Source organism: Gopherus flavomarginatus, chromosome 11, assembly GCF_025201925.1.
Source record: "Gopherus flavomarginatus isolate rGopFla2 chromosome 11, rGopFla2.mat.asm, whole genome shotgun sequence".
Classification (NCBI taxonomy): domain Eukaryota; kingdom Metazoa; phylum Chordata; order Testudines; family Testudinidae; genus Gopherus; species Gopherus flavomarginatus.
Window position 1 is genome coordinate 50,781,860 of NC_066627.1, and position 121,293 is coordinate 50,903,152.

General features: G+C 52.0%; 4 protein-coding genes across 7 annotated transcripts; 3 read left to right on the plus strand and 1 right to left on the minus strand.

The window, feature by feature from the left end:
• The first annotated feature begins 350 nt into the window (after window positions 1–350).
• Window positions 351–25,993, plus strand: TTLL9 (tubulin tyrosine ligase like 9). 3 transcript variants are annotated; one of them, XM_050918349.1, is made up of 14 exons: window positions 351–424; window positions 1,245–1,291; window positions 3,396–3,488; window positions 4,501–4,612; window positions 5,488–5,673; window positions 17,428–17,496; window positions 18,301–18,391; window positions 19,049–19,089; window positions 19,181–19,268; window positions 20,784–20,842; window positions 22,665–22,861; window positions 24,293–24,406; window positions 24,742–24,866; window positions 25,456–25,993. In XM_050918349.1, the coding sequence occupies exons 1-14, from the start codon at window positions 410–412 to the stop codon at window positions 25,524–25,526; spliced, it is 1,308 nt and encodes a 435-aa protein (XP_050774306.1). In that variant the 5' UTR covers window positions 351–409; the 3' UTR covers window positions 25,527–25,993. The 3 variants fall into 3 exon arrangements, with proteins under 3 accessions (XP_050774306.1, XP_050774305.1, XP_050774308.1); XM_050918348.1 differs by lacking the exon at window positions 25,456–25,993 and having other exon boundaries at window positions 24,742–25,072; XM_050918351.1 differs by lacking the exons at window positions 22,665–22,861; window positions 25,456–25,993 and adding an exon at window positions 22,339–22,411 and having other exon boundaries at window positions 24,742–24,840.
• Window positions 25,994–27,872: 1,879 nt separating this feature from the next.
• PDRG1 (p53 and DNA damage regulated 1) lies at window positions 27,873–33,964 on the minus strand. The gene is made up of 5 exons (XM_050918439.1): window positions 33,840–33,964; window positions 32,773–32,848; window positions 31,686–31,760; window positions 28,808–28,888; window positions 27,873–28,423 (listed from the first exon to the last, which is right to left on the minus strand). The coding sequence occupies exons 1-5, from the start codon at window positions 33,921–33,923 to the stop codon at window positions 28,335–28,337; spliced, it is 405 nt and encodes a 134-aa protein (XP_050774396.1). The 5' UTR covers window positions 33,924–33,964; the 3' UTR covers window positions 27,873–28,334.
• Window positions 33,965–54,080: 20,116 nt separating this feature from the next.
• XKR7 (XK related 7) lies at window positions 54,081–88,085 on the plus strand. The gene is made up of 3 exons (XM_050918299.1): window positions 54,081–54,673; window positions 85,886–86,085; window positions 86,645–88,085. Exons 1-3 carry the CDS (start codon window positions 54,081–54,083, stop codon window positions 87,595–87,597), a joined length of 1,746 nt encoding a protein of 581 aa, XP_050774256.1. The 3' UTR covers window positions 87,598–88,085.
• Window positions 88,086–99,985: 11,900 nt separating this feature from the next.
• Window positions 99,986–116,466, plus strand: CCM2L (CCM2 like scaffold protein). Of its 2 annotated transcripts, none has more exons than XM_050918300.1 (10): window positions 99,986–100,067; window positions 103,534–103,701; window positions 105,216–105,299; window positions 105,663–105,846; window positions 107,119–107,594; window positions 107,688–107,823; window positions 108,278–108,341; window positions 108,928–109,060; window positions 109,221–109,359; window positions 114,671–116,466. In XM_050918300.1, the coding sequence occupies exons 1-10, from the start codon at window positions 100,038–100,040 to the stop codon at window positions 114,952–114,954; spliced, it is 1,698 nt and encodes a 565-aa protein (XP_050774257.1). In that variant the 5' UTR covers window positions 99,986–100,037; the 3' UTR covers window positions 114,955–116,466. The 2 variants fall into 2 exon arrangements, with proteins under 2 accessions (XP_050774257.1, XP_050774258.1); XM_050918301.1 differs by having other exon boundaries at window positions 107,724–107,823.
• The last annotated feature ends 4,827 nt before the right edge of the window (window positions 116,467–121,293 follow it).

Below are 121,293 nucleotides of genomic sequence, written 5' to 3' on the forward strand. Positions count from 1 at the left end.
AGAACCCGTGATCCTGCAGTTCTTCCTCAGGCAAGACTCCCAGTGAAGTCAATGGGGATTTGTGTCAGTGGCAGAGAGAGGCGGTGGCGCTGCTGACTGTCACGCTTGCTCTGACCATTGGGCAGCGCTCTCCCCTGCGTTAGCCAGGAGCCCCCCCGGGCCCCGCCCCCCCGCTACTGCCTCAGCGGGGCCTAAGGATCCTGCCGCTAGGGGGCCTGGGGGCGGGTCGCTCAGGACATAGCCCCCGTGGCGCACGGCGCGGGCTCGCCCCCGACCGCCCGGGCACGAGCAGCGGCACCTGGCCCCGCCCCCAGCTTGGCGGGCGGGGGAAGAGGTTGGTTGCTATGGGGACGAGACGCACAAGATGGCGGCGGCTCTGGGGTGACCGCAGCCGCGGGGTGGAGGCGCCATGGCGAAGAATAAGGTGAGGGCCGCGCCCCCTCCCCCCTTCCCCTCGGGGTCCCGCGGACGGAGCGGCCCGGGGTCCCGCCCCCCCCCGTCCCCTCGGGGTCCCGCGGACGGAGCGGCCCGGGGTCCCGCCCCCCCCGTCCCCTCGGGGTCCCACGGACGGAGCGGCCCGGGGTCCCGCCCCCCCTTCGCCTCGGGGTCCCGCGGACGGAGCGGCCCGGGGTCCCGCCCCCCCTTCCCCATCGGGGTCCCGCGGACGGAGCGGCCCGGGGTCCCGCCCCCCCCCTTCGCCTCGGGGTCCCGCGGACGGAGCGGCCCGGGGTCCCGCCCCCCCCCTTCGCCTCGGGGTCCCGCGGACGGAGCGGCCCGGGGTCCCGCCCCCCCTTCGCCTCGGGGTCCCGCGGACGGAGCGGCCCGGGGTCCCCCCCCCCCTTCGCCTCGGGGTCCCGCGGACGGAGCGGCCCGGGGTCCCGCCCCCCCCCCTTCGCCTCGGGGTCCCGCGGACGGAGCGGCCCGGGGTCCCGCCCCCCCCCTTCCCCTCGGGGTCCCGCGGACGGAGCAGTCGGTGATTTTGCAGGGATCAGTGTTGGCGGGCTGTTGGTATTTAAATGCTAACAGTGTGCTTGAAAACAGACCCTGCTCCAAAAAATGTGGGTCTGGTTCAGCCCTGATTGGCAAGTGCTGTATCTGCCAGCATCCCAGTGAAAACTAAAGATACTGGTGAAATTGCCCGGGACAAAGCGCCCTCCAGTGAGCTGCCCACAACTTATTCTGCACCTGCCTTATTCTCCCCCATTTCATTGTTAGAAATTATTTTTCTAATTGTCTTGTTGCAGAATACAGGCCACAAAGGGTCCTATGGCTACCAGAAGCTGAAAGAAAGGTGAGTGGTTCTTTTTCTGAAGGGTAGATTGAATTATGTGTTTGGATGTGGACATGAAGAGGGTGGGTATGTACTGCGTGTTACTTCACATTTGTTTCTCATGAGGCGAACTGGTCAGTGGCCTTTGTGCAATCACTGTTCCTGCCACAACTATTCAGGTAAACAGGGTTTTGCCTGCCTTTTATGGTCATGCTTCTTTTCAAATAGGAATTGATATTGTCACTTCGGTCCTAGATCCTTGGGCTTGTATATTCCTTACTAATATATCTTTGTGGTCACGATTTGAGTTGGCTGGAAAAATTCTGATGAAACAGTTTTGTCAGAATTTATATATTTTGAGGAGTCAGTGCAATTTTGACAAAGTTCCTCTGGCAACTAGACAAGTCTCAAAATGTTTCCGTCAGAAACTGGCCTGTTTTTTTTTTGCCAGCTTGCCTGCCCAGCTCCTTGGCGGGCTGCTAGAGATGATAGGTTTTCAGAGTCTATGGCTCTGGGGTAGCCTTCTAGGAGGATTATCTCTGAGTCTAGGACTTCAGGGTTCCAGGGTCTGCAGTTCCAAGCAGACTGCCCCAGAGCCAGGGCTCCAGAATTTCAAAATTTGGGGGTTTTGTTCCAAATGGGGATGAAACTAAATTTAAAAATCCCCCTGAAATGAGATATGTTTCTCTGCCCAGAACTAATCATGATCTTGCATCATCCCAAAGAATCCCAAATGTAATAAACTGATGTTCAGACTCTGTGTAGGGAATCATTTCATGCACCACTAAAATGCAGCAACATCTAGGGTGAAGTACAGCAAATAGTTAACAGTGCTTGGTAACAGTGCATAACAATTTAGTACAAGAAATAGACAGTATCAGTAGAATCAGCAGGGGGAATTCTAGATAGGCAAAATAATTACTTGAGATGGAACTTTACCAGGAGACTGAAGTTAACCCAAACAGTTTAATGATGTTTTTAATGACCACAGGTGGTCAGTACCTTATTTTTATATCTTATCTGAAAAATAGTACCTCCAGCACCATAGCACTCCATAACACAATTAGGGGCATTGATTATTTACAGACTTAGAGGAAAGAGTCAGTAGGACCATTCCTTGCAGCACACAGGTGTTCCTTGGTAGCTCACATCCAGTAGTGCATGCACTGACCAACCTTTTACTTAATCTGCAGGGTTGGATGGGATCATAATACAAGGTGGTATGGCTGACATGTAATTTTATCTAATATATAGGCTATCTTGTTGATTAGAGGAGCAGTTCTCAACCAGGGGTCTGCGGCCTCCTGGGGGTCCATGAGTCATCTCAGGGGGTCCCCAAACCCTGGCAGACAGAAGTTCCCAGCCCCAGCGCCCTCTGGGGATAAAGCCGGGAGCCCCAAGTCCTGGAGCCCCAAGTCCTAGAGCCCCATGGGGATAAAGCCCCAAGTCCCCCCTTTCCACTCTGCAGGATAAAGCTGGGAACCCCGCAGGGCAGAAGCCCTGAGTCCCTCAGCCCCATAGGGCTAAAGCCCAGCATCCCATGGGGCAGCAGCCCTGAGCCCCCCACCTTCTCCCTTCCCTCCCCCCCACCCCCGTCATCCCAGCAGCTGAAGCCCCAAGCCCTGCCCGGAGTCTGCTGGGCCCTGGAAATTTTATAGCATGTTGGGGGAGCCTCAGAAAGAAAAAGGTTGCAAACCCCTGGATTAGAGGATAACTAGAAAGTCTGAACTATCGGAGTAAAAAGGAGAGTGAGATACTCTGCACTTCAGGAGATTACACTATATTACATATACTGGTTAAGGCGTACATGGGCTGTCTCAACGTAGTTCATTTTAAAATTTATTTTCTTTATAGGCTTCTCTATGATGCTCATCACTATAGTATATAAACACCTTGTCTATATTAATGAATGTATCTTCACAACACTTCTGTGAGATAGGGAAGTATTATCATCATTATTGTACAGATGGGGAGCCTGAGGCACAAGAGACTAAGTGAGTTTCCTAAAGTCATACAAGGAGCCTGTGGCAGAACAAGGCACAGAATCCAGATCTGCATTTGTGGCAGGCTTGCTCTTGGACTTCACAGAGCGTATGGTGTCTTTTTTTTTCTTCCCCCCTCACAGAGAACCAAGAGCTTGCATCCGATTCAAATGTGCGCTCACAAACACCATCTTAGATATCCTGCGTCGGAGACCAGGATGGGTTGAAGTAAAAGAGTAAGCTCCAGATTCTTTCCCTTTGCAACTGGTTAGCCTTCCCTATTCTATTGTCATATTCAACTGTGTCGCCACTAGAATTTTCAGCCATGTTTGCAAATGTGTCTCTAACATAACTCCTTGTCAGTTCATACTGAACTTTGTTGTATTGCTGCTGTGGACCAGGTCATATCAGTTCAGCATCCTTTCAACAAAGTATGGTCAACCCTTTTTAGAATGAAGGCTTGTTGACTGGCTTGTTGAAGCTGAGTGACACTGTCCACATCAGCAGAACAATTGATCTCAATTCTGCTTCAATGAGGGAAGAAGCAGCTGTGTTTGACCACTATAATTAAATGTGGCTGAAAATTAGTGTGCAGACCCAGTCTCTTTCTTCAGCCAGTCTCTCTCGTTCCTGCTCCAGTTCAGTATTGGGGTCATTTATACTGTCTCTAGCTTTTTTTTTCTTTCCCTGATTTGTTGTGTTTGAAGACTAGGAACTGCTGACTATAGTTTTCCAGTTTTAGTTCTGTTGCTGTTGATCTGTCATCCCTTAAATAGGATCTTATAAATACAATTAAATGATGTTGTACTGACTCAGGGGGAAGACAGCCGCACATTGAATTTGAGGGGACTGACTTCAGTGGAGTTGCCTGGTTGTAGATGACTCCATTCTAAGTCCTGCTTCTGCTTTTCTAACTAATTGGATGATTTCAGTTGAACTCCTGGTAGTCAAGAATCAGTATGATAACTGTTTTGTTTATACCTAATACATTGGTATATTCAGACCAAAACAGGCTTAGTTGTAATTGGAACCATTAAAATTCAGAGCCTAAACTTTTAAAGAACAAAATAAACAAAAAAAATGGATTAATCATGTGTACCAAGACTTTTTATTAGCCTGTAAAAACTACAAGGAGAGAAGGAAGCAGTGGTGGTGATGACAGCTGGTCGCTGTCAAGAAGGGTGGGTGTGGTGGTGACCTAGAACTTAGTGCTTGCCTTACCCGCTGTCTCTCTGCCTCTTTCTATAGGGAGGGTGAGTGGGATTTTTACTGGTGTGATGTCAGCTGGCTTCGGGAGAATTTTGACCATACCTACATGGATGAACATGTTCGCATATGCCACTTCCGGAACCACTATGAGGTAAGAAACCACTGTGAGTGAAACATATGGGTAAGGATGGTTTGGGAAAATAGTTTTGGGGAAATAGTCAGTAAACTTCCATGTGAAAAGCTTGTTGATGGAAAATACCTTGTAATATTCCCTGCCGTGAAACCTAATCCCCTCCTGACTGCTGTGCTAACCCCTCCTCAGAAATTATCAACCTCCATCACTCCAGGAAACAGAAGAATGGCTTTGCCCAGGGACATGACACTGGATTTATGGTATTCCACATGTGATAAATCTCATGAACGCTGAGCTGGACTGTCACAGGAATCCAGGATCAACTGTACACTACAAGGACAACTGCGTTGTAGCACAGTTCTTTCTTGGGACAGTTCTAGCATAGTTCCAGAATGTATCATGTTCAAGGCTTTAGCAGAAGCAGAAAGCATGTAAAGTCCCATGTGCACTACAAAATGGAACTGTTTTAAATATATCTGAGGACAATTGCATTGCAACCAGGTCATCTGAGATGGTTCTATTTTCAGTATAGACAGGCCCTAAAACTTGGTGTTTGCTTTGGAAATCAGCATAGCAGCTACACCTAAAGGCTTTAGACCAGAAATAATGCACTGTGGATTGCTACAGATTCCCCTTGCTCCACCTGAGAGCTAAAAAACAAAAACCCACGCACACACCAACCATGCAGATTCCTCCACAAAGAAGGAAAGAATCCCTAACTTTACCCATTGTTTTTCTCAGTTAGTTAACTTCCTGTGGCATCACTGCTGAGATCTATTACCAAATATCACCAGAAACATCTCATCTCCTGGGCAATTCAGGTGAAAGAAGAGTGATGATTAATGTGTGTTAACGTTTGCAGAGTCTGCTTTTGTATTTCTCTTTCCACTTAGCTGACTCGTAAGAATTACATAGTGAAGAACCTGAAGAGGTTTCGGAAGCAGATAGAGAGAGAGGCAGGAAAGCTGGAGGCAACAAAATGTGACTTTTTCCCCAAGACCTTTGAGATGCCATCAGAGTACCACTTGTTTGTGGAAGAATTTCGCAAGAATCCTGGCATCACCTGGATTATGAAACCAGTAAGTATGGTCCTGTCCAAGGGGATGATTCAGAGGAGACATTGCTCACTTGGGTGTTCTGTGGGAAGAGAAGAGTATGCATTCAAATCCATAGCAGGCATTGCTCTTGGCCAGGTGGTCTCATAGACTCAAGGCCAGAAGGGACCATTATGGTCATCTAGTCCGACCTCCTGCACAATGCAGGCCACAGAATCTCACCCATCCGCTCCTGTAACAAACCCCTAACCTATGTCTGAGTTATTGAAGTCTTCAAATCGTGGTTTAAAGACCTCAAGGTGCAGAGAATCCTCCAGCAAGTGACCTGTGCCCCACGCTACAGAGGAAGGCGAAAAACCTCCAGGGCCTCTGTCAGTCTTCCCTGGTCATAGGCGTAGGTGCTGACTTTTATTTTTCCTGGTGGGTGTTCCACCCCCACTCTGCCCCAAGGCCCCGTCCCACTCCACCCCTTCCATGAAGCCCTACCCTCACTCCGCCTCTTCCTGTCCCCGCTCCACCCTCTTCCCCAGGCCCCATGTCAGCTGTAGAACAACTGAAGAGCTGTGGCTGGTGGGTGTTGACCACCCCCATTATTTTTTTCTATGGGTTCTTGAGCCCTGGAGCACCCTTGGAGTCCGTGCCTATGCCTGATTCTCTGCTCACTTGTACAGTGTAAATCAGGAGCAATCCCAGTGAAATTAGTGGAATTACACTGGTATAACATTAATGAGCTACAGGTGGTTCACCAGCCCAGGAAGTAGTCTAATGAGTGACGCTGTGATTCACCAGCAGATATAAACCCAATCTGACAAGCCAGAAAAGGCATGTCAGACTGGCAATGCCAGCAGGAATCTGAAATGCACTTCTTGAATTGAAGAGGGTACTAAGCAGGGGTAAGTCTAGCTGGCAAAGGTGCTGTAGTATAAACCAGACCTACAATAACCATGTTTTGGGGCAGTTAAATTTCCTTTTTCTTGAGGAAGAGGTGTTAGTGAAGAGGTATGATTGGAAGACACCTGTGGGAGGGGAATGATCTACCACTTTAGTTCCCAGCTCTGCCCTCTTCCTGGCCCCACCATGCCCCTGGTAGGGCTAGAAGGGCCATGGGACAGAAAGGAGGATGGTAACTGATGGGCTGTGAGGAGCACATCCACCAGCTGGAGACAGCAAGAGGAATAGCGGGAAGCCCCAGATTTTGTATCTGCTTCAGGGAGCTAGTGCAAAGGAAGGGGCTCTGCTCAGCCCTCTGCAGTACAGGAAACCTGCTGATATGTGGAATGGCCCATTCATCTCAGTAGGGTGTGCTCAGATGAATTAGGATGCTCCAAAGAGATGAATAATCTGACACAATAACAACGAGGAGTCCGATGGCACCTTAAAAACTAACAAATGTATTTGGGCATAAACATTTGTGGGTAAAAAACCCACTTCTTCTTCAGATGCATGGAGTGAAAATTACAGATGCAGGCATATTATACTGACACCTGAAGAGAAGGGAGTTGCCTTATAAGTGGAGAAGCAGTGTTGACAGGGCCAATTCAGTTAGGTTGGATGTGGTCCACTCCCAATAACGGATGAGGAGGTGTCAATACCAAGAGACGGAAAGTTGCTTTTTTAGTGAGCCAGCCAATCCCAGTCCCTGTTCAAGCCCAAATTAATGGTGTTAAATTTGCAAATGAATTTTAGCCCCACAAAGTCAGCAGCTACCCTGATTTGGGGGAATTAGGAATGTAAAGGATAATTTCATTTTTAAAGGTGATCTGTAAAGGGGCAACAACTGAGACTGTGCCTTTGTTTGATTTTCTTCTGATGTGTAAAAAAGGCATGAAGATTTGGGGGCTTAAGTGTTGTTTGTTTGTACATGCATCCGACAAAGTGGGTATTCACCCACGAAAGCTCATGCTCCAAAACTTCTGTTAGTCTATATGGTGCCACAGGACTCTTTGCTGCTTTTACAGATCCAGACTAACATGGCTACCCCTCTGATGTTTGTTTATTTGTATGTTTGTATGTTTGTTTGTTTTGGGAAGGGAAGATACATTTATGTTGCCTCTTTTTATATTAAAAATCCAGGTCCTGTCTCATGCTTTGGCTTTGTCTAGACTAGAGTTGGTGGTCCAGTTATAATTCAGTCTCATTGATTGTAAATGCTAATTGTGTTGATAACTGAGTCTCCCCACAAATGTTTATTCTGGGGCACAAATGTTGTGATTTGCCAGAGGTTGAGCCACCATGTTGTGATACTTTGCAAATGGTTGCATCTGGATTAGCATTTACAGCCACTTAACAAGCAATTGGCAAACAATTACAACAGGTGGACAAATGCTAGTTCAAAGCCTAGAAGGCTGTGTCTACACTGCCACTTTCAGTGCTAACTTTAGTTGTTCAGGGGTGTGAAACACACACACACACACACACACACACACACACACACACACACACACACACACACACACACCGACAACACTTTTAGTGCTGAAAAGCGCCAGTATAGACAGCGCTTTATTGACAGGAGCCATGCTCCCAGCGATAAGGCTACCACCCCTCATCTGGGGGTTGGTTATGTTTTATCGCTGGGAGAGCTCTGTGTCATGTCCCTGGGCAAAGCCATTCTCCTGCCTCCCTTAAATGGCACCCCTGAGGACAGATACTTTCCCACCTAGGCAGAGAGAGCAGAGTGGCACTTGCAGAAATGGGGGAAGACAGTGGTAGTGACTCTGTATGCCCCCGCACTCCCAAACTACACCGATGGTGGACTCCCCTCCCCCTCTCCTGACACTGCAGCAGGCCCTCCAAGGCTCCCTCTGCCGGAAATATGACTCACTTTGTGCTGCCTGCAGTTGGAGCCTGCTGGGAGCTGGAGCCTGCCCAGGAGATCTAGGTAGGGGACAGGGCCACCCGATCCAGGTGAGCAAGGTCACATCGCTACTGATCAGGCTGGGCTCCCCCTCGCCTGCCCCTAACTCTGGCTGGAGCAGTAGAGCAGCTTCCTGAGGCTGTTGGAGGACGGGCCCCGCGCCAAGGGCTGAAGCAGGGTTGGGTCAGCCTCTGTTTTAGTAAGCCCAGGGGCTACAAAAGCTGAACAGATCATAAGCGATTAACACAGCCACCTACCAGCTGATCAGTGGGGACGGGGCTGCAAAGGAACTACTGTTCCCTGGCTGGGGCTGCAGCTCTATTGCCGGTGGGTGCTAAGCACCCATTAATTTTTTCCATGGGTGCTCCCTGGAGCACCCCCAGAATCCCCACCTATGGTCAGTGGTCAAAAGTGCTGTTTCTCCAATCTCTTGGTTGATGTTTCTTCACTTGTAGTAACTTATTTCAAAAATGGAAAAATAACCCCATTTATTTGCAGAGCCAAAGCAACCTAACTGTGAAAACATAATGTGTGGATATTGGTGGGGAGAGCCTGTGAATGTAAGAAGTTGCTATGTTGAGATACAAATTGTGCTGATTTGCTGAAGCAACAGAGAACTCCCCAGGGGCTCTTGCTGTATGGCCCAATTCACCCCTAGCAGAACTCCTCTGAAGTCAGTCAGTTAAACCCCACGTGTGCACAGATGTGAGTGTGCACAAAATATAACTCTGTTTAACTGGACCTTTGTGTTAACAAAGTCTATTGTGACCCCTGAAGTAATATGGGAGAAGAAAGCCAGTATCTTTAAAGGAAACACACTGTATCTAATAAAAAGAACAGGAATACTTGTGGCACCTTAGAAACTAACATTTATTTGAGCATAAGCTAATATAACCCTTTTAAATCAAGCCAGTTTAAAAAGCTGATGGGCATTCTCTTCACTGCATTCTGGGATGAGGGACCCAGAGAGAAGCCTGTTTACCCCTTGAGTGTTACCTTAGCAAGGTCAGGTAGTCTGTAACTGGCTGGCATTTCTTCCTCATTGTGCTTTAGGGTTGAGGAGCAAGAGCCTTTTTTTAATCCAGTGGCTGGCTCCTCCTGTCTTCTGAAACCCCATTTCTCCCCTGAGACCCAGAGATAAATGGAGTTGTACTGTATGAAGTAAAGTCCACTTGGATGCATATCCTTGGGACCAAGAAAAAATGTGCTTCCTTTAGAAACTGCAAATATAGCGAATAGAGCCTAGAAATGCCATCCTGCTGCCAGATGATTCAAAATGTTTTACATCATGAATATTGTACCATAGTGCATAATTAAATGTACACCTATCTGTGAGACTCACAACATGGATATTGATATAATAGGCATCACAGAAACTTGGTGGAACAATGATAATCAATGGGACATGGTAATATCAGGGTGCAAAATATATAGGAATGACAAAGTACATCATGCTGGTGGGGGAGTGGCATTATATGCAAAATAAAGCATAAAGGCAAATATAATAAAAATCTTAAATGAATCAAGCAGTATAATAGAATCTCTACAGTAGAAATTCCATGCTTGACTAGTGAGAGCATAGGAGAAGAATATACTACTGACCACCTAATTTGATGATGACAGTGACTGTAACATGCTCAGGGAGAACAGAGAGGCTACAAAAATAGAAAACCCAATAATAATGGGAGATTTCAACTATCTCCATGTTGACTGGGAACATGTCACCTCAGGATGGGATGCAAAAATAAAATTGCTAGACACCATTAATAACTGCTTCTTGAACCAGCTAGTCTTGGAACCCACAAGGGGAGAGACAATTCTTGATTTAGAACTAATTGGTGCACAGGATTTAGTCTAAGAGGTGCATATAGCCAAATTGCTTGGTAATAGCAACCATAATGTAATTAAATATAACATTTGTAGGGAGGAAAATACCAAAGAAACCTACCACAGTAGCATATAACTTAAAAAAGGGGATCTACACAAAAATGAGGAGGCTAGTTAAACAGAAATTAAATGGAACAGTCACAAGAGTGAAATGCCTGCAAGCTGCATGGAAGCTTTTTAATAACATCATAATAGAGGCTCAAACTACATGTATACCCCCAAATAAAAAAAAAAACAGTAAAAGGGCCAAAAATGCCACTGGAGCTAAACAACAGTAAAAGAGGTGGTTGGAGACAAAAAGACATCTTTTAAAAACTGGAAGTCAAATCCTGCTGTGGAAAATAAAGGAACATAAACTTGGGCAAGTCAGGTATAAAAGTATAATTAGGCAGTCCAAAAAAGAATTTAAGGAGCAACTAGCAAAAGACACAGCAAAATGTTGTTTAAGCACCTCAAAAGCAGGAAGTCTGCCAAAATATCAGTGGAGCTACTGGACAATCGAGGTGCTAAAGGAGCACTCAAGGAAGCCAAGGCCTTTGCAGAGAAGCTAAATGAATCCTTTGCATCGGTCTTCACTGCAGCAGATGTGAGGGAGATTCCCACACCCGAGGCATTCTTTTTAGGTGACAAATCTGAGGAATCTGACAAATCTAGGTGGAGGTGTCAATAGAGGAGGTTTTGGAACAAACTGATGAATTAAACAGTAATAAGTCATCAGGACCAGATGGTATTCACCCAAAATTTCTGAAGGAACTACCAACTGTGCTACTTAAACTATTGCTTAAATCATCCTCTATACCAGATGACTGGTGGATAGGTAATGTAACGCCAATTTTTAAAATAGGCTCCAAGGTAACAAGCTTATGAATAGGAGGAAAGAAGTAGATGTGATATATTTTGACTTTAGTAAGGCTTTTGATACTGTCTCATATGAGCAGCAAAGAGTCCTGTGGCACCTAATAGACTAAGAGATGTATTGGAGCATGAGCTTTCGTGGGTGAATACCCACTTTGTTGGATGGATGCATCCGATAAAGTGGGTATTCACCCACGAAAGCTCATGCTCCAATACGTCTGTTAGTCTATAAGGTGCCACAGGACTCTTAGTCTGGATCTGTAAAAGCAGCAAACACAGCTTCCCCTCTGATACTTGTCTCATATGACTGTCTCATAAACAAACTAGAGAAATGTAGCCTAGGTGAACCTAAAGGTGGGTGCACAACGGGTTGGAAAATCATACTCGGAGAATAGTTATCAATAGTTCTTAGTCAAGCTTGAAGGGCATGTCACGTGGGGTCCTGCAGGGATCTGTCCTGAGTCTGGTTCTATTCAGTGTCTTCATAAATGATTTGGATAATGGCATAGAGCAGTGGTTCTCAAACTTTTGTACTGGTGACCCCTTTCACATAGCGAGCCTCTGAGTGTGACCCCCCTTATAAATTAAAAACACATTTTTATATATTTAACACTGTTGCAGGGGGGCAACAGTTGGGGTTCGTTTGCCCGGTGTGCGTATCCCCAATGACCACACCGGAGAAGCAAGTTTATTTGAATCAAATAAGGCACAGGGAGAAATCAGTCTCAAATCCTGCACGAATCACTATCCATTGCCATGTCTTATATACCTTACTTGTTTACAAAGATGTTCACAGGTGCTACAGTTCATCATTTACAATTCATTAACTACCGGATCTTTTAATTAACTATATCCTTAACCCATACTACTGACCCCCCCCCTTTGATCGATTACATCTTGTACCATAAACAAAAGAACAAAAGAAAATGATAAATGATTACATATACTCATGCTAGCTAGCAGGCCTGAGAATGTAAACTTTTGACCCCACGCCATATTGCCAGTTATTTGGGGCCTAGCCCCCCCCCCCCCAACAACACCATTATAAATGCTGGAGGCAAAGCATGGTTTGGGGTGGAGCTGACAGCTTGCGACCCCCCCCCCATGTAATAACCTCGACCCCGAGGGGTTCTGACCCCCCAGTTTGAGAACCCCTGGCATAGAGAGTACACTTATAAAGTTTGCATATGATACCAAGCTGGGAGGGGTTGCAAGTGCTTTGGAGGATAGGATTAGAATTCAAAATGATCTTGACAAACTGGAGAAATTATCTGAATTAAATAGGATGAAATTCAATAAGGACAAATAAAGTACTACATTTAGGAAGGAATAATCAGTTACACAAATTCAAACTGGGAAATGACTGCCTAGAAAGGAGTACTGCAGAAAAGAATGCACTAGTTATAGTGGATGACAAACTAAATGAGTCAACAATGTCATACTGTTGCCAAAAAAAGTGAACATCATTCTGGGATATATTAGCACAGGGGCGGGCAAACTTTTTGGCCTGAGGGCCACATCGGGTTTCAGAAATTGTATGGAGGGCCGGTTAGGGGAGGCTGTACCTCCCCAAACAGCCAGGCGTGGCCCGGCCCCTGCTCCCTATCTGACCACCCCACCCCCTGCTTCTCGCCCCCTGATGGCCCACCTGGGACTCCTGTCCCATCCAACCCCCCCACCCCGTTTCTTGTCCCCTAAGGGGCCCCCCGGGACCCCTGTTCCATCCACCCCTCCCTGCCCCTGGACCTCCCCCACTGCCCTATCCAACTGGTTTTTGAATGTTATAATTCTTGACATCTGATGTGTCCATTTATTCTTTTGCATAGAGACGGTCCGGTTTGGCCAGTGTACATGGCAGAGGGGCATTGCTGGCACATGATGGCATATATCACATTGGTAGATGTGCAGGTGAACGAGCCTCTGATAGTGTGGCTGATGGGATTAGGTCCTATGATGGTGTCCCCTGAATAGATATGTGGACGGAGTTGGCAACGGGCTTTGTTGCAAGGATGGGTTCTTGGGTTAGTGTTTTTGTTGTGTGGTTGCTGGTGAGTATTTGCTTCAGGTTGGGGGGCTGTCTGTAAGCGAGGACTGGCCTGTCTCCCAAGATCTGTGAGAGTGAGGGATTGTCCTTCAGGATAGGTTGTAGATCCTTGATGATGTGCTGGAGAGGTTTTAGTTGGGGGCTGAAGGTGATGGCTAGTGGCGTTCTGTTACTTTCTTTGTTGGGCCTGTCCTGTAGTAAGAGACTTCTAGGTACTCCCACCTTAACTGATTACTTTCATTATAGTTAGTATGGCAACACCCATTTTTTCATGGCCTCTGTGTATATATATATCGTCCTACTGTATTTTCCACTGCATGCATCCGATGAAGTGGATTTTAGCCCACAAAAGCTTATGCTCAAATAAATTTGTAAGTCTCTAAGGTGCCACAACTACTCCTCGTTCTTTTTGCAAGACATAAGTAGTAATTCTTCCTCTCTGCTCAGCACAGGTAAGGCCTCAACTGGAGTATTTTGTCCAGTTCTGGGCATCACACTTTGGGAAAGATGTGGAAAAACTGGAGAAAGTCCAGAGGAGAGCAACAAAAATGGTTAACAGTGTAGAAAACATGACCGATGAGGAAAGGTTGAAAAAATTGGCTTTGTTTAGTCTGGAGAGAAAAGACTGAGGGAGCACATGATGACAGCTTTCAATTACATAAAAGGTTGTTACAAGGAGGAGGGTGATAAATTGTTCTCCTTAACCACTGAGGACAGGAAAAGAAATAATGGGTTTGAATTACAGCAAGAGAGATTTAGGTTAGCATTAGACATTAGGAAAAACTTCCTAACTTTAAGGATAGTTAAGCATTGGAACAAATGACCTAGGGAGGCTCTGGAATCTCCATCACTGGAGTTTTAAGAGCAGGTTGGACAAACACCTGTCAGGGATGGTCTAGATAATACTTAGTCCTGCCTCAGTGCAGAGGACTGAAGTAGATGACCTATCAAGGTCCCTTCCAATCCTACATTTCTGATTGAGCAACAAAATGGCAGATGAAATTCAATGTTGATAAAAGCAAAGTACTGCGCATTGGAAAACATAATCCCAACTATACATACAGAATGATGGCATCTAAATTAGCTGTTACCACTCAGAAAAGAGATCTTGGAGTCATTGTGGATAGTTCTCTGAAAACATCTGCTCAATGTGCAATGGCCATCAAAAGAGCTAATAGAATGTTAGGAACCATTAGGAAAGGGATAGATAAGAAGACAGAAAATGTCATAATGCCACAATATACATCTATGATACACCTATGCCTTGAATACTGCATGCAGATCTGGTCACCCCATCCCAAAAAAGGAAATTGGAAAACATACTGAGAAGGACAACAAAAAATATCAGGAGTATGGAACAGAAATTTAAAAGACTGGGACTGGTCAGCTTAGAAAAGAGACAGGTAAGGGGGGGATATGATCGAAGTCTATAAAATTATGAATGATATGAAGAGAGTGGATAAGGAAGTGTTAATTACCCCTTCACATTACACAAGAACCATGGGTCACCCAGTGAAATTAATGGGCAGCAGGTTTAAAACAAACATAAAGTAGGACGTCTTCACATAACACAGTCAACCTGTGCAAGTTGTTACCAGGGGACGTTGTGAAGACCAAAAGAATAACTGGGTTAAAAAGAATTGGGTAAATTCATGGAGGATAAGGAAGCTGGGACTGGATGACAAGGGATGGGGCTCACTCGATAAATTGCCTTGTTCTGATCATTCTCTGAAGCATCTGGCACTGGCTACTGTTGGAAGACAGGATACTGGGCTAGGTCTGATGCAGCATGGCCAGTCTTAGGTTCTTAACAGGACAGTCACTTTGCACAGCAGGTCTGGTAGGAGGGGACAAGACAGTTTGTCTCACTCTGCAGATCAGGCCTATCAATAAGAGTGGGTTTATGAGTAGTGAATGGGAGGCAATTATGCAAACTAACAATTTAATTACAGCCATGACGATAACAGCTAGTGATTATCCAAGTCTACAGATGTTAATTTGGGTTAATCAGCAACAAGAAACCTTATATTAAGCTTATATTTTGTGCCCACAACCTCAATTATCATTGGAAATAACCTGAATACAATAAATTAGAATATATATAAAGATTGTGGCCACAAAAAATATACCAACAACTGGAATGAAGTAGTTTGTGGCTGACCTCAAAACTCAAAAGTAAAAATAAACTTTGTGTTATTCCTCATGTCACTCTGTGCTCTTGAAATGACCTAGATCTTGCAGTCTCAGATAGCCCCTGTGTGTGTTGCAGTTATGTGGGGGGTGGGAGTGCATAATTCTGGTCCAAGGGTTGAGCTCTTGTGGGGCTGGTGATAGAACTCTCTTAGTGGGTGGTCCATCACAGCCAGCTTCTGGCTGCTTTTAATGTGCAATGCAAACTTGTGATCTTCAAGCTCATTCTACATTCCTGCTGCTTGTTGTAGCTTGCTTGCCTCTCTCATGATGGACTGTTGCTGTATCTCCTTTTCATTAAATGCTACTGTGACACACCCAGACTCCAAATATAGCTTAAATCAAAAACGTGTTGTGTTACTGTATTTCTGCAATCATGTGATTAACTTCTTTTATTTGGTCCCATGGGAGAGCCTCACCTGTATTCTGCCCACTAACCCATCTCCCCTTAGACAACGTCTAACATCTGAGCTACTTTCAGAGAGCCACCATGGAAAGAAAAGAGGGGGAAAAGTCTCTGCCACTTTACTTTTTTCCCCACAAATGTGCAGCAGGAAAAATGGAAACTTAAACTTAGAGAGATGATATATTGTCTTGGCTCAGTGGCAGTTTGAAGCTAGAAACACTTGTTTTATCACAGTGGAGAACTGGGATTCCAGGATTTCCAATGGTGTAAAGCAGCTTGTTTCTATCCTTGGCCTATCTTCCTAAGGTCATGAAGCACTGGATCTTAAAACCATGTCACCCTGGATTTACAGAAAATAGCTTCATTTTTAGAGGTTTTTAATATGTAACTCTACTGTCACTCCATGGCCTGTAGCTAGTAACTAAGGCAACCTGGCTTTACACACAGACAGATGTGAAAAATAGTTCCAATAAAACGTATTAAACTACATACAAAATCTAAGGTAACTGTTGTCTAAAATGTGGAATAACAAAACCCATGATGGCATGTGGTGATGTAAAGGTTTTATTGCCTCTCCTTTGGAATGGCTGTAAAACTCATGGCATTCCCACTCATGAATACTGTCACCATCCCATTAAAACCCTTATATCACCACACACCATCAAGTATTTGCTTTTTATAGCTTTACATAAAATAGCATCTTCAGACTTTTTAAGCACACTATGGAAAAGCACTGACTTATTCATTTGAACTGGAATTGTGTGGGGTTTTGGCTGACTTTTTATATTATTAATATTATAGCTGCTTTCATCCAAGGAGCTCAAAGTGTTTTACAAAACAATAAGTCTCCCAATATGCCTGCATAAATATATGGACCAGTTCACCCACCACTCAAATAGCAGCATTTAAGGTCCTGATTCAGAGATCCTTGACCTTACAGGATTAGGTCCAAGGAGCACAACACAACAGTTCAGGACAGGAAGTGAAATAGGATACAACTACCTATATGAAAATGCAGGGAGAACTTCGTTACCTGAGTAGGAATTTGTCCAAGAATGGGGTTGACACTCTTATTCTTACAGAAGTTAAATGATGTTAAGTGGCCAGAACCCTGGTTTTGTCTTTTACTCAGAAGACAGCCCTTCAAATAGACCCATGGCTAGGGCTCCTAGGTGTTAAGGTAACACAAATTAATAATAATAAATGACCAATGCCTTCTGTTGAGTCTCCTGTTTTTAACTTTGTACAGCACCCAGAATGCCAACTGGGTGCTTAATAAATAAAGGATGAATCAGGGTGCGCAACAGATGCTTCCATAATCACCTTTTAGCGAACAGCATCTGTTCCTGAAGGGAATGCTAACTGCTGGTGTGAGAGTTGCCAACAACTGTAAAAGGGGGCAGCAACGTGGATCTTCTGTTAGCTACCATGGTCCTAAGAAATAAGATTTCTTTCACTAACCATTTGTTCCTAGCTGGAGGCGAGTGAGAAAACTTAAGAACAAAGCGACTAACACTTCCCTTCTCCTTTATGTTGCAGGTTGCCAGGTCACAAGGGAGAGGCATTTTTCTGTTCCGAAAACTCAAGGATGTCATTGACTGGAGGAAGGTGAAACGTGTACTTTCTCTTCTCACACCACCAAATTTTTTTGTTGGGACGGTTCACCTAGAGCAGAGGTCACCAAAGTGTGGGGCATGTCCCGCTATGGGAAGGTGGAGGACCATCCAGGGGAGCATGGCAGGGCCTGGACTAGTTCCCCCGGGGGGCAGGGATGGAGTGCAACCATTCCCTCCCTGACCCCAGCTCTGCTTCAGTCTGGCTCCCAGCAGCATCCCTGGTTTCTGGCCCCACGTGCCCGTTCCCCCAGTCCCAGCCTTGGCTGGCAGCTGTTCCTGGCCCAGGGCCAAGGCCGGGAGCAGAGCACCTGGCCGTGCGCTCAGCTGCTGGCCCCCACTGCAGCCTATTTGTGGCTCCACTCCTGCTCCCAACCCACCCCAGCTGCAGCCCCAGCCTCGGCCCCTTTCCCCTTGTCCGTGTCCCCCAGCCATGGTCCTGCTTCTGGCCCCGGCTCAGAAGGACACTGACAAGGGTAAGTGGGGGGTGCAACCCTCAAAAGTTTGGGAACCACTGACGGAGAGCTTTGGTCTTCCAACTGTAATTTTATCTATGTACCTTTACTAGTCACTTACTGTCCCCATCTACAGCTTTCATATATAACACTTACCACCATCCACCAGAATTACAACAGATTTTCTCACTGTCCAACAAAACAAAAGGTGGGATGTTTTGTCATTGATCTGAAATCTAAAACTGGGATGGATTGACTGGAGAATCCTGTGAGTGCTTGTGATTTGATTTTTCTCCTCATTCAGTCTTGTCCACGGAGAAGAAATAACTTGTTTTATTTTGCAGGATGGGGTCCGTACAGATGATCAGAAAGATGAAACTCAAGTAGAGAATTATGTAGCTCAGTGCTATATTGAAAACCCATATTTAATAGGCGGTAAGATGCTTGTTTCAGTCTGTATCTGCCTGATATGTGAAGGGAGACACTCCACCTATGATGTTCCTGTCACTTAGGGAGGGAGATCCCCAGATCACCTGTCTGATGAAGGTTAAGACTTTATATGGTCAGTTCTTGCCTGAAATTAGCTATTTATGGATTTCAGTGTGAATTGTAGAATGCTGCACATAGTCAGTGCTGCTGGTGTGGTAGTCTAGTGGTTCTGCCCCAAAAGATTTTGAGAATACAGAGGTGATCCAATGAACAAAAATTAGACTTAATTCAAGTCCCACACATTAAAGATAAGTCCAGCCCCACTGTCATATGGTGGCAGGTTACTCTCTAAAAGCTTGTCTTCATACAACCAGGCACCAAAAAGTTTTAGCGTAAACCTTTTGTTGTTTTGGTGTAAGTCTGTATGTGGCCACTTATTTTGGATCAAGAGCATCCTACTGATTTAAATTGTCTTAATCTGAAATTCATGTCCACACACAGACTTGTACCAAAACAACAAAAGGTGTGACTTAAGACCCATCTAGTTCTTTTGGTGCGTGGCTGTGTGTAGATAAGTTCTAATTTGGGTTTTTGTAACACTAGGTATGGCTTAGCAATATAACATAGTGAAATTTATGCTACATATTTCTCTTTGATTCACAGGTCGAAAGTTTGACTTGAGAGTTTATGTTCTAGTGATGTCTGTAAGTGCAAAGTCCATTTTATTTTTATTACCATGACTGGGCTGGATTTTCTTGCTATTCACCCTCAGTTTCTCTCTCCCCTTTCTCTCAGTACATCCCGCTGAAGGCCTGGTTATACCGGGATGGCTTTGCTCGCTTTTCCAACACACGCTTCACTCTAAGCAGCATAGATGATCATTGTATCCTGACCTCTGCTTGTGTGTTACAGGGCAGTTACTAAGGAATGGAATCTACCATTTTAGTATTTTGGGAGGTTGGGGGTGAAGAAGGGATCCAGAAGAACAAGTACCCTTATCTCCTGACTTCTGGAGACTTACAGAATTCTCACCCTCTGCTTTTGTTTCTCACTGGCTATTCTGCTGTCATCTTGTTTCACTCTCACCTTCTGTTACTGGAATACTGGTGTCAGTGAATCTCCAGAAACGTCAGTCAGCTAGGGCCAAACGTGAGAGATCAGTCCCACTTTCGTAGTACAGGTGCACTTATTGCAGCCTGCTTTTTCCATGGATTCATGGAGTTTAAGGCCAGAAGGGTCATCTAGTCTGGCCTCCTGTTTATCACAGCTAGGGCTTCGTGTCTGTCACGGAGGTCACGGGAAGTCATGGATTCCGTGACTTTCCGCAACCTCTGTGACATCTGCGGCGGCCAGTGTGGCTCCAGGGACCCCCAAGCAGCTGGCTCCAGGGCCAGCTGCTCTGGTGGCCCCAGGGAAAGCCACACCGGCTGCTGCTGGAGTGGCTCTGAAGCCAGCCATTCGGGCAGCCACGCAGCCAGCCACACCAGCTGCTGCTGTAGTGGCCAAGGGGTCAGCCACGCCAGCTGCTGCTCAGGCAGCCCCAGGCAGCTGGCCCTGGGAACTGCCTGAACAGCAGTCCCAGGGGCAGCCAGAACAGCCACTGCTCTGAGACCCCTGCTGCTGGTGCTGCTGCCCCCCCAGTAGCGGCTCCCCAGGCGCCTGCCATCAGTAGTGACCCCCACCCCCAAGGTTTAGACAGGGGTAGTTATAGTATAAGTCATGGACAGGTCACGGGCCGTGAATTTTTGTTTACTGCCCATGACCTGTCCATGACTTTTATTAAAAATACTCATGACTAAAGCGTAGCCTTAATCATAGCCCATTACATTTCACCTAGCTACCCCAGTATTAAGCCCAATAACTTGTGTTTAACTACAACGTAATTTGTATTTGGCTAAAATTAAGCGTATTCTTCCACAAAGGCATCCAGTCTTGACTTGAAGACATCAAGAGAGAGAATCTATCACTTTCCTTAGTAAAATATTTAGTAACTTGCTCATTGTGGCTCAGTGTGATCAAAAGGTGGGTTGCTTTAATGAGGCAATCCAGAGTGGGTCTCCCAGATTCTTGGGCACCGGTGCTCTGCATGGAGGTTAGGTTGCATTCCCAGGAGAAGAGCTTCCATGTAAGTCCATCACAAGAGCCAGTGGGGGTTAAAACTTGCTCTGACTTTGTTACTAGTTGTTCCAGATTTCCATTTTTATCCGTATTTATTTTCTCTTAATCTTCACCAAGATGTCTCCCTGCAGTGGTGGGTATAAGCTCCACAATTAGGGAAGGGAGGAGAGATTCATTGGCATAAGGAGCACAGCAGACTGGTTTAGGACCCAAATTCAATTTCTAATTATTTAGGGTGTCATTTTCTGTCTCCATGATCCTTATCTCCTCCTCATGCCAGATGTGCATCTCACCAATGTAGCAGTGCAGAAGACTGCACCTGACTATGATCCAGAGAAGGTGAGTAAAAACTTACTGGCTATTTCAATTGACCCAGCCTGTGTCCAAGCGCACACACTATGCTGCATAGTTCAGGGAATGCAAGCAAGTAGCTGTTCTGGCCTTGTTGTTCCAGCTACTGTGCAGTGTGTATGGCAGGTTGGTAGTCCCTGTATGGACGCTCTGCCTTGGCTGTCCTCTGATACCCGATGTATGTGTTCATTGATGGATGTTTCAGGAGGTCCAGTGAGTGAGAGCTGTGCTCTAAACTGTTCCATTACAACTGTGCACTGCTTTGTGGTGTTGAGCATTTTGACCCCACAAGTAATTAATTTTTGGATAATGCTAGTCAGAGACCCGGACTTGTAGTGCTTAGCATTCACTGCTATTACCACAGCTATAAGATGAGCTTAGCATCTTCAGAGGTCATCTGTGATTGCTACCCCTTTTTCTGAGGGACCTGCAGTTGGAACAAAGAAAAAATCTTAAACAAATGAGATCAGCTTTTGTCATAGTATAATTCCCAAATCTGAACCTTAGCGTCCAAAAGATGGGTACTAGCATGAATTCCCCTAAGCTTAATTACCAGCTTAGATTTTGTAGCGCTGCCACCAATCAGGAATTTCGGGGCCTGATACCCCCTGGTCCCCCCATACCCTTCCCTGGGGACCCCCAAGACCCAGATTCCTTGAGTCTCAAAACAAAGGGGAATAAACCATTTCCCTTCCTCCTCCTTTCTTTCTCCCAGCTCTTTCCCGCCCTGGGTACACTAGGAGACCACCGTGATTCAATTCGTTGAATCACCCCTTCCTCCTCCCTTCTTCCCCGAAGAGAGATACAGAGATAGACGCCGAGAGCAGGTTTTTCTTTCCTCCTCCCTTTCCTTTCTCCTACCAATTCCCTGGTGAGTGCAGACTCCCTTCCCTGGAGTCTTACAAAAGATAACCAAAAAATCAATTAGATTCTAAAAAAGAGGAAAACTTTAATAAAGAAGGAAAAACATAAAAATTGTCTCTGTAATCAAGATGGTAAACATACAGGGTCTTTTATAGCTTATAGACAATAGAAAGAAGTTTTCTCCAGCAGAAACACAATTTAAGCTACTTCCAGCAAGTACACATTTGCAAATGAAAAAAAACAAGTTAAAAGACTATAACCGCCTTTAGTACTTACTTACTATTCTGAATAGATAAGAGACTGTAGCAGGGAGATTGGCAGAAACCTGGCTGCACCTCTAGTCCCGTCCAGGACGCAGAGAGAACAAAGCCAAACCCAAACACACACAAAGGCTTCCCTCCACCCGAGATTTGAAAGTATCTTGTCTCCTGATTGGGCCTCTGGTCAGGTGTTGCAGGTCACTGTTTGTTAACCCTTTACAGGTGAAAGAGACATTAACCCTTAGCTATCTGTTAATGACAGCTTTAAATATTCTTTGAATCTGAGATAGTTACAAGTTCATAGAAACAAAGGCTTGCATTGAACTTTCCATTTTATATGCTTCTCCTCTAAATCTCTAGCCTAATATTTCTTGGTCCTTTGGAAAGGGAAGTCCTAGATGTGTGTGCTGTGAAACTCTGATGGAAAGAGAAGGTAGGATACCACTCCCAGTCTTGAGATTAAATATTCGTTCAAGCAGAGACTGCAGTTTCTCTCTAGACTAAGGTTAAATTATTCCTTTCCAAGATGCACTGAGAGGAGTAACATCTGATTCTGGGTGTTTGGCTTCTTATCCAGAATTGTCCTTTGACTGTAGAGAATATTGAGTGATTATTTCAGGTAGTCAAGGAAATGCATGGTCACATATGTAGAAACAGCTTGTTACAGTTGTCTTTGCACGTGTTAGGGCTGCAAGTGGATGATTCAGCGGTTCCGACAGTACCTGACTGCTAAGCATGGGGCAGAAGTGGTGGAGACTCTTTTTGCAGAAATGGACAACATTTTCATCAAGAGCCTACAGAGTGTTCAGAAAGTGATCATCAGCGACAAACACTGTTTTGAACTGTATGGATACGACATCCTGATAGACCAGGATCTCAAGCCGTAAGGATGTTAGTGAGCATACAGGTGGCACACAGTGAATGGAAGGCTGCCTAAACAGCTTAGCAATGGCCAGTGAAGGGAGATTCACTGGAAACCCGCTGCTAACAACTCCTCCAGTAACTATGTATTACAGCAGCACACCCATGAACAGTGAGATTCAGCCAAGCACAAGTATTAGACTGATAGGACAAGATATTAAGTACACTTGCCATAACCTCAAAAGTAATTACATGAAGTGTTGGCTACAAGGCAGCCTTCATTACAGAGTTTTAGACTGTAGTGGGGTACTTCTCCTGTTGAAGACTTTGGGGAACAGACTTCCCAGGAATCTGAGAGATTGTACCAAGAAATCATACATTCAAAGTTGTTCAACTTCGATTTTTATAAAAAGAAATTCTCACAATGTGACTGCTAGAAACAATTCAATTGTTTTTTAAATATACATCAATTAAAATGTGCTTTTAAACATATAAACCTCCTTCTGCAGTGTTTGCAACCAAAATATTGCAACACTGGGAACCTGAAAGTAGTACAGGCTTTCATTGCAGAAGTAAGCAAAGAGCAGCAAAAGCAACACGATTAGATTTTTAAGATTTTCAGTTTTAATCACATAAAGAGCTATTAGTGACATTGATAGGGAAATTTGTATAACGTATGATTTAAGTTGAAAGTGCCACTTTAAGCGTCCTCTCGTTTCTTCCTCTTCCTCCCTCTAACAATGTGTGGTAGCCACCTTCTAGTTACAACCCTCAGTGGCTTGTCAGCATCAGTCTGATGTCTCTGTAGTGCCACTGGGGACAGCTTTATTTAAAGTGAGCTAATAAACACTGCTCAACTGTGGTCTTGGGTAACAACCCAAATTTGTACAAGCTAGTCTGCTGTAGGCGTAGCTTCAAACCAAACTACTGCTTCTGCAGTGACAACCTGCACAGAACGAGCTTGTGTAACTTCCACTGATTAAGAAACAAATCAAGTTGAGGTGAACTGGGCTGAATCGCTGTGATGTAACTATAATACTACAGTTTGCCACAGTACTTACTGGGTACTTCCAGATCCACGTAGCCATATTGCGCAGTTTGTTAGGAAACTACTTCCAAGATACATTCACATCCCTGCACTGAGGAAAGGGTTCATACTGACCCTGTGATTTATTTATTTATGGGGCGAGGGGGCAGTTGTTTCATCTAGCCTTTAGTTTTACTTGTATACTTTTTAGGGTGCTGGAGGGGCTCTCTCTTTATTACAGTTGAGCTCAGAATGTTCTTTGACTGTGTATAGGAATGATATTTGGAGTTAGATTTCCTATCACTTCACTCCCTCCTCCCTGCTCTCCAGCAGTGCCATGAGGTTTCCATAGATAGGCATTTCTGTTAGGTGGACAGATTGCTTAGCTGTCTGCTTCCCTCTGATTCACTGCTGTTCTCTTTACAGCTGGCTTCTTGAGGTTAATGCTTCTCCCTCCCTCGCTGCCAGTAGTCAGGAGGACTATGAGCTCAAGTGTCACCTTCTCAAGGACACTTTGCATATTGTGGACATGGAGGGCAGGTGGGTGAAAAAACAAGTTTACTGCTCTCTATGAGTCTTACCAAAGTGCGTAAAATGTATCTGAGCTAGTCCCCTGGCTTCTGTAGGCAAACTATCCTACTCAAGGCTACAGGTTTGTCATGCTGTCCCAGGAAGCTTGCCTTGCATCATTTTATGATGGACTGTGCAATTGTGCTAACCCAAGGTATTCATAGTAAATAGCTGCCCATTGCAGCTCTCAGCTGTCTGGTTTTCTCCCTGATCTGCACAGGTTTCCAGCCAACATGCGGACAGTGAATCAGATAGCTACACAGCCATGACCCATGTACTTTAACACCTTGTATTTGATATTGCAGGCTGACAGGGAAGGAGAAGCGTATTGGGGGCTTTGACCTGATGTGGAATGATGGTCCGGTCAGTAGAGCAGAAGGGAATGTGGATACACCAGTAAATGGAAGCTTCCTGGCAAACACACATTTAGGTACTTCACTCATACACAGGTGGCAGGGCATCCCACTCAAGGTCTTTAACTGTTTAAGACATCATCAAAAGTGAAAAACATACTTTTCCCTCAAAAGTAAAAGGACCAGGTGTGAATTATTACATAGTGCTAGCAGAGTGTAGTACTCATGTGAGGTTAAGTGTGAGGGTGTGAATATTTTCCAGTTGTGGAGTGTTAAAAGCTGATGTGAAGGCAGGAGTTAGATTTCTGGAACTCCTTACCACGTGAGCCAGCACAGGCATTCTTCATCTGCCAGTTCCTTTTAAAAACTATTCCCAAAGGTCCCTAATACAATTGTTACAACTGTTTATTGTGCACATTTCTAATGTTGGTTGCATATGCTTGTTTAATAGTCCATAGTAATGCCCAGTTCAATCAGGCAGAAAGCACCTATTAAAAGTTTTCACACAGCACTAAGTAGTTAAATATGCCTTCAGTATTTTCTCTGGCTGTAGCTCCATGCTAACTGATTGGAGCACAGCTTTGTCTGAAAGCAGGCAATTATCTCTACTCTTCACCCTTTCGGGGGACTAAGTCATATGTCACTTTGTTAATGCTTTCATTTCAGGCTACAACAATGACAGGAAAAAACAGCTGAAGCAGCTCTTCAAACCTCTTCATACCCAACAGAAAGTTTAATGCTGATCCAGAGCATGAGGCAAGAGAAGTCACTGAGGATTGAGCTCTTTCACTCCCTCAACCTCATATTGTACAGCTGCCATTCTCATTTGTCTCTGGACAGTTTCGCTGCCTCAGCATATGACTGCTGGCCATGTCTTGGTTCCTTAGGATTTTCCCTGCATGGGAATATTAGTTAACAAATGAATCCCGTTCATAAGCCAGAGCAACAATAGAAGTGCGTTGGCTTTTAACTTGGACATGATGCAATCAGGTATTTTGGTTATGTTTTGTTGTGGTTGACCAGTTCTTCAGTAAAGAATTAATCTGTTTTGTTCCACAGCGCAGGCTGTAACAAGGCTGTCAACTGGCTACTACATACAACTATAGATCAGCTGTACATGCCACATTGCAGACAAAAAGCACTCCTATCCATCACTGACTCTGTATACATTGCAATGGATATGAATAAAATATTTAATGCCTCAGTGCTGTTAGGAATCCAGAAGTGCTGCTTCACTGGTCCTCAATTTGAGGTTATTGACATGAGTAGTTTTCCTTTAAAGTGTAAGCTGTAAAAGGGGCTATACAGACTCTACTCAGTAAAATGGAAGCTTTTAAGAAAAGTGGGCATTTGAGCCTCCTGCTGCTACTACTATAGAAACATGTCAGATCGTAAGACCTGTTGCCATGATACAGTAACAATAACCTTACCATTGTATTTTATGAAGGCACTGAGAGTGGCTCCACTATGCTGGTTACATTAAGAGGACTGTTATAATGAAGGGATTTAGTACCTTTGAGATAGGAAAAGTAATGTTATCACTCTCTTACAAAAGAGATGTAATTTTCTGGAAAGCTACAGGTGATGCTAATTCACTAATGGGAATCATTTTTAACTTCTAAATCTGAAAGTTAAACTGAACAGGGCAGTGAATACTGGTGTGTTTGTGCCTGCCTAGCTGGCTGGGAAACTGTCTGAGAAGCTAACCATTACAGTTGTTCTGTTTAAAGTCTAAACACCGGGTGCTCAGAGCTGTTCACCCAATCCAGCAGGAGGCTGAGTGCTAGACAAAGATGTAGGGTCAGCTACAGTTCTCTGTGCTAAGCGTACAAAATTTGCCAAAACAGATGCAGTTGTTTCACTGGCTTGCCAGCTATGCCTACTCCCCAGCCCTCAACTTTAAACCAGTGTTTTAAACTAAAATTCCCCACCCAAAACCATTTTCACTAATTTAGGGCACACTTTTAAGCAATGCAAACACTAAAAATGAAAAAAGAATTAAAGTGATTCTGGTAGGCCCCAAAATCCCTTTGCTGTATTTAGAGGAAATCAAGTTACCACCTTATCTCTGACTTTTTCAAAATTAAATAGCAATAAGAAGACATAACACACCTACCACTGTCTGCACTATTGAAGCGATGAAATATGAAGGGGAGCTGCTCATGGTGGAATCACCTTAATTCTTTTCCTTTAGTTTTTGCATTAACTGAAAAGTTGTTTTTGTAGACGATATTAATATATGATTAATATTTACTAAACTAAAAACGTTACCTGAGCTAGTGTGGGGAAGAAAACCTTCATTTCTAAGGAGAGGACAGCAGGCTTTTCTTGTCACTGTATGTTCCTCTTCCCCAGGCTTATGCACAAACATATGCAGTCATATTTACCATTTCATTAGCGCAATTAGGAACAAAGGAATTACTAGACATGGGATTTATCTAGTACGCTATCCTGTTGCCAGCAGCAGCTGCTTCCAACTGCTTCACAGAAAGGTTCAAGAAAACCTGCCGTAGGCAGTTACGGGATAATCTACCCCCAGGGAAGTTTCCTCCTAATTCCCCATCATACACACACTCCTCCGTCTCCACTCCAAATAATTGGAATTTGTCTGAAACACAAGGGTGTAATTTTTTTAACACTACTATAGCTCTGGCGAGTCTTGTTATCCACCAATGTTTAATCCTTTTTTGAATTCTGCTGTTAGCCTCAATGGTATATTGTAGCAATGGGTTCCATGGGCTAATTGTGTGAAAAGTATTTCCTCCTTTTTATCAGTTTTGAATTAATCATTTATCAATTTAATTGACTAGCCCCTTGTTCCTGTATTGATACAGGCTGAGTAGAGACACCTAGTCTCTCTTCTCTAGACCATTCATTGGTTTGCATAGTTCTGTCCCCTTCCCTAATGCAAACAATCCCACTTCTTCCAAATCTCTTCTTACAAATTTAGACACAGGATCCTAGCTCAGAGGTACGCCCTTCAGATTAACAGGCACTCAAGTATCTATTGTACACTTAGGAAAATTCCTGGGGTTTTTTTTAAGTGTACAGTTTAATTGATTCACAGTTCTCCCACCACAAGCTTACACAACTCAAAGTTTCTTTATTTATTTTTTGAAGACACTATAGATTCACAGTTCTATTCCTCCTACTCCCTTCCCTGGCAATAGAATGCACTAGCTGTGGAGCCAAGTTACAGAAGTTCATACATAAAAGAGATGCAGTTAGGAATGTCCTGCTCCTCTGATTCTGAGAATGTCACTCCCACCCCAGGGATGGCAGGCTGTCAAATAACTAAAAGGGCCAGTGTTCTAGCACTTGTCTCTGCAAATTGCAGTGTCTAATCCATGACTAACACTGGAGTCGAATGATTCCTACCATGAAAAGATTTCAGAAGCCAAATGGTTCTTAGGAAATGTACCACTTGAGAGATACCAGGAGTAAATATGTCTTCACAAGAAATCTGGGGATTGTCCACAGATTTTGCACTGTGAGTGAGTCTGAATGCACCTTATCAGCAACACTGAAGTCTCTACGATGAAGGTCTAGTTTCGTCCTTCCAGTATCTGATTGATTGCTCTCATTTCCTCATGGGTCATGGAGTTCAAGTTAAATCCTTTCAGCTCAGGTTTACCTGAGGAAGAACAAGCAGGAAATAAAGATATTATTAAAAAGCATGCTCACTGGTGCCTGGTGAGAGTTCCGTAAACAACTGCCAGTACAAGTAGTCTGGAGAAGCCACTGCTGTATCTGGCTGCAGATTTGTTCCCATAGTCATCACTGACTGAACTACCAGCCATTGGAAACAACTGATAACACGTTAGTGGTGCCCAGTGGGGTCTGCAACAGAACAGTCCCAGGCACGTGCACAAAACTGGGCAAATATGGGGCTTTTGCTGTAAAGAGAATGGAGGGGAGTTATTCTCGGAATATAGTTAATGGATTTTTGGACCTCTTCCCTCCACCCCTCACCTGATTTGTGCTCCCAATGAAATGTTTCCTGACCCTTTTCAAATACCTTGAGCTTCAAAGAGACGGTTGACCTTCACTCTCAGCTCTTTCCGAAGCTGGTTTATTTCCTCGTCCAAGTGCTCCTGATCTGAGAAGATAGTGATGATGATGATAATGAAGCATCCTTGAGTACAACTTAAGGCAACATCAGCTCTGAGTGAAGGGGAACTCTTCCCTGCTGCCTGTTCCTTGGATTCTCACTCTCACTAAACTTGCTGCATTTGTTGTGTAATATAGAAAAAACTAGGTAAACAGTTCTCTTTGTGCAGAATATGCTCCTGCCAGATACTCCCTTCCAGCTCAGTATAATGAATTGAATGGTAAGAGGAACAAGGTTCTGGAGCCCAAACAAGTTCATTTGTAACTGCATTACAACCTCTCAGAAAAGATACGCCATGTCAGTACTGGGAGCCAAACCGGAGGTTTCTTAAAAGTAACCATAAGCTCTCTGGGGCAGGTACTGTCTTTTGTTTGGGTGGAGAGGTGTGGGAATGTACAGTAACTAATCATCAGGCCTCTGGGCACAACCACAATACAAACAGTTAATACTTCTAAACCCACCCGCTTTCATAGATTTTAAGGACAGAAGGGCCCATTATGATTTTCCAGGCTGACCTCCTGCATACTGTACTCCTGGGGGGACTCTGTGCCAAAAAATTCAAAATTCTGCATATTTTGTCAAAATAATGCAATATAATCACACCAGTTTCAATGGTTTTAGTCATTTATTCAAACTACAATACAGAAAAAAGTCACAGTAACTATTCAGCATTTCCTAAACACTTGAAAATTAAGTTACAAACACTTGGTAACCAATACCATGCATTCCAGTTATAATCCTGGATTTTCATTTAAATTACAGAACACCAAACAGGAAAAAAAAGGTAGAATGTCACTTTAAATTGCTCAGACTTTCACACATGAAAGTCATACAGTTTTGCTGCTAACCATTGTCCTGGACCTGGCTGGGTACTTTGGGAAGTGCTTGGTTCTGATTGTCCTGACATTTTATTGACTGCTTGGTAAATGTTTTATTTTCCCTCAAAGTCTTTTTTTCTTTAATAGGTAAGTAAAATAAATCCTGAGCTGTAATCAAACCCCATTGTGCCACTTTGACACAGGAAAAAAGGTGAGAAAGCACATAGATCTTTCTAGCTGAGGATTCCCTTACTGTCATTTAAAAGAAGACTCCTTTACATCACTTTGGCAATGTAGAGGCCTTAAAACTTGCAGATTTTAATGCTCCTGGAGGAACTGAATGAACTCAGGCAGGCTGCTTCATTTGTGCCTCTAACCCGCCTCCTGCATAATAAAAAGCCCGACCCTTACACACCAGGGAGCTGCAGTCACAAGTGAGAGGGATAGTCTCTCATTGGCACGCAGGTACACCTAGCCCTGCACCCCCTCCCCACAACGGTGATCACGCACGCCTGCCCCAATCTCTGAGGCTGCTCCAGACACGCTGGAACAGATGTGCTGCCTGGGCTGCTAGGGAAGAGGCACATGTCCCCTGGCAGATTTTTTTGTGTTTTTCTGCCGGGGGGGAGGGGAGAACAGAAAAATGCAGGCCATATGAATTCTGCGCCCCCGCATGGGCACAGAATCCCCCCAGGAGTACAGGCCAGAACATTTCACCCAGTTACCCCTGTACTGAGTCCAGTTTTAAAATGTGCCATCTTTCAATTTCATTGAATGCCCCTTTGTTCCTCATATTATAGAGGCAAGTTGATTGCAAGTTCCCAATCTACCTTTCTCACCCTTCCTTTTTAGGTATACTTTATCAATCCCCTCTCTACCAAGGTGGGGAACAAACTCATCTTCCTTTCATAGCAGAGATTTTCCTGTCACTCATCTCGGAAGCCCCTCTAATTCTGCTGCATTCCCTTTGATATGTGGTGGCCCATACCGCACACAGCATCAAAGGGAAGGTGCCCCAATGATTTATAGAATGGTATTCAGAGATTTTCCATATTATTCTCTAGCCTGTTCCTTACGCATCCTAACACCATTTGCCTTCCTCACAGTTGCTGCACAGGACTTGTAGAACACCACGCAGTGATGCTCAGGTTTTCTTCCTGAGCAGTGACAGTTAATGTACATCCCAGTGAAATGTATGAGGGGTTCAAATGATTCCCTCTAATGTGTATTTGTCACTGAATTCCATCTGCCATTTTGCTGCCCAGTTACCTAGCTTGGCTGGGTCCCTCTGAAGTTCCTCAACAGCACTACTCCCTCACTGCTTTGGTCTAATTTGCTCTTGTACAATTTATACCCACCTCTTAAAATATTAATTTACCTTTTTGCATTTAATCTCCTAATTCCGTAGTAAAGAGTATAAAGGTTGCACTGTTGAACACTCAGCACATGGACAGAGGCCACCTCACTTCACAGCCAAGTTAAGTGCCTCTTCCTCTGAACTGCACTCAAGGAAAGTTGTGCTGCCCTTTGGAAAGTATATGCAGGGTACATGGCTCACAAAGCAGGTTGACATGAGGTAAAGCACTGAACTGGGTGTCAGGAAACTTCACTTCTACTCCTTGCTCTGCCACTGACAAGCTACTTCCCTGCTCAGTGCCTCAGTTTCCCCATCTGCAAAACACAGGTACTGGTACTTAACCTTCTCTCTAAAGCACTCTGAGGCCTAGGGATGAGAGGTGCTATCTAGGAGCTAAGCTTCCAGGCAGTGGTGAGAATAAAAGCTCTGTATGTAAAAGCTCCAAGTCAGTAAAGACAGACTGGCTCAGCAACCAAATTAGCACAAGTCCCATACTTCTGACACAAGACACCTGTGTATGTGTCCAAGCATGTGCAAAAGAAACTTGTTCAATACTGGCTGATGCTTGAGAGTTTACAAGCAGGTTTTAGAAATCTGGCATCTGGCTTACCTTTCTGAATCATTTCCTTAGTCTTTGATTTTGGAAGCTGAATAAACATGTTTCCAAAGCAAACCATTGCTTTATCTGAAAACAGAAAGACAGCCTGTTTAGATATTTTCATAATGAAACATGCTCCTCCGCATCCTGCTGGGTACAAAATAAATGCAAAAATCTAACCAGCAGGCTAGCTTTTGTAGACCCCTCTGTGCGCCACAACAGTCAGCAGAATAGTTTAGGTGTGTGTCTAAGAGCGAATAAGCAAGATGCAGTCTCATGGAACCTGTCCAAGAGCAAGTCGGTCACCATAAACATTCTACCCATTCAGTCCAGAGTAGAAAGATAAACATTTGGTTTCCAAAAACCCTTCTTTTGCTTCAACACTCTGAAACGATACAATATTTACTACAGAGATCAGGTAAAGATAGCCATTTTAACCTGCAATTCTACTCTGAGACGTGACTAAAGATGGCATCGTTCCACGTTTATTGTCTGTAACGTCCTAATCCATTCTGCTCAGTTTATAAATTATAAATGTTCTTCTAACTACCAGCTCTTTAAAACTAAGTTGGGTTGTTTACGTCAAAGCTGGGTTCTTTCACCATTCCAGTGAAGAGTCTGCCATCAGGTCTTAGTTAATAATTCTGTTGCTGAAGTGCAGAGCAGAACAGTTTCCAGCTCATGTTCTCACAGCTGTGTTAGCCCACAGTGATACCAAGAGTAAATAGTTATGTTAGTCCACAAAGTAGGCAAATGTGACTGGGTACCCAGTAGGTGCAGATCAGCTGAGAAATGAAGGTACAATTTTGCACATTTACTTTTCATAGTACAAAGGAGCTTTAATTTTCTACTAGGTCAAGCTCTGTAATTGACCTGTCGCCAAATCTACTTCCACTCTGAGGCACAAACTTGCACAATCACATCCACAGCTGCAACTGTGTGTTTACCCTGCATGTGCTGTTTTGGAAATGTGGCCCTCCATCACTTTGCAGGCAGGGTGTGTCAATTAGAAAGATAACACAGCAACTTTGTGTTGGGCGTGTCAGAGAGCTGAAAGTTTCACAGATGTGAATAGTAGCGCTAACACTGGATTCCTCACCAGAAGGGTCTGGGTCCTTCTGCAAAGCCCTGAGAGCTTCTCGGTTCTGATTCCGCTTTAGATCCAAGTCCACAATCTGGAAAAGAGACACAAACATTCAGATGTCTCCGACCTAAGATGGAATCATAACTATTATGAGCTTGGTGAAGCCTTGTTTTGGGTTGAGTTAAAATCCCACTGAGAGCCATACGTCTGGACTCACCCTGCAATTAATGTAAGTGTATGCCCCTGCCTAAGACAAAGAGTGAGAGTCCACTGGGACTTTTGGGATGAGCTTGTTTTGGGGAGGAGTGTGGGATGAGCAGGTTAGACAAACACCCGTCAGGGATGGTCACTCTAGATCAGGGGTCGGCAACCTGTCAGAAGTGCTGTGCCGAGTGTTCACCTATTCACTGTAATTTAAGGTTTCACGTGGTCATACATTTCAGTGTTTTTAGAAGGTCTCTTTCTATAAGTCTATAATAGATAACTAAACTATTGTTGGATGTAAAGTAAATAAGATTTTTAAAATGTTTAAGAAGCTTCATTTAAAATTAAATTTAAATGCAGAGCCCCCCGGACTGGTGGCCAGGACCCGGGCAGCGTGAGTGCCGCTGAAAATCAGTTCGCCTGCTGCCTTCGGCACCGGTGCCATAGGTTGCCGGTCCCTGGTCTAGCTAACACTTAGCCCTGCCATGAGTGCAGGGGCCTGGCCGAGATGACCTCTCCAGGTCTCTTCCAGCCCCGGGGGACACAGGGGAATGGGGAACAGCCCAGGGCACAGGATGAGGCAGGAGCAAGCAAGGAGGCCAAGCCGCGGCCGGAGCGCAGAGCAGGGCCCTGGCAGAGCCGGGAGCAAGCGAGCTGTGGGGTCTGGTGGCTAAAGAGGCCGGGGCTGCCGGCCAGGAAGCTGCGGCTTGGAGCCTCCTGCGCTGGGCGCGGGGGGGGGGGGGGGGCTTCCTACCGGCCTTACAAATAACCCCGCACCCCACCAATCCTGCCTGGGGCCGCGACAGGGCCGGGCCGGGGCCGCTCGGCAGGGCTGGCTGCGAGGCCCCCGGGCCCGGCCCGGGCAGCCCCCGCGGTACCTGCCGCCGCCCCGCCAGCACCTCCTCCGCCAGCTCCTCCACCTCGGCCAGGTAGCGCAGCACGAAGGCGGGTTCCCGCGCCATGGCGCCCGCCCGTCCGCCCGCAAACCCGCCCGGCCGGGAACCGCGGCCCGCCGCCGCGCAGGCGCTAGGGAGCCGGGCGGGCCAGCGCCGCCCCTCGGCCCGGGGCCTCGGCTGGGCCCGCCCGCTCCTGCGGCGCCAGGGCCCGTTGGGCCCGCAGAGCCCCTTCGGCCGAGCCCCCGCCCGCCGCGGTGCGCGGGACTGCCGGGCCCTCGACTGCTGCTCCCCGGGGCTCCGCCGCAGGGCGCTCCGCTGCCGGCCGCCCCCGCTCCTCCCCGGGCACCCCACTCTGCTGCCCAGGGCCCCCCGCTCCTCCGGGGGCTCCCCCCGCTCCTCCGCGGCCGCCCCCTGCTCCTCCCCGGGCTCCCCCACTCTGCGGGGCTCCGCTGCCGGCCGCCCCCGCTCCTCCCCGGGCTCCCCCACTCTGCTGCCCAGGGTCCCCCGCTCCTCCGCGGCCGCCCCCCGCTCCTCCCCGGGCTCCCCCAGTCTGCGGGGCTCCGCTGCCGGCCGCCCCCCGCTCCTCCCCGGGCTCCCCCACTCTGCGGGGCTCCGCTGCCGGCCGCCCCCTGCTCCTCCCCGGGCTCCCCCACTCTGCGGGGCTCCGCTGCCGGCCGCCCCCTGCTCCTCCCCGGGCTCCCCCACTCTGCGGGGCTCCGCTGCCGGCCGCCCCCTGCTCCTCCGCGGGCACCCCGCTCTGCGGCCCAGGGCCCCCCTGCTCCTCCGCGGGCACCCCGCTCTGCGGGGCCCTGTGGCCCAGGGCTCCCCTCCTGCTGGCCTGGCCCCTTTCCCTGGGGTCTCCTGTGGAAGGTGCCCCCATGCTCTGCCCAAGGAGGTGTCACTGCCAGGCACGCCCCACTCCAGAGGGCTCAGTCCACCCCTCGCTGCAGTGCAGCTGCCTCTGGGGTGGGATGCAGCAGTTGTTTAAGGGCAGCTAGTGGCGCTGCATAACAACTTGGGGCAGGAACTGGCAACGAATTCTGCCGTACGTTGGAACTCCCCGGGGGGTAGAATACAGTCACCCAAATTATTATGGACCCTGCACATTGGGGTTAACACAAAACTTACAAGTGCCATGGAATTGCTAATGCCCACCAAGTCCACTGTAGTTACTGATTTCCTGCTCCCCAAGTCCCACTCTGAGACCACAGATCCCATACGTCTGTAGATTGTTGATAATCCTAGATCACGGGTTCTCAAACTGGGGGTCAGAACCCCTTAGGGGGTCATGAGGTTATTACATGGGGGGGGGGTCACGGGTTGTCAGCCTCCTCCCCAATCCTGCTTTGCTTCCAGCATTTATAATTGTATTAAATACATTTAAAATGGTTTTAATTTATAAGGGGGGGTCACACTCAGAGGCTTGCTATGTGAAAGGGGTCACCAGTACAAAAGTTTCAGAACCACTGTCCTAGATGCTATGCAGTTGGATAATTCTTCCTTCTAATTCTGAACACAGCAGTATTGCGGATAACTTCAGCTCTCAGCTGAGATATGTGAACTGACTTGTTTCAAGAACTGAATAATATTTCTCTATGGAGAATGAAGACACACTGAATGGAATGGAGACATTCTGAGTACATTTGTAGGGGGCTTTGGTGTATGTGTGTGTGAGAGAGAGAGAGAGGGAAAAAAATCTTAGGTTAAGCTGAAGTCATGTTTATATGGCACAAATCACTTGAACTTAAACAAATATGTTTTAGAGAATTTCCAGCCCAAAAGAGGATGCCTTAGGTAAATAGCCTCTGCGTTTGAAATAATTGTGAGAAAGGGCAAAGGTATTGTTTGCAGGATAAGAGCAAAAATTGATGTCACTTACTTGCTGAGGGGTAGGGACTTGGCAGCATCCACCTCCATGCCTCTCCTGCTCAGTCATTGCCTGGACACCGCTGTGTTACCAAAATACTGTATAAGGGACTTCGCTGCAGAAATGAGAGCTGAATATTTAGCAACTCAGGACAGGGAGCAGTTTCTGTGAATGGGTGTCAGCACCACTCTTGATGAAGCAGCAACTCTGCTGCGTGAAAGAGTAAATGACGTTAATGTAATTAAACAGCAGCACTCAATTCATGAGAAGCACAAAATGCACAAAAGCAAAAAAAGTGAGAGATCAAGGCTTCTCCGAGACTGGTCCCTGCCAAGTCTCTGGGCAGTTGTCATTAAGATATTGAAGGCTCTTCCTAGCGTTAAGAACTACTTCAGTCCTCGGAATAATGCAACTTCATGTAACTGCAGAGTCCACTTCTGAACCTGTAGGAGAGCACTTCAACCTCCCTGGCCACACTATAGCAGACCTTAAGGTGGCCATCCTGCAGCAAAAAAACTTCATGACCAGACTTCAAAGAGAAACTGCTGAGCTTCAGTTCATCTGCAAATTTGACACCATCAGCTCAGGATTGAACAAAGACTGTGAATGGCTTGCCAATTACAGAACCAGTTTCTCCTCTCTTGGTTTTCACACCTCAACTGCTAGAACAGGGCCTCATCCTCCCTGATTGAACTGACCTCGTTATCTCTAGCTTGCTTGCTAGCACACACATATATACCTGCCCCTGGATATTTCCATTACATGCATCTGAGGAAGTGGGTATTCAGCCACGAAAGCTCATGCTCCAAAACGTCTGTTAGTCTATAAGGTGCCACAGGATTCTTTGCTGCTTTTACAGATCCAGACTAACACGGCTACCCTCTGATACTTGACACTTCTGAACTGTGTAAGTGAAAAGATTTTGCCAAAGAAATATATAAGGAAACCTCACTGAATCTGGATGTAAACCACTATTAATGATTGATTTGCATTAAAGGGTTTTTTTTTTTGCTGTGCTTGGAAATCGCTTACAATATTAAGATCCACTCTTGTCATGACAAGTGTCTGCAAGGGTGGGAAATATGTCGGTGGGAGGGCGCAAAACGTGTCCGCAAGCTGCATGGAAACTTTTTAAAGGCACCATAAGAGAAGCTCAACTTAAATGTCTACCCCAAATTAAAACACAGAGAACCAAAAAAGAGCCACCGTGGCTAAACAACAAAGGGAAAGGAGTGAGAGACAAAAAGGCTTCCTTTAAAAAGTGGAAGTTAACTCCTAGTGAGGAAAATAGAAAGGAGCATAAACTCTGGCAAGTGAAGTGTAAAAATACAATTAGGAGATCCAAAAAAGAATTTGAGGAACAGTTAGCCAAAAACTCAAAAAGTAAGAGCAATTTTTTTTAAGTCCATCAGAAGCAGGAAGCCTGCTAAACAACCAGTGGTGCCACTGGAAGATTGAGGTGCTAAAGGTCAGTTTTCAGAATGGAGAGAGGTAAATAGTGTGTCCCCCAGGGGTCTGCTTAGGGACCAAGCCTATTCAACATATTCATAAATGATCTGGAAAAAGGGGTAAACAGTGAGGTGGCAAAATTTGCAGATGATACGAAATTGCTCAAGATAGTTAAGACCCAGGCAGACTGCGAAGAGCTACAAAAGGATCTCTCAAAACTGGGTGACTGGGCAACAAAATGGCAGATGAAATTTAGTGCTGATAAATGCAAAGTGATGCACATTGGAAAACATCATCCCAAATATACATATAAAATGATGGGGTCTAAATTAGCTGTTACCACTCAAGAAAGACATCCTGGAGTCATTGTGGATAGTTCTCTGAAAACATCCACTCAATGTGCAGAGGCAGTCAAAAAAGCGAACAGAATGTTGGGAATAATTAAGCAAGGGACAGATAATAGGACAGAAATTATCATGTTGCCTCTATATAAATCCATGGTACGCCCACATCTTGAATACTATGTGCTGATGTGGTCACCCCATCTCAAAAAAGATATATTGGAATTGGAAAAGGTTCAGAAAAGGACAACAAAAATGATTAGGGATATGGAACGGCTTCCGTATGAGGAGAGATTAATAAGACAGGGACTTTTCAGCTTGGAAAAAAGATGGCTAAGGGGCGATATGATAGAGGTCTATAAAATCACGACTGGTGTGGAGAAAGTAAATAAGGAAGTGTTGTTTACTCCTTCTCATAACACAAGAACTAGGGGTCACCAAATGAAATTAATAGGCAGCAGATTTAAAACAAATAAAAGGAAGTATTTCTTCACACAATGCACCGTCAACCTGTGGAACTCCTTGCCAGAGGATATTGTGAAGGCCAAGACCATAACAAAGTTCAAAAAAGAACTAGATAAATTCATGGAGGTTAGGTCCATCAATGGGTATTAGCCAAGATGGGCAGGAATGGTGTTCCTAGCCTCTGTTTGCTAGAAGCTGAGAATGAGCAACAGGAGATGGATCACTTGAAGATTCCCTGTTCTGTTCATTCCCTTTGGGGGATCTGGCACTGGTCACTGTAGGAAGACAGGATACTGAGCTAGATGGACCCTTGGTCTGACCCAGCATGGCCGTTCTTATGAAATAAATGTTGTATCAACCAGGCAAGTTACTAACAACTTCAACAGAACTTTATTTTTACAGTGGAAACCTCTGTACCAAGATGCTGCTGCTGCACCCTCTGTAACTCTCACCCAACCTCCTCCCCTCTCTTTCCTGTTTCCTGTCCTTTCAGACTCCCAACAGCCAGTGTTCCCAGTTCTAATAATTACAAGCACATCTAAACACCACAATAAACTGTGGTGAAAGGGCACAAAGCAAACAGTGGTACCCCAGTGCCCACAAGCCCTCTAGAACACCAAGGAGTTAGTAGGGTAATTAAAGGGGAGAGAAGGTAAATGAATTCCTTGCAGCAGCCTTCCTAAAGCAGATGATGAGGAAATTCCTATCTCAAGGGCATTCTTTACAGGAAATCATAGTATGGCATGAAGAGAGCAAGAAGTCTCTGAGGAAGAGATTATGGAACAGCTCAAGTAACTTGAGTGCAGGGAGTCCCTAGAACCAGATGGCATTCACACAAGAGTTCTTAAGGAACTAAAACATGAGGCTGCCGTAAGGATCTGTGACCGATCCCTAACCAGGCTACTGAACCTGAAGAATGGAAATTCACCACTGTGATTATCTTCTTCCAAAGAGGAGCCAGGGTGCCAATGAGAATCACAGATTAACAAACCTCATGTCAGTGCTGGGAAAACTGAGTGTAATTTCCAAATAATGCATCATGTAAAAAAATGTAAAAAGAATACAGTCAAACCAGCACAGGTGCTGCAAGGGTAAATATTGCTGCTCTGACCTGCTAGAAATCTTTGGCAGAACTATTAAAATAATGGAGGAAGGGGGAATCGGGCAGATATAGTGTACTTGGATTTTCCAAAGCATTCTCCAAGGTCTTTCCAAGATGCTGTTAAAATAAATAGCCATGGAGTAAAGGGGAAAAATCCTGTTGGGATTTAAAGAGTAGCTAAGTGATAGGAAATAGTGTCGTAATTAACAGCTGTTTTTCATAGAGATAAAATGCTTAATAGTTGGAAATCATGGTGATCAGTGTTGGAATCAGTCTTAAATGTGTATGAAAGATTTGGTGGAAGGTGGGAAATGTGGAGTGATATTTTCTGATGACTGAAGCCTATGTAGATTATTAACAATTATCAAGGATTGTGAGGCTCTTCAGAAGGCATAAAACGGTGGTTTGGGCATCGCACTGGCGATGACATTTACTCATCTCCTCTCTTTAATTCAGATAAAGGGATGATGTTTTAATTGTGGTGTATGAAATACCAAAGGGTCTATTGAAATCCTGGTTTCAGACACTCATTTCCACACTGAACATTGGATGTGAGAACACAATGGCACTCAAAGCTGAAAGGCAGGAAATCTAAAATAATGGGATTTTTCTTCTTAACTCATTGTGCAATCAACCTACAGAACTCCTTGCAGAAAGAAGTGACAGTTGGTTACACCTAGTGACAGTTGCAGAAAGAATAGACTAATTTCCTTGGAGGATTTCAAGAAATCCATCACAAACTCAGTCTGACTAAAGAGAACGAATGAATGGAGTCTCACATCTGAGGGCATCTTGCAAGAGAATGGCTTCCATGCACATTTTGGAGAGGAGGGAACTCTCTAGGAAGCAGTTCTTGACTGGGCTTTCAGTAACAGAGCTGAAATGAGTGGATGTGTACAGGTGTAGTAGCAATCACGGGCCAGATTCTGCTGTTGGTCACGCTGGAGTAAAGGCAGAGTAATTCTACAGAAATCGACGGACTTACGCCACATCAACACCATTGTAACGGAGCGACATTTGCCCTGGGAAGACAAGAATCTAGACAGACTGGTAGTGAGGTCTGAAATGAGTGCCAAAGAAAGGAGAATAACTGTTTAATTTCAGTAGGATGCATTCTGAGAGACTCCATTAAGATTTGGTCAAAATTGAGAAGAAAAAGCAATGGAGGAAAAGGACACAAGAGGAAATGGAAATAACTGAAGGTAAATTACTGTATCCCCAAGTGTTCTCCATGCACCATACAGCTCAATAAATACCCCAGGAGCAGAAAAAGGCAATGGGAATAAACAAGGAAGTACAGAGAGTAGAGAGAGAAGTGCCCTCAAGGTCTAAAACATCAGGTTTTGGAGGAGGATGGGAGAGGCATAAGAGCAAAGGTAAGCAGGGCCGGCTTTAGGCCAATTCCACCAAGTCCCCTGAATCGGGCCCTGCGCCTAAGAGGGCCCCGCGCCCAGTGGCAGGGCCGCCAGGCGGTGAGGGGGGGCGGGAAAGTGGTCGAGAATCCCTTCCCTGGCGAGAGGCTCCTTTTTAATTTTTGCTCACCTGGCGCTGCTCCGGGTCTTCAGCAGCACTTTGGCGGCGGGTCCTTCGCTTGCTCCGGGTCTTCAGCAGCACTTCAGCGGCAGGTCCTTCAGTGCCGCTGAAGACCCGGAACCAGTGAAGGACCCGCCGCCAAAAACTAGGAGCGCTGCCTGGTGAGTACAAGCCCCACATGTTTTTTTATGGTTTTGTGTTTTGTTTTTTTTTAGTCATCCCTGCCGGGGCCCATCAGAACTGTTCGAATTGGGCCCCGCACTTGCTAAAGCCGGCCCTGAAGGTAAGAGTAACTCCCTGGTAGGAAGAGAGGATGGCGAATGAAGGGAAAGCTGCAGCATTCAGACAGAGTGTTTTAGTGTAAAAGGTAAAGGTGACTAAAAGGAGGAAATGAATCCTTGGTTGTAGATTTCACAAAGCAGGGTGAAGAGGGAGCATTTCTGGCATGTTCATGTTCCCATCCAGAATGCAGGGTGCAGCTCGCTTGACACTGAAATTAAAAGGGAATCAGAGACATTGGGGGGGTGGGGGAATGAGCAGCAGGTATAAGAGAAGAGTCCAGTCCTGCAAGCATCTACTCAGGTAAGTAATCCTATTGAAGGCAGTGCCACTGCTCACGTGGGTAAGGCCTGCTCCTGTGAAAGTGGATTTGCAGATTGAGATGTTTCTCTTGGAACACAGCTATGTGAATTTAACACAACCAGAGTCAATAGGCTTGTGCTTGTTCACATCAAAGCTGAATTTTGCTCTTTATTTTGGGAATAAGATTCCCCCACCCCCACCCCAATGGAGGCTATAGATCTGAAATAATTAGACAGGAAGGACAAACTGTGGGAGTAAGAGGGAGGAAGCTGGGGGCAGGTGAATGTAATCTAGGAAGGGGTACATCAATGAAGTTAAACGGAACTTCTGTGACTAGTCAATGCATGAAAATATTTACCAGGAAGAACCACTTGTGTATTTAGAACAAAAAGATATTGTGTGGTACAGCTTGCTTCCGCGAGACAAGAGCACACGCTAAGATGGACTTTCTAGCATCCTATGGAAACAGCTTTGTGTGACAGAACAATCATCTCACCAAAATCCTCTGCAGTATAGGCAGAAACCTGCCCTCATGTATAACCGTGCACCTCCACTTAGGTCCTGGGTGGGTGTAAATTTGATCCATGATTCTGAACACAGTGAAGACCCCACTAGAACCTTAGAAGGAAGACCCTGCTCCACGGCATTCAGATTCACTGTGCAAACATGCACAGACAAGACTAGGCGCTTACCTTTAAAGGACCCTCTTTCAGTTGAGCAGAAGGTCAAGAATACTCTGTCCAGAGCTGGACCAATCTGTTGTGCCATCACCTCTGCCACAGAGCTATTCTCAGTGGCTACACACATCACTCACTGGTCATTTACAGCTGATCCATGAGGACATGAAGAAGAGGGACTGATCCGTGATCATGACTTGCCCCTGCTTCCCCCCACATCAGGCCTCAGTTTGTGCTCACGCTCACACACACAGAGTAACTTTTTAGATGAAAGCCGATTGCTTCTCCACATGTCTCTGCAGCTGTAAATAATTTATGCTTTGTCATAAATAATCCCCCTTTCTCCTCACCCCCGAGCAGTGCTCACTGAGCTTTGCTGCTTTCTAACAATACACTCATGTCAGGCAGATGGGCTCATTAATAACAGAGGGTTGGCTGTTGTGTGGTTTTTGTTTTTTTTTAACAATCCGTAATAAAGAGAGCATTAGAAGACACAGCTGATGAGATCAAATTTCATTCACTGCAGCTAGGCTGCTCTGTCAGAGCTCAGTCGGTTATCTGCTGCTGACAGTTCCCTAGGGGAAGGGGATCTATCTGTGAAACGGGGCAGCGCCTACCAATAATTCAGAACCTGCATTAATGAAAGATGCAGTGATCTGCACTAGGAACTGGGCTTCATTCATTGTAAAACCTGCCTGATTACACACATTCAGTGAGTCAGTGACAATAAATCTAGCATTGAATGGAGAAGTCGGAGGGGGTGCCCAACCATTGCACCTAGTGGACCACACTGGTAACTTGCCAGGACCTTGAGGACATCATATAGGACCTGTATTTAGACCTTCAGACATTTTAAAATGAGAACTACATTCACATGCTCGTACTGTTCCTTTGTACTGGTGTTTGGAACATCACTAGCAATTGCTGCTTGTTTGAGTTCACTGATATTAAAATTCCACTGCTGATCAATTTTGTGTTCACCCTTCTCTTACAAGAGGAGAGTGACTAGGGGCTAGATTCAGGCTGCTCTATTCAGGCTGCTCTTTCTGTGCCGTCGCTCTAAGTAATCCCATTTGTGGGAAAGGGGAGGGATCTCAGAAATCAGAAGCATTTTGCTGCCCATTTTTCGTAGTCCACCTGATTTATGACAACCTGGTTATCTCCACTCTGCTGGGCTCCTATATTTATAATTAGTTGTGCACAGACTGCACTTAGCACTATACAGAATGTGCAGCATGTAGGGCCTCTGCCATGAGAATCTTTGTAGTCTAATAAAATGAACGAAAAGCAATAAATCCATTGCACAGCATTTATTTTGTATTGACTGAGAAATATCAGTGCTAGGTGTTTGGATAGTGTGGTGATGGGCGTGGGGTAAACATGACAGATTAGAGTGATGGATTATCCCAGGTAGGTGGCATGGTAGAACTGTATTTTGAAGGAGAGATTTGGGGCATCATGAAAGAATGCACAAAGAAGAGAAGAATACAGAGGGAGGGAGGTGTTGGTGGAAGAGGGCAAGTGGTATGACAGGAAACCAGAGATGATGGCCAGAATAGAGCCACTTTCACAGAAACATTAAAATAGAGAGAAATTCCCATAAACATTCATCCCACTTCAGACAGTGCAGGATTGGTGTTAAATGCCACAAATGATGGTGCTTTTTCTTTTGGGAGATTATTCCCCCACTTAGTCGTTTGCAAAGTTAACAAATTGTCCTCAATGTTCATCCCAAATATTTTTCTTGTTTTCATACCAATTACTATTTATTGATAATAAAACTTAACATTTAAATAGTGTTTTTCAGACATGGACTCATTGATCTTTAACTACTTCAGTGCCTGAACCATCCTTCAAAGTGCCTTTCTCCCTAACCCTGATCTGTTCTCCAGATTAGGATTAATCGTAATCCCTAATAGTTACAGGTTCTTTGAACCCTGAAACATTTCTTCCAAAATGTCTTAGCATTAACTATCATTGTGAATATTCTTGTTATCCATGTCAACGTCCACGCTTTAATTCCTCTTCCTTTCAGTAGAATACTGTTCACTCTTGGCTTCTTAGGTACAGTCTTTCCAGTTGAAGGCAAGGGATTCATTACAACTACCCCACCCCCAGCTCAGTGGAAATAAAATCATTTCTGTTCATTTTTATTTCATTTTTATTCCTTGCAGTGAGTTTGATGCTGGTGCCACATTGACAGCTGTGGAGACTGTGACCCTCTCTTCAGACACTAGGGGAGGGAGTAGCAAGACCGGTGCAAAGTTCCCCACACCGCCCAGCCAATGACTTGGAAGACAACTCTAGGGATGAGGGGGAAGGTCACCCTCCATGGCCCATTCAATCCTTGGCCCTTCTGCTGAGACCACCAGTAAGGAGGCCAATTAATGCCAGTTGTGATGGCAGAGTTTTAATTATGTAGATATCTGTCCCGGACTCAGGACAAGCAACCCCATTCACACACATCATCAGCGAAGTGTCAAGAAATACTAAGTGTAGACTGGACCATTTCTAGTGATGACAGGCTCCGTCTCCCGTGAGCCACCCAGTCCCCCTTCTGTTCGTTTTTAGGAGCTGCTGGCTGCTGTGCAATTCATCAAGCACATTTTAAAATTCAAAAAGCGCCTTGTGAGTCTTTAAACATTCAAACGCTCCAGAGTGGTCATTATCCCCTCCCCTTGCAATTCCAGCTTAGTGTCTCATGATTACAGTCATCCCATTCCATCACCCACACATTGCTGAGGGTCAGGGGGAGAGAGTGGGGAGAAGCCAGGAGGATAAACAGGTGCATTCCAAGAATACTCTCTCCAAATCATCAGTCCTCTTTGGTATGATAAGTACAGGAAATGGAAATAAAACAAGGCACGTCCCAGCTGCTGCTGATCTGTGAGGTTTGTTTGGCAGAAAACATCTGAATCCTAAACTCTCAGAAATGGGATCCTTTCCAGATAGCGTCAGCATTTTATGTCAAGAAAGAAAACAGCTCCTGTGGTCTTGGAGCAAAACACCTCTCTCTTCCTCCATGGAGCTAGCAAGCCATCCGACCCCAAACGTGTCCTAAATGGAATCAAGAAGATCCGTTATTTGTATTCGCATTCAGTCATTAGAAACTGCCAATGTTGCTGCCCTTTGAAGATCTGGTGTTTGAGATGCTGCAGGGAGCCCTAAGAAATGGGACTGATTGTGAATGTGCAAGATTAGCACTTTATATTGGGGAAAACAGACTCCAGGAGCAGGGATCACACCAAGCCACAGAGGTCCTAGGGGCCTGCAGGGGTGGTTCTAGAAGGCGGTGATAGCTAGTCAGGCAGGAATGGGTCATATTCACACCTGAATTAATTCTAGGGGTTGCAGTGGGGTTAAATGTGTAGGGAACCCAACAAGCTCAGAGCCCAGCGGGCGTTGAGGGAAAGTTTCAGAAGGTGTGTGAGAGTTGGAAGGGTTGGGCAGGGGAGTCAAGAACAGACTGTTCTTCCTGGGTTCAGTAGCTTCTGACATGGTACATTTACATGATTGACCCCTCGCTTTCAACCGAACAAGAATCCCAGAAGCAGTTTCCTGAATGGAAGCAGTGGATGTGTGTGTTTCTTCTAGTGACGGTTTCTGATTCTTTTATGAAGCTGAAGTTGAGAACTGTGAAGCTAGCTATTGTAGGTGCTTATCTGGCCTCTGTTACCTTAGTGCTTCACAATCTTTCCTGTATTTATCCTCACAACACCGCTATGCGGTCGGGCAGAGCAGAGAAGGGAAATGAACTTGGGTCTCCTGAATCCCACACTATTGTCCTAGCCATTGGGCCAGTCTTCTCCCAAGCAGTGTCTTAAAACCTCCCATGCTATACTCTGTCCTGTGAATGTGGACGAAGTCAGCCCAGTGTAGTGCCAGGAACAAGATGGGAAAACGCAACAAGCTGACTGGCTTGCTGGTAATCATCATACTTTTGTTTGCAGATAATCTCCTAAGAAAGATTACCCATAGACTGGAAGATTACTGAGTTTAATCACATAAGGCCATTTGTTCTAGTTAACTTGAGATGTATTTCTGGCCCGCAGCAAGAACAGTTCAAGTGAACATAATGTTAATTAAAATGTGCACTTACCCACAGTGATGTTGGCCAGAACCGGACTGAATCTAACTTCTTAGATTTTTTTTTAATGCTGGCTGGAAAGAACCAGAAGATTGGAATGAAATCTTCTCCTTTTCCCAACTAACAGGGGTCATGCCGTTGGACCCATCTTTTCCAAGCTCGCTGGTCCAACACTCACTCTATATGCACTCCGGCCTTCCATACACATTCTAACCATGGTTTTCTTGGCTCTCCTCTTATTCTTCTCCTGTGCACGCTAGTCTCAAGGGCTTCCCTGACAGGATTCCCTTCATCCATCCTTCATCCATGCCCACATCATGTCAGCCTCCTCTCTGGCCACTTCTCTCTAGTACTGGAGACCTTGGTCTCACTACCGATGACATCATTCCACGTGTGGTCCAGCAATGGCTCCCCTCTTGCTGCCCTGAAGCATCTAATTTCAACGGCTGCAAGTCTTCTCGAGTGGCTCTGTAGTTGCCCATGTCTCTGATCCACACAGGAGAGTTGGTCTTACCATACTTTTGTAGAGTTGTCCCTTAAATAGCCTGGGCATCTGTTTATCATAAATCATTCCACTTATCTTGTGCCATGCAGTACTCAGCCGACTTCTCCATTTGCCATTACTCAGCTCCCAAAGTACTTAAAGCAGGAACCTCATTTAGGCACTGGCTCTCGGTTCTGATATTAATCTGTTTTGCTTCCACTTCAGTCACCCACGTGGCTTGAGTCTTTTCTTTACTTATTTTGAAACTATAGTTTGTTAGATCCCTGTTCCAGGAATCAGTTGTCTGGCCCAAATTTCCTGTCTAGCTCAGAACGAAATATTGAGGATAAACTTAGTCTGAAAAATACTTCAGTTTTTGTTTGAGGAGAGCTGACTAAATCCAAACTCTGAATCGTGCCTGATGCTTCCACTCAGAAACACTGGTTTTGAGTTCATTAGAGTTACTCTGGCATAAAAGTGGTGACATAGAGTGAAGAATCAGGACCCAAGGCCTGTCCCCCACGGGACATGGTAAATCCTGTCATCAGTTGCACTGTTGAAGCCTGAGAGTGCCAGATTTTGACAAACATGACCTCACTTCAGCTTTCATTCTGGCTTTAGAGCACTACTCAATCCTTATTGCTTTGAGGGGCTCAGAAGATAGAACCCCTCATTGTAAAAATACACACTAGGATCGGTATCCAACCTGGAATATATATGGACCTTTGCTTCAAAAGGACACTAATTGTTCATTTTAGTTTTCAAATCAATGACAAAAAGCCTTATGGGTAATAAAATCCTCGGCTGTCTGGTCTTTTCCAACAGACGTGAATACAGAGCTTGAAATAGTCTTTTGAAATAACGGCTGAGCAGTGGAGAGAAGAGAATCGAACGGCAGCTTTACCATTGATGGGTTAGAATCAGAGAACATAAAGGCCTCCTGGTTCTTCTAGTCCAGCTGCTCCCTTTGTTATCCAGGCTCCTTTTGAACACCTCTTATGATGGTGCCTCAGTGACTTCCCTTCTCAAATGATTCCATTGGCTAAGTGGCCTCATGGTTAGAAGTCTTTTCCTGATGTTTAACTTCATAAGAACATCAGAACAGCCACCTGAGGTCGGACCAAAGGTCCATCTAGCCCAGTATCCTGTCTTCCGACAGTGGCCAGTGCCAGGTGCCCCAGAGGAAATGAACAGAACACGGAATCATCAAGTGATCTATCCCATCACCCATTCCCAGCTTCTGGCAAACAGTGGCTAGGGACACCACCCCTGCCCAGCCTGGCTACTAGCCATTGATGGACCTATCCTCCAGGAACTTATCTAATTCTCTTTTGAACCCTGTTATCATCTTGGCCTTCACAACATCCTCTGACAAGGAGTTCCACAGGTTGACTGCGTGTTGTGTGAAGAAATACTTCCTTTTGTTTGTTTTAAACCTGCTGCCTATTAATTTCCTTTGGTGGCCCCTAGTTCATGTGTTATGAGAAGGAGTAAATAACACTTCCTTATTTACTTTCTCCACACCAATCATGATTTTATAGACCTCTATCATATCCCCCCTTAATCATCTCTTTTCCAAGCTGAAAAGTCCCAGTTTTATTCATCACTTCTCATACAGCAGCCGTTCCATACCCCTAATCAGTCTTTGTTGCCCTTTTCTGAACCTTGTCCAATTCCAATATATCTTTTTTTAGATGGGGCGACCACATCTGTACGCAGTATTCAAGATTCATTGTCCCTGTCTCTGATTTGAAACCATTACCTGCCCATGATATACGTTACCTACTTTGGATAATCCCTTCCCCTTTTATGCTGTTACCTCACAAGTGCTTGTAGACACATATAGGATCCCTTTGTCCTAGCTTCTCTGAGCAGCACATATTATGACCCCCTAACTCTATCATCCTGACTGGAGTTGGCACCCTGTTTTAAAAGAAGCCAGATGATAATAGAGCTTTTTCTAGAAATAGTAATACCAATCATGAGCTATGCCTTATATACAGGGGATAAATTCATGTTGCAATTTTAACACCACTTCTACAAGCCAGGCATCTACCATGTCAGCCGGAGTTCTTACTGTTTTGAATGGGGTTGAGAGCTATGCTGCAGTAGCTGTATAAGAGAACATTACAGCAGGAATTTGTGCTGTGCTGTGTCTATTTAAATCCCGATAATCAAACTTGGCAGTGTGTCTGAAAAGAAAGGTTCAGAGAATTTTTTTGTACAGTTTCTCAGTGTGGCCAGAGCTGGCATCATTAGTTTAAGCCCAGGCCTACCTGCAGCATTAGAAATGCACAAAAGGAGCAATCATTTCCTCTGCTTGTAAGCAACGCTCAGAGAATAAGGTGCAAATCTCTGCCTCTGCCCTTCCGCATCTCCAAGGCAATGATGAGCCGGATAGGGCTGGGAGCCCAAACTGCACAGGTGCACCTCCGAGTGCTTCTGACTGGCTGCATCAGAGAGCGCTTCTCTCAGCATGTCAATGAGGTTCTCAAGGAGATTCAGAGCAAGTAGAGCCATTCCTCTGAAGGAGCCAATGCTCTTGAAAAGACCAGCTGGTGAAAAGCTCCTTTCTTTTGGCTGAGGAATGATTTTCAGTCAGAGAAGAGAGTCCCCTCCCCCAGTCAGTAGTTCGTCGAAAGGATCTGTCAGGAGCTTCTCAAGGTTAGGGATTTAAGTCACATTATCCATGCTAATATATGCAGCACTCAAAGCCTCACACCGGGCCTGATTCCGCCACTCTTACTCACACTGAGTAGCATGTTACTCCACAAATCGTTTAATTGATTTCATAGAGTAGGAGTCTGATCCAGAGATAGTAATGTTTAAACTGGTCTCATTCTGTGGTGTCGTGCAAGAAAGAGGTTTAAAAGTTAATCAGAATGTCTGGCCCACTCCCATTAAGGGCACTCCCACTCCTGTGTCCCTCAACACCCACTCAGGGCCAGCAGGCATTTGGACATTCAGGTTCTCAGCAGACAGAGACACCAGGACAAACCTCAAAGGTAAGGTGCAGCGAGAACAGTGCATTTCTGCTGTTAAATCCACACAGCAGCTGCTCAGAGTGAGAGATGTCACTCGCAAACAGGGTTGCAGCCTGTGAATCTATGCACAACATATATCAGAAGGGCCTAAAACCCATGCCAAGGCCCTGTTTGCTAACAGCAGTGCTAGCTATGTAGGTGACTTGACCCTGTTCTGTACCAGGGGATGGGAGTGAGGAGTCCTTCTCTGGGCACCTCCCTGTGCATGCAACTTCTTCATGAGAGCAAAGACCTTTGGCTAGCGCTTTGTTCTAATAAACCCCTTGTGAGTATTCACTCACATTGATGATACATCCGCTGCCAGTGCATTCGTGAGCACTCTCTTGAATGCCCATCCTTCTACGTTTCCATCCACACTCAGAGGCCTAACAAACTCCCTGCACACCCATGGGCACTTTCCACGGATGCATGCATGTCAGTCTGTGTCATGTTTAGTATTAATCTAACAGTAATATAGTATTTATATAGAGCCTTTTATTCTGAAGGATCCCAAAAGGAGTATTAAACTACATATCTTGGGATCATTCTCACATCCCTGAAATGCAGCCACCTATGCAATGGGGAATGGGGCAGCTAGTCTGTGCGAGAATCCCTGTGTAACGGCTTGTGTGGAGGGGAAATGGAGAATGGGCTCTGTTGTAGACTATTCACGCGTAGTATCAGTACGCCTGACACACAGCATGGGCACGTTCACACTATGATGGCAGTGATATCCTCCTGATCCTCCTTGAAAATACCCTCCATCTCCTCACCAGCATCCCAAAGGCGGTTGTTGTATGGTCTCTGCCAAAAGCTACAAACTAGCTGATAGGCATGGTTATTGCATGATGTTTGTATGGGAAATCATTTTAGAGTTATGTAACATCGTGGATACTGGCTTTCAAAGTTGTTGGTGTGAAACTTATCACCTGAGGTGAGACGGGGTCTCAAGGCTTAACTCAATCACCACTGAGAAGAATGGACATGCATGGAGCCAGTCCTATGGACCTGGTGCAGAGTTGCAGATTTACAAAGACAAATTAACCCCAATAAAAGTCTCTGAATGGGGACCCCCTGGGTAAGAGACAGAGTCTGTGACTGTATAAAAGAAGAGGAAAAGACACAACATTTTATCCATTGCAGAGAAGAGACTCCACCAGTGGTGTTGTCTCATGACAGGTAGATCCCAGCTTTCTGGACTGGAGAAGAGCTGACGTTGATTGAGAAATACCTTATTAGACAGGAAAGTAAAGTAAGTATAGACTATAGATTGCATTTTATGTTTTCCTTTACTTGTGACCTTGTTTCCAAACTTACACTGTCTTTTACTTGAAAATCTATCTCAAGCTCTGTTGAATACACTTAAAATTGGTTTTACTGTAGGCATGTCTCCATGCCTTGCACTAAGGTGAGTGTTGAACTGAGGTGAAACCAGTGAAATGAGGTGCACTGCTTCCGTGGAGGCAGCAGATCTGTGTGCATTGCAGGCATCAGGAATATAGGGGACTGGGCCCGTGCGTGGGGGCTCCCTCTCTCAGCCCCAGGGTGGCTGGGGCTTCCAATGTCAGCCTGCACACAGTGGGGCTCCTGTTGTCAAATCTGCGGTGACAGTCTAATATTGCGGAATCTGCAATTTCTGCAATATGGCACGTTACATGGGGCCTTATCAATGAGGTATTTTCATTTTAAAAAACCACCCCCAGGCAGCCCTCCTGCTTCTGCTGTCTCCTCCACAGATAACTTTCCTCCTGCATGAACCAACTGCTCAATTACAAACCAAAATATCAGTTCACCTGAGCCCCTCACCATTTCCTTTCATCTACTTTCTCCTCCCTCCCCTGTCAAAAGGCACGTGCTTGGCTCCTGATAAAACCCTTGTGCAGAAGGGAAATGATCTACAGCAATCCTGTCACATTCCACAGTGACTTTAACCTGGGAAAGAAATGAGGAGATGGAGTGTAGCCGTGGTGAGCTTTCTGTTTTCAGTCCAGGAAAGCTGATGGCTGTGGTGAAGGAGGAAAATGAACATAGAAGGTATGTGTCCTGTTGGATTCTTGTATTTTTAGGTGCATTAACTAACCATTGTAAATTCCAGTATAGACATGTATACACCACACTGGTTCCCAGCCAAGGGTTAAAGAACATTCATGTTTTGTCTACAGTCATATTTAGCACATTAAACCATGACAAAGAATGTGAGCGTGGACCTCCACATAGGAGACTTGGGTTGAGGATGGCCATGGGCCCAGGGTGAGATTCCTGGAAAGGTTCCCCATCTTGACTTGCTGCTTCTGGGAGGGGGACACCTAGCTGGCCAGTGCACTAACCCTAAGGAGAGCTGGCTCTTCACCAGGCCCCCGGAGTCCACCTTTCCCCTAGTGCTGGAGAGGTTCACAGGGACTAGAACTGACACTACTCAATCGAGCAGAACCTGGTTCCTGACTGGCCCCTTTGAACCCAGGGGAGTGAATATTATTCAAGGGGAGTAAAGCTTTCAGAATCCTGACCTTCTAGAAGGGATCTCACCACCCTCCGCGCTGGCGGGGAGCTCGGAGCTGTATCCCACTTTGGCCATCTCCAAGCCGGCCTGCGGCTGCCCCTCTGAGGAGCGGGCTCTTACCAGCACCGGGGGAGAGGAGAGGGAACGTTGCTGCGTCCCGGCGCCCCCTGAAGTGAGCTTGCGGCTGAGGAGGAGAGGAGAGGGCAGAGGGGAAAGCAGGCGCCGCGCACGGAGTTCCTGGCGGGACCTGGAGCAGAGCTAGCCACGGCCCTGCGAGCAGCCCAGCTGAGGTTCCGCCGGTGGCCGGCCTCGCAGGACACAAGGCCGCTTGCCGGGCGGAGCCGGCCGCCCGCGGGAGGGAAGCAAGAGAAGGCGCCGAGCTGGGTGTGGAGCGGAGACCCGCGCGCCCTAGCGCACACCGGGGGGGAGGCGGCTGCGTGCCGGGGTCCCTGGGGAGGCGACAGGAGGGCGCAGGGGGGTCTGCCCCCGGAGATGCTCCGCACACTCCTGCCAGGTGCGGCCCCTTTCTCCTGCTCCCGAAGGGGGACGCAGAGGTGGCCGCCCTCAGCCTCGCTTCCCCGCTGAAGGGCAGAAATGGGGCAGCGGCTGGTCCTTCTTCCCTGGCCTCTGGCGTCGTCTCAGTCCTTTCCTTGGAGAGCAGCGGGGCAGAGGCCTGGCCCCTTCCCCTGCTCCTGCCAGAGCAGCCTGGCTAGCCCAGCGCCCCCTCCTGACAGCGCAGGAGGGGCAGTGTCCCCCCACCCCGACCCCGGTTCTTTCCCTGCAGGACCTGGGAGCAGCCAGGCTCAGACCCGCCCGGCTCCCCACAGCCCTGGCCCGTACCTCGCCCTCCGCAGCGGGGGCGCCCCCGGTAGCCCGCAGGCTGAGCCAGGGGCTGGCGAGAGGGGACCGCAGAGTCTAGCGGGGCGCAGCGATCTCTGCCCAAGCTGCAGGGGATCGGGGCGGGACCCGCCAACGGAGTGATCCGAGGAGGCACCAACAGTATGCGGGAGACGCAGAGAGCAGGGCAGGGGCTTCGAGTCCCAGCCTCTGGCCAGCCCCGGGCCTCGGAGCGTCGGCTCCCCTAGCAGCGCCCTGCTCCCTGCGTCGGGGATGGCTGGAGGCGCCCCGCGATCGATAGGAGCAGGGGGTGGGGAAGCGTCCATGCAAATACAGCGCCCTTGGGGTGAGGCTTAAAAGCCAAGACAACCGGGCCTGAAAACGCGCGTGAGCCGGGCTGGGGTCGGCGCAGCCCTCGGGGCGCCCTGTTCCGCTGATGGGCAAAGCCCCCAAGCTCCAGCCTTATCAGGGCGTCCGCCCCTCGGCCCGGGACGTGGGCTGGCGGGGAAGAGCTGAAGGAGGGAGCGGCCAGGTGCATGAGAGGGGAAGGGGGGATGCAGGAGGAATGAATAAATAACCGGCTGCCCGGGTGGGGCGGGACCCCAGCTCTTCCCCGCCCGGCTGCCCAGTCCGGACAGGCTCCGGCTCCTGCTGCCGTGGGGTGGGGGGTAACTCAGAGAGAGGAGGTGGGTTTGAAGAGGGGACTTCCAGCAAGGGGTCCTCGCCTCCAGCCCCTCCTCTCCCTGCAGCCCGCTCCCCTTCCTCCAGCCCCCTCCTCTCCCTCCACCCCCTCCCCTTCCTCCAGCCCCCTCCTCTTCCTCCAGCCCCCTCCCCTGCAGCCCGCTCCCCTTCCTCCAGCCCCCTCCTCTCCCTCCACCCCCTCCTCTGCAGCCCCCTACTCTCCCTCCACCCCCTCCCCTGCAGCCCGCTCCCCTTCCTCCAGCCCCCTCCTCTCCCTCCAGCCCCGCCCCTGCAGCCCGCTCCCCTTCCTCCAGCCCCCTCCTCTCCCTCCAGCCCGCTCCCCTTCCTCCAGCCCCCTCCTCTCCCTCCACCCCCTCCCCTGCAGCCCCCTCCTCTCCCTCCAGCCCCCTCCCCTGCAGCCCGCTCCCCTTCCTCCAGCCTCCTCCTCTCCCTCCACCCCCTCCCTTGCAGCCCCTTCCCCTCCCCTTCCCTCCAGCCCCCTCCATCGCTCTCCCCCCCCCCGCCCCAGCCCTCCGCTCCCCTCCCTCCCTCCGGAAGTCTCTCCCTCTCCCTCTCCCTCCTCCTCTCCTCCAACATGGCCGCGAAGTCGGATGGAGCCGGGGCGGCCTCGGCTGTGCGCATGGAGGGCGCGGAGGGCGGCGGCGCGGGCTCCCTGCCGGGCGGGTCCCGCCGAGGGGGCGGCGGGGGCGCGGGGCTCGGGCCGGGCGGCCCCTTGGCGGCCGCCCCGCCGGCGCCCCGCGCCTACAGCCTGCTGGACTGCTGCTGGGTGCTGTGCGCCCTGCTCGTCTTCTTCTCGGACGGGGCCAGCGACCTGTGGCTGGCGGCCGATTACTACCTGCGGCGCCAGTTCTGGTGGTTCGGCCTCACGCTGCTCTTCGTGCTGCTGCCCTCGCTCGTGGTGCAGCTGCTCAGCTTCAGGTGGTTCGTCTACGACTACGCGGCGCCCCGAGCCCCCGGGCCGGCCGCGGCCCCGGCCCCGGCCCCCGCCGCCGGCACCAAGGACAGCGGCTGCACCAAGGACAGCGGCCGGCCCGGCTCCGCGCTCCTCTCGCCGCCCCCCGCCCCGGCCCCGGCCCCCGGCGCCTACCGGACCCGGGGCTGCTGCCGCCTCTGCATCTGGATCCTGCAGTCCCTCATCCACCTCCTGCAGCTGGGACAGGTCTGGAGGTAGGGGCGGGCCCGGGAGGGGGGGAGCCTGGCTCCGTGCCCCGCTCCGCGCAGAGCCTGGGGGATCCAGCGGGGGCAGGGCCGGAGCTGGAGGTGGAAAGGGAGCGTGAGTTCCCGACCTCCTTCTGTAGGCACCGCGGCCGGTTCATCCCGGAGCGAGGAGTCCGGGGGAGCATGGATGGATCTGCCCCCTTGGCCCGGCGAAGGAGCCGTGTCTACGCACGGGGCTCTTCGTGTGCCGGCCCAACCCAGGCCGGGCGTTAGCCGGTCTCTTTCTCCACCCTGCCTGGAATTGGCAGGGGAAGGGGGGCCAGGACACAGGGATCTACTCTGCCTTTCTCCCTTGCACTGCCCGTGGCACTCGGCTGCCAGGCCTGGGGGTCGGGGCCCTCCAGAGGCGCTGGGGAGCAGTGGAAGGGAGCTCGGTGTAGCCTGAATTTCCCTGAGGATGGAGGAAGGGGGTCTGCCCCCACCACGTGCTCTGTCCCGATGGGGAGTTTGCAGCCTGCCTTTGGACTTGTCCAGCTGCAGAACTGTTCAAAGGACATCAGCCAGCAAGTGGGGTGAGGGTCCCTCTCTGCCCCTCAGGCCTAGCAGTCCTTTGCCCAGCTTCCCCTAGGACCTGCCCACTCCAAGACCCTCACCCCCAGTTCTCCTGCTTCTAATTTCCAAAGCTTTAGAGGCAGTCCTGTCCTCAGCTACCCCCTCCCCCCCGTGCAATATGGCCCCAGCTGCTTGTCTGGAACAGCTGTGCTGGAGCAGGAAAGGGTCTCTTCTGTAATCAGATCCCCAAGATCAGCAGTTCATTAGCTGTGAATGGGGGGTGGCTGGTCTCCTGAGGCTGAAGCATACGGCTGGGGGAAGGTGACGGAGACTGGGGCTGCTTCCCCTTAGGCGTGTGTCTTGGGGTTATTACATAAACTCCCTCCAGTGAGTCCCATCCAGTCCAGAAGAGCAAAGAGACCTGGGCAAACCGGAGCCAGGGGGAAGAGAAAGCCCTAGACCAAGACAGGCTTTGAGGGCCCATGGGGGTGCTTTACCTGAACCTCAACAATGGGCAGGGTGAGGGAGCACCTGGGCTAGGGGCTGTTTTGAGATATTAGATTTATGGAGCATTTTCATGGCATGAGGAAACAGGTACCAGATAAGAAGGCACCGAACAGCTGACAGGATCACCCCTACCCAGCAAACACACACCCGGTTTATAATGCATGTGTGTGGGCGCCAGCCAAGCTGCCAGCCCCTCGTGAAGGGTTGAACGTGGTGTCTTGGTCGCTGTGACAAGGTACCACGCCGAGCAGTCCACAGCTAAAGTGCTGCACCATTCTAATCCACTCACCACGTCAGGCAGAAACTGAACTGCTCCTCCTTGGTTCCCTGTCGGGCCTGATCCTGTGAGGTGCTGAGAACATCCGGCAGGGTGCAGGATGCCTTTGGCTCAGATCAGGGTCCCATTCTGTGCCCACGACCATGGAAGTCAGTGGTGTCACATAGGATGTGCAGGACTGGGGTAGCATTGGAGCCATAGCAGATCCAGCCTGTCCCCTTCCTTCATCCCTTTCCTCTGGCATTTCATTCATCTGCCGCCCACCAAAATAGCTGGGGCCAGAGACAGTCCATGTGAGCAGGGCACAGTCAGACACTCAAAAGAGGTCAGCTCTGCTGCCCGCATCTCCACTGGCTCTCCAGAACTCTGAGCTGATCATTTACGGGCATGTCTGTTTCCCAGGGCCAGGCTATTGAGCTTCCCTTTCTTTTCTCCACCCCAGACAGCCGTCAGCACTCCCTTTCAGATTCACAGAGCTACAGACAGCACAATGCAAAGGAGCTAGGGCTCTGCAATGGAGCTGATTTCTAGAGAAGTTAATGCTGGGAAAGAAAGGGGAGACCTAGCAACTGAGGAGTTTGGGTCAGGTTTTGGTGCTGTTCCCACCCTGTATTTCTGTATTCTGTGGCCTTGTTTGTCTCAGCATATCCATGTGGAGGTGTTTGTCTATTACTCTTCCCACGATCAGGTAGCATAAGGCTTTGCAAACTCTTTTGCAGTATAGAGCACATCTTAATAGTGAGATTGTCTGTCTCATCTCATTCATGACTGCACAGGCCACCTTCCTGCCCAGTCATGATCCCAGCCCCGTGGCATCTGCAGCAAGTGCTTACAAAGAAAAGCGCTATTAAGGAAATCTATTGTGTAAAAACTGTCTTTAATGTGCTGTAGCAGCTGGAAACGTAGAGGACAGCCAGCACCTTGGGACCAGCCAGCTGTCTACAGACTGTTAGTGAGTGGTCCTGGGCCCACCAGTGCTCCCTGGGTCCCAGTTTGAGAAGGCCTCTGCTACAATTACATTGTAGTCACTGGTTCATTTGTTTATTTTATTTATATATATAATCTGCCCCCCTGATCTGTTATAGTGTGGTAGGGTTTTAAGCCAATTAAGCAGCTCTCAGAATTGATCTCCTGGCCATGTTGGACTCAAATTGCAGATCAGTCTCTTTCTAAGCTTGGGATTTGTTACTTGCTCCCGTGACCAGTTACATGCAGTTTACTACACTCATTACTGAGGCTGGATCTGGTGCAGGTGGATGTGACAGGTTCTAGGTGTTGAATCATCGCTGTGTTAACTGTGCATGTGAAGAGAAGACTTTTCCTTGAGCTTCTTTGTCAGTGTGGACCTGGGTCTGGCCCTGTTGCACTGGGGCCGTTTGTGCATCACAACTTATAGTCAGTCAATGTGTTTACAGGCCTGAGGCCCAGCTTCACTTTTGTGAGAATAATTTGCGCCTACAGAATTTGCCCCTGCATTTTTGACACCTGCAGAATGAATTTCAGCACAAGCCTAAACCTGCAGTTGGGTACTTGGAGCTGCAGATGCCACACTTTGTCCTGCAGCTGAACATTAGGCATAAAAGTGAAGGCACAAGTTTTGTGGGTGCAAACTGTATCTGCCGATGTGCCCAATAATGTGTCCTTGCCAGAGAGCACTGGTGTTTAGCTTACCTTGATTTAAGGCTACTGTAGCAATCAATTAAAGTCCACTGTAGTCAGCCCATTCACAATAAACATGCACAATCATTCTTGTGGGTATCCCATAGAGACGGTATCAGTTGCAGGAGAGTGAACATGTGTAATCTATTCAGACTACCCGCAGGCAAGTGTACAAATGCTGGGAAATTGGCCTTAACATTCGACCAGTTCCGAGCCTCCATAATTACGAATGGTCAGAAGAGGGACAGTTCCTTGCATGCAGATTTCCTGTCCAGTCTTAAATGCCCTTCCTAAGCCAATAGAGCACAGATATGCTCAGTTTGGGGACAGTCGGATGCAATCAGCACACCATTAGCAGCCCAGATCAGTCTGTGTTTCATCGTGTCTCATGCTGATGAGATTTCTCAGTTTACAAATTCCTACCTACTTTGCTTGCAAAAGGTCAAAACTATCTTCTCTAAATGGAGAAATATCAAAGGGAAAGAAAGTCCTTTGGGGTCTGTTCTCCCCTTGACATGCTTGCCTGCCTCCCATTAGCGTTAATAGGAGCATGTGCACATGCCAAGGGGACGGCCTTCTCCAGTCTGTGCACATCACACAATGTATTTGCATTTGGTGTTCATTTCTCTCTGTCTTGTAATGTCTTTGCTCAGAAAAGCTTAGCCTGGATGTGGCATCTGTTTTCCCAGTCGTGTTCTGCTTCTACCCAGTTTCATATGTGGTTTGGTCGAGGCACGGTGGGGCCACATGGTTTCCCAGAGGTCACACAATAGCTCAGAGGTCATTTGCTGGCTCTTCCTGAATGATTAATATTAACTCTACTTGGCATTTCTAGATCACTTTCCATCCAAGGATCTCAGTGCGCTTTGGAGACATTTCATTAGGCCTCCACGTGCGTCCGATCTTATCATCATCCCCATTTAAATGGGGGGATAGCAAGGATCAGTGACTTGCCTGTGATGATACAGAAAAGAAAGGCCCCTATTCCTGAAACTGGATCCACATGGCCCCCAGCAAGGCCCCAGTGACTTCAGCAGACCCTTGTTTGGGTGCAAGAGTCTGCCTGTGTGGATCCAGTTGCATAGTTGGGGCCTAGGTTTGTGGCAGAGCTGGATACGAAATGGAGATCAGCTGACTTCTAATCCTGATCCTTTAGCCACGGGATTCTCCTTGGAACACACGGCCCTTCTGTTTCCCTTTGCTCTAACCACTCAAACAAGCAGGGATTCCTTCGACTCCCTAATTACACCATTTTCTCGGCTATAAACTGGGCCTATTAAAGAACAACTTGTATTGAAATCAGCCAGCTCCCCTGTTGTCTCTTCTGGGTCCCACCTGTTTCTCCTGGGCAGTGCACTGGGCCTTTCAGGGTAGGAGACGTGTTTTTCAGAACATGAGCTGGGACACCCAGTGGCTGTGGGTCCTCACTTGGGATTTGAAGAAGCGTTGTGGGTGTGTGGGAAAGGAAGGATTTAAAGCCTGTAATCAATGCGTTGATGTGACATCATTCAGACTGTGCCACATGGAGCTCTTTCTAATTATTTCACTTTGCAAGATGTATAATGGATTAAAATGGCTGCAACTGAAAAGCAATTTTCTCCTTGTTTAAATAAAGGATTACGGAATAATGTCCCAAATTACCTTTTAGGAAAATTGTACTGTGTATCAATTACTTTTAGATCAGTGAGTCTCTCTTGTTTTTTCATCTCAGGATAATGATTAATGAATTTAGTTACAACTGGGGCTAGGTTCTTTTCTTTTTTTTTTGGTTTCAACACTTGAAAATTGGAGTCAGTAATTGGAACAAGTTAAGGACAGAGCTGGCTGGCAAAGGCGCTGAGGAGATGCTGGTATTGTTTTGGATTATTTATATCACTCTGAACAAGGTTAATAATGAGGGTATTTAGCTGGCCACTTGCTGTGCGGCTTGTCTCTGGGTGATCCTTGCAAATGAGAATGTGCATTTCAACAGGTTTATTGTGGAGGCGCGAGGTTTAACGTGACACTTCAGCAACTGAAGGGCTAACTGTGCTTGTGACAACAAACCAAGCCTTTCCACACATTCTTCAGAGACGAGCTCCTGTCCAAACCCTTTATATTAACGTTTACACTGGTGTTCCTTGGCTTGTTTTTAATATGAAGAAGGCAGTAATAAGCTTGAATCACCTTCTCTAGATTTCTGCTTGAACATCAGTTTTTTTAAATTAAATGATTGTTTGTAATTGATTTCTTATTTCTTATGCTGCTGCTACTGTGTTTGGTTCATAAAAACCTAGCCATGGCGTCAGGGCAAGAGAGAATATTTTTCTGAGTTGAAACATAAACTGTATGATCAAATGCATAACAAATAAGAATCAGCATTTCATTCTCGCAAGTTGATGGGCGATGAAATCTTGTTTTAATGAGATCCATGGAACTGATAGAATGATGGGAAAATAATTGTGCCCTGCAATGAAAACAGAGGGCGGGGGAGGGTCACTTGTTGAATCCTTGAAGAGTTGGAGATTGTATTAGCAGATGTGCATATTTTGTGCTTCCTTTATCCCTCCCCTTTCGCTTTGTTCCAGTAATGAACTGTGCACAGCAGCTGCTGACTGCGTGGAGGGGAAGGCACTGCCATAGGGTTAGTGTGCCTGTCGGGCCATTGTGCATTGCAGGCAGCAGTATCATTGCAATGACAAGCCCAATTAGTGAGTTTGATTACATCAAGAGGATAAGGTCACTGGTGTCTGGGCTCCCTTGCACAGACCTGGGAGGGGGACTCCCTGTGGATCCAGGTTGCCTATGCCCTACGGACATGGGGAGCAGAGAGCTCTGAAATGCTTCAGCTGAGTGGACTTCTGGAAGCCTGTGACTCACATCGCTGCAGTTGTGGGCTGTGCTTTCACTGCTTAGTGTGTAGCACCAAAGTTGGGGGCTTTGCTTTGTTCACCCCTCCTCCTAGTACTTGACAGCTACTTCTCCTCCCTGCTAGGATCCTCCCCGAGGGCTCAGCCCTCCATAGCCCCACAAAAGCAAGCACTCCAGTGCAAGAGATTATGAATTTACTATGTTTGTACAGCTCCTAGCACAGCGGGCCCTGGGCTCAGACTAACTGAGGCTGGTGGACACGGAGCAGTAATCCCCCACCCCCTACCAGCTGCTCACACCTCTTGCCAATGCCCGTCTCGCCCCAGAGCACAAAGGAGAAAGCACACTCTGGCCCAGCACTTGTCATTTCCCACGGGCCAGCTCTGGGGGCAGTCTTGGCGGCTGAGTGTCTATGTGTCCGTCCATCCCATCCACTCCTCAGTGGGGACTGACAGCGGGGTGCCATGTGTGCTGTGCAGACAAATGGGCATGTTCCTTCCCAAAGAGATGAGTCTGTCTGGGGAGCACAGAGATCAAGTCTGCCCTGGATGGGTTATGACCTGCTAGGTCTTTTTCATCGCGAGTCTCTGTGATGCTGTGAGAGCTGGGGCTAATGATGCCTGGTCTACACTACGCAGGTCGAGATAAGTCTCCTTCCATCGAAGTTCTTGTGCCCATGTCTACACTGTGTCACCAGCCGTCCTAAGCTCTACATTAAGGCCACGCAGCAAACCCCACCTCCCCGACCAATGTGGAGCCCCAGCCAAACTGCTGAGGTCGTCGCAGTGCGAGTGTAGACACGGCTTGACCTGCGTCGACCTAGCAGTCCTCCAACAGCTGTCTCACAATGCCCCATTCCCTGCATCAGTGACCACTCTGATCACAATTCTGAACTCCACTGCTCAGCGGTCATGGAAATTAGACGCCGCCCCCCAGAACTCCGCCAAGTATTTTTGAAACGCCGTTTCCTGATTGTCCAGCATGGCGAGCACACTTAGCAGCTCTCCCTGGCTGTATGCAATGCCCATGCCAGCTCTGCGCACCAGCTGCGCTCCTGCCTGGCCTAGACAGGAGAGTTGGATCTCCTGGCCCCGGGGTGGGGAGAGAAGAGGCTGTGTGACGGACCAGCCGCAGAAACATGGACATCTATGAACAGATTGCACCAGCGCTGCAGGCAAAAGGGGTCTGACAAGGACAGCGCAGGAGCTGAGGCAGGCATACCACTGGGCCAGGGTGGCCAACCAGTGATCTGATGCTGAGCCTCAGACCTGCCACTTTTACAGCCAGCTGCAGGCCATCCTTGGCAGAGGCCCCACCAGCACCTGGCAGGCCATTGTGGATACCTCTCAGGACCCTGAGACACAAACCCTGTCTGGAACAGCTAGGAGCAGGAGGGAGATGTGGCACATGGTCTAGCCATGCCACAAGCCAGGACCTGTTTGAGACTCCACCAGTCTCTAGCCAGTCCTGCCAGCCGAGCACAGATGAGACAGATGAAGGGGAAGGGACCAGGGTGAATAACGGCATACATTTTTCCTTATGGTGTTTCAGTTTAAAGATGGTGCCTGGCCTGTACTCATACCCATGGAATAGGGGCTGAAATTTGATTGTTTCATGCAACCAAAGTTCCTTTCTCCCACCCAAAGCTGAAGTGGCGATAAGTGGCATGTCTTATTACAACCTTATCTGAGAATAAGGGAAGCAAGTTTTAAAACTTCTCTTTCCCTTTCTGTAGTGACTGTAAATCCTGTGATGCATCTGTTAGTTTTTATCAGCTGCTGCAAGCTTTAGGGGTGCTCCCTCCACACCCGCAGAACACCTGGCCCTGAAGAGGAGGAGCAAGAAGACGACTGAGGGGGATGTGTTCAGCGAGATCCTGCAAGCCAGGGCCACATCGGACCGCAGACAAAGCGTCTGAAGGGCTGCCATGACAGACATCATGGAGAAGGAAAGAGCAGACAGAAGAAAGGCCCAGGAATCCCAGCAGTGAAAGAAGATGCAGATGCACCAGGATATTAGAGGTCTTCTCAGGCAGCAAACCCAAATGCTGAAGACCCTGGCTGGCCGACCGACTCCCCACCCTTTGCAGTCCTTAGAGAACTCCCTGGTAGCAGGTCCTTACACCCCCCCAACATTCCATGTGGCATCACAGGTCACATCCGAATTCTGACCACCATGGTGGGACAGCAAGGAAAACGCCAGTGTCACATACACTGGCCTGTGGGAACCACGGCTGGCGTATGCCTGGCCACAGGGGACTACATTTGTGCTTTGAAATGGACAGAAATGTTTGTTTGCTGCCTTTCCAAGTGTAACGTTCCAGTCCATCAATTTACATGAGAGGTTTCTAGTGCATTCCCTGTGAGGTTTGGCTCTTTTTTCTTTCTTTCTGATGTTTGGCCGCTCACTAAAGTTCCATTGTTGAAGAAAGCGATAGAGTCTAGAGACGGCGCTAACCCAGGCCAAGGCAGGGAAGGCCCCGTCCCTGAGTAGCTGCAAGGCATGCTCCAGGCGGAGGGACAGATTGAAAGAGCACTGGCAGGCAAGGGGAAGGAGCTACAGGCTGCACCAGGAGGTGAGGCTGATGCCTGGAGCTGTGAGAGGAGTGACTACAGCTTTGTCAAGCCTACAATAGACACTGTGATCCAGATCCCCCTCTCCCTTTGGGAGTTGGAAACTCACAAGAGCCTGTGAAGAATGGGACATTGTCCTATGGGCAGATGAAGTGGATACACCTAAATCTCTGTCCAGGCCCCAAATGAGGGAGCCACAGCCTGGTAGAAAGTGACCCGGGGGAGTATAACTTGTGGGGGGCGGGGCAACAACTGGTCCAGACACTGTAGGGCCCCTCTAGGGCCCTGATTCAGGACCTGGTGAGGTGGGTGGGCCTGGGTCCCCCTACCTTGTTCCACTGCACATACCCTGTGACAGACCCCTCAGGGGAATGGAAGGGACAGTCAGGAGAGAATGAGGTCCAACAACATACAATCCAGCCAGGACCCCTTCTAGAAGCACCAGGACAAAATAATCTGTGGATCCATTGCTTGACCAGTTGGCCAGCTGGCTATCAGACTGACACTCCTTCCCCTCCCCAGAGAATAGAATTATCTTTATTTGTTCCCAATCCATATTGCAGAATGCCCGGCAGCACGCAAAGCACCCCAGTGCTTGTAAATGTACAGCAAGCACCACGTGACAACTTGTGTAAATGCACAACAAGAAGCACTGCACGGTTCCTAGCAGCCCCAGCCCCAGACAATGCTCCAGCACAGAGCATGACTGAGGCTGACAGTCCAAATGCTTCTTCAGAGCCTCCTGTACCCATATAGCCCGAGGAGCTCTTGTGATGGCCCTTGCATGTGGCTGGTTGAAGTCAGCAGCCAACGGCTCGGCCCTCTGCCCAGACAGTGGCACGCTGCACACGGGAATACCTCCCCATGAGGCACTGCCCTGTGCAGCAGCAGAAGCACTCCCGGTGTGTATGTGCAGCATGGACGCGCCCCAGCAATATCCAGACTGCGGCAGCTGTGCACTGATGTAACTTGTGCCGATCAGAGTTTGGAGTGTAGACCTGCCTTAGAAAGCATTTCTGGCTCTCTTTGGTGTACTAAGCACTCAGCCAGCACATGGAAAAGCACCAGTGCAAAGGCCGGAGTTACGTGTCTAACAGTGCCCCAGACCACATCATCTGCAAGGATTCAACCTGAGGCCTTTGGCTCTAAAAGCACGAGCCCGAACACCTGGCCCCATTGCAGTCAATGGGAATTTTGCCATTGATTGTAATAGGGTCAGTTGGCTCAGAGGCTGCAGCAGACACCATCACCTCTATACGTGGTCTAGTCACTAGGCATGACTAAGCATATGGGTCACGATCAGCCCCCGGCGGCTCTGAGTCTGTCTGGCCTGCTCACCCTTAGGTTGGACATGCGACTCAGTTATTCAGTCCCAAATCAGTAACGTTATAGAGTGACTTTCTTTCTTGGCCATTTAGTTGGTGATAGAAGGCAAAGGGCTGGACCCTCAGGCCCTGATGGAACCACGGGGAGGCCCTGAACGCAGCAGAACTGGGGCGGCTCTGCTGCCCGCTGGGCTAAGAATGGAGGGATCTCCACCACAGAGCTGTGTTCCAGGGGGTCTGCGTGTACCTGATCAGGGAGCAGGCCTGGGAGCATGGCAGTGGCGGAGCAGGGGAGGGGCAAGGACACCACTTTTGTCCATCTATGTATTTATACTATGTCCCTCACAATGAGAGCTGAACTCCTGAGGAATGGCTGGTAGATCTGTGGCTATGTGGATCTACTGGGAAACACCCCCAGCTCCCCCTGGGGGAGAAGAGGAGGGAGGAATCACAAAGTATGAAGTGAGCCCTGTGAATCGTGAATTGGGCACAGGGGCGGCTCTTGACATTTCGCCGCCCCAAGCACGACGGCATGCCACGGGGGTGCTCTGCCGGTCCACTGAAACCGCAGGACCGGCCGACCCTCCGCAGGCATGCCGCCGAAGGCTGCCTACCTGCTGCCCTCCCAGCGACCGGCAGAGTGCCTCCGGCGGCATGCTGCCCCAAGCACACGCTTGTCGTGCTGGGGCCTGGAGCCACCCTTGATTGGGCAGCTGTCACGGAGTCACCGGGCGATGCTCTGGAACTGCTCCCCACCAAGCCAGTCAGGACTTGGGGAGCCTCCTCTCCCTTGGAGCAGACTTGTTCAGGGCAAGAAGCTCACACGTCTTCACCTCCTGGGTCTCTCCTTGGAGCATTCAGCATCCTCTGCCCCTCCGTGCGCTTCCCACAGCGAGTCCACCCCAGCGGGGTCCTGGGGAAGCCACCAGGTTCTGCACCCCCACTTTGCAGTCAGACATGACTCTCAGCCAGCCAGTAAAACAGAGGTTTATTCGATGACAGGAACAGGGTCTAAAACAGAGCTTGTAGATACAGCGAACCGGACCCCTCGGCTGGGTCCATTCTGGGGGGCAGTGAGCCAGACCCCACGTCTGCACTTCACTCCTCGTCCCCAGCCAGCTCCAGACTAACAACCCCTCCCAGCCCCTCCTCTCTCCTCAGCCCCTTTCCCGGGCCAGGAGGTCACCTGATCCCTTTGTCTCCAACACCTTCAGCTGGCACCTTTGCAGAGGAGGGGCCCAGGCCATCAGTTGCTAGGAGACAGAGTGCCAGGCATTTAGGTGCACTGGCCCTTTGCTCTGCCAGATACTTAAGAACTGCCATGGGGACACTTAAGCACCAACACAGTATTCCCAGTTCGTCACATCTCTCCCCCCTTCGAGACCGAACTGAGCGAGGTCACTCCAGCCAGTGACCTGGGGAAGTTCGAACCCACCAACTTTCCCATGGATGCCCCAGCATCTCTCCCATCCCTTGGTGTGAGTTACACCAGGACAGTCCAGTCTCACGCCCTCCCTTAGGTCAGGTGTGCTTGATGGCACTTGCAGGCCGCATGTGGGAAGGTTTATGCAGCCCACACCCTTTGCCACCCCAGTACCCCTGGGGTTCAAGCTGGGATTGGGTCTTTTCCCAGCCCTCTGGTCTGCGATTTGGGGTCCCTTGGTTAAGAGCCCCCATCTTGGCCTTTGCCAGCTCTGGGCTTGGGCAGCTGCTTCCCACTTTGTGGCCCAGACACAACACCTCTGCCGTCCCCCCTTGCACTTTCCAGCTTTTACCGTCAGTCCCACCTCCTTGAGGCAGCCCAGCCCCCTCTTCACCTGGGACACCTGTTCCTCCCAGGTCTGGCTAAAGATGCACACGATATCAGTGTCTGCCAGGGCCAAGTTCTCCATCACCCTCTGCTTGTCTAGAATCTCCCCAGGCCTAGGCATGGGGTCGGCATCGGACACTGTGATGGCTTTAAGCTTCTGATAGCCCCCATAAAACCAGATCTTCCTGTCTCCCTTGGGGATCAGCCCACAGGTGAGACCCATGGGCTGTAAAACGGCTGGATCCCATCTAAAGCCAGCATGTTCCTGACCTCTCTCTCCAGGTTCTGGGCTGCTTTCCCAGTGACTCTGAATGGGGAACACCTGATGGGGAGATTGTCTCCCACCTCAGGGAAGAGATCCCCCAAGGGGGTCTTCCCCTTTCTTCATCCAATCCTCCCTCTTCAGGTTCAGGGGTCCCCTCAATCTCCTCCCATCCAGCAGCTCGAACGGGAAGAACCCTGTGGATTCCTGGGGCACCACCAGCTGCCTCCCGATTCCCCCCAGTTCTACTTCCCCTTGGGGAGCCCTTTCCCAGGCCAGGAGGTCACCTGATCTCTTTGTCTCCAACACCTTCAGCTGGCATCTTTGCAGGGGAGGGGCCCAGGCCATCAGTTGCTAGGAGACAGAGTGTCAGGCATTTAGGTGCACTGGCCCTTTGCTCTGCCAGATACTTAAGAACTGCCATGGGGACACTGAGGCACCAACACAGTATTCCCAGTTCATCACAGCAGCATGCTGGGCAGATGTAACTGCTGCTTGCAGCAGTGACAAAGTGCAGTCACAGGCGGTGTATAACTGATACATTCGTGTTGGTCACCATTCTTCTCCAAGCAGCAGCTGCAGCAGCCTCTACCTCTGTTCTTAACAAGGTTGTGAGTGATGTGGACAATGGATGCAACGGGGATTTCACTGCTGATCCAGAGAAGGAAGTACTCAGCTCCTGCCTGTCTGCTGGACTGCAGCATGGTGGGCTCTGCTCAATGCTCGGGAAACGGGCTTTTAAAAGATTTATTTGGGACCCCAAACCTGATCCTGCTTTGGAGATACGGGACCAAGTCACTGGCTCCTCCAGCCACACCCTCCTTCCAGCCCTTGCCTCTGTCATCAGCACTCGGAATAGCGCCTGAAGCAGAATTCCAACAAGCAGTTTTGGTGCAAGGTGACAAAGAACAGCACAGAGCTGGAGTGCTGGGGCTTGGGCTGGTTGTTCTACCTGAAAAGCCAAGGGTCTGCGTCTGATCTTGTGTCAGCTACTTTTACGCCAGCATCCCTTCATTGCTTTCGGTGCAGTTACTCCTGATTTACACCTGAGTGAGTGAGACTAGGGGCCAGTCCTGAGTCTTTTCAGGAGGTTGTGTTGCAGTTGTTCTGACTGAAGATCGGGGGAAGGGGACGGAGGAGGATCTGGCACAGGAAGCGGGAGCTGAGAAAAGTGCAGCTTGGTAGCCAGTTTTAACACTTGTCCTTTGCGTTACAATGGGCTTGGTAGATTGGGAACAGATGGTGTCCAGCTCCTTGTCCTTGCCAGAGCCCAATGCAGTGAGCTGAGCTCATGCCCTGTCAGCATTCTCCTGCTCTGCCAGGCGCCCCCGGCTTTCCTTTCCACTCCTCACATCGCGCAGGAGATAGCTGGGGATTGAGAGGCAAAAGACCAGTGGGGCTTCCCCGTGCTGAGCTTTCAAATGCTGAAACAGCAGATTGTGTAGCTGGCATTTGCAGAGAGAGAGACGTGTGGGCTGAACCAGGAACTCCTGGGACAGTCTCCCTCTGTGGCCTTGGGCAAGGCATGGCAGCGCTTTGTGCCTCAGTTTCCCCAGCTACCTTCTGTGGGTGTTAGGGTTTGTAAAGTGCTGTGAAGAGGAAAAATGCTAAATGTAGTTAAAGGTGGGTTGAGTGTTATTTATTTGTATTTTATGCTTAAAACCCCCCAGTTCTCCATCAGGACAGTCGGGTCAGGGGCTTTCAGAAGCGTGCAGCAAACATATTCACACGTGGCTCAAAAATGGGCCCTTGCTTTTCCCTGAGGAAAAGCCACCGTTGTGGCTGGGGTGTTCAAATCCCTTTGATGGTGTGAACTGACCTTGGACTCCTGCACTAGAGAGGGGATCTCAAGGAATACAAGAGGACTTTGCCCAGTTTACTCCCTTGCCCAGACACACCGTGGGCCCTGAGATCCCAGGACCTGCACATGTGCTTAACTATAGCATGTGGCTAAGACTTTGCCAGCTTGGGGCCTGGTGGAGGAAGCATCTCTTGTCTGCGAGGGAGCAGTGAGTTGTGGGCGGCACAAAATGCTAGAATTAGCGGCTCCTTCAGTGCTGCATATCAAACCCTCCCTTTTACACTAATGCAAACAAACCAGTTGGAGCCGGGGAGTCTGGCTGCAGGGTCCCGGGCCGGCACACCACAGTAATTGGCACATAATGAAACTGGAATTGAACTATTAAAATCACATTATTTGCTGACACTAATGTTTTGTTCGGTTGCCAATGCTCTGAAGGTCCTTTTGTGACTCTCAGCAGGAGCGACTTGTAACTATCTCACAAAGAGCGGCGGGCTGGGAAATAAGAAAATTAGGCCATTAAAGCAACTCCTAAGGGCTCTATCCCGAGCCACCACTTGAGAATGAGACTGTGCCGGAAAAATGGCCTTTTGTTCTCGCGTTACGTCGAGAGGCTTCACTCAGTGCGGGAGTCGCTGCTAAGAGCTTTTCTCCACAGGCCACGGGGCTGGGAGCTCAGAGTCCAACATGCTAGCAAGCGAGAGAGAGATTTTGGCATCTTTTCAGGACCTTCTGCAGGGCACTGCGTAACTGTCTATGCGTTGCACTGGGAATTAACCCTTGCATGCAGCAGGTGCCAGCCACTGGTGGAGACCAAGAATTGTTCATCTCCCTCGGCTGATGCTTAAGCTTTCCCTTCCCCACCTCAAGGTGTGATCCTGCCAGATGCTGAATGTCCTGGGGACCTCATGACTTCAGGGAGAGATGAGATCATTCAGCTCCACATGGGGACACAGCCTTCATGCCAAGCTTCTCTGATGGGACCCAGCCTGCCACTACTACTCAGCTCCTGCTCTCTGTGCCAGATTTAACATCCTGTCCCAGGGTGACTGGCCCCTTGAAGGGGACCTAGGGCTAGCCCCACCTCGGCTATAATTAATTAGCTGCTTCCCAGCCTCAGCGGGTGGGGCTAAAGGGAGTCAGCTGGTGCTTTAATAAACACTTGGCTCTTATAAAAGGCCTGAGTGTGAGCTCAGTGTGGGGGTGGAGTCACAGGAAGTGGGTAGTAGGTTGGTGCCCTCCTGTAAGAGCTGCTGAGCCAGGGCTCAGGAGAAGGTAATCCAGGGGAACAAGCCTGCAGAGCAGGGGAGAGACTGAGAGGTGGCCCAGAAAGTAGCTGAGAAGGATGCCCAGAGGGTGGGCTAAAGAAAAGTCCATGCAGGGCAGAAGAATGTTTTGTTTGCTGGGACATTTTAAGTGGAGTCCTGTTACCCTGGAAGGGGTTAACTTTGTTTTGTGGCTTTGCTGGAGCGGAAGCCATGTGTCCAGCACTGACCTGGCTTTGTGGAGTTTCTTTATTGGGACTGCTTAATAGGGAAACTGAGGCAGTGTTGCAGAGCCATCCCTGGTCATGGGGGGTGGGGTGCTTGGGAAGCAGCTGACCTTGTTAGATCCATATTGCTGACTGGCATGCTGAAGCTGAGGCTGTGCTTGGGAGGGGTGTGTGATCCTGAGGAGGCTAGAGCAAGCACAGTTGAATGGAAGGAGGCAAATGCTGGCTGGTGCCAATGTAACCTTCATGGGGTAGCTGACCTGCAAGAATTGGGGCTGTTAATGTAAAGCCCAAGACATGAGCCCATGATCTGAAGGCCAGAGGAGCAGATCCTGCATGTCCTTACCTGCCTCCTCCTCTACCTCGGCAGGAAGCCCTGCTGCTTTCTTTTCAGCTTGTGCATCCACTCCATGCCTCCTGCTGGCTGCGGCCACTTGTCTCAGAGACCAGCTTCTACGTGCCTCCAGCTGCCATGGGTGAGGAAGGCACCTGTCTGGAGAGCCTGGCTGCTCTCTCCCCCTCTCTGCTCTTCTGCTTTAAGTTGCTCCCAGGAGCTTCCTGCTGCAGCCCCATGTTTCCAGGAGCCTCCACGGGTGCCTCTGACTCTGGGGTGCTGTCAGGGAGCTAGTGAGCAGGGCTGGCAATGAGGACTCCCAAAGGGCCAGTTAATCCCAGTGAAGTCAGCAGGCAGTTTGTATCCTGCAGGGGGCTGATCAGCCCCCGGGTTCTGCGTGACCTTGGGTGAGGCCACCCCCCCCTTCTGGACCTCCATTTCCTCACCTGTAAAATGGGGGACAGTGATACTGGCTTCGTTGGGGTGTACTGAGCTCGGTTAATCTCTCGAGTGCTTGGAGATCCCCGGGTGGAAGGGGCTGGTGCGGAGCTGATGGTGTGAATAGGCTGAATACTGCTGTCTGCTTACTCAAGCCCCTTTTTGCTCAGGCAAAGCTCCCCGACTGCGACGACAGCTGTGCCAAATAAAAACTCCGTGAGGGGCTCAGGCTGTGGCTGGTTCTTATGAGCTGGTACTTGGGCTGGGGAAGTAGAGCAGGTACTCGGCTGTCACCAGGTGCACACGGGCTCTCCTGCCTATCAGGCAGGATCTCGCTAGCAGCTCCTGTTCCTTAATACGTGACTGGAAGGTGCTCGGATGAGCACGGTGTAAGAACCTATATAGAGCTGAGTTACTTGGCAGCCCCTGGGTTTCCCTGGCACAGAACAGTCCCAGAGAGCAGGGACACCTAAGGGGTCAGGGTAGGGGGGACAACTCCTGACTTTGCGAGCTCCCTCCTGTGGCTTGCCAAGAGCAGCACTAGCTCTGCTGTGTAAACCCCCACAATCACTTTCCAGGTGCCAAAAGGGGCAGATTGCTGGGGAAGAGCCGGGGAGCAGCCTCAGGGACTCACCGGGGTAGCCTGCGGCTCTTCCCTGAGAAATCCCCATGTGGATCCTCACTCCAGGGGCCCCTATCTCGCTGATGCCCAGGGTTGACGTTCCTAGTGGGCAGTGTCAGGGGATGGGGGGAGATGGGTCTGTCCCTGCCTCTGGACCCTAAGAGTATAAGCGGTGGGGTAGCCTCTGGTGCCTGTGGCATGTCAGGGTTCCCACCCGCAACTTGGCCTCTGGCTCTGCTGCTCTGTGTGGGGGAGCTGCCGCCCAGTGGCTTTTCAGCGAATGCCCCTCGGGGCCGGGGCCGGAAGCAGAGCGGTGCTCAGTGACTGCCAGGAATGGAGATCCTGGGGCGAGGTGCACAGGTTCCTGGTTAGGTACTTACGCAGCTTCCACGAGCCTGCCTGTACATTGAAAGCCGGCACGGCGCGAGGCTGGGTGGGCACAGGGGTGGCTTGCTGGATGGCAGAGTTTCTCCTTGTGGGTCTAAGGCTCTCCTGTCTTCCCGGCCCTTCCCACAGTGATTGATGAGGGTTTCTGTCATTAAGAGCCATTGCCAGGTGTCCTGGCCCTTCTGAGTGGCTGGAAAATTGTCAAGAGCCCAGTAAATTCCCCTCCCTGCTGAATATTGAAAGCGCAGAATTAACAATTACTGTCACACGTCAGTGTCCCTGGTAATGCAGACAGCCAGGGAGCTGTCAGCTCAGTGACAGAAGAAGGGCTCCTCTCTGTCTGCACTGATACACCCCTAGCCCTGCTTCTCCTCCCTCAGGGCTCCACCACCTTGCCCCGCTCTGCCCTCTCCCCTCCCGGTCCCTCGGCTGCCTGGCTCACTCATGCCGTTTTGCCTCCCCTCTGTTTTTCATTCATCTCCCTGGTGTCTGCTGTCCTACAGACCAGATGCCCCTTTCCAGTGCCCCAGCTGCCGGGGGACTTCACCCACCACTGAGGGGATTTCCTGCAGGGCTCCAGGCTTTTAGGGGGCTCTGGCATTGCTGGGCAGGTGTCTCTGCAGTGCTTCAGCGCTGCAAGCCATGGAGGCGCTGTGTAGCTGGGGCATGTATTCCTCCCAGGGCACTGGCAGGGGAGGGTGAGCATCAGTTAGATGTGGGAAGCAGGGCCCTGGTGCAGCAAGGCAGTCAGCTGGCGATGCTCTGGCACTGCGGGCGGTGCAGCATTCCGGTGTCCCTGGCGGAGCTCTGGCACTGCGGGCGTTGCAGCATTCCAGCATCCCCAGCGGAGCTCTGGCACTGCGGGCGGTGCAGCATTCCAGCATCCCCAGCGGAGCTGTGGCACTGCAGGCGGTGCAGCAGTCCATTGCACTGGCGTCCCCGGCGGAGCTCTGGCACTGCGGGCGGTGCAGCATTCCGGTGTCCCCGGCGGAGCTCTGGCACTGCGGGCGGTGCAGCATTCCGGCGTCCCCGGCGGAGCTCTGGCACTGCGGGCGGTGCAGCATTCCGGCGTCCCCGGCGGAGCTCTGGCACTGCGGGCGGTGCAGCATTCCGGCGTCCCCAACGGAGCTGTGGCACTGCAGGCGGTGCAGCATTCCATTGCACTGGCGTCCCCAACGGAGCTGTGGCACTGCAGGCGGTGCAGCATTCCATTGCACTGGTGTCCCCGGCGGAGCTCTGGCACTGGAGGCGGTGCAGCATTCCGGCGTCCCCGGCGGAGCTCTGGCACTAGAGGCGGTGCAGCATTCCGGCGTCCCCGGCGGAGCTCTGGCACTGGAGGCGGTGCAGCATTCCGGCGGAGCTCTGGCACTGGGGGCAGTGCAGCATTCCGTCGCACCAGCGTCCTCAGCGGAGCTCTGGCACTGGGGGCGGTGCAGCATTCCATTGCACCGGCGTCCCCGGCGGAGCTCTGGCACTGGGGGCGGTGCAGCATTCCGGCGTCCCCGGCGGAGCTCTGGCACTGGAGGCGGTGCAGCATTCCATCGCACCGGTGTCCCCGGCGGAGCTCTGGCACTGGGGGCGGTGCAGCATTCCATTGCACCGGCGTCCCCGGTGGAGCTCTGGCACTGCACAGCGCCTCTGAGTAACAGGGCGCTGGCACAACAGCCTGGCAGGCTCTGGGGGAGGGAGGGGACCAGGCCTCCATCTCTTGCAGGCTCTGGATTTACTCCCAAGGGGCCATGCCTCCATACACAGGGCCTAGTGCTCTGGGACTCTTTGGGGCAGCCCCCCTGATTTCTGACCCTGTCTCTCCACTCTAGGCCCAGCTGTCATACACTCTTTCTGCTCTGGAGAAGAGTCCATCTGCCTCTCCCAGCCCCCCTGCAAGTCAGAGCAGTCTTCAGGGCTGGGCTCCTTTCCTGGGGGGCTTCCATTGCCAGTGTGTGCAAGAAGCAAAGGAAAGTCCCGTCCCCCCCCACAGGAGGGTGAAGGAGCCACTGCTCTGGTTCCGCCATCCAGTTCCTCCTCCTCTGCGTACAGAGCAGCAGCCGCGAGGGTGGCCCAGTGGCTGGGACGGTCACGGCCTGCAGCATCCAGCTCAGCAAATGGTGCATGTTTCACTGGAAACAGTTTGGTGCAGTGTGTTTGCCAAGGCAGGCTCAGCTATTGGGCCAAGAGACCCAAGATTGCTGGCAGCTTCCCCCTTCCCACCCATCCCTACCTGAGCACCAGTGCCACTAGCTCTCCCACATCTTCCCACCCTCTGGGATAAATTCATTTGAGTGCTTCAGTGTAAAAATGACTCCCCCTATTAGAGCTCTTGTCTGAGTAAAAAGCAGCCACTATTCGCAGGGCAGGATCGAATATCTTCAACCTGCCCCTTGCTTCCTGCTCCTTTTCTCCCAGCTCCTGGTGGAGGTCTGAGAATGAGCTCTATTTCAGGTCCTAGCGGCCCTGCCCTGGCCCCTCAGACGCCAGCTGCTCCGTGCTCTCATCTGCTCTCCTTCCCTTGCTGCATTTTGCACTTCCCCTCTTCACAAAGCCCTGCCGCCGTGCCCTGGGAACAGTGTGTCTCTGCAGATCCCTGTGTGCCTGGTGGGCTGCATGAAGAGTGGGGGTCCCTGTGGCACCCCAGGCCTCACCTGAGGGGCAGTCTAGAAGAGGGCTGGTCCCATGCGTCCAGACTTGGAAGTGGACTGGGGCAGGCTGTGGAGTGCTGCTGTCTGTGGGGAACCGAGCTGCAGCTTTCAGGGGGCCGTTAACCTCCCCTAGGGAGAGGGTGTGGCAGCAGCTCCGGCTGGAGGTGACAAAGGGCAGAGCTCTGTCCGGGCCGGAGGGTGAGGTGGCATGTGGAGGTCTGGGCTGGGGAGAGCCGCCTGTGGGGCACTATCTGGCAGTATTGCCTTTCTCTTGGCACACTCTGAACAGTGTGTTTCTCCACAAGCCCGTGACTGAGAAACCACGGGGCCAAGTCCAGGCCTGGTGTAATCAGGCAAAACACCACTGAAACCAGTGTCATGGTACCTGATTGCACCATGCTGGAATTTGGCCCAATAAGAGGAATGATGCCCCTCGGGGGGTGTGCACAGGTGCATAGGATGTGTACAAGCCTGTGCCTATTTCACAACAATGGGAATTGCTCCACTGCTCCCTCTTGTCTTGCACGTCTGTCCTAGCTGCAGCTTCTCCTTATTCCCCTTGGAGCAATGCTGTCTTGCAAAATGGTGCTTGGCCTCAGCCTGACACAGACACTGCTTGGATCCCTGCATTCTGCACCATCTAGATACCCCACACCCTGATGAACCTGCTGCTGGCCACCTGCCACTGCTGGATGACCCTCAGCCTGTCCCAGGTACAATCCTAATCCTAAAGTTACCCCAGCACATCAGTGAGCACTAGCTGGCTATGGCAGGTAAATAGACCCTGCCTTGTTCATTCCTGTTTGTCCACTGGCCCAGAGTCACCCCCCACCCCCACTCCCGCAGGCTCCCTGTTATGGGCTCCCGCTCTTGTGCCCCCTGAGCAGAGCTGGGTGAAACATTTTTTCAGGTAGGAAATTTGCTGAGAAATGCATTTTTCAGGATCCCAACACTGTCCATGATTTCAGAGCGAATTCAGCAAATGCCTTTGGCTGACAACAAAAATATAAAAAATCTGGAAGCATTTTGCTTTGAAAAAAATTAAAACGAACCATTTTGAAAATGTCTGGTTTGATTTGACATTTGAACATAAGAACAGCCCTACTGGGTCAGACCAAAGGTCCATCCAGCCCAGTATCCTGTCTTCTGACAGTGACCAATGCCAGGTGCCCCAGAAGGAATGAACAGAACAGGGAATTATCAAGTGATCCATCCCCCATCGCCCATTCCCAGCTCCTGGCAAACAGAGGCTAGGGGCATGTGTAATTGGAAATATTTCATGTTGACCTGCATGTATTTTCTTCTGTATTTTATTCCACCAAAAAACCCAAAAGTCAGTTTGGCTTGAAACAAACCAGTTTTCCCCTGGTATTTTTCAGTTCAGCCACCAAACTGACAAATCAGGTGTTTCTTCAGTTCTGCTCCTGTGTGCTGGTTTCTCAGTTCTGGCCCAGCATTATCTTCCCTCACTGAGAATTATAGCAGGGCCATGGAAATAGAAACTTTGATTCCTAATCATTGGAGTACCAGCAGACTCAGATATCTGAGAGCTTCCTCACAGCCAGGGACTCCAAAAGAATCCAAGCGGAAAGCCAACTCCATACCCCAGTGCAGATGCCCGGGCTACTCCATACCAGACTTCTGGCTTTGCAAAGTTGATCTTTCCAAGAACAGAACTTTCTAGCACAGGTGCCCCATCCCTTTGAGAGCATTCGCTGGGCAAGTCGCCCCCTCTGGTCCCATAGCCTCCCGTAGCCCCAACCTGAGTAAAGAGGGCACCTAGGACAAAATGGCCAGAAGGACCTGGGGCTGAGTGTGAGAAGCTGTTACGGAAAAGGATTCCAGACCCATCCTCTGCCATCCCTCCCCTGCCCAGGATTTCTGCTGCAGCACGTTCTTCCTTTCTTTTTCTGCTCGAAGATCACTGAGGCTTTGCACAGGCTGGGAGGTAGCCCAGCTGGGAACACCAGCCCCTCTTGCTTGACATCTACAGGGTCTTGCTTGGAGCTGCGTTATTCAGGGGAAATTATGCATTATTCAGAGACTCCCACTGCAAGTCCCATGGAGCTCGGTGGGACCATCCTTCCCTTCCCTTCCCTTCTCCATGCACTGAGATCTTCCAAGAGATTTGCTCCACATGTGTTGGGCCAACACTTCCTGCACTAAGAATGGGGAGGAGGCGAGCACTGGACCAGGAAGAACTCTTGGCTGGAACAGATGGCAACTGCAGCTGAGTGCTCGCAAGGGCAGTGTGTTGGGGGGCTCTGCTCCTTTGGAAAGACGTATGACGTTGAAGGTGCTAGCGGAGTGTAATTTGTCTGGTCGCTGGCTAAATACAGCCCTGTCTCCGCTCAGCCTTTTATCATACATCCCACAGCAAGGAGCCCATTTCCCAGTAATAGTCACTAAGGAGCATTGACTTATTGCAGCTGAGAAAATGAACTTTGCTCAGGCTTGCCCGAGGCACCCAGCCCATTCCCGGCTGCACCACAGGGGGATGCCAGGCCTTGGTGTCTTCCAGCAGCCAGAGCGGGGCCAGCCCTACCTCCTTGGAGATGATGCATGGGCTTAAAAGTGCTGGGATAAGGCTTTCTCCTGGCATTCACCAGCTAATGGAGTCGGCTGACAGCATTTTATGGATCTGATACAAAGGCCATCAGTTTGGGTGACAGTTTTACTAGGTTGGGAGGGAGCTTTATAGTCCAACTTACTTTTGCTTAATTTTTCTGTTTTCCCAGTCGTTTGTCTCTCGCCTTCCGACACCTACGTGAGGTGGTTTCAGTAGTGGAGCAGCGTGGAGCACAGGCCATCAACTGGCTCCTCAGCTCTGCTTCACCACTGGGGCTCAGCCATGGCCTCCTGGGATTCCCTTTCCCCAGGGGTCCAGCTCCCCCGCTGGCACAGTTCTCCTCCGTCCCAGGGTGAGGAGAGAGAGAGGAATTGAATGTCTAGGTGTGATGAAGTGGGATTGTTCTTAATGTTTCTTCTGAATACTGTGTGGGTGCCTCAGTTTCCCCTATGCATTTCTTAAGTCTCCAGTGTGCATAAATGGCCAACAATCTGTCTCCTAGCAACATACGGCCATGGCCCTTCCCCCCTTTCAAGGGGATGCTAAAGGTGAACAAGAAGATCAGGTGACCTCCTGGCCTGGGAAAGAAACAAAGCCCAGAGAGGAGGGGCTGGAGGGTGAGTCAGTTTGGGGCAGACATGTGGGTCTGGCTCACTGCCCCCCAGAATGGACCCGGCTGAGGGGTCCGGTTCTCTGTACCTACAAGCTCTGTTTTAAACCGTGTTCCTGTCATCGAATAAACCTCTGTTTTACTGGCTGGCTGAGAGTCACGTCTGACTGCGAAGTGGGGGTGCAGGACCCTGTGGCTTCCCCAGGACCCCGCCTGGGCGGACTCACTGTGGGAAGCGCACGGAGGGGCAGAGGATGCTGAATGCTCCAAGGAGAGACCCAGGAGGTGAAGCTGTGTGAGCTTCTTGCCCTGAAGACAGTCTGCTCCAAGGGAGTGGAGGCTCCCCAAAGTCCTGACTGTCCCAGAGCATCGCCCAGGGATTCTGTGACACTAGTGAATAATTCAGAGGATGTAATTGACTATGAGCACCAAGGCTGTTTGTCCCCAGCACCCGGGTGAGAGCCACAGGCAGCAGGGGAGAACCTCTGGCTGTGAATACCTGGCCCTTGAGCTGGGTAAGGCAGGAGCTCCAGCATTGATCGGCTGTGAATTACGCTGCACTGCAGCTCCCGTCACGCGTGGTCAGTTTTCCTTGGGCACCTCTGAATGTGGGACAACAAATAGCAGGGGTGAGACCATGAGATGACAGGGCACTGCTATAGGGAACCTCAGATCTCTGGGGACCTTATGGCCTAGGTCAGGCAGAACGCTATAGGGAATCATAGGATCATAGAAGATTAGGGTTGGAAGAGACCTCTGGAGGTCATCTAGTCCAACCCCCTGCTCAAAGCAGGACCAATCCCCAACTAAATCATCCCACCCAGGGCTTTGTCAAGCCTGACCTTAAAAACCTCCAAGGAAGGAGATTCCACCACCTCCTTAGGGAACCCATTCCAGTGCTTCACCACCCTCCTAGTGAAATAGTGTTTCCTAATATCCAACCTAAACCTCCCCCACTGCAGCATGAGACCATTGCTCCTTGTTTTGTAATCTGCTCCCACTGACAACAGTCTAGATCCATCCTCTTTGGAACCCCCTTTCAAGTAATTGAAAGCAGCTATCCTGGGGAAGCCACAGGGTCCTGCACCCCAACTTTGCAGTCAGATGTGACTCTCAGCCAGCCAGTAAAGCAGAGGTTTCTTAGATGACAGGAACACGGTCTAAAACAGAGCTTGTAAGTACAGAGAACAGGACCCCTCAGACTGGTCCATTTTGAGGGGTAGTGAGCCAAACAGCCACGTCTGCACTAACTCCACATCCCCAGACAGCCCCAAACTGACTCACTCTCCAGCCTCTCCTCCTCTGGGCTTTGTCCCATTCCCAGGCCAGGAGATCACCTGATCTCTTTGTTCTCCAACACGTTTAGCTATCGCCTTGCAGGGGGGAAGGACCTTGGCCATTAGTTGCCAGGAGACAGTGTCGGCCCTTTGCTCTGCAACAATTACACCCCCTTATTCCACCACCTAGAGACTTAAGCAATGCACAGGGGAAACTGAAGCATCCCCACAATATTCAGAGGAAACATTAAGAACAGTCTCACTTCATCACAATCTGCTCCATGATTTTTCCAGGGACAGAGGTGAGGCTGACTGGTCTGTAGTTCCCTGGATTCTCCTTCTTGCCTTTTTAAAGATGGGCACTATATGTCCCTTTTTCCAAGGGTTAGGGACCTCCCTTGGTTGCCACGAGTTTTCAAAGATAATGGCCAATGGCTCTGCAATCACATCAGCCAACTGCCTCGGCTGCATTGCATCTGGCCCTATGGCCTTGTGCATGTCCAGCTTTTCCAAATAGTCCTTAGCCTGTTTTTTCACCACTGAGGGCTGCTCACAACCTCCCCATAAAGTGCTGCCCAGTGCAGCAGTCAGGGCTGGCTCTACAGTTTTTGCCGCCCCAAGCAGCAAGCCAAATTGCCGCTGCGGACGGGAGTGGGGCAGTCCCTGTGCCCTTAGGGCGGCAGGCGCGTTTCCATGGTGGCGGCAATTCGGCAGCAGTTTCTCTGTTTAGCTGAAGCCGCCCCGGACAGGTAAACATGGAAGCTGCTGCCAAATTGCCGCTGCTACGGAAACACGCCTGCCAGCTTAAGGGCACACAGACTGCCCCTCTCCTCCCCCCAGCCCGTGGCAGCAATTCGGCGTGCTGCTTGGGGGCAAAACAACAGGGACTGCCGCCCCTTGCAGATCGCCGCCCCAAGCACCAGCTGTCACGGAGTCCCCGGGCGATGCTCTGGAACTGCTCCCCACCAAGCCAGTCAGGACTTTGGGGAGCCTCCTCTCCCTTGGAGCAGACTTGTTCAGGGCAAGAAGCTCCCACTTCTTCACCTCCTGGGTCTCTTTTTGGAGCATTCAGCATCCTCTGCCCCTCCGTGCGCTTCCCACAGCGAGTCCACCCCAGCGGGGTCCTGGGGAAGCCACAGGGTCCTGCACCCCCACTTTGCAGTCAGACGTGACTCTCAGCCAGCCAGTAAAACAGAGGTTTATTCGATGACAGGAACAGGGTCTAAAACAGAGCTTGTAGGTACAGCGAACAGGACCCCTCGGCCGGGTCCATTCTGGGGGGCAGTGAACCAGACCCCCCACGTCTGCCCTCAGCCAGCTCCAGACTAACAACCCCTCCCAGCCCCTCCTCTCTCCTCAGCCCCTTTCCCGGGCCAGGAGGTCACCTGATCCCTTTGTCTCCAACACCTTCAGCTGGCACCTTTGCAGGGGAGGGGCCCAGGCCATCAGTTGCTAGGAGACAGAGTGCCAGGCATTTAGGTGCACTGGCCCTTTGCTCTGCCAGATACTTAAGAACTGCCATGGGGACACTGAGGCACCAACACAGTATTCAGAGAAAACATTAAAAACTTTCCCAGTTCGTCACATCTCTCCCCCCTTCGAGACCGAACTGAGCGAGGTCACTCCAGCCAGTGACCTGGGGAAGTTTGAACCCACCAATGTTCCCATGGATGCCCCAGCATCTCTCCCATTCCTCGGTCTGAGTTACACCAGGACAGTCCAGTCTCACGCCCTCCCTTAGGTCGGGTGTGCTTGATGGCACTTGCAGGCCGCATGTGGGAAGGTTTATGCGGCTTGAACCCTTTTGCTACCCCAGTACCCCTGGGGTTCAAACTGGGACGGGGTCTTCTCCCAGCACTCTGGGCTGCAATTCGGGCTCTCTTGGTTAAGAGCCCCCATCTTGGCCTTGGCCAGCTCTGGGCTTGGGCAGACACTTCCCACTTTGTGGCCCAGACACAACACCTCTGCCGTCCCCCCTTGCACTTTCCAGCTTTTACCATCAGTCCCACCTCCTTGAGGCAGCCCAGCCCCCTCTTCACCTGGGACACCTGTTCCTCCCAGGTCTGGCTAAAGGTGCACATGTTATCAGTGTCTGCCAGGGCCAAGTTCTCCATCGCCCTTTGCTTCTCTAGAGTCTCCCCAGGCCTAGGCATGGGGTCGGCATCGGACACTGTGATGGCTTTAAGCTTCTGATAGCCCCCACAAAACCAGATCATCCTGTCTCCCTTGGGGATCAGCCCCACGGGTGAGGCCCATGAACTGTAAAACGGTTGGATCACATCTAAAGCCATCAGGTCCTTGACCTCTCTCTTCAGGTTCTGGGCTGCTTTCCCAGTGACTCTGAATGGGGAACACCTGATGGGGAGATTGTCTCCCAACTCAGGGAAGAGATCCCCCGGGGGTCTTCCCCCTTTTCCTCCCAATCCTTCCTTTCCGGGTCCAGGGGTCCCCTCACTCTCCTCCCATTCAGCAGCTCGAACGGGAAGAACCTGTGGATTCCTGGGGCACCACCAGCTGCCTCCCGATTCCCCCCAGTTCTACTTTCCCTTGGGGAGCCCATTCCCGGTACAGGAATCCCTTCTCCTGCAGGACTCTGTCCCTGCAGCCTTCCCCAAGGGGGTTTGCAGCACTGTGGCCAGCAAGTTCCCTCAGCTTCTCCAAAGAGGGGTCCTTGCACAGCTCGGTCTGGGATTCAGCAGCTGGGGCAGGGAGTGGGACCTGCTCCCTCTCGCTGGCTGGGCCTGGGGTCACAGCCCCGCTGAGCCCTGTCCCTGGTAGCTCCCTCCCTGCTGTGTAATCACTTCCCAGCAGCACGTCTGGACCAGGCAAACCTGGCTGGCAGCCGACCTGCCCTGCCTGGGTGTCTCCCCACTCAGCTGGGGTCTCAGCTCCCCCCATGCTCAGCACTGCCCTTGCTGTCCCAGTGGGGCCAGGCAGCGAGCTCTTTGCTTTGGTCCCAGCATCAGAGCCAGCGTGAACTCTGGTGTGCAGGGGGGCGGGGAGCATCTCTCCCTCCCACTCAGCCCCAGGGGGCTGGTTACAGGTAGGCAGGTATCCTGAGCCCAGCAGCCCCTCCCCACTGCCAGCCAGGTCATTTGCATTTTCACTGACCATTTCCATCCTAGCCAATTGGTTCCCTGGATTTAAGTTCAAACCCTCGGCCCTTACAGGAGCACAGCCTGGATCCTGTCCCAAGGGGAGACAGTCACCACCCAATAGGGCCTCCCAGCCGATATCGTGGAGAACCCCAACTACCAGCCAGCCCAACCCCTCCTGGGTCTGTACAGGGATCCGGGACATAGGCAGGGCGAGGGGCTTCACTCAAGGGACCTTCAACCAGGTCCCACAGCCCCTCAGCATCTGCGACTACACCACCACAGTTCTCTCTGTCCCAGGGTCTCGCCACCCCAGGCATGTTTCCCCATTGACGCTTGGGCAGCCCTCTATGTCTCTCCGCTCCACCATCGCCAGTCCATGCTGCTGCTGCTTCTCCTGCAGCTTTTCCTCAGGCTCTTGCTCTCTCTCACGATCCTCTCGCTCTCTCGGGCTCTGCTCCAATCCCATCCGTCTCCGATCCCCTGATGGGGAACCCGATCGTGAAAACTCTCGTCTGGTTGGGGACCAGACTCTCGGGGATGCCTGGCTGCTGCTCCAGCTGCTCCCAGATCCTCTTGTAGCCCCATCTGGGTCAGGAATCTGCTCCTCAGAGCAGTCCTCCTCCTCCAGCTGCTCAATTAACTGCCTTGGTGAACGTCCCCATGCGTAACCCTCTCTTTGTGCACAGGATCACAATGTCCTTCTTAAGGAGATGGTGATAGACCATCACTTCACTGTTCCCAAGTGGCTCTGGACTCACAGGCCTGTGTGCTCTTGGCTCCCCCATGGTTTCCAGGAAGAACCCCTGGTGTGCCAGCCCTTCTCGTGATCACCACCTCTTTGCCAGGGCTGACTCCTCCGCCCCTGGGACTGCTCCTGCAATCCCCAGGGGAACCCTGCTACTGCAAAAATCCTTCTCTCTCCCAGGGTCGAGCGGCAAGCTCCTCCGCCCCTGAGACTGCTCGCTGCAGTCCTCAGGGGGACCCTGTTACTCCAACAGTCCTTCTCGCTGGTCACACACTCCCAGAGGTTAACCGCCCCCTGAAACCGTCCCACTCTGAGCCTTCAGCACGCCTGGTCCTCATTATCCCTCCTTTGTTTTACTGCTCCCCAGTCACTTACTGCAAGCGGCGCCATTCACGGGGTGCAGTACATCCCACTGCTGCCACCAGTTGTCACGGAGTCACCGGGCAATGCTCTGGAACTGCTCCCGACCAAGCCAGTCAGGACTTTGGGGAGCCTCCTCTCCCTTGGAGCAGACTTGTTCAGGGCAAGAAGCTCCCACGTCTTCACCTCCTGGGTCTCTCCTTGGAGCATTCAGCATCCTCTGCCCCTCCGTGCGCTTCCCACAGCGAGCCCGCCCCAGCGGGGTCCTGGGGAAGCCACAGGGTCCTGCACCCCCACTTCGCAGTCAGACGTGACTCTCAGCCAGCCAGTAACACAGAGGTTTATTCGATGACAGGAACAGGGTCTAAAACAGAGCTTGTAGGTACAGCGAACCGGACCCCTCGGCCGGGTCCATTCTGGGGGGCAGTGAACCAGACCCCCCACGTCTGCCCTCAGCCAGCTCCAGACTAACAACCCCTTCCAGCCCCTCCTCTCTGCTCAGCTCGTTTCCCAGGCCAGGAGGTCACCTGATCCCTTTGTCTCCAACACCTTCAGCTGGCACCTTTGCAGGGGAGGGGCCCAGGCCATCAGTTGCTAGGAGACAGAGTGCCAGGCATTTAGGTGCACTGGCCCTTGCTCTGCCAGATACTTAAGAACTGCCATGGGGACACTGAGGCACCAGCACAGTATTCTGAGCAAACATTAAGAACATTCCCAGTTCGTCACACCAGCTTGGAATGCTGGTGCCTAGAGCCGGCTCTGGCAGCTGTCTGGGAGCTGACCTTGTCTATGAAGACCGAGGCAAAAAAAGCATTGAGTACTTCAGCCTTTTCCACATCCTCTGTCACGAGGTTGCCTCCCCCATTCAGTAAGGGTCCCAACTTTCCCAGACCACCTTCTTGTTGCTAACCTACCCGTAGAAACCGTTCTTCTTACCCTTCACATCCTGTGCTAGCTACAACTCCAATTGTGTGCTGGCCTTCCTGATGACAGCCCTGCATGCTCGAGCAATATTTTTATACCCCTCCCTAGTCATCTGGCCAAGTTTCCACTTCTTGTAAGCTTCCTTTGTGTGTCTAAGCTCACACGCTGGAGCCGTTGCTCACTGACACACGTCTGTGGGTCATCTGTACAGACCGGTCACCCTGCGTAAGGCCTGGGGCCAGGACTAGAAGACAGAAGGGAACTTACAGCTCGAACCTTGCTTACCCCAAGGCTCTGTCTACACCCAGTGTCGCCGACCTGTGGCTCCGGAGCCATGTGCGGCTCCTTGTCTAGGCACCGATTCCGGGGCTGGAGCTACGGGTGCCAACTTTCCACTGTGCCAGGGGGTGCTCGCTGCTCAGCTCAGCCCCACTCCAGCCCTCCCCTGAGCTGGGAGGTGCTGGGAGCAGGATGGGGGAGCTGCTGATCTATTACTGGGGCTCTTTGGCAATGTACCTTGGTACATTCTGGCTCCTGCTCAGGCTGGCCCCCCAGTCTACACTGCAGTCAGTGGTGTGATTGCAGCACGTTACCCAAGTTAGCTTTGATCTAACCAGCTCCGGTGCCAACAGCAGGGCTGCACACGCTGGCCCTGGGCGTGCACTTGAGGGCCTGGCTAGCTTTGCTGCTGCTGCTCTTGGAGATGGCGAGATCAAAGTCAGGTTGGGGGTGTGTACACATGCCGCAGTCACACCTTCGATTGGTGTGTAGACAGGATTCCTGTGGCCCAGTGGCTGCATAGGAGCTGCCTGCTTCGTCTGAGCGGAGGGCAGTGTAAAAGGAATCTGGCAATGGCTCACCACAGACCCAGCGCAGCTGGTCAGTCCTGGGCTTGTTGCTGGGGAGGGGGAGGGGAGTCCCTGTTTGCAAAGTAAAAGACGGCCTGTTTGTAAATCACAAGCCCATATCCACACAAACACCTCCGCTGACCCCACACTGGCTACCATATGGCAGGCACAAGCCATGTGATGGCAGCAGCCAGAGCCAGGGAAGGCTCTGTCATCAAAACCCTGTGAGTTTCCTGCATACAGCTCCCCAGGTCTCAGTCAGAGCAGCTGTTCCCTTTATCCTGTCTGATCAGCATGGCGGGGGAAGAGGGGCAGGCTTCAATCGGGTTAGAGAAAAAATATTCGCTTCCGAAAGCCAAGGTGCCTGCCGCATTCTCCCTCTGAGATCAGTGCTGTCAAACTGCACCCCCCGGGTCAGGGTGCAGCCCAGCGAGAGAGACCAGGGATCTCACACTGGAGGGGATCCCAGTGAAATAGACCAGAATGCTGCATTCAGGAGGCGAAAGGCATGGTGCTATCCCAGGGAAGGATACTGGGACTCAGGATACAAAGAGGCCAGGCTCTGTGGCATGAGCAGTCGAGGGGGCTGTGCAGCCTAACCTGGCTCCGTACCCACTGAAGCCCTGCGAAGCCTGAGAGGGGATCCCCCTCGGGGCAGCTGCGTAAGCCCAAATCCTGTCCCTGCCCAGCATGCCCAGTCTCTCCTTGATCCCTGTGAAGGTGGGTCTGGATTATTGCTGATTGGCAGTCAGGCTGACCAGGCCTCTACCTCTCCCACTCCACCCCTAGGCAGCCACAAAAGCCTCCTGTACAAGGCTCTGTTTCATGGCACACAACACAGGGGATCCCTGCATGGGTTCCCGGCATCCTCCTACCCCACCAGGCACCTTTGGGGCCCTCTGCACCCAGGGGGAGGAGCTCAGCACTTGCCCCAGGGCCAGGGGCAGCTATTAACATACAGAGCAGGAGGGGGAGACTCAGGCAGGCAGAGCACAGGAAAGCATCTGCAAGTGGACTCACTTGTCCTGTCCCACCTCTCCTGGCCCAGCAAAGGCATTGGCAGAATGTGGTCGGCCCCAGGGGGGAGCATGGAACATGAGACCCGAGCGGAGTTTTACAGAGTTCCTTTGGCACTGCAGGGATCTCAAAGGGCGTCACAGAGCAGTGAGTTAAACACTCTCTGGGCTGTCTCTGACATTGAGCGAGTGGGGAGCAGGGGCTCGCTCAGGTCTCACACGCTGTCTTCCCTACCTTCTGCACAGGTACCTCCGGACCCTGTACCTTGGCCTCCAGAGCCGCTGGCAGTCAGAGCACAAGCAGCGCCACTTCTACTGGAAGATGATGTTTGAGAGTGCTGACATCAGCATGCTGCGGCTGCTGGAGACCTTCCTGAAGAGCGCCCCCCAGCTGGTGCTGCAGCTGAGCATCATGGTGCAGCAGAACAACATCGAGCCTCTGCAGGGTAAGGGATGCCCCTCGCCTACCCAGCCCCTATCCTGGCCCTCCATCTGCCTTCCTGCCCACTCTCATCACCAGTTACTGCGGGGGACATGCCATGAAATTAAAGGTGGCAAATTCAAAACTGAGAGACAGAAAGAGTTTCTCACACAATGGGGAAAGAGACTGTGGAACTCTGTGCCACAGGGAGAGACCAAGAATTTAGCAAGAGTCGAAAAGGGATCGGACACTTGTACAGATAACAAAAACAACCAGAGCTGTCAATAGTTGATGATCAAATTCTGGAAGGGACATAAAACCTCCTGCTTCGGAGCTGAAGCCAGTGTCTCTAACTGAGGGACCGGGAGGAGACCTAATATGGTGGCAGATTATCCCATATCTGCTCCTGTGATGTGATGTTGGGCCCTGGCACAGACAGGACACTGGGCTAGCGGGAGCTGGGATCTGATCCAGCCTGGCCATGCCCATGCCCATGTGCCATCTTCTGTCTTCCCTCCCTTCTCCTCCCACTATTCTTCTCTTCCTCTCCCTCCAACTCCCTGACTCCTTCTGTGTCTCCACAGGTCTCTCGGCCTCGGCCTCCCTCGTGTCTCTGGCGTGGATGATTGCCTCCTACCAGAAGGTGCTGCGGGACTCGCGGGAGGACAAGATGCCCATGTCCTACAAGGGGGCAGTGGTGCAGATCCTCTGGCACCTGTTCACCATCGCTGCCCGCGCCATTGCCTTCGCCCTCTTTGCCTCTGTGTTCCAGCTCTACTTTGGCATCTTCATTGTCACGCATTGGTGCATCATGACCTTCTGGATCATCCAGGGGGAGACGGACTTCTGCATGTCCAAGTGGGAGGAGATCATCTACAACATGGTGGTGGGTATCATCTACATCTTCTGCTGGTTCAACGTGAAGGAGGGCCGGAGCCGCTGCCGCATGGCCATCTACTACACCATCACTCTGGTGGAGAATGCGGCCCTCACCGGCCTCTGGTACATGTACTACAACCGCCAGGCCACCTCAGACTTCGACGCCTTAATCATCGTCTGTGTGGTCTCATCCAGCTTCGCCCTGGGCATCTTCTTCATGTTCATCTACTACTGCCTCTTGCACCCCAACGGGCCCGTGTTTGGCCCCCAGACCACAGGCTGCATTTTCAAAAAGGCGCCGGCCACCTGCGTGGGGCCCCCAGAGGACGTTATCACCAGCCCCCCACGCTCCCTGCCACGGACTACAGGGGGGGAGAGGGAAGGGGTGCCAGGGGACAGGGACAGCTGCGTGCCTGTTTTTCAGGTCAGGCCAAGCGTCCCCCCGACCCCTGTTGCCCGCGCCCCCCGGACAGAAGGGCCCGTCATCCGAATAGATCTGCCCAGGAAGAAGTACCCAGCCTGGGACGCCCATTTTATTGACAGGCGGCTCCGTAAGACGATCCTAGCGCTGGAGTATTCTTCTCCGGCTACCCCACGCCTGCAGTACCGCAGCGTCGGGGCCTCGCAGGAGGTGCTGGAGTATGAGACCACGGTGTAGGCCAGCGCGGGAGCCATGTAACTGCCTAGCATGCCCCCCGCCATGGGGCTGACACACTGGTGCATTTCCAGAGCCAACTGGCCACCAGCCACGCCCGGCCTTCCGCTGCCCTGGAAAGTGGCTGTCCAGTATCTTCTTAGCATTTTGCCTTTTGTGTTCATTAGCACTGATGGCCCCCACCTCCCCACTCTACCCCCCAATCCTAGAGGGGTTGGCGAGGTCAGCTGGTGCTACCCCCGCTCTGCCTTGCTGAGCTCTCCCTCTAGCGATGCCATGGCAAAGGATTCCTCCCTGGGCCCCAGTTGCTTCCCTGTCAACCCCACAGATGGGCCCAGAGGGGTCCATCCTCCCCTCCAGGCAGGAGGTTTTGTTGGTGCTGAAATACCTCACGTGTACCTGAGCTCAAACAGCCTGGAGCCGCCCCGTGGCATGGCTTCTAGCCACCAGCAAAGGGGCAGGGCACCTGGTTTGCACAGGGCCCGGCTGGAGAGGGTGGGGAGAAGCTTCCCAGAGGGGAGTGAGGACTGGCTGGAGTAGGGCAGCAGGGTGCGTGAGGGGCCGTGGAATGGCGGGGTGGGGGGAGGAATTAGGGCAGGCTGAGTGCCCTGGATACAGAAATGCACTGCAAACCCCTGCTGCTTTGGGCACAGGGGGGCCCTGGGAATTGGGCTGAGACGTGCAGAGCCCAGGGGGGAAAGGTGGGGCCCTGGTTGCTGGAACACATGCTGGGTGCTGGGGTGTGCTGAGGGTGCTGGGGTAAGGTGGAGCGTGGCAGTTGATCAACAGGCAAGATCACAGGCACAATCCTTTATCGTTCCTGTATAAAGTCTGTTCCCGCAATTCCCTGGGCCTTGAAATTGGGGAATGGCCTTGGGCCCCCTCCCACACACACCCTGAGACACCTGCCAGTCCATGGGGGCAGATGCACTTAGGCCTCTGAATAAAGGGGCCATAGGAAGGTTAATAATCCCAGCATCCCGTGGGGTGAGCATGGCAGGGGATTCTCTCTAGCATGTTGGGGTCACGGTGGAGAGAGCCCGTGGGATCCCAAAGAGCACGTCGGCGAAGCTGGGCCGGCAGGAGCTGGAGACAACACAGAGAGAAAGTTGGAGCAGAATGAGGCCAGGCCAGGCCAAGCCAGGGCCAACGGGACTAGCAGGATAAACATCAGATTCGTACCAGTGTCAATGGCCAAACTCCCTGGGCCTTCAGTGGGAGCGACTGAGGGCAGTGTCATCACCATGCAAGAGCCCCAGGGCTGCAGCCAGGCACCATCACACCCGCAGCATTTGCCACTCTGCAGTGCTTTCCGTGCCATTCCATCTCCTGTGCAAGGGATGCAGAGGGGCCGGGCTTGATTCCAGGGCCTTGGGTGGTAAATGCTGCGTCTGCAGGGGCTGGGTGGGCCCAGTTGGTGCAGGGATGCAGTGTCCTGTCATAGCTCCGCAGGCATGGTACTGAGAGCTGAGCTGGTTCCCTGCACCCAGGCCAGAGGGTGTTTCAGGTTTTGTTGTGAACCTGCTGGTGCATGGGGAGGGGCTTTATCACTAGCATGGCATGAAATTAACAAAGGCTTCCACGGTTCAGGCCAGGCCAGGAGACCAGACAAACCCCCTGTTTGTCAGATCCATGGCCCAGATACTGCCACCCCGAATGACAGTGATCTGAACAAGGCCTTTTCAAGCCAGACTTGTACGGCGCTGCAGCGGGTTGTGGCAGGTCTGCCACTGGAAGCTGGGGGTGTTTTGGTTGCTTCTTCATATATTTTCCTGCTTGTGTGTTTCCACATCTGGAAAACCTGCAGACTTTTAAATGATTGCAGGGGAGGGTGTGGGAGAGGGGTGTCTTTTACCATGAAGATTAACAGGTCACAGAGAAAGCGGCATGTGCACACCCCTCCCCCTGCAGAGGGCCAGCCCCACCTCTGTTCTGACCTGACTTCACTGTGCAGGCAGGTCTGAGGGAGTGCAGGGTGAGACCTAGGCATGCCTAGATGCACAGCTGGATCTCGAGGGGTAGATTTAAAAAAACCTGTTAAGTGCCCAGGTGCTCCCTGATTCCTGTAGCTGTGTGTGCAAACTGGTTCATTGCATGTGCAAAAGGCTCAGTCGCATTTACCGATTGGCCTGGGCAGATGCATTAAGCACGAGCAGAAATTCGGTGCCCCTTTTTCACCTGCAATGAAGAGCTGAAGCTTGCTGAATCCCTGGCCCACCGAGAGGAGGCAGCTGGATCCCACAGTGCCACCTCACTGATCCCAAATGCCCTTCAGTCTCCCACCCAGTGCTCCAGCTCTTGCTCCAAGCACCATGATTCCAAGGGGAGGTTGCAAATGAGGGAACGGAGATGTTGCCCTGAGAGCCAACAGCCTTGGCTCAGGGCTATGCCTGAAACCCCAGACCCGCTTCAGCTGCTGGGGGAGTCCCGTCTGGCCAGGCCCAAGGTCACCTTCCAGGCTGAAATGGAGGAAACTTGAGTTACGTGACATGGCAAGAGCACATGGAGCTGGGGGGAAGGCAAAGCCCCTCGCCTCATTTTAAGCCCAGCTGTAGGGTTACAGGGGGACACTCTCTACACAGCCTCCCCTTCCCCCACCATGTACAGGCTACTCACACTTCCCACGATCTAAGCCCCACCGGTTCTCTGAGTCCGTCCGTCTACATGAGCAAGGTGCAGCCCCCAGCAAGTGCTCACCTCTGCCTGGCTGGGGTGGGAGAAGGGGTGCAGCTTCCTGCTGCCTGAGTTGGGCACCTTATGGGAGAGTCTGAAATACCCAGTTTCCTGTTTCTTTTTGTCCTCACTCTTGGATTTAACCCTTTGGTCCCTGCAGCTGTTGGCTCTCCTGCCTCTGGTCCCTGTGTTCATGGCAGTGGTTCTGCAGCCTGCTCACCCTGTGTCCTCTTGCACAGCTGAGCAGCCTGTGACTGGCACCCGACGGGGGCACAGGGAGAACTGGGTCACTGCTCACACAGGGGGATGCCTGAGTCTCTCCCATAGCTGGGCAGGGACAGTTAAAATGTAAGCAACAGAACAAACCAGCTGCCTCTGCGTCTCCTCCTGAGACTCAAACACACTGGGCTAGGTCTGCCAGGGCAGCCTCCGCTCCCTTTGAGGGTCAGTCAGGACAGGGAGAGAGGGAAGCCATCTGGTGCCCGAGGCCCGTTGGTGTCCCTGCCCAGGCTGCGTTTGCCTGAGCCAGGCACCATTGGTTTGACTGATTTGCGAGAACTGGTTTTTCTGACTGTTTTATTTTAAGTGAAATGATCTACCTCAGCGACGCTCGCTGGGTTCCATTGCTACAGCTGGCTCTGTCGGCAGGGGTTGCTGGGTGGGGGTGGCATCCCGGGTGCTGGGGTGCATGTCAGAAAACCAGGGGTTCATTGTGCCAAATGTCTCCCAGGCAAGTGAGATTTGGAGCTGTCTGTGGGCGGAACCGGGGGGGGCTTCCCTGGCGGTACAGGCCCACGAGCAGCTCTCGGGGCTCCATGAGGAGACACCCACGCTGCGGAGAGCAGAACCTGCCCTTTGCCATCTGTGGCCAGGTTCTGAGAGCCCTTGCTAAGTTTTTATCCAGTCCTCACTCAGGCAAGTGTCTGAGGTCAGCCTCTGGCTACGGATTTATCCCCCACTCAGCCCTGTCGTGTGCAAGTCAGCCGAGTGGAGCTGAGCAGGGCCTCGTCATCTGCCCTGCTGGGCTCTTTCCCATTTCCACCTGACTGCAGCCACCGGTGTGACGGTGAAACTTGCGCTTCCCCAGGGGCTCGCGCGGTATTCCCCCAGAGAGCTCACACCGAGTGCTGCTTCGTGCTGACGGTCCCATGTAGTGAGTGTAGCAGTGTGCGCCTTGGACAAGGCTTGGACGCGCTGTGCAATCCTGACTAGTCTGCAAGCATGGAGCATAGCATCTGCCCATGCACTGTTGTCTTTTACCCCTCCCTATGCACTGATGTGTGCACTGCACCCGGCTACAGCATGTGCTGTGCATCCCTAACTGCACCGCATGCCAGGTACGCTGATTGCACGGCTTGCACCAGAACCTGCATGAAGCACTGTATTCACCCGCAGGACACTGTGCAGCATGCACTGGTGCACTGATTTCTCCCAGGGACAGTGTCCCATGTACACTGATTACACCACCCGCACGCACAGTACCCCAGCAACTGAGCATCGTGTCTCCCATTCACCGTCTGGCACGAGTCCCACAAGCAGGGCTTACAGAGCAGGGAGTCATGGGAACACCCTCAAGTCTCACTCATAACTCCACAGTCCCTTGTGGTCACACGCCCAGTGCCATTTAGAACAAGGTGTGCATGGCTCTGGCAAAACCAAGGGGCAGAGCAGGGGCAGTCCAGCTCCCCCTCCTCAGCTGGTGCAGTGAGAGCCCCCCAGCTCTTGTTTCAATCTTCTTTAACCCTGGTGCTTGGAGTTGTCAGTGCACTGGCTGTACCATGTGCTTTTCCTGCACCATGTGCTGTACCCTCTACCCCTGGCGTCTGCATAACCACAGGCTGACTGCAATATGTGCCTTTTACACACCATGTGCTCACTCATCCTGGCTCATTGTACTGTATGGTAATAGTGAGTTCCATATAACACTGCAGACCTCACACTGTAACAAGACCATCAGTACTGACTACACCAGGTGTATTACACTGCTCTGTATTTTTCACACTTACTACCCTACTCTTGTCCTATACATTGACTACACATTGATAGTAGCATACTGTATGGAAATTGTCCCTTTGCCATATGTCCACTGTCCCTTTCAGGCAACTATGGTCCTGTTGTACCATGGGCTGGCCCAGATTATGATCTCAGGTCAGTGGCATAAATCCAGAGTAATGCCACAGTCAGCTGAGTCACTCTGGATTTCTGCCAGTGTAAGTGAGAGCAAACGCTGATCCACCACCGGGAGAAGACTGTGCCCACATGTTGCTGCCCCACTGCATGCTGATTGTCCCCCCACCTCCGTCCTGGCACAGCCTGCCCTTTGATGCTGCATGCATTCTGCACCATGTGGTGCACAGTGTGTGCTGTAACACCAGGCGCTGTCTGGAGCATGGAGAGTTAGCACAGTTAGCAGAACGTTGGCATCTTCCTAGGCAGATTGTAACCACGGCCATCTGAGGCCTGCCCGATGGCAAACAGATGGCAGCTGGAGGCCGACTCCTGGAGGTGGGTTTGAAGTAGATTGCAGAGAGAGAGGGCTGGCGGAGAGAAATAGACACAGCTGGACAGAAGACCTCTGTGAATAGTCTGCAAATGTCTGTCCACATTTAGTGTCAGGGTTATTCCCACTGGGATGCTGCAGTCGAAGAAACAGGGCTAATCCAATAGCCGGGCATAGGGCAGCCAAAGAGCTAATCAGCCGCTGTCACCTGGGCTTCAGATTCAGCCTCTTGCTGATTCCGGTCCCTGTTTTGGAAGCAGCCTGTTGACGAAAAGGCCATTAGTCTAACGGGTGTTTCTCAAAGTGTCGGCCAGGAGCGAGAGCTAGTGCCCCCCTCCCTGCAGTACCCAGGGTCTCCCCTAGGTGTCGCTGGGCTGCTGTTGTGTGCAATGTATCAAGTTGTCACATTGCCATGTGGGTTGTACTCTGTAAGCAGGCTGGGCTGAAGCTGGTGGCTGGGATGTTTTTATACCTTTCCCTGGCGAATGGCAGCCGCCGAAAGCCTTGCTGTGTGCATGTCTGCCTGGGGCCCGGTTACAGCCGGAGCCTGGAGTCCAGACCTACACACCCAGATGCGTGGAGCAAAGTAACACTAACGAGAGGGCAGAGATGCTGGTTGCTTTAGTGGTTCCTCTGGAGCCCCAGTTCTCACAGGAACTGCAACCCCCTCCGAGTTCAGCATTAACCTGCCTGGCACTGGCTTAGCATCTGGGTGTGGACTAGGGCCCTGTGGGGCGATCTGAGCTTGGGGGTCCATTCTGGGTTTCTCAATGGCCCTTTCTCCTCAGGGAACCATTTATGGGTCAGAAATACTATGGCAGCTGGGCTGCTTGGGTTGTGTGAAAGGAGCAATGAGGAGGTGCATTGTGTAGTGGCCAGAAAATGGGCCTGGCAGTGAGGAGTTCAGAGAATCAGAGAATCTCAGGGTTGAAGGGACCTCAGGAGGTGTCTAGTTTCACCCCCTGCTCAAAGCAGGACCAATCCCCAACTAAATCATCCCAGCCAGGGCTTTGTCAAGCCTGACCTTAAAAACCTCTAAGGAAGGAGATTCAGCCACCGCTCTAGGTAACCCGTTCAGAGGTCTGGCCATGGATCTGATTCTGAGTGACTGCATGACCCTGGGCAACTCACTTAATCTTCCCTGGGGGTCACTCCATGACTCAGTGTCCCATTTTGTAAGACAGGGGTAGAGAGTTTGCAATCGATGTTTGTCGGGGGGGTTGAGATGCTCAGAAGAATGGTGCCAGAGATGGGATAACTGATTAATATTATCGCCCCTGTCCAGAGTCTGCCATACCATGAGGTCGCTATTTTGACCCTATAAATTGCTGTTGTTGAGACAAGGTGGCTGAGATAATGCCTTTATTGGACCCCTCCTGACAATGGCTGAAAGCCTGCCGGCCCCACTGTTTGGCTCTAGCGTTGAGTCCTAGGGGACTGTGATAGCTGCAGGTGCACTGTTACTTCGTACACGTCAGGAAAGAGTTTCATAGCGAGTTTGGAAGTGTCGTGTTCATGTCACAGGCTCCAGAGAGGCCATTATTTGGCCAGCCCCAGCTGTTATCGAGGGGTAAATACATGCTCAAGCCTCACAGTCTGGGGCCTGCTACTGTGGGATGGCCAGGGGGACAGTTAAAGGGTCAGGAACTGCGAGGTGGTGGGTGGGTCCCAGTGTTCAGGCTGCAGTCCCAGCCAGGATGTTGCCCGGTAGTGGAACTGCCTGGCAGCCTGAGCCCTGCGAGGGAGTCAACTGGCACAGGCCAGCCACAGGTGTCTGACTGCGAGCTTTCCAAGCCAACACTGCATAGTAATCCTGGGTTTACAACTGCTGGACCTGGGTGTCACAGCCCTGCTAACATGGCCGTACCTCGCCATGCAGACCGTCCAACTTGGGTCTGCAGTTTGAGCTGCGTCCACACTGCAAAGTGACAGGGCTTGGACCAGAGTCGCAGCAGGACTCTGACCCCCCCCCCCAGCAGGGTCCTAGGACCAGGGTCCTGAGTGTTTGCTCACCAAAGTTAGACAGATTTGTGTGTGGACAGAAGGGGGGCTTGGGCAAACCTGAATCAGAAGCTGGGCTTAGTGTGTTGTGTAGACACAACCATAGAGCTTTAAAGCTCATACCCCACCCCTTAAACTTCACCAGGAGCCAGCTGGCAGCCAGTGCGAATCCCAGAGCTCCAGGGCCACATGCCCCAGGGGGAAGGGGGGGCTTTCCACTTGCAGCCTGGCAGCAGCACTGAGGAAGGGCCTGAGGCAGGGTCAGTGAATCACTGGTTAGAGCCACAGGCCGGCAGGATGCTCAGTGACCTCATTGCTGCTACAGTCCAAGGGGCTGGGATAGCAGCCAAGCAGCATCATGCCACCAGAGTGGGGGCAAGAGTCCTTCCACACCCCTGCTCCAGTCTCCTGCATAGATCCCGTTGGCCTGGGTTTTGTGGGAGAGGCGAGGAGAACAGCATGTGCCCCTTAGGCTACAGAGGCTTCTCCGGTCCTGGGTTTGCCTCAGCTTTGGTCGGTACCCAGCATTGTTAGCCTGTCAGCATTCAGTGCATCGCCATCCTCATGGTCCTTCACTGATACCCACGCTGGGGATCTCTGTGGGAGGAGTGACAGCAATACCCTAGCTCTTCTGGGGTAACTAGCTGGGCTTGTCACGGGATCCTCACTGCAGCCCTAGAGAGGGGCAGCGAATCTGCGTTGCCTCCCCCTTAGACCGCACCTCCCCAGCCCCATGTCAGGAGCGCAGAGGGGGCAGTTGTTGGAAGGTGGATTCTTTAGTGGCTCCAAGGGACTCTGGGATATTCCCCTTCTGTTTGCTCAGCAGTTTGCTCCTAGGTATAAAGAAGCTGGAGCCTCAGCTGCCATCATCTGTGTCAGACGATTACCCCAGCCCCAGTGTAGCATAAACCCAGCTGCGTCCACAGTTCTCTTCAGCTACTTGTTGGGATGGAGTAAAAAGACTTTCTGGGGGCCTGGCTGGCAGGCAGGTGCCAGGAGGGTGTTGTGGAGACTGGAGGACTCAGGGGCCCTGCTGGGTGTTTGTACTGTCTGTATGGATGTATGGGACAGCTGGAGTGCCCCAACTGTGTCTAGGGTCTCATTTTGGAGGACGGCAGTGTGGGGGGATGGGTTTTCCTGTGTTTTGCTCTGTGTCGCCATGTGTTTGTGGGCACTCCATGACATGATCTTGTCCAGCACACATGACCTGAGACCTCCAGCCAGTCTTTCCAGCCCAGCGCTTGGGGTCAGGTGGGAAGAGGGGGCATCAGGAGGTCTCTGGGCTCCTGCTGCAGGGACCGGCCACACTCCCCTGTGAGATGGGGGTGGGCCTTGCCAGCAAGTAGAAAGGTGTTGCCCGAGGTGCCACAGCTTGCTACAGACATGCAAGAATCCCCATTCTGTGGGCTGGGCTCTCAAACATGCACCTCCTCCCACAGAGCTGTTATGTGGCTCTGGCAAACAGTCATCCGGGAAGGGCTTGGAGGCCAGCGTGTCGCCAAGTGGGAAACTGACTTCAGCTCAGCAGTGCCCTAGAGGTGGTCGCCGGCTCCTTGGCTTGGTGGGGGGCTGGGAGCCCTGCAGGGAGGGCTAGGAGGAAAGGGTAGGTTTGTCTGTGCGCCGAGCCATGGGCGTTGGACTCTTGAGGAACTTTCCCGAAGCAAGCGCCTGGACAGAGAAGCTCACTGATAAAAGGGCCAATTTTCTATGCACTCTAGCCACTATCCCCACCCTCTCCGCTGCTCTCGGGAGAGGGGGAATGCTCCCTAGCCCCTGCAATAACCTCAGAGCAGATCAGCGGCTGGGCTCCTGCAGCCAGCGCACGGGGTGGCGTGCGAGTGGGGACGGGGAGGCAGACACAGGACTGGCTGCTGGGCCTGGGAGTCTCATCTCTCAGCTCCTGGTGGATGATCCTGCCAGTGCAGTGTTTTGCCCCTGTGCCTCTAGCTGCTCATTCCTGCCGGGCAGGTGCAAGGCCATGTGTGGGCAGGGAGAGGAGAGGAAGCCTGGCCCATCTGCGCCGTCTCTAAGGCAGGGCTCCAAGGAGGGAGTCCCTGAGCGTTCTCTGGCTAGTGCCTGAGCAGCCTTGGTAGTCCGGTCCCCTCCCCACCCGCCCAGAAACAAGCCCGTTCCCTGCAACGTTTTGACTATCATGAAATTCTCAATAGGGCTGGAAAAAGATCCAATCCGAGCGGAAAAACTGGCCTCAGCCGCAGGGAAATGGATTTTAAAACATTCTCCTCTCTGGGTTCTGTGCACAGGCTGGCGCAGGACTGCACCTCAACAACACCATAACTGTGGCAGCTCCTGGAACAGGCCCTTCCGTGAGGGGCAAGGTGGGTGCCAGCTTGAAATCTGGACCCAGAGGTGGATTTTGAACACACCCTCCCCTCAAAAAAAATCCCAAACCAAGAATTTGGTCCAGCCAAAGGGACACCTGCAAAATGTGGGCCTAGGGTCAGGTTTGACTTCTGCCTCCTGCTTTAAGGGCAGGAGGAAGCTTGGTTCACCTTAGGGACTGGCTTCTACTCACTAAATGACACAGACTCCACTGGTGCCGGGGAGTGGGGTCAGAGCCGGGGGGGGGCTGAATCCTAGCCCCCCACCCCCAAATTCAGGGAGCTGGAGCTGGGGTTTATCTAAGTCCAGCTGTAGGTTTAAATGGCCAGTGAGAACAAAGCGCCCACTCTGGTTCCAGATTTGCTGGAAGCACTAGCCACATGGCTGGTTGGTTTGCTGGCTAGTTCTCCTCACCCGGCACAGATTTCTCTGAGCAGTTTGTTTCTCCCCTCTCCCTCTCGTCCAGCATCTGGAAGCACTTCCATCATGTACTGTAAATACTGTGTGTGACACCTTCGTCTTCTTACTTCCCTCGGGAGGCGGGCAGGTCCAGCGGGAGGGGCGGGGGTCTGGAGGAGACCGAGGTTCTGTACTAAGACTTTTTTGTATACCACAAACTTTTTGTATATTTTTAATTTTGCTGCAACATGAGATATTAAATTCCTTTCAATACACCTGGCCTGATTGCTCTGCCTTCCTTCCCCTCTAGGTGCACCAGTTCCCAGCAGCTGGCTGATGGGTGCGACCCAGTGAGCTCAATGGGGCTGTGCTGATGCTGAGCTGGGAGAACCAGATGTGCAGCCACCCAGGGACCTCCTAGCAATGCACCTCAGCTGCCCTGTGGCAGGGCAGAGGCCAGATTACTGCACACCACAGCTAGGAGCAGGTCTCCCACAGGACAGGGCAGCAGAGGCTGGCTGAGACTTTGCAATGCTTGGTTGTGGATGAGTTGGGATTGTCTGTTGGACAGAGCATGAGGATGGGGAGCCTGGACTCCTGGGTTCTGTTTCCAGCTCTGCCACTAACTTGGGGAAGTTGCCTCAGTTTCCCCAGTTGTAAAATGGAGACAATGACTCTGTCATTCCTCCCAGGGGGTGGCACACTTTGAGCCCCTCAGGGAGGGACTTGTTGAAGAGCGGAGTGTTATTCTGAGTGGGTTGGTGGGACATGGCAGCAAAGGGGCTGTGATCCCCTCCCACATATCTCATAGACCAGCGGGGTCGGGAGAGGGATACGTGCTCTGCCATGCAGTAACGTAGCAGATGAAGAGCTGGACTGTCGTGCAGCGGGAGTTCATATTTCCATAGCCCATCTCCTGGGGGCAGGTGGTGTCGGGTCCATGCACACAGGCTTTGGGGGTGAGAGCCAGTAAAAGGAATCCAGGAGGCAGGAGCGCCCCCTGCAGGGAGGTTACGATAACCACAGCAGTTGTTGCTCAGCCCCCACAAGAGGCTCCTGCATGATGCCAGCTCCCTGCTGCTTCTGCCACTGGCTGGGTATTTGGCATCAGGGAGATTGCAGGAAACAGCAGCCCGGGTGGGGCTTGGTAACTATGTGCAGCACATGGGAGCATCACTGGAGACACTCCACTGCCTGAATGCACCACGCAGGAAATGGAATACGCCCACCCCTGGGGCAAACCCAACCAAGGAGATTGCCTGGGGCATAAGTCAGGCTGAGGGGAACGCAGTGCATGTGTTAGCACACTGGGGTCATCCCTAACTTCATCGGCCCTGCCACAGGGAGGAGATTGGCCAGGGAGAGCGGTGATGGCTCTTTAGAGAAAACCCCTGGCATGGCGCTGAATGACCTTCACCCCAAGGCTCAGGGGATCAGGCAGGAGAAATAACAGAGCTTAGCAGCCCCCGGGAGAATCCTGACTCCACAGATTTACAAGCTCCAGCGGGCGTCAGCTCCTGAGTATCTGTCCCCTTCCTGTCCATCCCTCACTGCTCAGGAAGAGGAAGTCTCCAGCTGCTGGGGCAGGATGCAGCGCACAGGAGGGAAGGAGCATCCTTTTAGCCTGGAATTTCTCTTCCCACAAGATCGCCCCCACTCTAGAGGGGGCCAAGCCCTAGTCTGAGCTCCCCACAGTCTCCGGAGGGGGTTGAGGTTTGGGCCTCACTTGCACCGTTTCCTTCCCAAGAGCTGGGGCTCCTTGGTGGTGATGATTTGGGTCTCTGCTGATAGTTTATGATGCCCCAGGGCCTTGGTGCCTCTGAGGCTTTCAGCCCCGGCCATGGCTAGCATTTCAGCTCCCCTGCTCTAGTCACTGTCTCAGGACCAGCTCTGGTTCCTGTCTGGCCCTACAACTGCATTGCATGCCCCATGTTTGCACCCAGCTGATCCTCCATTTATGCCAGGCCTTCTGCTCTGGCCTGGGAGTGAGTCAGGGACATTGGAACCCCCCGAGGAGGTGCCACGAGCTCCTACTGTGGAGGAGACCCAGGAGAGCCTTGGAGAACATCCCTTTGAAGATGGCACTAGCAGAACCCCCGCGATCTCCCTGTTGGCTTATTAAAATTCTGAGGCCCAACGGCGCAGGGGGGCGAACGAAACCCTTCCCAGCACCAAGAGGGAGACGGGGTGTGTGTGACAGAGAGACAGACAGACGGAGTGTATGAGAGAGACAGACAGCAACAGTGCATGGAGACAATGTGTGCACGGAGCTGGGCAGCGGGCAAGAGGGTTGGCGCTGGGAACGAGTGTTTCCCCTTGGGGTGTGAGCAGAGTCCAGCAGCCCCAGAGCCCTGTCCACTCAACCAGAGCACAACTCCATGCACTCATCCCTCCTCGGAGGGGCAGGAACTCAGCGAGTTCACATCAGAGCCGTCGCTGGTGGAGTTTCCGACACAGGAAAAAAACAAAGGACTAGCACGTAGCGGAAAGAGCTGCCTTCGCCGTGACAGGAGCGGAGCAGGGACGGGACATGGAGTATGAGGCCAAGAAGGGAAAGAAGGTACGGACAGGCCGAGCTGGCATAGCTTAAGGCACGGCTTTGCGGGGTGCAGGTGCATGTGTGTATGGCAGTCCCCTCCCGAGGGTGTCACTGCACGGGGCGCTGAGTACTGCATGGGTATGAGACAGGCCCATGGGCTCCCCTCCCTTAGGCAGCATGGAGGGCAGCTGGTGAGTGGAATTCATGGGGAGCAGGCAGCCCATGATTTCTCCCCCCCCCCGACCCCCAGTCAGAGCTGAAAAGAGGGATGTGGCCTAGCAGAAAGGGGTGGAGTCACCAAACAGCCTGCGCCCCTCCAAGAACAGCATCAATTGCATTGAAGCCTTAGGCTCTTCTATGTGCCAGGTGACCCCTTGGGTAGAATAGCCCCAGAGCCAGCTGTGCTGCCGCTGATGGGGTACGGGGAGCCCCAGAGCCGGCTGTGCTGCCGCCAATGGGGTACGGGGAGTCCCAGAGCCGGCCCTGCTGCCGCCGATGGGGTATGGGAAGCCCCAGAGCCAGCCATGCTGCCACCGATGGGTTTCGGGGAGCCCCAGAGCCAGCTGTGCTGCTGCCGGTGCTGCGGGGGTGCAGGGAGCCCCAGAACCAGCCATGCTGCTGCCAGTGGGGTACAGGGATATTTACTGGATAAATTCATGGTGGTTAAGTCCATAAATGGCTATTAGCCATGCTGGGTAAGGAATCGTGTCCCTAGCCTCTGTTTGTCAGAGGATGGAGATGGATGGCAGGAGAGAGATCACTTGATCATTGCCTGTTAGGTTCACTCCCTCTGGGGCACCTGGCATTGGCCACTGTCTGTAGACAGATACTGGGCTAGATGGACCTTTGGTCTGACCCAGTACGGCCGTTCTTATGTTCTTATGATGGGGTGCGCGGAGCCCCAGAGCCAGCCATGCTGCCGCCGCAGGGGTGCAGGGACCCCCAGGGCCAGCCATGCTGCCGCCGGTGCTGCTGGAGTGCGGGGAGGCCCAGAGCCAGCCGTGCTGCTGCCGATGGCGTATGGGGAGCCCCAGAACCAGCCATGCTGCCGTCAATGGGGTATGGGGAGCCCCAGAGCCAACCGTGCTGCCGCCGATGGGGTGCAGGGAGCCCCAGAGCCAGCCATGCTGCCACTGGTGCTGCTGGGGTGCGGGGAGGCCCAGAGCCGGCCGTGCTGCCGCTGATGGGGTACGGGGAGCTCCAGAACCAGCCATGCTGCTGCCGATGAGGTACGGGGAGCCAGAGCCAGCCGTGCTGCCGCCGGTGCTGCTGGGAGCTGAATGCAGGCTCCATGAGGGGTTGGCCCATCTCTCCATATGCACACAGCTGGCTATGCTCGCTGTCCTGTGTGGGTCATGGGACAAGACGGTACAAGATGGATCTCAGAGGCCAGCAAAGTGCTCTGCCTTCAGGGACTCTGTACGGCGCGCAATACACAGCCTGATCCCCTCTCCCCCCTGTGACTGACCCAGCACAGTTAAAGGCCCCAGGGCAGAGGCCTGGCAGAGACCAGTTGGTGGCCCAGCGTCTTGGCTGGGTTTTCTGTGAGTCAGGAACTGGCTGTCCACCAGTTCTGCACCCGGAACGTTACTCAGCTGCAACTGTGCGCGTGGAGTTCTGATCTGCTCGGCCTGCCACCTTGGCCTGGTCAGATCCCGGGGACCTGGGAATTCCAGCTCTGATTAATCCATTTCTCTCCCACAAGGGTAGTTCTGGTTCATCTGTCACGTCCTTGCTTCCCAGGGGTTCTACATGGCTTGTTTGCTCCATCCCCTGCCTGACCCCCAGTAATGGCATCCCCAAGCTCCTCCTTGTGCTCTTCATCCAAACCCATCTGTCTGTCCTGGTCCATGCAGGACAGACGCCTTAGGCCCAGGGCCTGTGTTTGTTGCATCTATTACATAGCGCCATTAGAGGCTACCCCGAGGGAGCTTGTCCTCTCTGTCAGGGCCGCGCGGGGGGGAAAGTGGGGCAATTTGCCCCAGGCCCCACAGGGGCCCCCATGAGAGTTTTCCAGGGCCCCTGGAGTGGATCCTTGTCACGGAGTCACCGGGCGATGCTCTGGAACTGCTCCCCACAAAGCCAGGCAGGACTTTGGGGAGCCTCCTCTCCCTTGGAGCAGACTTGTTCAGGGCAAGAAGCTCACACGTCTTCACCTCCTGGGTCTCTCCTTGGAGCATTCAGCATCCTCTGCCCCTCCGTGCGCTTCCCACAGCGAGTCCACCCCAGCGGGGTCCTGGGGAAGCCACAGGGTCCTGCACCTCCACTTCGCAGTCAGACGTGACTCTCAGCCAGCCAGTAAAACAGAGGTTTATTCGATGACAGGAACAGGGTCTAAAACAGAGCTTGTAGATACAGCGAACCGGACCCCTCAGACGGGTCCATTCTGGGGGGTAGTGAACCAGACCTCCCACGTCTGCACTTCACTCCTCGACCCCACCCAGCTCCAGACTAACAACCCCCCCAGCCCCTCCTGTCTGCTCAGCTCCTTTCCCTGGGCCACGAGGTCACCTGATCTCTTTGGGTATGGCTACATTTGGAATTTCAAAGCGCTGCCCCGGCAGCGCTGCGGGAGCGCTGCCGCGGCAGCGCTTTGAAATGTGAGTGTAGTCAGAGCGGCAGCGCTTTGAGAGAGCTCTCCCAGCGCTGCATGTAAACCACATCCCTTACGGGTGTAGCGTGCAGCGCTGGGAGCCGCGCTCCCAGCGCTGCTGCCCTGATTACACTGACGCTTTACAGCGCTGTATCTTGCAGCGCTCAGGGGGGTGTTTTTTCACACCCCAGTTGCAACGCTGTAAAGTGCGAGTGTAGCCAAGGCCTTTGTCTCCAACACCTTCAGCTGGCACCTTTGCAGAGGAGGGGCCCAGGCCATCAGTTGCTAGGAGACAGAGTGCCAGGCATTTAGGTGCACTGGTCCTTTGCTCTGCCAGATATTTAAGAACTGCCATGGGGACACTGAGGCACCAACACAATATTCAGAGAAAACATCAAGAACATTCCTAGTTCATCACAATCCTTCACTCACTCCAGGGGCCCTGGAAAACTCTTGTGGGGCCTGGGCCCCCGGAGCTTCTTCCGCTCCTGGTTGTCGTTGTCAATTCAGCGGCAGGGGGTCCTTCTGCTCCAGGGCCACGGATTTACCGCCGAAGACCCAGCACTTCGGCAGCGAATCCCACTTTGGCGGTAATTTTGCAGCGGGGATCCCCGCTGCGGGTCTTCAGGGCATTTTGACGGCAAGTCCCGGAGCAGAAGGACCCCCCGCAGCCAAAGACCCCAGGCCCCCTGAATCCTCTGGGTAGCCCTGTCTGGGACTCCCCTGGGCGATGCCGGCTTCCTCTCATTGGGGGATTGCTGTTGAATCCGTATCACACGTGTGTGACATATTCGTGCCCATATGATCCTGCCAGGGTGCATAGCAAACACCAGCCCCTCTGCGCTTGGAGTAGATGAGAGATGCCGGCTTCTCAGCCTTCCTGTTTATTCTCAGGGGTTTGTGTCTCCCATCAAGCGGCTGGTTTTCCCCAAGGCGGCTCGCAGGCAGGTGCTCCGGACCAGTGTCTACCGGAGGCCTCTGCATTCGGTCCCTCTCTACCCCCCAGATTATCTCATCGATCCCCAAATACTGCTGCATGACTACGTGGAGAAGGAGGTGAAGGTAAGGGGGGTTTACCTGGGGGGCCAGGCATCATCCCAGCAGCTCAGATCTTCTTGGTCGCTGGCAGGAGCGGTGGTCACAGGCCTGGTTTCCTTAACTCTGTGAGGGTTCCCCACTGCTGTGCTCCAGGGAAGGTGGCTCACCTGTCACTGTAATGCACCCGCCAGGTAAACCTCAGCCGTGTGAGAATCACCACCTGGTGCCAAGGGGTGTTCTTTGAACTGTAAAGCGACCGCGGATTGCAGCTTCAGAACTACACACATGGCAGGACCCTTTTGCATGTGCAGGGTGGGGCTCAGGCATCTGGGAACCCTTTACCCAGAGGCTGCCCCCTAGTCGTAAGGGTTTCCTGTGGATACAGGGTTTAAAGTGAGGGTTTTTTTCTCAGTTCAGGGAAGTCTCCATTCCACAGTTTGCAGAGTGCTCCAGGTGTCTTCGGGCCAGGCCCATGGATCAGCACCCACCTCTTGTGCTTGTTTGAGGGTGAAGCTAATTGCGTCTGCTCCAGTGTTGCTGCTGCAGGTTCCCTCTGAACTCTGAGACCTTAGCCAGGCGGGACACAGAGAGGAGACCACTTCCCCTTGGATATAGAAATGCAATGTGTGCTGGGATGTGCACCCCACACACACCCTGAATGGGTTCATGCTCTCTGGCTGCACCAGACAGGCATCCCAGCTGGGGAAGCAGCCAGGTGTAAACAGAGGATGAGCAGGGCAGAAGTGGGATCCAGGTGGGGAAAAAGCTGTGGTGCCTCTTTGGGAAGAGACAGCAGGGAGTCCAGGAGGGTCAGGGAAAAAAGCCCCCAGAGAAGAGAAGGTTAAGAGAAGAGCAGACAGGCTCCTCCGGGGGCAAGCTGGGGCCTGCCGGACCCCTGAGGAAGGGGGGAGTGGGCCAGCCCTGGACTGTGGGGTAGGTTAGGCACCGAAGGACAGTGTGACCCAGCAGAGGCAGAAGGTTTAATTTTTGGATCGCTCCTGAAGGACTTTGGTAAGGGCTCTGGAGGGGGCTGGCTGCAGGGCCAGGCCCCTCTGTCAGCTGGACTTGGCAAAGCACAGGATGAGGAAACTGGCAGAAGTTGGTGCAGCAGCAGAGCCAGCCAGAAGGGCGTGTTGGGACAGCTACTCAGCCACAGGCTGCTTTCCAAGGTGGGGAGGGGAGCAGCCCCTGCCTTGTTCCAGATGCTGTGTCCAGAGCTCCTGTCACCCCAGAGGCTGATCATTTCCCAGCCTCCCAAGGCCCCTGTGCAGCGAGGGAGAGCAAGCAGCCGCGCAGACAGAGGCCAACCAGTGAGACCCTGGGACTTGCCAAGGCCACCCAGGATGTCCATGGCAGGGAATTGAACCCAACAGTCCAGCTAGTTTCCTACCCACTGGACCATCCATCCTCTCTGAAGGCACATCCCTGGGGACAGAGATCCCCAGACCCCCCGGGCCTCCCTGCAGGGCTTTCCGGACAGCAGGAATCTCCACCACCTGTCACACTCACACAAGTCACTGCAGTATTTTCTCTCCTAGTTTTTAGGCCACCTGACCTGGGTGACATCCTCCTTGAACCCCTCCAGTCGGGATGAGCTGCTGCAGCTCCTGGACACAGCCCGGGTAAGAGAGGGAGTCCATGGCCCGGGGCAGGAGCTGCCACCCCAAAGCGTCTCCACTGAGCACTTGGGTTAGAAGGGAAGACATGCATAGTGCTCAGTGCCAGCTACCAGCTTCCCCGTGCTGCAGAGGGGGTGGACAGGGAGCCCGGCTCAGGCTGCTTCCTGTGGAGAGAGGGGACAGGGTGACCTTCATCGCAGTCGCAGCAGTGCCCTGGCAATGCCCGTCCTGACTCAGGAACTATTCCCTGCCCAGCTGAAGAGAGCTGGGACTGCAGCAGGGTGGGATCCCACCGAGCAGAGCCCAACACCATCCACTGGGCTGCCTCCATTCTGCCTCTGACCATGTTCCTTTGCCCATCTGCAGCAGCTGAAGGAACTGCCACTCCAGACAACCCCGGAGCAGGACAGCATCCTGAGCCTGTCAGCCCGCTGCCTCCTCCTCACCTGGAGAGACAATGAGGAGCTCATCCTGAGGATCCCCACCCATGAGATTGCAGCTGCCTCCTACCTGCGGGATGATGCCCTGCACCTCCTGGTGCTGAAAACAGGTGCGGAGACTCCCCTGGCCCCAGCACCTCTGTGGGTTCTTCCCTGCAAACCTGTCTGCCCCACACTGTGCATATGGGACTCCACCAGCCCCATTCCCTGCTGCTTCAGACTGCAGGTCATCACTTGCACCCATGCCAGCGGCATGCCTGGGGGATCGTGACGAATAAATGAGGTGTGTGGTTATAGCCCTAGTGAGACAAGCACACAGAAGGAGCTTGTTGGCTGGGTTCACTCCCTGCAGCATCCTTGGGCTCAGAGATGATACAGAGGCATGCAGCGTCACCAGGTCCAGCCAGAAAGCCCTCCTTAGAGAGCTCTCCTGCCTCATGGGGGACTCCAGAGTCAGGCTCGCTGGCATAATAGATGAGCAGGGCTCTGCTTGGCCTGGCAGTTCACTCCAGACTAGGGTGACCAGACAGCAAGTGTGAAAAATCAGGACAGAGGTGGGGGGTTATAGGAGCCTATATACGAAAAAGCCCCAAATATCGGGACTGTGCCTATAAAATCGGGACATCTGGTCACCCTACTCCAGACCCTCCCCTGCCTCACACCACTTCCCCATGGCCAAGGTGGAGAGAAGCAGAGAGCAGCAACACACCATGCTGTGCAGTGCTCTGATGCTCCCAGCCCTGCCATTTCCCCATCATGCGTTTCATGGCTGCACTGGAGGGGCTGGTTTCTTTCCCCTCACCCGCCATATGCCAGGACCCAGTCTAAGGACAAGAGGCTCTGGATGCTTCTAACAATAAACCCCAGCCTCAGTCAGTAACTGCAGCCGGGATCTCCAGGGGCAGGGACAACACAGGGCATTTGGCATCAGACTGTGCCCAAGGACCCACTGCTTTCCCCTCCCCCAGCCGCGCTTGTGAAGGGGGTGTCATGAACAACTTGTCCACAGTCAGTGGCAGGGCTGCTACTAGCTGGTCAGGAGACTGTCACAGATATGACCTGACTACAGAGTTTGCATCCTGAGGTAGGCACAAGAAATGGGGTCTCGCTGCCAGATACTTTAGTGCCCTGCTGGGCTGGCTCCAGCTGTTAGCAGCTAAGGGAAGATGGGTGGCACGTGGCGCCACCTGTTGGCTTTTCAGCCCTGCACCCTACGTTGACTTGCAGGCCCCCGGGGTGAATGGGGAGGCAGGAGACTCACCTGGTGAACCCCAGTGGAGGTGTGAGACAGGGAGAGTGGGTGCCCATCCCCCCACAGTGCGGAAGGCAGCACCTGGGGATGGAGCTTTCTGAGCACAGATCTCTTCTCTCGTCTATTCCAGGCCTGGGAGTTGACCCCGTTCCTGCAGGGGGCAACTTGGACATGTACCCAGGGGGCAGTCTGGAGAAAAAGCTCCCTGGAGGGGCAGCTGAGAAGAGGCAGGCAGGGATCTGCCTGGAGCCCAAGCAGCTGGGGGGCACCATGGAGCGCCGGCACACCATCTGCAGCCTGGACTGGAAGATGGCCCGGGGCGGGCAGGAGGGCAGACAGGGCGGGGGAGGGAGCCTGGAGAGGAAACAGGCCAGTGGCAGCTGGGAGAAGAGGCACAGCAGCCGGACGGGAGGGAGCTGGGAGCGGAGACAGACCTACAGCGGCAGCTGGGAGAGGAGGCAGCTGGGGAAGGCTGGAGGCAGCTGGGAGCGGGGTAAGACCTATGGCAGCTGGGAGCGGAGGCACACAGGGAATAACCCACTGGATCCCAAGGAGCCCAGCCCTGAGGCGTATTGCAACCTCATCATCCTGGCTGTGGCCAACAGGGTGAGTAGCCGAGGATGCTGTCCCCTTGCCAACCCACCCGGCACTGACCCGCTCCGGATCACCACCACAGCTGTTTTCTCTCACTGGGTGCAGGATGCAGCTGAAGAATCCTGTGCTCTCATCTGCCAGGTCTTCCAGATCATCTATGGGGACCAGAGCATCGAGTGCGTAGACCGGGCTGGCTTCCACTACACCTCCACCCCCGAGCGCCCCTGGCTCTCCAGCAGGAGTGAGTGCCTGGTGTGCCAGGCTCAGTGGGATGACAGGGCTTGGGTCCCTCCCACTGCAGGGTGTTTATCCTGGAGCTCTGAGGTGGGGAGGCCCACACACATGTCAGGGTGGTGAGGTCAGGCAATGGGGGGAGCTGGCAGTGCTGTGAGAGGGTGGCATTTGGGCTGGCAAAGCCGTGAGGGAAGATTCCGTCTCCTCCAACAGACAGCAGAGTCTCCTCAATTCGTGGGACAGTGTGTAGTGTTGGGGTTAGTGGGATTCTGCCTGCGATGCCTTAAATTCTGGGATGGTACTTTGGGAGTCATCGCTGGGGCCCCGCTTAGTGGATGGAAGGGGGAGGTGGTGTCCCTGGCTCCTGGGGGTGATTATAGAGGTATCAGGTCTCTGACATGGGGTGAGGCAAGCATAGTTGGACAGTTCCCTAATCTTGCCCTGGGGGTTCCTTTTCGCAGGTGAGAGCTGCCGCACTGATGGGACGTATGGATACGATGCTGATTTCAGCTGCTGTAGCTCATTGTATGTCCTGCTCCCTGAATATCTGAATGCCCCTCCTCCCTTATTCCAGTGCATGCTCTGTGTAGCCCTACACAGCCGCTTTGCCCTTTGTGCGGGGGACCCAGGCCCAGTGAGAGGGACTCAGAGCAGACAGACATAGAAACAGGGATATATTTATCTGCCCTTAAAGGGCCTGCGTCTGTGCAAGGGGCTGGGAGCTGACAGCCAGGGCCCAGCACAGGGTACATAAAACAAAATCTCCCTGTTCCAAAGAGAAAATGGGAAAATATAGACAAGAACCAGGAGGAAGCTCAGCCTGGTCCCAGGAGTTGTCCTTTCTCCCAGCTGGTGAGGTGCAGCCAGGCTCCACCTGCAGCCTAGGGAGAAACCTCCCAGCTGCTTGGTTGTAAGGTAGATGGCATTATGTCCCCCTCCAGTGGCTGGTCCCTTAGACGATAACAGCCACAAGAAGCAATCCCACCACTGCCGGGGAAATGGGGTGGCAGATGTGGGATGAACAGGGCCAACGTTCAGAACAGGGCTCAGACTGTGATCTGAATGAGGATGTCTGGACAGCCCAGCTGATCTCCTTCCCTTCTGCCTGCAGCAATGGCTCCCATGAGACCTTTGAAGCATATTACAGTGGGACTTCTTCCCCTTCCTTTCGGGAGTCGCGTGACAGCCTGGCCAGTGACCGGAGCAGCGCGGGACTGGAGCAGCTGCAGGACTATATGATCACAGTACTCTCCTTGCTACTGCATCATGGGGGAGTCTTCATTTTGCCTGGCCTCATTCCATCCTTCCAACCCCGAGTCCTAATGCATCACTGCCAGGGACCTGTGGGAGGCTGGAGCTGGTCTGCAGCCATCTCTAACCTTGGTCTCTCTCTCTGCTCTGCAGCTGAGGAACAAGCTTTCCCCCCTGGAGATCCAGCAGTTTGCGTTGCTGCTCAGGGAGTACCGGATGGGAAGGTCCGTCCAGGAATACTGTTCTGATCTCTTGCAGCTCTATGGGGACAAGAGGAAGTTTCTCCTTCTGGGTAAATGGCTTGTTACTGAATTCTGTCCCCACTGCTCACTAGTGAACATGGCATCTGGGTGACAGACCTGGTGGTGTCTAAGGGAATTAATTGGACCTTTTCTAGGCTGTGCAGAGACAGGCCTCTCTCTTCAGGGAGTTGAGGTTTGTGTTCATCAGACCGGCACAGTCCGATTAGAGATGGAGCCCAAACCGAAAAGTCCAGGTCCAGATTTTGAATACCCTGATCCAGGCACTCGTGAATGCTGGATTCAGATTCTACAACTTGGTTTTGCTCATAACCAACCCTCCACTGCAAAAAAATTGGGGTCCAGATTGATGCAATGTTCTGGTTTGGACCTATCTGTAAAGAAGGGATTGGAAAGAGAAGGCTTCAGGATATAAAGAGTCTGGTCTGATGGGAGGTGACTCTGCCAGCTTCAGTGCTCATCTCCTCGATTTACACTGAGACCAGGATCAGGCCATTGGTTCTGAGAGTACAGTTCAGAATGAGAGACTGAAGGAACTACATGTGTGTGAGGCGGCATCTCTAAGGGCAGGTGGGGGGTATGAGGCGGACCCTAATGGCCGGTCAGGGTATGAGGTGGCGTCTCTAATGGCAGGTCGGGGTATGAGGTGGCGTCTCTAAGGGCAGGTGGGGGGTGTGAGGTGGCTTCTCTAAGGGCAGGCGAGGGGTATGAGGCTGCATCTCCAGGTGGAGGTATGAAGTGGCATCTCTAAGGGCAGGCGAGGGGTATGAGGCTGCATCTCCAGGTGGAGGTATGAAGTGGCATCTCTAAGGGCAGGCGGGGGTATGAGGCGGTGTCTCTAATGGCAGGTCGGGGTATGAGGTGGCGTCTCTAAGGGCAGGCGGGGGTATGAGGCGGCGTCTCTAAGGGCAGGCGGGGGTATGAGGCGGCTTCTCTAAGGGCAGGCGAGGGGTATGAGGCTGCATCTCCAGGTGGAGGTATGAGGTGGCATCTCTAAGGGCAGGCGGGGGTATGAGGCGGTGTCCCTAATGGCCGGTCGGGGTATGAGGTGGCGTCTCTAATGGCAGGTCGGGGTATGAGGTGGCATCTCTAAGGGCAGGCACGGGTATGAAACGGCGTCTCTAAGGGCAGGTGGGGGGTGTGAGGCGGCATCTCCAGGTGGAGGTATGAGGTGGCATCTCTAAGGGCAGGCGGGGGGTATGAGGCGGTGTCTCTAAGGGCAGGTGAGGGATATGAGGCGGTGTCTCTAATGGCCAGTCGAGGTATGAGGTGGAGTCTCTAATGGCAGGTGGGGGTATGAGGTGGCATCTCTAATGGCAGGTGGGGGGTATGAGGTGGCATCTCTAAGGGCAGGAGGGGCTATGAGGTGGCATCTCTAAGGGCAGGCGGGGGCTATGAGACGGCATCTCTAAGGCAGGTGGGGGGGGTGAGGCAGCATCTCTAAGGGCAGGCAGGGGGTATGAGGCGGCATCTCCAGGTGGAGGTATGAGGTGGCATCTCTAAGGGCAGGCGGGGGTATGAGGCGGTGTCTCTAATGGCAGGTCGGGGTATGAGGTGGCGTCTCTAAGGGCAGGTGGTGGGTATGAGGCGGCATGTCTAAGGGCAGGCGGGGGTATGAGGCGGTGTCTCTAATGGCCGGTCGGGGTATGAGGTGGCGTCTCTAAGGGCAGGCGGGGGGTATGAGGCGGTGTCTCTAAGGGCAGGCGGGGGTATGAGGTGGCATCTCTAATAGCAGGCGGGGGTATGAGGTGGCATCTCTAAGGGCAGGTGGGGGTATGAGGTGGCGTCTCTAATGGCAGGTCGGGGTATGAGGTGGCGTCTCTAAGGGCAGGCGGGGGGTATGAGGCGGTGTCTCTAAGGGCAGGTGGGGGTATGAGGTGGCATCTCTAATAGCAGGCGGGGGTATGAGGTGGCATCTCTAAGGGCAGGTGGGGGTATGAGGCGGCGTCTCTAAGGGCAGGTGGGGGAAGTGAGGCGGTGTCTCTAAGGGCAGGCGGGGGGTATGAGGCAGCATCTCCAGGTGGAGGTATGAGGCGGCATCTCTAATGGCCGGTCGGGGTATGAGGCGGTGTCTCTAAGGGCAGGTGGGGCTATAAGGCAGTGTCTCTAAGGGCAGGTGGGGGTATGAGGCGGCGTCTCTAATGGCAGGCGGGGGTATAAGGCAGCGTCTCTAATGGCAGGCGGGGGTATAAGGCGGTGTCTCTAAGGGCAGGCAGGGGTATGAGGTGGCATCTCTAAGAGCAGGCAGGGATATGAGGTGGCATCTCTAAGGGCAGGCAGGGGTATGAGGTGGCATCTCTAAGAGCAGGTGGGAGGTATGAGGCGGCATCTCTAAGGGCAGGCGGGGGTATGAGGTGGCATCTCTAATGGCAGGCGGGGGTATAAGGCGGTGTCTCTAAGGGCAGACGGGGGTATGAGGCAGCGTCTCTAATGGTAGGCGGGGGTATGAGGCGGTGTCTCTAAGGGCAGGCGGGGGTATAAGGCGGTGTCTCTAAGGGCAGGCAGGGGTATGAAGCAGCGTCTCTAAGGGCAGGCGGGGGTATAAGGCGGTGTCTCTAAGGGCAGGCGGGGGTATAAGGCGGTGTCTCTAAGGGCAGGCAGGGGTATGAAGCAGCGTCTCTAAGGGCAGGCGGGGGTATAAGGCGGTGTCTCTAAGGGCAGGCGGGGGTATAAGGCGGTGTTCTTAAGGGCAGGCAGGGGTATGAGGCGGTGTCTCCAAGGGAAGGCGGGGGGTATGAGGCAGCGTCTCTTTAAGGGCAGGCGGGGGTTATGAGGTGGTGTCTCCAAGGGCAGGCGGGGGTATGAGGTGGCATCTCTAATAGCAGGCGGGGGTATGAGGTGGCATCTCTAAGGGCAGGTGGGGGTATGAGGTGGCGTCTCTAATGGCAGGTCGGGGTATGAGGTGGCGTCTCTAAGGGCAGGCGGGGGGTATGAGGCGGTGTCTCTAAGGGCAGGTGGGGGTATGAGGTGGCATCTCTAATAGCAGGCGGGGGTATGAGGTGGCATCTCTAAGGGCAGGTGGGGGTATGAGGCGGCGTCTCTAAGGGCAGGTGGGGGAAGTGAGGCGGTGTCTCTAAGGGCAGGCGGGGGGTATGAGGCAGCATCTCCAGGTGGAGGTATGAGGCGGCATCTCTAATGGCCGGTCGGGGTATGAGGCGGTGTCTCTAAGGGCAGGTGGGGCTATAAGGCAGTGTCTCTAAGGGCAGGTGGGGGTATGAGGCGGCGTCTCTAATGGCAGGCGGGGGTATAAGGCAGCGTCTCTAATGGCAGGCGGGGGTATAAGGCGGTGTCTCTAAGGGCAGGCAGGGGTATGAGGTGGCATCTCTAAGAGCAGGCAGGGATATGAGGTGGCATCTCTAAGGGCAGGCAGGGGTATGAGGTGGCATCTCTAAGAGCAGGTGGGAGGTATGAGGCGGCATCTCTAAGGGCAGGCGGGGGTATGAGGTGGCATCTCTAATGGCAGGCGGGGGTATAAGGCGGTGTCTCTAAGGGCAGACGGGGGTATGAGGCAGCGTCTCTAATGGTAGGCGGGGGTATGAGGCGGTGTCTCTAAGGGCAGGCGGGGGTATAAGGCGGTGTCTCTAAGGGCAGGCAGGGGTATGAAGCAGCGTCTCTAAGGGCAGGCGGGGGTATAAGGCGGTGTCTCTAAGGGCAGGCGGGGGTATAAGGCGGTGTCTCTAAGGGCAGGCAGGGGTATGAAGCAGCGTCTCTAAGGGCAGGCGGGGGTATAAGGCGGTGTCTCTAAGGGCAGGCGGGGGTATAAGGCGGTGTTCTTAAGGGCAGGCAGGGGTATGAGGCGGTGTCTCCAAGGGAAGGCGGGGGGTATGAGGCAGCGTCTCTTTAAGGGCAGGCGGGGGTTATGAGGTGGTGTCTCCAAGGGCAGGCGGGGGTATAAGGCGGTGTCTCTAAGGGCAGGCGGGGGTATAAGGCGGTGTCTCTAAGGGCAGGCGGGGGTATAAGGCGGTGTCTCTAAGGGCAGGTGGGGGTATAAGGCGGTGTCTCTAAGGGCAGTCAGAGGTATGAGGCGGCATCTCCAAGGGAAGGTGGGGGGTATGAGGCAGCGTCTCTAAGGGCAGGCGGGGGTATAAGGCGGTGTCTCTAAGGGCAGGTGGGGGTATAAGCCGGTGTCTCTAAGGGCAGGCAGGGGTATGAAGCAGCGTCTCTAAGGGCAGGCGGGGGTATAAGGCGGTGTCTCTAAGGGCAGGCGGGGGTATAAGGTGGTGTCTCCAAGGGCAGGCGGGGGTATGAAGCGGTGTCTCTAAGGGCAGGCGGGGGTATAAGGCGGTGTCTCTAAGGGCAGTCAGAGGTATGAGGCGGCATCTCCAAGGGAAGGTGGGGGGTATGAGGCAGCGTCTCTAAGGGCAGGCGGGGGGTATGAGGTGGTGTCTCTAAGGGTGGGGGGGGTGAGTAGGTTTGCCAGGTGTCTAATCACACAAACCCAAACACCTTGCCCTGCCCCTACCCTGCCCCTTCTCCGAGGCCCTTCCACACTCACTCCATCCCCCCTCCCTCCGTCACATGCTTTCCCCCACCCTCACTCACTTTCACCAGGCTGGGTCATTTGATTGGGGTGCAGGAGGGGGTGCAGCTCTAGGCTGGGGCTGAGGGGTTTGGTGTGTGGGAGGGAGCTCTGGGCTGAACCTGGGGCAGGGTGTTGTGGTGAAGGAGGGGTACTGGGTGCAAGCTCTGGGAGGCAGTTTGGGTGCAAGAGGGGGCTCAGGGAAGGGGTTTGGGGTATGGAAGAGGGTTTGGGGCGCTGGCTCGGGGAGGGGGCTCAGGGCTGGACAGGGGGTTGGGGAACAGGAGGTGGGGACGGGTGCAGGCTCCAGCCAGGCGGTGCTTACCTCAGGCTACGCCCATTCGGTGGTGCAGCAGGGCTAAGGCAGGATCCCTACTGCCCTGGCCCCGCACCACTCCTGTAAGCAGCCAGCACGTCCCTGCAGTCCCTTGGAGGGTGGGGGCAGGGGGCTCCGGATGCTACCCCTGCCTTCAGGCACCGCCCCTGCAGCTCCTATTGGTGCTCGGGGTGCCAGAGTCAGTGCTCGGGGCGGGGGCAGCGCACAGAGTCCCCCTGCCACTGCACCCTCCCCCCCCCAGGGGCCGCAGGGATGTGCCAGCCTCTTACAGGAGCAGTGCGGAGCCAAGGCAGGTAGGGAGCCTGCCTTAGCCCTCCTGTACCTGCTAGGCCAGCCTGTTGGTACTGAGCTGCTTTTAAACATGCAGACCAAGGGGGTGGCCTGTGGGTTCCCCCGACCCCTCTGGCCCCTGGGAGCATGAACGCTTCCCAGGGCAGTAAGGGCCTGCCGGCTCCTGGCCGCTCCTCATGGCTGTGTCCCCCTCCAGGAATGCGGCCCTTCATCCCAGATCAGGACATCGGCTACTTCGAGAGCTTCCTGGAGAGCATCGGCATCCGGGAAGGGGGGATCCTGACCGACAGCTTCGGGCGGATAAAGCGTAGCATGAGCAACACCTCCGCCTCCGCTGTGCGCAGCTACGATAGCTGGTCCCTCCGCTCCGAGTCGGAGTCCTTCAACCGCATGATTACGGACATCACCCACGACATCGAGGCCCTGGCTTGTGATGAGGAGGAGGAGGAGGAGGAGGAGGAGGAAGACAACTATCTGTGAGGGACTCCCACCTCCTCCCCCAAAAGGCACTTGGTGATTCACTCTGTGGCCAGGAGACTCCTTGAGATCCTGAAACCTCTTGGCTGAATTCAAATGGTGCCAGCCCCACTCCATTCCAGCTGAGCTGGGGCTGGCGCTAGCCTGCTGGCTTTTTACCCTCACTGCTCCAGCGCTGCCTCCTCATCTCCTCAGTGGTCTTGGACTCTGCAAGGGGCCAGCAGTGGGGGAGATTGAGCTGTTGCCACTCGCTGGGCCTTGGCCTCACACACCCCAGTGAGGCTTTATCTGCACCTTGCCACCAGCTGGAGTGGCTTGGATAGTAGCACCACTAACAGTGGGAGGGGATTGAGACCTGCCTTACCTGCCGGTGGATTTCTGGAGCAGCAATTTACCGTTCAACGTTTGGAATCAAATTCTTCTCTCAGTGAGGCCAGTCCCCCCCCCCAACAAGTCTGGGGAGGCTCCACGGGGGCAACTGCGGACAGAGCTTTGTGTAAGGGGCCTGATTATTAATGCTCATCCCAGCGGGAAGAGGGTAGTCACTGCCCTCCACACGCACTAGCGACTGTCGTCAGCGTTCATGGGATTCCCTCGTCGGCACCCAGGGGAGCAGAGACCCCACGGGCCAGGCGCAGGCGTGTGTTCTGAGTAATTAGGAACAGAATTAAACTCCGGGGCTGGCGCTTGTTGTGTGTCATTGCACAAGGTGCAGTCACGCTAGGCCGTCAGGGGACTCCACTGGGAAGGGAATGGCTGAGTCCCAAGCTGGGTGTGCAAGGGTGAGGTAGCAAGCCAGGGCTCCATGGTGACACCCTGGGAGGGGTCCAATTTCCCCAGGGTCTGAGCGCTGTGCAGGGCACGGATGTGACAGGCCAAATCCAACACGCAGCAGGCTGTAATTAACATGCTCCTGCTCAGCCCCTGGTGTGAGGGGATGCGACGCTCCTGAGATCGGGGTTTCTCCCAGCTACACTAGGGCTGAGCTGGCCCCTGGAATCTCTAAGGACTGAGCTCCAGCCCTGCTCAGTGCCATGGGTGAGGGCTGCCCCACAAAGATGTCTTCAGAGGAGGGAGGGGTTTAAAGGAGAACCTTAGAAAGGTGATTGACCAGTTAATGAGCGCCCAGGATGGCCCACGTGGAGCCCAGCTCTGAGTGCTGAGGACAGCTGGGATTTGTGCTTCTCATCTCAAACAGCAGCCACCTGATGGGAATGCTCCACTGCTAGCCAAGGAGAGGGTCGGGGAGTGTCGAGGAATAAAGAGTGGATCTGTCATGGGGGTCTGGGGACTCCTTCCCCGCCCCTGCTTTGCTGTGATCTGCACAGCCTGACCTGACAGAATGAAACCCGCTGAGAGCCAGCCCTGGCCCCGAGGGGGCAGGAGAGCAGAGCATTTGCTCCATGAGGAGCAGCAAGGGGCAGCTTTTGAACAGTGGTCAGTGTGAGATGCTGCAGGACAGGAGATGGGAGAGCAGCGTATCCTGGCATGGACCATGGCCATTCCCTTGCACTCCTTTGCTCTCTGCCTGCCTGGGGCAGGGCCCGATCCCTTGTCTCATGGCGTCGGCTCAATGGCAGGAGGGGCTGGTGGAAGGGGGGGCTTGCTGCTGAGGCACCGACGGGTCTCTTCCTTTCAGTAGTCACTGCACTAAAGGCTTCCAGGTTAACAAGCCCTCGGCTGGTGGGACAGAGCCCAGCCACATGGCCCTGCCTGCACAGAGCCAGCAGCCCAAAGCCACAGCAGTAAATGGCATCCAAAGCAAATATGCCTATCCCAGGCCACCTGGGGAGATGGGCATGGTCTGTACTAGCCCCGACGCTGGGGCTTCTCTTCTCTGCCATGAGAGAGAAATTGGTTTGCCCCTTGAGAGAGACTCCACCAGGGATCGAGGCCCAGCTGTACCAGACTCAAGCTGGCAGGTTGAAATGGTGCTCGCTTGCCGCCTGCTGGCCTCCTGGAGACTGGACTGTTTGCAGGGAGCCCATAGACCTGGTTCTGTGAGGTTATGCTGTGCAGCCCCACTGTGTAGGCAGTTAGCTGTGTGCTGAACACGCTCTCCCTTTCCAAGGAACCCAGCAGAATGAGAGAGCACGTGGTTGGGGTGGGTGGAAATGCAAAGATGGGCTCAAGCAGCTAAGCCCAGAGCCAGTTTTTGAACAGTCCCTTGGCCTTCCCGAGCTCTGAGGGTGTTTGGAGCCCGGTTCTGGTCCCACAGCATCTGCTCACTCGCTCTGCCAGTGCAGGGCTTAATCTGCCGACCTGAACTCTTACTGCCCTGGTAGGAGGAGAAGCAAAGGAGGTTCTGCGGCTCAGCTTCATGACTCCTGGGGGTCTGAATGCAGGAGCTGCCTTGGAGACGGAGTCATTCAAGAGAGAAATGTGGCTATTCCAATAAGCTGCTCTGATTTGTATTGTTAATGCTTCAGAAAGCCGCTTGAGGGCACTGCTCCCTCTCTTGACGTGTCTGCATGAGAGCATTGCCCGGGCATAACCTGAATGGGCCTCTACAGGAACAGTTACACCAGTGTAAAAGGCTGTGGGCCTGCTTTGTGTTGTGGGTGGAAGTGGAGTAATTTGTTATAGCTCCATCTCTTACAAGCAGGCTGAACTTAAACCACACTAAGCCACTCACAGGCGTGTCCCCGGGGCCTTTGGTGTTGGTTTAACTCCATTGATTTAAATTACCACCTAGTTCTACCTTGCAACTTCATGGAGACAAGTTCACAGCCAGCCACCCTCCCACACACCCCGTTCTCATATTGGCAAGTGTCCCTTTGTGGGCTGGCCTGGCTGCTCGAGGGCTGCATGCTGAGCAGCCATGGGGAAGAGTCGGATAGCCGGCCTTGGGACCATGGCCTATACATGCTCTGAGTGCCCTGTGTCACTCAGAACGATCCTAGCTGGCCAGTGCCCTGTGCAATGTGGGTGAGTTCTGGAGGGAGCCTCAGCCAAAGGGAGGGTCTCTGTAACATGAGGCCTTCACGGTGGTGGTGCAGGAAGTAATGGGTGTGAGTGAGTCACTTTTCAGTGCTGGAGGTAACACTCCAGTAACAGCTCTCGTTACTCATGGTCAGTGTGCAGAGAAGACATCCCGTTTCCCATTTCACCCCAAAGCACATGGCGGGTGGCAGGGATAGAATCATAGGACTGGAAGAGACGTCGAGAGGTCATCTAGTCCAGTCCCCTGCGCTCATGGCAGGACTAAGTATTATCTAGACCATCGCTGACAGGTGTTTGGACAAACCTGCTCTTAAAAATCTCCAATGATGGAGATTCTACAGCCTCCCTAGGCAGTTTATTGCAGAGCTTAACCACCCTGACAGTTAAGAAGTTTTTCCTAATGTCCAGCCTAAACCTCCCCCGCTACAGTTTAAGCCCTTTGCTTCTTGTCCTGTCCTCAGAGGTTAAGAAGAACAATTTTTCTCCCTCCTCCTTTTAACAATCTTTTATGTATTTGAAAACTGTTATCATGTCCACGCTAAGTCTTCTCTTTTCCAGACTAAACAAATCCAACTTTTTCAATCTTCCCTCATAGGTTGTTTACTAAATCTTGAATCGTTTTAGTTGCTCTTCTCTGGACTGTCTCCAGTTTGTCCACATCTTTTCTGAAATGTGGCACCCAGAACTGGACACCATACTCCAGTGGAGGCCTAATCAGCACGAAGTAGAACGGAAGAATGCATCTTGTGTCTTGCTTACAACACTCCTGCTAATACATCCCAGAATGATGTTAGCTTTTTTTGCAACAGTGTTACACTGCTGACTCATATTTAGCTTGTGATCCACTATGACCCCCAGATCCCTTTCTGCAGTGCTCCTTCCTAGGCAGTCATTTCCCATTCTGTATGTGTGCAACTGATTGTTCCTTCCTAAGTGGAGTACTTTGCATTTGTCCTTATTAAATTTCATCCTACTGACTTGAGACCATTTCTCCAGGTTGTCCAGATCATTTTGAATTATAATCCTATCCCTCAAAGCACTTGCAACCCCTCCCAGCTTGGAATCATCTGCAAACTTTATAAGTATATTCTCAGTGCCATTAGCTAAATTATTGCTGAAGATATTGAACTGAACCGGACCTAGAACTGATCCCTGCAGGATCCCACTTGTTATGCCCTTCCAGCATGACTGTGAACCACTGATAACTACTCTTTGGGAATGGTTTTCCAACCAGTTTTGCATCCACCTTATAGTAGCTCCATCTAGGTTGCATTTCCCTACTTTGTTTATGACAAGATCATGTGAGACAGTATCAGAAGCTTTACTAAAGTTAAGATATACCATGTCTACCGCTTCCCCCTGTCCACAAGGTATCCTGTCAAAGAAATCTGTCAGGTTGGCAGGGATAGTGCTTTCTGCTGCTCTGGGCCCGGTGGGAAACAGGGACTCCGGGCTGATCTGATATGAGTTACTGCTGTGCCAGAGGGACCCTCCCCCTCAAGGTAACAAGTCAGGGTGGGTAAGCTGCTGGCCATCTCCTCTAGGCAGGCTGAGGTCTCCCATGGTGGCTGATAAGCAAAGAGCTCATTACATCAGAGCCACAGATGTGGAGTAATTTGCATTTCACAAAAGGAAGTTCCCACCCTGCAAATCAACTTCCTGCTCAGCAAAGAGCCAGAGCTGTCACCCATTTGCAGAGGGTTTCTCACACCAGGCCCTATGGGCCTGTGCCTGCTCCCACTGAATTCAGTGGCAAAAGCTCCTGTGGGAACAGGTTTGGGCACTTCATCATCAGAGCTCACTCACTCTTGGCCAATGGAATCTGTGTGAGGCAGCGTGGTCCAGTGGTTGGACCTGGGAGGTTGGGCCCAAGCAGCTGTCAGCATTTCCAGCACAACGTGGGCTCCGTGCGGGGATAGACCACACCATGGCTAAAATGCCCAGGGCCTATACGCTCGCACTCCCACTGTTGGGGCTGCCCAGGCACTAGTGTGCTGCTGGGAAACTTTCAACCCAAGCTCCATGCAGCCCTGGCGTGACCCTGCAGTTCTCCTGCCCTTTGGTGCAGAGTGAGACAGCTGGGTTATCCCTGGCTCTCGCACTCCTTGGACCAGCCTCTTGGTAGCTCTTGCACCCTGCTTCCATGCGTGAGCAGAGGGAAAACAGGGCAATTGCAACCAGAAATTGGCCTTTCTGCTTCCCCTTCCTCCTCCTCCCCCGCAACAGAGGCAGCACATCACAGCTGCATCCCCCAAGTTACGCTCCAGTCTGCAAGTGCAACGTTCACTTGTGCCACAGCTGACCAGGATGTGGTCTGTTTGGTGTTATTGACTGTGCATTTTGCTGGAGCACCTTGAGACCCCATCAGGGATCAGCACTGGGCCAGGTGCTGCACACACACGTAATTAAAACGTGGGCCTTGCTGCAAGGAATTTCCAATCTGCATCTCTGCCCCTTTGTGCCTTTAGCTGCTTTAGTTCTTACAGTCCTGCCTGTCAGTGCACAGAGCCCGCCCCAGGGTTCCCCTGGCCAGGTGATCTCGGGAGGGGCATCCATGTTTCAGCTTTCCTGTTTGCACCATTTCCTCTAGCAGACCAAGGGCTTAATGTGGAGCATGGCTCAGCCAGTTCCCTTTTCTAATCTTGGTGCATTTATAAAGATCATGTGTGAGAATAATGGGAAAATGTCTCCCTAGCAGCCCCAGCACCCACAGCCCAGAGCTAAGCACAGCAGAAGGGAAGTTCTTGGTGATGACTTGGTCCCTTCTTTGCCGCTGTGCTAGAAGTCCCTGGTTTGTCCCTGCTTCTTTGCTGGAAGCCAGTTCTGTTACTGACATCCAGGGCTGGGCTAAGAACTCCCCCGGCTGCAGTTAACTGGCCTAATTTCCAACTCACTCAAACACTGTAAGGCTGAACATGTGACTTGAGCGTGGCTGCTCTTGGATTCGCGCCCCACACAGGAGAGAGTTTAGAGACAAGGCGGAGTGGGGGGAGAGAGAAATCCTAATGAAAGCTAAAGCCAGCTCCCAAGCCATACGCCAGGAACCCCGTGAGTCTAGGTTAGAGGGGCTTCTCTCTCCCTCAGACAGAGCTCGGGCTGTCTAGCAGCTAGGAGATCGGGTTGTTTTATTGGAATCGTGGTTGAGAACATAAAAATACCTGGGTTTAAATTACAAGGTGAAGAAAGGATTTGTAAATACAAAGAAACCTTAAAAAGCGCCTGAGGAGGTTGCTGACCCCACGAGGGTCATCCGCTCCCTGAACAACACCATATTAGCTTTCAGAGAGTCGGAGCAGTGACACAAGCACAACCGTCCAAATAATCTGAAGAAGTGGCGGGGGCGGGGTTGCACCTGAAGAAGTGGGTTTTTTACCCACGAAAGCTTATGCCCAAATAAAT

What these genes read in the sequence shown, in the direction of transcription:
- XKR7 (XM_050918299.1), top strand. Translation starts at nt 54,081, where the DNA reads ATGGCCGCGAAGTCGGATGGAGCCGGGGCGGCCTCGGCTGTGCGCATG. An exon ending in CAGCTGGGACAGGTCTGGAG is followed by an intron (nt 54,674 to 85,885) that starts GTAGGGGCGGGC and finishes CCTTCTGCACAG; the next exon opens with GTACCTCCGGACCCTGTACC. An exon ending in CAACATCGAGCCTCTGCAGG is followed by an intron (nt 86,086 to 86,644) that starts GTAAGGGATGCC and finishes GTGTCTCCACAG; the next exon opens with GTCTCTCGGCCTCGGCCTCC.
- CCM2L (XM_050918300.1), top strand. Translation starts at nt 100,038, where the DNA reads ATGGAGTATGAGGCCAAGAAGGGAAAGAAG. An exon ending in TCCTGGCTGTGGCCAACAGG is followed by an intron (nt 107,595 to 107,687) that starts GTGAGTAGCCGA and finishes CACTGGGTGCAG; the next exon opens with GATGCAGCTGAAGAATCCTG. An exon ending in TTCAGCTGCTGTAGCTCATT is followed by an intron (nt 108,342 to 108,927) that starts GTATGTCCTGCT and finishes TTCTGCCTGCAG; the next exon opens with CAATGGCTCCCATGAGACCT.
- TTLL9 (XM_050918348.1), top strand. An exon ending in GGATGGGTTGAAGTAAAAGA is followed by an intron (nt 3,489 to 4,500) that starts GTAAGCTCCAGA and finishes CTCTTTCTATAG; the next exon opens with GGAGGGTGAGTGGGATTTTT. An exon ending in CTGACTATGATCCAGAGAAG is followed by an intron (nt 20,843 to 22,664) that starts GTGAGTAAAAAC and finishes TGCACGTGTTAG; the next exon opens with GGCTGCAAGTGGATGATTCA.
- PDRG1 (XM_050918439.1), bottom strand. Translation starts at nt 33,923, where the DNA reads ATGGCGCGGGAACCCGCCTTCGTGCTGCGCTACCTGGCCGAGGTGGAG. An exon ending in GAAGGACCCAGACCCTTCTG is followed by an intron (nt 31,761 to 32,772) that starts GTGAGGAATCCA and finishes TTCTGTTTTCAG; the next exon opens with ATAAAGCAATGGTTTGCTTT. An exon ending in CCGTCTCTTTGAAGCTCAAG is followed by an intron (nt 28,424 to 28,807) that starts GTATTTGAAAAG and finishes GTTCTTCCTCAG; the next exon opens with GTAAACCTGAGCTGAAAGGA.